This window comes from Tinamus guttatus, unplaced genomic scaffold (genome assembly GCF_059628265.1).
Source record: "Tinamus guttatus ecotype Peru unplaced genomic scaffold, ASM5962826v1 Tinamus_guttatus_pri_ptg000232l, whole genome shotgun sequence".
NCBI classification, from domain to species: domain Eukaryota; kingdom Metazoa; phylum Chordata; class Aves; order Tinamiformes; family Tinamidae; genus Tinamus; species Tinamus guttatus.
The window spans coordinates 145,735-282,159 of record NW_028288766.1 but is presented as its reverse complement, the minus strand read 5'-3'; the positions used below and the strand labels follow the sequence as shown (position 1 = coordinate 282,159).

At 44.0% G+C, this 136,425-nt stretch overlaps 5 protein-coding genes across 6 annotated transcripts; 2 read left to right on the top strand and 3 right to left on the bottom strand.

Moving 5' to 3' along the window:
• Positions 1-11,020: 11,020 nt before the first annotated feature.
• LOC148594550 (tubulin beta-2 chain) lies at positions 11,021-13,388 on the top strand. Its single transcript, XM_088525645.1, has 4 exons — positions 11,021-11,135; positions 11,478-11,586; positions 11,823-11,933; positions 12,094-13,388. The coding sequence occupies exons 1-4, from the start codon at positions 11,079-11,081 to the stop codon at positions 13,152-13,154; spliced, it is 1,338 nt and encodes a 445-aa protein (XP_088381771.1). The 5' UTR covers positions 11,021-11,078; the 3' UTR covers positions 13,155-13,388.
• Positions 13,389-25,669: 12,281 nt separating this feature from the next.
• On the top strand, positions 25,670-27,971 carry LOC104578597 (tubulin beta-1 chain). Its single transcript, XM_088525643.1, has 4 exons — positions 25,670-25,748; positions 26,038-26,146; positions 26,417-26,527; positions 26,688-27,971. The coding sequence occupies exons 1-4, from the start codon at positions 25,692-25,694 to the stop codon at positions 27,746-27,748; spliced, it is 1,338 nt and encodes a 445-aa protein (XP_088381769.1). The 5' UTR covers positions 25,670-25,691; the 3' UTR covers positions 27,749-27,971.
• A 298-nt stretch (positions 27,972-28,269) lies between these two features.
• Positions 28,270-45,470, bottom strand: BPHL (biphenyl hydrolase like). The gene is made up of 7 exons (XM_088525644.1): positions 45,374-45,470; positions 42,471-42,574; positions 39,854-40,020; positions 36,010-36,163; positions 33,586-33,717; positions 30,898-31,021; positions 28,270-28,400 (listed from the first exon to the last, which is right to left on the bottom strand). Exons 1-7 carry the CDS (start codon positions 45,457-45,459, stop codon positions 28,313-28,315), a joined length of 855 nt encoding a protein of 284 aa, XP_088381770.1. The 5' UTR covers positions 45,460-45,470; the 3' UTR covers positions 28,270-28,312.
• Positions 45,471-53,958: 8,488 nt separating this feature from the next.
• RIPK1 (receptor interacting serine/threonine kinase 1) lies at positions 53,959-74,710 on the bottom strand. 2 transcript variants are annotated; one of them, XM_088525649.1, is made up of 11 exons: positions 74,501-74,710; positions 72,735-72,888; positions 72,106-72,243; positions 69,621-69,849; positions 68,642-68,791; positions 67,475-67,551; positions 64,756-64,840; positions 61,877-62,443; positions 60,190-60,270; positions 59,176-59,328; positions 53,959-55,091 (listed from the first exon to the last, which is right to left on the bottom strand). In XM_088525649.1, the coding sequence occupies exons 1-11, from the start codon at positions 74,650-74,652 to the stop codon at positions 54,796-54,798; spliced, it is 2,082 nt and encodes a 693-aa protein (XP_088381775.1). In that variant the 5' UTR covers positions 74,653-74,710; the 3' UTR covers positions 53,959-54,795. The 2 variants fall into 2 exon arrangements, with proteins under 2 accessions (XP_088381775.1, XP_088381774.1); XM_088525648.1 differs by lacking the exon at positions 60,190-60,270.
• An 8,873-nt stretch (positions 74,711-83,583) lies between these two features.
• Positions 83,584-132,128, bottom strand: NQO2 (N-ribosyldihydronicotinamide:quinone dehydrogenase 2). Its single transcript, XM_088525662.1, has 7 exons — positions 132,111-132,128; positions 92,389-92,441; positions 90,520-90,713; positions 88,909-89,039; positions 87,253-87,366; positions 85,015-85,116; positions 83,584-83,793 (listed from the first exon to the last, which is right to left on the bottom strand). Exons 1-7 carry the CDS (start codon positions 132,126-132,128, stop codon positions 83,620-83,622), a joined length of 786 nt encoding a protein of 261 aa, XP_088381788.1. The 3' UTR covers positions 83,584-83,619.
• Positions 132,129-136,425: the final 4,297 nt, after the last annotated feature.

The window sequence follows — 136,425 nt, the reverse complement described above, 5'->3', positions numbered from 1 at the left end:
ATTTTGGGGATGTCCTCTCACAGAGGATAGTAAGCAATATTTTGCCTTTGAATGGGAACAAGAGGAGGGAGGAAAAACAATAAAACAACAATTGACATGGACAGTTCTCCCGCAAGGATACACTGAGGCACTGGTCTTGTTTGGACAAGCCTTGCAGAAAATACTGAAGGAATTTACCCCACCTCCTGGAGTTAGGTTATTGCAGTATGTGGATGACTTGCTCCTATCAGGGGAAGAAGAGGGGGTAGTAGAGGAAGCCACTGTGAAATTACTTAATTTCTTGGCCCAAAAAGGGCTTAGGGTGTCCAAAAAGAAGGCACAAATGGTGGAAAGAAGGGTCAAATATTTGGGGCATATTTTGACCGGAGGTTTACGATGCCTTGACCCAGAAAGAATTCGGGGAATTTTAGAAGTGCCATTACCCAGGACTAAGAGAGAGCTACGGCAGTTCCTAGGGCTAGTAGGATACTGCAGAGCCTGGGTTGAAGACTTTTCTGCATTAGCTAGACCACTGTATGACTTTTTAACCCAAAACAGCCCCAATGTTGTGGTATGGACACAAGAAGGAGAACAGAGCTTTAGAAAATTAAAAGATAAATTGAGCAAGGCTCCGGCCTTAGCTCTTCTGGACACAGAGAAAGAATTTGAATTATATGTGAATGTCAAACAGAGTCCTGGCAAGGAAATTTTAGTGCAAAAGCATGGAGGCATGCGAATACCAATAGCTTATATGTTAGACCCAGTGGCTAAGGGGTGGCCTTATTGTCTGCAGAATTGCGCAGGTACGGTCCTAATAGTAACTGAGGTCCAAAAACTGACCACAGAGGGATCCCTTGTTGTCAAGGTCCCACACCAGGTCAAGGCATTACTAACTGAAAGGGCTTCCAAATGGATGACCAGTGCCCGATTATTGCAGTATGAAACCTGTTTAATGGAGCAGGAAGATTTAAAATTAAGAAGTGGGGGAGGGTTTAACCCAGCTTCTTGTCTAACTGGTCCTGAGGGAGAAGAATCAAAGGAAATCCATGACTGTATTATATTTAAAGCGATATGTAGCCAGAATACTTTTTCTTGTGAAGTCTCTCCGACAGGAAGCCCAGCTCACACAGATCCTCCCCTTGGATTTTGCAGTCCATGATATCCAACCAGGGGATTGGGTCTTGGTACATCAGTCAAGACAGCTGAGCATGGATGGACTCATCACACCAGAGTTAAGATTTCCAAGACTCCAGAAGCCTGGACTTCTCAGTTGATCTGTACCGCTGACGGGGAGTGGGTCTGGAAAATAAACTCTGGGTTGCTGGGTCTGTGGGAGTTCAGGAGGATATGAAGACTACTGATGGGTACTAGACATACTGAATGCAGGTTGTTGGTTAATAAGCTAGTTTGTAAAAACAAATATTGTCCAAAGGAGAAAAAAAAAAAAAAAAAAAGAAAAAGAGGAGGGATTGAGCGGAATGCTCAAGTTTCTGTATTCATCAATAAGGGGGTTTCTCCACAGTTTGGCTGAAGAGCAGGACAAAGGGAGGGGAGACTGAGTGGAGCCATGAGCCCAGAAGGACAAAAAGAGCCATCTGCAAGGAGATGGGGCCTTTACAAAGGAGGGAAACAGGGCAATTGCCCCACATTCTTCAGCAAGGGGGACAAAGGAGTTGGTGAGCTCAGGTGAGAACAGATGGCGGGAGGCCGGAGTTCGGTGTAGGCGGGCCGGGAAGGCTGTAACTTCTGAGTACCTTGGCCAATGGGGAAAAGGAGAGGGCGTCCCTCGGTCGGGAAATTAGGATAAAAGCGGGGCTGCGTCCCCCAGCAATTTGAGAGACCCCACAGGGATATGCCCGGTGGACTCTCCCTTTATTCGAATAAAGTTTTAGGACTCCTCTGTCTCCTTTTGGACATTCAGTTCTTGACAGCGAGATTTTCCGCACACAGGCATAGCTGCCCACATGAGGCCCAAGCCACCAGTGAGATGTTTTGGAAGAAATACACTTTCTGGGTTCCTCATTCCTTGGCAAGAGTTTCCTAGCCCACAGCAGAACCTCAGACCCTGGACCTGAGTGTCCATCCTCCCCCATCTTCTCCAACAGTCCTGATCCAGGAGCAAATCTGCCCGTCTGGGAATGGAGCAAGATGTAGAACCCGTGATTAGGAACTGGGATGTCGCTGGGAGAAGCAAGTGCTTTCTGCTTCCAAAACACGTTCTGCAGTTTTGTTTCTGGATGTGTGAAGTGCGAATCTGACGTGTGGGAATACAATCAAGCATAAATGTGTATCACTGAATGCTCTGTGGATGTTCCAGTTTTCTGATTTGTTGTTCTTTGCAGACGGGGAATAAATGAGTGTTAAATAAAGCCTCAGGAAGCCATCAGCCTCACCGAGGAGGCTTCTTGGTTGTGGCTCTGCTGCAGCGTCAGACATGCCGCAGCTCCAGGCTTTTGAGGGACCAATTTGTGTTGAGCCTTAGAGAGCGGTTTTAGATAAGCTCCTTTCAGCAGCACTGGTGGATTGCAGGGTCTTTTCTCCCTCTACACCAGCAGGGGACCTGACCAGCTGAGTGACTCCGATTTCTTTTTCCTTGGATTGTTTGTCAGCCGGATCAAGCCTCTGATCCCGCTTACCGTGGCACTGCTCAAATACTTGTGCTGGCAGAGCCAAGTGCAGCACGAGTCTAGTGCAAGCAGATGACAGGGACACATGGGTGGGCTCCTTGCTCCCCACAGCCGCTGTGGCGAGGCTCTTCTGACACACAAGCAGGCTTTAGCAGGGGCTGCCCCAGTCCTGCTTTGTGACGATGGGTCAGTATGGGGAGCTAAACTGTCCAAAACGGCTCCCTTTCCTTAGCAGGTTCAGCTGAGCTCCCTAGGCATTCCCAGGCAAAGGGAACGGCACTGCCGGGAGGCGAGAGAGGCAGTGAACCAGCCCCTTCAGCAGCAGTGCATGGGGGGCTGCTTAGCTGCCATGGGTGACTGTTCCTGGAGCACCCAACACTGGTTGTGGAGCTTTCTTACCGGGAGGTCTCCAAACACTTTCGTAAAAGTTGCTCAGCCTTGTTTGCAGGGAAGACACAGGAGAGGAACTGAAGCTGGAGATGCCGCAAGAGTTGCAGAAACCTGTGCAGCAGATAAGTGAACTTGTTCAAAAAAATCGCAGCTGAAGAGCTCCGCAAGGGGAGTTCCCCAGATCCGCACCGGGCATCTCACAGTGCGCGGCAACACCGAGGCACGAGCGCGGCGCCGCTCTGGCCCCGCGAGGCCCAGGTCTGACGCGGCCCACAAGCAGCCCAGACTGCAGACGTCCACGTAGCTCCCTGCCGGCCAGCAGGCTGCGGGGGCAGCGGGAGCTGCCCTGCTCCCCCGTGCTTAGCTCCTCCGTGCCGCGGTCTTCGCTGAACCTGCCGGCACCTGGCTAGAGAGGCCTTGCTCCGTGGAAATCTGGTTTATTTCCAAAACATCCAGAGTGCCAGCTTTTTCCTTGAGGGGAAGCCTTAGTTCCGTTGTTAGGTCTGTAACCTCAGCTGTTGGAATTTCTCTACGTGGTGGAGGAGGGCTGAGGTACGCAGTGCGGGGGCACTCTCTGGCACCTAGCTCATGGCTGTTGCGATCTACCACGCACGCACTTGGTCTAGAAAATCAGACCTGTGAGGTTTTGCACCCGCCTGACCCTGAGACCTTCTGCAAACCCTTTCTGCTTTATTTCACCCATCCACTGTCCGGAAGAGTATAAATAATCCCCACGTATCTCCCTACAATTGACTGAAAATGAGTGCCCATATAGTGTCCTGCCCATATAACATGCTACCCATGAGGACCTCTGTGAATGCAGAATAAGTCTCTTCTCTTATAGAATGAGACTTTTTTTTTCTGTCCTTTATGTGAGTCATTCGAGAAGCTTGTCTTGGATCTAACGGAGCATTTGAGACACGTGGCTCTATAGTGCTGGACAGGAGGCACTAAGGCTGAGTGACTCACGCTCCCCTTGGGGACAAGAAGGGGTTTACACAGCTGACTGGAAATCATATTTCATATGCAGACAGAATACTTCACTGTGGAGAACCCTGAACCAGCCTACAAACACTCACTCCAGCGCATAGACCCCACGAGCTGCACTGAGACCTGCAGGAGCAGCTGGCCATTTCGTACCTGCTACCCACTGGGGAAGGGCCTTGGAGGAATGGGCATGAAAACCCACTGGACACGAGCTTTTGAAAGGCTCAGAAAATCCACGTGGAATAATGAGTGAAGGGAAAAAAAAAAGAGAGAGAGAAAGAAAGAAGGCAGTATGGAGAAATCCTTTGCTTTTGTATTGCCGAATTGGATGCCTGGATGGCACATGACATACAGCACACCTGACAGATCCTGCTGCTTTCCCGTCCTTGAGCCACCTCGTTGGCATTTGTGACATGCTCAGGATATGCGGCGTGCTTCAATCTAGGGCAGATGTGAGCATACCACAGCCTCCACTTACAAGGGCTGTTTCGTTAGCTCAGGCTACAAAGTGTCATGTTCTCAGCCTTCAAAATCAATATATGCGTATACCAGATAAGCAAAGGTTTGCCTGGGATTCGGGTTGCTTTTGGTGAGGAATTGAATTTCTTTGCTTAAGAATATAGTGTGTTATTGTCATGGTTACAAGGGCTACCCGCACTTCTGGCCTCTTCCCCATCTCTGAGTATTCTTCCTTTACTGATCGCAGAATTTCCACGGATTTTCCATTCCTCCTTAGACTGGCCCTTGTATTGAGTAGTCGCTGTCAACAAAGTCCCTTACCCTGCAGGTCTGACAGGACACGTCTGCAACAGCCTCCCCTTGTCTCAGACACGCCAGCAAGTGCCTGCGCCTCAGTCTGGATCTCCAAACAGTCACTCTCTTTCATGATTTTTTAAACTGTTATAGCCTTTTAATTTTTCTGTTTTCAAGCCGAACCAGCTGGACAGAATCAGCATTTGAATATTTTGCTTTTCTGTGGGCAAGGAGCAAAGCTAACAGGCCCGGCATTGTCCCTTCGCAGCCCTCGAGTGTTTGCTCAGGGGTGGGCTATTTCAAGCCAGGCTTTGCCCTTTGCTTTTCCTTCCTGCTCTGCAGAATATAGCAGCTTAGCACAACGAGCGCCCGTCTCCTGCAGCAGCTCCGTGTCTGTGAAGTGCTTCCTGCCCCGCTGAGGGTGAGGCTGGACCCGTTGGGCTCCCCAGGTCCATGGTGCACTTTTTGAACAGCCTGATTTACACCGGGGCGCTTGTGACCTCCTGGGCAGAGCTGCTGCTGTCACCGCATCCGTGCGCCTGCCGACCACGCAGAACTACCGCTCTGGTGACGCGTCTCCAGCCTGCCAGCGGCCTCCAGGTCAAAGCAAGCCGCTTCCAGCCCTCGTGAGCACTCGCACTGTGAATGCAGAAGGGTGCAAGAAAATGGGCGTGTTACCTGCAGGCATGACAATAGAGCACATAAAAGAGTTAGCTCTGTAGGATGCGTTATGCTAGGAAAGCGCTGACAGCGTTCCTTCCCTGCAAGTTTTAAGGATCCTGAAGACATGCCTGTGACCCAGCCCCGAACAACACCTGCTATATCATAGAGAGCATTGAAAAATCATCTCCCTTTTTGGCCTCGCTCCCTGATTGCAAAGCTGATGCTGGGCACTGCTGCTGTGGTCATTGCTGAGGCCTGGGGTACCTGGCCCTCCCCAGCAGTGAAGGGCAGGTGCCTGCACCAAGCCCCATAAAGCATGCATTTGTCACACATTGCTCAGGAAGAAGGCCCAAATCGGGTGAAAACTATCCCCCAGCCCTGTAGAGAACCATAAATGGGAAAACTGGGGCAGAGAGGAGGACAGAGGAATACCTCACATTTCAGAATAATACCTTTCTTTAATAAATGCAGGATATGAGCCAGGCTCTACAGAAATCGTTTGAAGGGAAAAAAAAAAAAAAGAAAAAAGAATATTTTTTAAAAAAGAAAACCCACCCAAACAACCGCTATTTTCTTTGGGGTGTGGATAAGGCTTTTAGTCACAGCCTCTGCTCATCGGCTGTGCAAAGTGCTGCAGTGTGCGCTCGTGAGAGGCTGCCGGGTTGAGGGCTCGCACGGAGGCACCCCCACGCGTGCGGAGAGGAGCCTTCAGCCCGCCCCGCTGCCCCCTCCTCCTCCTCCTCGTCCTTGTCCTCGAGGGGCTGCGGCAGAGCCCCCCTCCTCAGCAGGACGTGCGGCTGCAGCGCAGCAGCCCTGTGCCACCACAGCCTCTTTCACCAGCGGGAATAAGGGACACACGAGGGGAAGGGCTGGAAAGGGTGGTTAAATTTCTGCCGGCAGCTCTCGCTTGGCGAGGACGCTGCCAGCCTTTACAAAGCAGCTAATCCAAGCCTTTGTCTCAGCCCTGCCAGCGGGAGAAAGGTTGTGCCACTGCATGGAAAAGCAGATCGGAGCCATGTGCTGCTGCCCCAAATCTTGCTTTTCTCAGCTGCATATTCTTGGCAATCGCATCTTCTCCCTCCAGCCCAATGCAGGAGGGCAACTGAGGCTGGGAAGAGAGAGAAACGTGGTTTCCAAAACATGGTTTTATTCTTCAGTAAGCCAGAGAGTTTAATATTATGCACGAGTGACCTGGGGCCATTCTTTGTAGCTTCAGAAATGACCCCTCTGCAGTCTCCTTAAAGATGCTTATCCAAGGCCCCTGTGTGCACCCAAAGCCCCTGGCACACAAGACCCCTGTGCGATCCATGAGCACAGCTCTGCCTTTTGCAAAGAGAAAGAAAGTGTTAACGATTTGCAAGCTCTCCCTTGCTTGCAGCAAGCGGTGCGGCTCTCCGCAGCGAGACGTTACTGCAGGGAGGAGAGAAGGGTGGTGTCAGGAGACCTTGAAAAATGCTTTGTTCGATCCCGCTTACAAAGGCGCCTGCTTCAGTAACGTACCAGATCCTCGCTGGCCAGGCAAGCAGAGGATTAAGCAGAAACGCGGATCCCTAGTGATGCAGGGCAATGTGCTGCTGCTGGACTTTGAAATTACCGCACATGCGGTAAAGAGTCCTTGAGGTGAAAAGAAATAGCATTTAAACGAGAGGTTCAGAGTAAAAGGAGCATTTCCTAGGTGTGTGGTTTCTGTATCATTATGGTGCCATATTCTGACCTGACGATTTCAAATGAAATTCCAGGAGTGCTTTTACTCACTGACACTGCAATTTGCAACCACATTCTCAAGCTATGCAAATTTGACCAATCTCAATGCAGACTGAACCCAAGAAAATGCGTAGGAAAGAAAGAACCAAGACCAGATTTCAAGAATAACTCAGACTAAAAAGTGAATATTTTCATTCATGCCTTCCTCTTTTGCATTTAGTGGATTTGTTCCACATTCATGTAGAAACAGCTGCCTCAGCACAAGCACCGAGGCTGGAACCTTATTAATATTAATGCCTGGAGAGCCGTGCACGCAAGAATAAAAGCACCCGCCCTTCACTGGTTACGGCACCGCAGCAGCCATGCAGTGTCTTGCCATGCTTGCTGTCCATGCAACAAAATTCATTAGATCAAGGATCGATTTCTCCTCAGCACTCATACAGGCTCCCAGGAAAACTCTGCCCTTCACCTCCTACCTCCTCTTTGCTTCTAATTGCTCAATAATTCCCTAATTAGGGAAGCCATTTTTCTACTCTCCCACCTTTGTAGCTTATAGTACCATTAATCTCAACGACAGATCGCTATGTTTCAGTGAGCCCCAGGTTAGCATCAGTGCACGGCAGCCCTGCAGAGCTCACTGGGCTCGTGGGCTTGGGCCGGAGCAGGAGCATGGACCACTATTGCTTCCCAAAACGTATCTCAGGTATTGATGCGCTGCAGTTTTTTGCCGCCTCCCCTGATTTTTTCCTTTAGGATTTTATGTCTTTCCAGCTTGGTGTTGATCCTCCCGTGTCCTTGAACTCCTAATGATCTTGTCTCAAAAGCCCTCTCTCTGACTGCAGTTTTACATTTCTTATCTTGTATGGCTCTGCTCTACCGACTTTCTCATAATTTAGCCATTTTCTCAGGAGTCCAGGCCAAGGCTATGGACCAAACTAGAGCCAGGGTTTTTTTCTGGAGGGGGAAGGGGGAAGTTACAAAGAGGGTGACATTTAGTACAGGGCCACAGCTACTGCCAGCTTGGTCCTGCTTCTTTCGCTGTCCCAGCAGCTAGCACAGGTCAGTCCAGCTACCAGCAGAGCTTCCAAGCAACCCATATCCAAAAGCACAAAAGCAGGTGGAAAAGGCAAAGCCTAAGCAAAACTGGTGTTTGCATAGATAGAAAGCATTCCCTTTGCCCAGGTCCTACCTAGGATCTGTGTCCACTGCCCTCCCTGGCTCATGTCCGAGTTAAAAGGACACAAGCTGGGCTAAGAAGGAGGAGCGCAATGTCTGTCTGCCCGACGTGACCTAGTGAGCTGCCCTAGACCCAAGTCATCTTCTGCCTAGCCTGGTCTGTAATGCAGGACCTGCACCTCAAACAGTCTTTTTCTTGTTCCATTAATATGCACAAACTTTGGCACCAGCTTCTAGGTCTAGACTTCTAGGTCCTCATGGCATTTCTGTTCTCCTCAGAGGAGGATGCCCCTGAGAAGTTTGGGAAGCATGAAAGAGGGTACCAAGCCATGGGGTTTTCCCAAAGCAGCAGCAAGTTTCTCTTTCGGAAGGCCATCCCGAGACCCTGCAAGCGGTGCCACAGCTGCGTGCGCTACTCCCTCATGGTGAAGCGTGAGCACCGAGTCCTTCTCCCAGGCTTTTGTCACCTGGATTCTGCAATGCTCCACATCCTGCTTTGATGAGCCTTGGTGAGCCTGAGCCATCGCATCAGCGGTGCAGAGAGGTGATCACCCCCAGGCTTTTTACAGGGAGGCTGGGGACCACGGAAGCAGAGGGGTGATGATACATGAGGATAAAAATGGGCTGATCCCCCAAGCTTCATTAAACCAACTCTCGATGGAGCTCGTGTTACTCCGTCCCTCACACGCCCGGTGCGGACGGCTGTGCAACATCCAGGGCGCCGGCTGCTTCGCCCGGGCTGCTGCAGCTTCCGCACCCACTCTCCGCAGCGCTTTCACACGATGGGAAATCAAGCACCAGAGTGGAAATGTCGCAGGGTTTTTGTTCCTTCCCCTTTCTCCCTGCAGCTCGTTTCTGACACGGGGCCGGTTGCCTTGGGAACTGCTGCGGGGGGGATGCAGCCAGAGCCGGCGTCGGAGCCGGGGGCAGAGCCGGGGCTGATAGACGGGGCTGTGTGAGACAAATACGGAGAGGAGCCCGAAAGCAACAGCTGGACGAGCCCTCTGCTCACAAGTGTGTTGAACTAAGCTACGCTGAGCCTTAGGGAAGCGCTCCATTGGAAACCTTTGCCTCAGAATTAAATACTGTCTGAACTCCTCTGAAGTTACCCCAATGGCTTCTGCTTATTTCTAGGGCATCTGATTTGAGCTCTGTAAAATAGTAGACCTGAATTACACCCACACTCTCGCATGCAGTAATGCAAACTTTATTTATTTGGGGAATAAATATTTGGTTTGTGTGTTTTCTTTTTCCTTTCTAGTATCAACAGGTTCTGTACAAGAGACAGACTTGAGTCCCCCTCCCATTTCAAAAAATGTGAATTATTTGTTTTAAAACTAAACACTCGGGCCAGTTTTCTTCCTTTTGGTGTAAATAATCTGTTTTCCTTGAATTGACTTTAAAAAATGGCTTCCTTTGAAGCCTCAAGCTGCCAGGAATGAGGTTAACGTAGGTATGGAAGATATGTGACATCAGCTGCCCCCTTGCACGCTGCAATGTCAGTAACTCTTCCAGTAAATAAGCAGCACACGCAGAGTCTGGTATTCAGCACCTTTGGCAGTAACGGCAGCGGCACGTGCGGTACCTGCGCCCTGCAGCAGTTGCGCTGCCGCAAGCCGCGCTGCGACAGGGCGTTCGCACCCGCGCCGGCGAGCGCAACGGGGGCATCGCCGGGAGCCCCCTGCACCTGAGCCTGGCAGTGCTCCCGCGGAGCTGCCGGGCTGCACGTTACTGCTAGGCAAGTAATCATAGATGTGGATGTTGATTATACACTTACCGTGCCACAGAAATGCTCGCCTGGAATTAAAACGACCCATTGTTTGCTAAGTGTAGTCAAGCAGAGAACTAAATTGCTCCTGGCTCGGCCAGTGAAAACAGACTTTTGTGGGGAATGCCACCCATCAGATTTTTTCCCAAAATCTCTATGGAAGAGGAAAAAAAAGCTCTGGGTGTGTTCTCCAGCATCCCACTTTGGAGCTGAACTGGCGAAGCTAGGAAAGGCTAACAAAGAAAGGTGGGGATGCGGTTGGCATATCAGCTAAATGCAGCTGGGTGGTTCTGCGGATTGCCTCAGAGCACAAAACTGGTGCTATAATAACCCATATTCGGGGTTATTGAACTGCGTTAGGGAGGTCAGAAAGACGGGGCGGGTGCGGGGTGCGATGGCACAGCCGGGCGGATGGAACAAAGAGAAGGACGCGTTTTCACACAGGGGTGTGCCGGGAACGGCGACGAACTTACACGGGGACCTCGGGGGGGCTGCGCGCTTAGTGAGAGTGCGGAACACTAAAACCTGGACAAGCCTGGCCGAAAATAACGGGAAAACGCCCCGTCCCGCCGGGCGCGGACCAGCCCTTCCAAGGGCCCGGGGGCAAGAGGGCGGCGGGGGGTATCAACCTGTCCCCGCCGCCCTGTCCCGGCCGCGGGGCCGCGCGGGGCCCGGCGGGGGGAGGGGTCGGTCCCGGTGCCCCTTCCCGGGCGGCCCCGCCCGTCCCCGCTGTCCCTTTGTCCCCGGGGGCCGCGGCAAAACGGGGCGGCGGCGGCGCCCCCGCCGCGGGAAACAATGTCCCAGGCCCCGCCCCCGCCCGCCCATTGGCTCGGGGCGGGCGAAGCGGCCCCGCCCCCGCCGGCTCCCGCATTACGTCACCGACGGGGGCGGGGCGGCGGCGGTGGGGGCGGGGCGGTGGCGCCGCATTTAAGGCGCGGGGCGCGGGGCGCGGCCACTGCAGTGAGTGCGGGAGCGGCACCGGGAGCGGCACCGGGACCGGCGCGAGAAGGGGCGGCGGCACCGGCAGCACCATGCGTGAGATCGTGCACATCCAGGCCGGCCAGTGCGGCAACCAGATCGGCGCCAAGGTGAACGGCGGGACGGCCCCGCGGGAGCCGCTGGCGGGAGCAGCGCCGCTCCTCGCGCGCGTGCACCGCGGGGCGGACACCGGGAGCTCGCGGGGCGGCGGGCGGTTCCGCGGGGGCTCCAGGGCTCGGAGCCCTTCGCATTTCCCCCTCTCCCAGGGCAGGTCCGCGCGGGCGGTGCCCGGGGGGGCCGGTGGCACCGGGGCGGCATCGCTGCCGCCGCGCCCGTCCCTCCCCCCTGCCGGGCGCGGTGACAGCCCCGTCTGGCCGCGTCGCGCGGGGCGGGCGCGCGCGCGGGGGGCGTGTCCGGCCGGGGTCGGCGCTGAGCGCGCGGGTGCCTTGCAGTTCTGGGAGGTGATCAGCGACGAGCACGGCATCGACCCCACGGGCAGCTACCACGGGGACAGCGACCTGCAGCTCGAGAGGATCAACGTCTACTACAATGAGGCCACCGGTAACCACTTTGGGCACCCACCTCCCTCCCAGCACCAGTGCCCAGGCAGCACGAGCCCCCTGAGAGCTGCCTGGGACGCCCTGGCTGAGCATTCAGGGGCGCTCGGCATCCTCCCTCTCATCTCCCTTGTCCCTCTAAAACCCTCTGTCTGTCCAAGCAGCAGGGAGCAGTCGCTCCTGTGACCCTCCCTGGCTGCAGCCGCGGGGCTGTAACGTGGCTGCTGCTTCCTCCCCCAGGTAACAAGTATGTCCCCCGCGCCATCCTGGTCGACCTGGAGCCTGGCACCATGGACTCCGTCCGCTCTGGCCCCTTCGGGCAGATCTTCCGACCCGACAACTTTGTCTTTGGTAGGTGAGGGTCCCCTGGGGCACCAGCCACCGCATGCCCTGTGTGTGGGAAAGGCTTGGAGCGATGTGCCTGGGGGCTCCTGTGGGGTGTGGGTGACACTGAATCCCTCATGTGGGGGGGCACTGAGGTGGCGGCACCTGCTCTGTGCTCTCCTTGCAGGCCAGAGTGGGGCTGGCAACAACTGGGCAAAGGGCCACTACACAGAAGGAGCTGAGCTCGTGGACTCTGTCCTGGACGTGGTGAGGAAGGAGTCGGAGAGCTGCGACTGCCTGCAGGGCTTCCAGCTGACCCACTCGCTGGGCGGCGGCACGGGCTCCGGCATGGGCACGCTGCTCATCAGCAAGATCCGGGAGGAGTACCCCGACCGCATCATGAACACCTTCAGCGTGATGCCCTCGCCCAAGGTGTCGGACACGGTGGTGGAGCCCTATAATGCCACCCTTTCTGTGCACCAGCTGGTGGAGAACACGGACGAGACCTACTGCATCGACAACGAGGCTCTGTACGACATCTGCTTCCGCACGCTGAAGCTCACCACGCCCACGTACGGGGACCTCAACCACCTGGTGTCGGCCACCATGAGCGGCGTGACCACCTGCCTTCGCTTCCCCGGCCAGCTGAACGCCGACCTGCGCAAGCTGGCCGTCAACATGGTGCCTTTCCCGCGGCTGCACTTCTTCATGCCGGGCTTCGCGCCGCTCACGAGCCGCGGCAGCCAGCAGTACCGAGCCCTGACGGTGCCCGAGCTCACGCAGCAGATGTTTGACTCCAAGAACATGATGGCGGCCTGCGACCCCCGCCACGGCCGCTACCTCACGGTGGCGGCCATTTTCCGGGGCCGCATGTCCATGAAGGAGGTGGACGAGCAGATGCTCAACGTGCAGAACAAGAACAGCAGCTACTTTGTGGAGTGGATCCCCAACAACGTGAAGACGGCCGTCTGCGACATCCCCCCGCGCGGCCTCAAGATGTCGGCCACCTTCATCGGCAACAGCACGGCCATCCAGGAGCTCTTCAAGAGGATCTCGGAGCAGTTCACGGCCATGTTCCGCCGCAAGGCTTTCTTGCACTGGTACACGGGCGAGGGCATGGATGAGATGGAGTTCACGGAGGCCGAGAGCAACATGAACGACCTGGTGTCCGAATACCAGCAATACCAGGATGCCACTGCTGATGAGCAGGGTGAATTTGAAGAGGAAGGAGAGGAGGATGAGGCGTAATTTTGAAAGAATTAGAAAATGAGTTTAGTCTAAGCAGGCAAGTGTTCACTGAGAGGAGAAATCTGTGCAGTTGTGCTGAAGCATGCATTTTTTTAATTTGGTGCTCTTCACTGTTGCTTCTGTCAGCAGTTTTGTATCCTTGACTGTCCAATGTAACAGTAGTTGCAGAAATACTTCAGAGTCTTCTGTTTAAATGGTTAACTTCTCAAACATAAAGGCTTTTTGTGTTCTAAATGGTGTCCTCCTGCTTATTTCTCTAGATCAAGATGATCAACCTGATAAGCTCTTGTTTTTTGTAACTTCATTTCTCAGTCTATACCTAAATCTTGTTTATACTTGGATTTTGGTATAAGGTTAAACTTAATAAAACAATTTCTCAGACTATTTTGTGTATGAGTAAACTCTAGTTCTTCAGCTTGAGAAGGTAGCTAGTTTCCAGTAATTGTGGGTTAAGTATTAAGGCACTCCTATGTCTTAGAACTAAGCTATGGTTGGTGAGAAAGGTGCCTTAACTAATAGAAACTAGACACTGCACTTAAGGAACTTCCATTTATGGACATACATGGTGCTGAGTTCAGCCAGAAGGTATTAAGTTCCACATTATGGACTGTCAAAATTGATTTGATGGCATAGCTGTGCCATTCAGCAACTTTCTTCACTTGTTTCGGGGCCTCCAGTACACTGACTGTGGATGGCTGCCTGTGATTTAACTTTATCTGGAGTTGTCCTAGCTCCCTTTACCCTCTTTTCCTAAACAGGAATTGCTCAGAGATGCACAGGTCTAAAATTGCTCTGGTAATGTACAGTCATGGTCAAGAGGTTGCTTAGGAACCTGAATGAGGTGTAACTACCTTTAGTTTCTCAAGATATTTGCCCACAGTAGACACCCATCTGCTTTTAACTATAGAACATCACTGCCACTCTCCTTTAGATGACACAGGATGATGGACAGGCTTCCTGGCAACACTTATTAAAGGACTCCTAAGAGTGTAAATGCAGTCTTAGAGTACTAGTATGGGTGCTTTGACAAGCCCTGATAGTGTCTCACATCCAGGTTATGCCTTTATATGACTACTATTTAGTGCTCTTCAATTGCAGTAGCAAATGGAGCTCCACCTGGACAGAAGAGCAGTGCAGCAGACCTGCCCCTTGCTGTGGGTAAGTATGGCTGGTTAGGGTGAGGGAGGAGGAATTTGTGGTGCATTTTGGACTGAAGGTCACAAGGAACTGAGTGAGCTTCATGTGGGGACAATACAGTCTGCTGTAGGTACAAGGTCTATGGTCTTTTTTCCTGTACATACAAAACTACAGGGTAAAATCCTCTCCAGGAAGAATAGTAGCTACTCAGTCTGAGGTTGTAGTCCTTAGTTGTGCCAACACTGGTTTGCAGAGAGTTCTTATACTAAAATAAATTGTTTTGAGAACGGTTGCTAATGCTGCAAGTAGAGATAGGCATCAAAAGTGCCTAGGATTTATTATTCTAGCTCCTTGCAACTTTGCTTTAGCAAGGTCTAGTATCAGTTAACAATAACTAATGACTCTCATCCTTATTACTGTGAAAGAGTTAGTATTTGCATGAAGGCAACCTCTTTTGTGAGCCCTTAATGAAATGCTTGCAAGGCATATTGAAATAGAGACTAAAAAGGGAGCTACTGTGCATAACTAATCTTGCCTGCTTTAGCTGTGCTAACTCGTTCTGCCTGCAGACACCGCTCTGGGAACCCTGTTCCCTTGCTGTTGGGTTTCAGATTGTGTGTAGGACAACAGGCACGTTGATACTTTGCTCATACCTCAGTCCCTCAACTCTGTTGTAGCCTCTGAAAAGTGGCAGGAGAAGCCCTTTGGAAGTACCTCAACTGTGCATAGGCATACAGCTGTATTCTCTCACAACAGCATCAGGCACTTGAGCAGTTCCATGATTAAGTGTTAAGTAAAATGAGGTTGTTGTAGTAACTGAGTTACCACATGTTGCCTCTAGGCCCTGTAGAAACTATTAGCATATATGGTTGTCAGAGTAACTCTCCCTTGAAATTACCAACCTGGACTGCACTTAAAATTGTCTGCTATATATAGCTTTGTTTCTAAAGCAGAGAACAGGACCCAGCCAGCAATTCTCTCTCCAGGTATTTCTGCCTTTTTGGAAAATAATTATGGTTCAAATTGCTTAGTAGTTTTTTTTTTTTTTTTTTTTTAATCTTAACTAAAAGGATAAAGCCTGGTCTCTGGTAAAGGTCCTCCTTTCTCTAGTGGGGCAGGCAAGTTTTGCTCAGCATGTTTAGCATGTTTAGGTTCTAATTCTTAGTGTAATTGCAATGCCTTTAGATAATCCTTAATACACTTTCCCAAGAGATGCTCTCAAAACAGCTCATTCTTGTTAGAAAGCAGGACACCTTCCCTACATTGCTTACTGTTGTGTTTGTATTATTAATTTTTTTCTAAAGGAAGGGAAAGAATAGATAGAGTTTCCACTCTGTGTGGAAACATGTCACTTTATAAATCCTGCACAGGTAATTTGGCAGCCATAATCATATAAAAACACATATTACAAGGACTTCAGGAAAATATAGAAAAAGAGAATGCTGGAAAATTTAGAGGAGAATTTCAATGCTGCTAGGTAGGAATAAAGTCAACTATAATGGGAATGGAGGCTGCAGCTCCAATTTGTAGCTAAAGCTCAATGTTCCAGCTGAACCTCCATCACGCAGGAGACCGTTGCACAAGCTGGAGACTTGACTGCTCTGTGGTAAATAACAGACATGTTTTCCAGTGTTTATGGTTATACTATTTCTCTTTCACAAAGAAAGCAGAACCACTGCAAGTATTTACAACTAGGACAAATTAACTTCCAACTGCCTTAAACCTGTTAGCATTGCTCTGGAATTGCCTGTGATGAACAGCTCAATGGCTTAACTAAGGCATCCCTCTTAAAAGAATGGTGATAGGTAGTGCAAATTCAGTAGGATACAACTTAGGCCACTTATAGTGATTTGATACGTTTGTGGTGAGAGAGGGAGAAATTAATAATATCAATAAAACTCCAATTTGCTGATACGTCAGACATGATGACCTGGGGGGAAGAACCCCTTTTGCTGACAAGTTGATAGTGTGGAAGGGCATCTCCCTTCATCCTCTTTGACAAGTAATGTGGCACTCCTTCAGGAGCACATGCAGAGTATGTCTTGATCAATGCAGCTCTGAAAGCAAATGTCTCCTAGTGGTTGTACAGGTAGTAAAGATATAAGGTTATAAATGCAGCTGGATTACTACATAGTTTTAATTTAAATAGAAGTGAGAAGAGGTCTGGGACTATTGACAAGCCAGCTCTTAACTTCCTTATCCTATTTAGATCTAGGACATCAGTTTAGAGTCAACAACACAGTGGAAGGGTATCCCAGTCCATGGGCTGGTTCCTGGAAGCAGTCTGTCAAAAGCTTGGCAGGGGCTGGTTTCCAAGCACTTCTTAATGTTTAAGTATCCCTTGAGGATAGAGACCTACATCTGTTCCAGCAGATGTTTTTCCATCTGTCAGATGGGAGTGAGTAATTTTCCCTTTCCTAATGTATCCATAAGACATCCTTATGTCAGGAATTGGGGATGCCACAGTACTGGTCAAGTGAGAATCTGACTGAAATCAATGAGACCTATCCTGTTGAGAGGCGCCTTTCCAGAGGTATGAGGTGAAGAACACAGCAGATAAGTAGCAGAATGGTTTGTAACCTCTAGAGAGGAGGAAATCTTCCTTCTGCAGAAAGAGGAAAAAAACGTGAATCCCACTCAAAGAGATTTCCTGCTTATGGATGTCAGTCTTGCTGTCTGCTTCAACACTATATGGAGCTGGTAGGACCTTCTGGGTATGTAACTATTATGCAAAAAAAAAAAAAAAAGTCCTTTACTGATTCATGCTGCCATGTACTACTTGAAAACTGCTCTGATGCCTGGAAGGGACTATGGTTGTGTTGAGAGGGGCAAGTTTCCTTAACTTGCAAGGAAGAGATAGGCACATCTAGTAAATATCATCTAGTACTCCACACCATGGAGTTCTCCCTTTGTTTCCTTCCATTTTTGCCCCTTTCCATAAGCCCCATAGCAAAACTTACATATAACAGGTCAGGACAAGGCCCCATACTGGGTTGGTGGATCCCAAGTTTGATGCTGCATATAATTCCCTTCTCCCAGCAACAAAGAAAATAAAAGAAATGTTATTTATTTTTTAAAAATGCTGTTAAACCATACTCCATTCTCCTTTTAAGTGGGTGTTGTCTTAACTGGATTATTCTTGTTTTTAATGAGCAAATTCTTGATTGCTAAAGCTACCAGGAGATGGAATACTCCCTAGAGGGATCATGTGATGATCCTTTCTTTTGTACACACCCTTTCTCCCAGAGGATTGCACTTTTCCATTGCACACTACAGGGGAGCTCACGTACCTTTTTAGCAACTGTTCAGATGCGGTGGCTTGCATAGGAGCTATCAGTAATGCTGTTCTCCTGAGCACTCGGTATGTGGGACATGTTGTTTTCTCTCTTATAAATTACCCCCCTCTCAACTTTTCTGAACGCTTTTCATCTTTTTTTTTTTGAGCTCTAAAAAGCAAAGCTCATGACTATTGTAACATTTGCTATGTGCATACTTGTATAAGGCAATTCAAGTTAGGGTTTTTGTTTATTTTATTTTCTCTCTCTCTGTCTCCAACTCTGCAACAAATCTTTAAAAACAAGCACTAGGGATTATTCTTATACATGACTGGAATCAAAGGGATTTGTTTCCTCCACCACCCCCTAAAACTTGGTTACCCTAAGTGCATGTCTTCTGGTATTCCACCAATCGCCTCTGCTGATCTTGCCCTTGTCAGGATAGGAAAGAGCCAACTACTTTGGATTTCAGACGCCTCCATTTTAGACTATGGTAACCTCTGACTTGCCTACCTGAAAACTCGAAATGGAAGTGTCTGAACTACAACAAGGGCATAGGAAAGTGCCATTGGAAATGGTACACTTTAAGAAAAGAAGGAAATTTTTTAGACCTGACTCTACTGGACATTTCTCCAGCAGGAATTCTTTGAGTATTAGTTTTAATATTAGGGAGGAGTTCTGAAAGGGATTCAGATAGCAAAGGAAACAGTGCAGATGATGACTGTTATCTCTCTGAGCAGTTTAACAAGACTGTTAATTATAATGTAATTTCTAGTATTTTATTTTCAAATCTGCTAAAAAATGTGTTTTGAAAGTACATGTATAAAAAGCTAATCTGTTTACAGTTCTAAAGCAAACAAGGAGTAATTTAAGGGTAGGTTATTCTGTTTGCCCTACTGCAGGCAGAATTTCGCCAATTAGAGGGGAAATCAAATTAGCTTTACTAAATTCTTGTTTATTAATGTTTGAATCTGGCACAATAGAGCATCTTTCTGGTCTCAATTTATTCATATCTCATCTTCTTTGATGAGATTATTTCTGTCACTTGACTTCCTTAGTTTTAGGGCATATTTTCCTTTTATGTTGGTAAGAATGCATCTATCATTGCAGAGATAGAAATGTTAATAATAGTGCAACCTAAGCACCATGTGAAAGCACTTGCTCCTGAAAATGAAATGGCTTCCTCTCAGATTGTAGAGCTGATTTGGTAAACAGTTCTGTGTTGTTTTGCACTGAAAAATGATTCTGTGTCTTGCATGAATGCAATAGAAAGATGCTGCCTGTTATCCCAGTGAATAATTAAACATGTTTTTCAAGGAGAATTCAAATGGTCTCACAAAAAACTTTACTAACATGGAATGAAATTCAAACATTTACTTCTTACACTTTGCTTCTGTGCAACCAGCATAATGCTGACTTTATAATTAATAAATGAATATATGATTAGTATTTAAGCATCCCTGCCATGACTCCGCCTCTATACTAGGAGACAAGGAGTAAGCTGATACAGCAAGCTGGGATTAGAGATCTCCAGGGCTTAAAGAAAGCTGATATTCACAGAAAGAGGCAGCTCCATGAGATGGGCTGGGCTGATTTAATATTTTTCAGCTGCTAAAAAAGGATGATCCTGTTCCTGTGCCTCAGGTGATGTATTCTTCTTGTTTCATTTATGTCAGCCCTAGGGCTTCTCTGACCCCTCCATGAGTCAATTCAACTCCCTAAACTAATGAGACAGTAAAGGGACAGATAGGGAAGAAACTGCTTCTTGGGTTAGGGAGTGTGTGAGCGTTTTAGCAAAGAAAAGCTGAATACAACTGAAAACGGGAGAGCACGGAGCAAGCTGTTAGGTCAGTCCAGTGTACGGTCTAGTGGAACAGCACCCTGAAGCCTCCTGCAGAGGATTCAAGTGATTTTTAAAAAACGTATATTTAATCCCCCCATAGATGGCTGCATCTCTCAACCGACTTCCCCAGCCACTAGATTAATTTGTTTGATGTCTATTTAAATTGCAAGTAACTATTGGATTGCAAGGTGAAGCAGAGACTAAGGAACAAAAGAAGCTGTGACTAGTAGATGAAAGTCACTGTCTGTGCCTTGTTCTCAATGACATGCAGGAAATCAGCTACTCCAGAAAACACTATTCTCGGCACTTCATCTATATTGATGCTGGAATCTTAGTCATGTCTTGACTGAAGGAGCTAGTTCATAGAGATAACAAAGACATTTCATCTAGTGAGCGATCTCGGGAGATGGATGCAACCTGGATGGGTGCAGGAGCCATCTGGCTGCTGCCCCATCACATCTGGTACGCCAAGCAGAAGGAACGAGAGGCTGCATTGTTTTGCACTCTGCAGTGTTTCTTCTCAGTAAATCTGGTGATTATCAACATATTTTTCCCTTTCTGGAGCCATTTTGTGACACAATAGCCTTGTGAGCATGCTTACTGTGGTGACTTTGGAAAACCAGATGAGTGGGTTTCTATTTGCTATATCCTGTAGACATAGAGAAATTCCTGACCTTCAGAGTTTACGTATAAGATCCCACCAGAAACAAAGGCTAAGGAATAAGTATTAGTTTTGTGAGGAAACAGTTTTTCCTGCAAAAGGAATGTAGGTCACTTTACAACTGAGAGTGTCCCCTGCTCCCAACTTGTTCTGCAGTGTGGCTCCCTCTCCTCTTTTGTTCTTGGCCAAACATAAAACACTCGAGGTACGATAAGCACAAGCACAACAGACTACGATGAGACTGCTTTAGCTCATTCATAAAAGCATGCTTGTTATTGTAGTATCTAATTGCCTCTAGTGCCTTCAGTGGGTTGTAATACTGAAATAAAAATAGATCCTTTTCTATGATTTCTGTTAGTAGAAGTAAAAAAAAAAGAACTTCAGAATTATTCCATCGTCCTGCAGGCAGATTTTTTCCCCTATCTTAATGCATGTTTCAGTCAATTAAGCGTCACATTCAGGTGACCTCAGACAGTCTTCATCAGGTAGAAATGTAGTTCTTGAGTAAAAGACAAACAATAAGCTAATGCTGGGACTATGTTCACTTAGATTCTCACATAAACCCTGTAGTCTCTGATAGGCATGGCCAAGTAATGCATGACACCATGCATGGTAAATAAGTGAGAATAAAACCATGGGAAGATGTTTGGTCTATTGCGTGCGTTGCATCTTTTTTTTCACGTTTGTATATTTGCAATTCTTTTTCAAACAATAGGAAAACACAGACGGGCATTAAAACGTGCTGGGGTTTCTGTTGCTTCCCTCGTGCAGCTCCTTTCCAGGGCTCTGCTGTTGCCTTGGAAACTGCGAAGGGCCGATTTGCTGCAGCGTGAGCCGGGGCTGCCGAGCGAGCGGCAGGAAGAGCTTCGGCTGCGGAGGGGCCACGGGTGTCCCCATGCACCGCAAGTGCAGGAATGGGGGGATCGTGACTTTCATTTGTAACACAAAGATTTTTAGGATTTATGAAGCGGTGTCAGAAAATGTATCAGGGAAATGCTGTATCTATTTGAATGTCACTGATGGTTATGTTTATTAGAATATTTGCTTAAATGTCATATTCTGAATTGACATTTAGGTAATAGATATTTGTTTCCCAATATGTGAAATGTGTTTCAATGCTACCATAGAGGAGGGAATTTGTTAGTACTTAAAGATGTACCTCACACTAAGCGCTCGTTTTTAAAACCTGGGGCTACGCGTCCCCCAAATGGTGAATTCCAAAGGGATCCAAAGGATTTCTGGTGTCACAATATTTAAGAATTCGATCCAGTCTCCTTGATGGACACTCAAAATGCTTAACAGAATAGCTATAAAGCTCTAGGAAGCCAAAGTGTGCATAAAATAGGGCACATTAGCTAGTGTGTGAGGATCTTTACATGGGGAATGCTTTAAGCTGTTCCTTCGTAGATTGCCAAAAATAATTTGGTACCCAAAGAACTCTTTAATGTTTGTGTGGATGCCATGCAGATGCCTGGAGGGACAGTAGTATTGCAGTTCTACCAGTGCTGCAGAGATGTGACAGCCTATGGCTGCCCAAAAGGGAGGGGGGACAAGCCTATAGGGTATAGGAATGTATATGCATGCATTGCATGAGCAGTGACAAAGACTGTGTGAAGAAGCAATGCAGAAACGGGTTAAAAGAAAATATTGACAGCATTCTGGTTATAAAGGATACAATGCTTGAGAACAAGTTGATGAAAAAAATCTCTGTACCAGCACAATCCTGAATATTTTTGGGTTGCAAAAGCAATGGCATAATAATACCATGTATTGCACCAGTCCATATTCATGACATTTCACCACAGCTTAAGTTTCTGTGCTATGGGAGAAAAAGAGCCACCGTCCACACCCAAGCCACTACACTGCTGAAAATATTTGTAAAGCAATTTTCCCAAGGTCACAGCGATGAAATGCAGGGCAAAGACATGATGGCTGCTCTCTAACCACGGATATTCCCTGCCTTAGAGAGGGATGAAAGATTTGAATAAAATCAGTGGCTGTATGCATCAATTTATTTTGCTTTAAGCACAACTAACCTGAGTAATATGTAACTAACTCTGTTCATCCTGGTTGCAATTACTTTTGTTCCTGAAAATGGTAATGCTGTACCACGTTAATTATTAGCTCACCCTTGCAAAAATCTGCTGGTTTTGTAGCTGCTGCAATTGCAGTGTTAGAGTGTAGCATGATGCTGGGAGCAGCAAGGCACCAGCCTGCTGTTACCAACCGCACGCAGCCTGCCACTCCTTTCCCTCCTTTCCGCAGGATCGCAGCATCGCAGCGTTGCAGACTCACTGAAGGCGGAAGGCCCCTCTGGAAGACTGTCTAGTGCAGCCCTCCACTCAAAGCCAGGTACTGTAGGTACCTAGAACACATTACTTAGGGTCGTGACCAGTTTGGGTTGCAATATCTCCAAGGATGGAGACTCCACAATCCCTCAGGTCAGCCTGCTTGTGAGTGCAGCCACCCCCATAGTAAAGTGGTGTCTTTTTGCGTTTAAACTGAATTTGCTGCACTTCAGTTTGTGCCAATTGCTTCTTGTTCTAGCACTAGGACCCACTGAAAAGAGTCTGGCCACCATCAGATGCTTATGCATATAGATAGGATCCCTCCGGAGTCTTATCTTTCTGAAGCTAAACGCTCCCAGACCTCAGCTAGCCCTGACCAGCAGGGTCATGTCTCTCTTGTCCTGGGGAGCCCTCGAATGGACGCAGCGCTCCAGATGTTGTCTCACCAGGGCTGAGCAGAGGGGAAGGATCACCTTTCTCCACTTGCTGGCATCAATTTTCCTAAGGGATCCGGGGATGTTGTTAGCCTTCTTTGTCACCAGAGCACTTTGCCGGCTTATGGTCAACTTTTCCACCAGCACCCTCAGGTCCTTCTTTCCAAATCTGCTTTCCAACTGGTCTGCCCCCAGCCTGTATTGGTGCACGGGGTTATTCTTCCCTAGGTGCAGGCCTCGGCACTTGCCTTCATTGAACTTCATGAGATCCCTCTCTGCCCAACTCTCCAGCCTGTTGAGGTCCCTCTGAAAGGCAGAGCAACCATGTGCTCTCTCAGATATCCTCCCAGTTGTGGATCATGTGCAAATTTCTGAGGATGCCCTCTGCCCCATCGTCCAGATCGCTAATGAAGATGTGAAACAACACTGGCCGCAGTACTGACCCCTGGGGTACTCCATTAGTGTTTGGCATCCAAATGGACTTTGTGCCATTGATTACAGCCTTTCATGTCCAGCAGTTTGTCCAGTTTTAATCTTATCTCATTGCCCATATATCTGGTGTATGCTTCATCAGCTTGCCAATGAGGATGTTTCAGGAAACAGTTCAAAAGCCATGATAAAGTCAAAATAAACTACAACCACTGCTCCCTCCTTGTCCACTGAGCTGGTCACTTTGTCACAGAAAGCTACCAGGCTGGTCAGGCAGGTTTTCCTCTCTGCAAATCCATGCTGACTACTTCAAATCACCTTCTTGTCATTAATAGGTTTAGCAGTGGCTTCCAGGATTATTTGTTCTATCACCTGCCCAGGGATTGATGTTCGGCTGAGCCTGTATTTCCCTAGATTCTCCTTCTTGCCCTTGTTGAAGATGAAGTGACATTTGCTTTCTTCCTCTGGAAGAGTCCTCAAGAACCTGCCAGCCTGTGCAGTGCTCATGGGGGACAGCCCACCTACCAGGGCCCACAGACTCGAATATGCCCAGTTTGTTTAAATGTTCTCTAGCCTAATCCTCTTCTGACAGGATAGTGCTTCCACTTCTGCATTTGTCTCAGGTGGCTGGGACTCCTGAGGGAATCTCGGGAGAAAAAAAACAAGGCCAAGCAGACACAGAGTACCTCAGCCCTTTACATGTCCTTTGGTCCCTGCTCCATTCAGCACTGGGCCCACATTTTTCCTCATTTTCCCTCACTGCTGATAGACTTACAGAAGTTCTTCTTGGTGTTCTCCACCCTTGCCAGATTTAACTCCAGGTATGTATTGGCTTTTCTAACCCTGTCCCTGCATGCTCAGATAGTGTCTCTCTATTTCTCTAGGGTTGCTTGCCCCGCTTCCACTTCTTGTACAGTTCATTTCCATCTCTGAGTTTAGTTGGGAGCGCATTACTCATCCCCGTCGTTCTTGAATTCTGCCATGTTGGAACGGACCATTCTTGAGCTTGGAGGAGGTGATCCTTGAAGACCAACCAGGTGGCTTTGATTTCTCACCAAGTCCTTCTCACAAAGGATTCTTCCAGGAAGGTCACTGAACAGGTCCAAGTCTGCTCTTCTGGTGTCTGGTGTGTGATCCTGCTACTTCCCTCGTTCCCTTCTCTCCGAGTCCTGAATGCCATCATCACATAAAGCTGCTCCAGCTGGCACAACCCCAACTAATTCTTCCTTGCTTGTAAGTTTACACTAGGTCCACCAGAGACCTCTCCTTGTGGGTCATCAGTCACCTGTGTCAGAAAGATGTTGTCAATGCACTCCAGAGACTCTCAGACTGTTCGTGCTCTGCTGAATTGTCCCTTCAGCAGATGTTTGATTAGCATTTTACCATCAAGTTCAACAGTTTCTGCACAATTCATTATAGGATCCGCTGAAATGTATTATTTCACATGTTCTCCCTGGCAGCGACATAGAGAAGTTTATCTCCATTCAAATATATCTGTAGTTTTCACTGTTGCTGTTAAATTATCATTCCTCCCCCAGTCTTCTGCCACATTGTATTTAGCACAGTTTATTTCTAGAAGAAAATAAGCGGAGATATTAGAAGCAGGATCCAAAATTTTCCATAATGAGGTGCATGCCAGATTTGTGGTAAAACGGGAGGTCAGCTCAATTGTAGGAAAAAAAAAAGATATCCCACTCCCATGGATGTTCAAAATGCTGACACTGCCAGGCCACTCCCGGTAAGAGCCATTTGCTAATGCTAGTATAAAATGCCATGTTAGTCCTTCTGCATTCCTGAAATGAGAGTTGTGCAGAAATACGTTTGGCAGCACTCGCCAAAATAGTGCTAACTGGCTTGAAAGTTGGCATTGTCTCTCTCATTGCAAACACCACCCCCAGCTTCTGCTTGTTTTGTCTGGCTGAACTGTGTGAACGGGATGATTGTGCTTACAAAGTACCAGAGCACAGGCCGGTGGGTTGCGACTGGAAGCACGGCCTTAGAGTGCTAAGAACACACAGCAGGGCTGCATTGCATGGCTCCAGTGCGTGGCGTGTTTCCAACAGGTGTTTCTAAACCAAAGCAGCTTTGTTATAAGCTAATAATTTATATCTTATTATCTCTATATAATGCACATTGTAGCTATAACTGCTACATGCTACTAAAACTTAATAACGTCTTTTTTGGGCTTCCCCAGCCCAAGACACGCCGCGTTTTGCCCTGCCCTGGCGCTGCTCCTGCCGAGGGGCTGGACGCGCGGGGAGGCCGAGGCCCCGCTGCGGCGCCGCCGCGGGAGGCAATGCGGCAGCCTCGCCCGCCCATTGGCTGCGCCGCCGCCGAGGCCCCGCCTCCCGCATGGCGTCACCGGCGGGGCGGTGGCGCCGCATTTAAGGCGCGCGGGGCGGGGCGCGGCCGCTGCAGCGGCGAGTGCGGGAGCGGCACCGGGAGACGGGGCGGCGGCACCGGCAGCACCATGCGTGAGATCGTGCACATCCAGGCCGGCCAGTGCGGCAACCAGATCGGCGCCAAGGTGAACGGCGGGACGGCGCGCGGGGCGGACACCGGGGCTGGCGGGGCAGCCGCTCCCCGCCCGCGGCAGCTGCTGCCCGCAGGGAGCGGCGGCCGTGCGGCAGCTGCCGGCGCCCTCGCAGCTGTGCGGGCGGCTCCGGCGCCGCTGCCGCCCCGTGCGGCGGGCGGGGGGGCTCCCTGTGCCGCTCTCGCCCCGTCCACAGGCGGAGCTGCCGGCCGGGGCGCGCAGCGCTGGCGCCGCGGGTGTCCCTTGCTGCTAATCGCTGCCTCTCTGCCCGCGTTTCTTGCAGTTCTGGGAGGTGATCAGCGACGAGCACGGCATCGACCCCACGGGCAGCTACCATGGGGACAGCGACCTGCAGCTCGAGAGGATCAACGTCTACTACAATGAGGCTGCAGGTAAGTGACTGCTGCCCCTGACCTCTTTATGTGTGTCTCGTGGAGGTGCCACCTCCCTGCGGCTGGCGCAGCCCCTGCACGACAGCTCGTCGCTGCCAGTGCCTCCGAGAAGGGCTTTGTTTTCTGAAAGGCTCCGATAGCGCTGCCTGTTTGATGCAGACAGCACGTCCCTGCAGGGAGCTGCTGTCGCTCTGCTGGGAGCAGTCGCTCCTGTGACCCTCCCCGGCTGCAGCCGCGGGGCTGTAACGTGGCTGCTGCTTCCTCCCCCAGGTAACAAGTATGTCCCCCGCGCCATCCTGGTGGACCTGGAGCCTGGCACCATGGACTCCGTCCGCTCTGGCCCCTTCGGGCAGATCTTCCGACCCGACAACTTTGTCTTTGGTAGGTGAGGGTCCCCTGGGGCACCAGCCACCGCATGCCCTGTGTGTGGGAAAGGCTTGGAGCGATGTGCCTGGGGGCTCCTGTGGGGGGTGGGTGACACTGAATCCCTCATGTGGGGGGGCACTGAGGTGGTGGCACCTGCTCTGTGCTCTCCTTGCAGGCCAGAGTGGGGCTGGCAACAACTGGGCAAAGGGCCACTACACAGAAGGAGCTGAGCTCGTGGACTCTGTCCTGGACGTGGTGAGGAAGGAGTCGGAGAGCTGCGACTGCCTGCAGGGCTTCCAGCTGACCCACTCGCTGGGCGGCGGCACGGGCTCCGGCATGGGCACGCTGCTCATCAGCAAGATCCGGGAGGAGTACCCCGACCGCATCATGAACACCTTCAGCGTGATGCCCTCGCCCAAGGTGTCGGACACGGTGGTGGAGCCCTACAATGCCACCCTTTCTGTGCACCAGCTGGTGGAGAACACGGACGAGACCTACTGCATCGACAACGAGGCTCTGTACGACATCTGCTTCCGCACGCTGAAGCTCACCACGCCCACGTACGGGGACCTCAACCACCTGGTGTCGGCCACCATGAGCGGCGTGACCACCTGCCTTCGCTTCCCCGGCCAGCTGAACGCCGACCTGCGCAAGCTGGCCGTCAACATGGTGCCTTTCCCGCGGCTGCACTTCTTCATGCCGGGCTTCGCGCCGCTCACGAGCCGCGGCAGCCAGCAGTACCGAGCCCTGACGGTGCCCGAGCTCACGCAGCAGATGTTTGACTCCAAGAACATGATGGCGGCCTGCGACCCCCGCCACGGCCGCTACCTCACGGTGGCGGCCATTTTCCGGGGCCGCATGTCCATGAAGGAGGTGGACGAGCAGATGCTCAACGTGCAGAACAAGAACAGCAGCTACTTTGTGGAGTGGATCCCCAACAACGTGAAGACGGCCGTCTGCGACATCCCCCCGCGCGGCCTCAAGATGTCGGCCACCTTCATCGGCAACAGCACGGCCATCCAGGAGCTCTTCAAGAGGATCTCGGAGCAGTTCACGGCCATGTTCCGCCGCAAGGCTTTCTTGCACTGGTACACGGGCGAGGGCATGGATGAGATGGAGTTCACGGAGGCCGAGAGCAACATGAACGACTTGGTGTCCGAATACCAGCAATACCAGGATGCCACTGCTGACGAGCAGGGTGAATTTGAAGAGGAAGGAGAGGAGGATGAGGCTTAAGTATCTTGTTCTGTGAACTCTGTAAAGCACGCATGTGTACTGAATGACTTCTGGTGGTGGTAGTGGTGGTGGTGAAGCATGTTCTCTAATTGCCATGTACCTGGTTGTCCTCTCAGCACTTGTAACTTTGAAAGAATTCTTATTGTAACAGATCTGAATTCAAGTTATTACAATGTGTTTTTGTCCTTTAATGTTAAGATCACATAAAGGCATGTATTCTAGATGGTTTTATGTCTTTTTTTTTTTAACATCTCAGTTGAATCACTAGAAGGCATTTGATTAATGTGACGTGAAATAAGCTTAAAGGCATGTCAGAAATCCTGCATCACAGCAGTGTCATGATCCACTGCGGCTTACTGTCTCTTCTTATGTTCTGAAATTCCTACTTTAGGCATGCAAGGTCTATGCTCCACAAACTCAATGCACTCTCAGTTTGCTTATGCAAAGTTTACCTTTGCTTTTGGACTTAGACCTATCTAACTTGAAACAAAATGGAAAAACAAGTAAAATGGCTAAACAGGAAAAGGCAAGCCACCTCTTACATATCTTATTTTACAGTTCAGATCATCCTAAGAATTCTTCTACTTGTCTGTTGAATTCATCTGCGAAGCGCAGGTGTAGATTATGCTTTCCTTCTGGCATCAGAAGCAACCTTAAAAGACAAAAATCATACTCTGAAGATGAGCTACATTCCATGAGCGTAGGTAATCAAACTGGTTGCAATTTTTACTTGCTCTTGTGTAACCAGGTACAGAAATAAAGGAACTTGGTAGTATCCCAGCATATTTGTTGGAAGGTCATACCTTAGGCTGTGAACTAAACAATAGATAACTGCAAGCACCCTGTTCCAGAGTGGGGAGAATATTTAAATCTTAAATTATGATCTGGCCTAGACTTGTTTTCTAGAATTTTTTTTTTGGTTATCTGCAAGCAAGATATTTTGGCTTTCAGGTGAGCAGACTGTCTCTTTTGAAGAAATGTGAAGTGCTGAGCTATCTTGCCTCTTTCAGAGAACTGCAGTTGTGCTGGACAGTGTGCAAAGCAATAATTACAAAAATATTGGTAATTTGTGTCATTATCCAAAGTAAATTACAATTTGACTTTTGTTTCAACATGTTCTTCTCTTTCACTCTTAAAGACACAACCATCTGTTACTCTGTTAAGAAAAAAGAACCAAGAATTCTAACAAGTGTTTAGAGGTAATATGTACAAAGTTGACCTCTCCAGACTAACCATACTGATATGATTGCAGTAAGGAGAAAAGACAATTTGTCATTTTTTCCTATCTCAGGAAAAAAACAATACATATATGCTGTGGGTATTACTCTTAACACTTATTTTTTCTTTCCCCTCTACAAGGTTGGGGAATGACTTTGGTCTGTCAACTGCTGTAGGTTTTCAATAGACAACTGTAACTTACATTATCCTGTGTTGCCTTACTATCATTTAATTTCTACTACAGCATTTTTTCCCCTTCAAATTTCAGAAGATTTCTATTAGTGATGATAAAAGTTGCTTTTTCGGGGCGGGGGAGGAGAAGGAACTGTGCTCTGCCAACATTTGCACTTTCTCTAGTGCCCCTCTCTGATGTTCATTAAATTTGTCTCTTCAGAGAGAGCCAGCAGAACGTAGATGCACAAGCCAACAGTGCTGCAGATGGTCCTCAGCTGTCTGTTAAGCCACTCTGATAGTATTCAAGTATATCTACGCCATACAAACATAAAATGATGGCAATTCCCTTATCATGACAGAAACAAGCAGTGTATTTGTGCTCCAGTCAACACAACCTTCTATTTTTACTATTAGAAAAGAAATCTGCATCTAATTTGTTGCTAAACATATGCTAAATTTAAAGTTTTCTTTCTCCTGCTCAAAGGAGAACCTCAGCGCCAGTATAACAAGAGAAGGGGAGCACATGGTTAAGTATTAAGCTATGTATAATTTTCCAAAACATCATTACTAGCCTGATTTATTTTCTGATAGATTCACGTAAGAGGAAAGTACTTCAGCATGAAGACATGGAAAGTTCGGGCTTTTTTTTTTTTTTTTTTTTTTTTTTTGCGCGGCAACTTCTAATGCTGCTTCCTTCTCAGCTTGTTTTCCAAAGAAAAACTTGCAGATCCTTGTCTACACAAAGATTGTGATGACTTGCCTTCAGAGCTCAGTAACTAACTGGAGCACTTTGGAGCTCAGGGAACACTAACAAGATGCTCGGTGTCCTCAGCAGGCAAGGTGGGAGAAACCTAACTAGCAGGCGTTAGAAAAATACCTGCCTGGAGCTGCTAGGAAGCCCTCTTGTGCTTGTGTCTCCTGTGGCAGAAGGTGTTTTTGTGAACAGAGGAGATGACTTTGAAGTAAATAAATACCTCACATTTTAGAGAGGTTATACCAATAGAACAACTTCCTTCACTCTGCACTCATAAAAATGGACTCTATCCTTGTGTATCTTTTCTCCAGTGCTATCCAGTGTGAAATCTTGGATTTGTGTTCAAATCTATGAAAAAAATCAGCTGTTGAAGTCCCAGATTTTTATAGGTGGTATTTATGAAGTTCTCAAATGGAGCAGATGCTGCTACAAGATATTTCTTGGAAGACATTTCTTGGTTTTCAAGTTGGGAGAAATATCTCTGAGCATTATTGTATTATTTTTCTCACATTATTTTGTTTTAAACTCACAAAAAAGTCCTCAGACTTTGCTGCCATTGTTCAAAATTTCAGTACCCTGTATACTTCTCTCTTAAAAACTGGAAATGCTGCTCCATTCACAGCAGCTAAATTCTGTGTGCTAGTAGACGGGAGAAATTAGACACCATGTAACAAAAGGAGTGCAATAGCCATGATGGAGAATTTGCTTGTTCGGCCAAACGTTAAGGAATGTTTCTGTGAACAGGTGGAAGGGGGCGAAGGACCTCACTTGGGTTGTTTTGGAGAGCATGTGGAGGGAGCTTATGAAAGTAGTAATGCTATTTGTAGCATAAGAAAGGGACTGTTTTTCTCAATGTAACTTACTAAGGGACTTCATAACAGTTCTCTCTATGGCAGAAAGAGCTTGCCCAAGCTTTTTTCTTTTTTTTTTAATAGTCTGGCACCCACTTACTTATTCCCTCCTTTAGTTGTGCTTTGTAGATAAGCAATGACACATAACTCACCGAGAGCCTTTGATGTTCTCATGGATGTATTCTGCATGGGCACGCGGAACCAAAGGGTCCTTCCCACCATGAATTATAAATGTGGGACATTTAATGAGAGGCAGCAACTCTTGACAGATATTACCTAGGGAGAAAATAAATGAAGGTCACAGTTTAGTTTTAAATAGTATGAAAGACTGAAACTGATTCTGCAATGATTGTGAACTCCAACATGGTTCAAGCCATTAGCTCTCCTTGTGACTAATGAACAGATATTCTAGAGAATTATGTAACTATGACTGTAACATTTCTTTCTTCCAAACATGCCAGTATGTCACTGAAATTGCTTCAGTAATGGATACTTAGATGGATACAGTGGATGAAGCATTTCAGGCCCACATTTTTCCCGAGGTTGACACTGTAAATTCCAAGCAAATACATGCATCGCTTCCCTGTTCTTAGAGTCTTACGGTATCCATGGTTTATGCCCTACTTTGTTACACTGGTTATCAGGCATCAAGTTATACGATTTGTTACTTTTCCCAACAAGTTAACTTGCTATGATGGCTGTTCTACTTCCAAGTTCTTTGTTGCCTGTAATGTATAACCATTTAATACGAATTATCCAAAAAGTATTCAAAATTATTCTTCCTAACTGTTCCTTTTACAGAATGTTGAGAATAATTTTATGCCTACCAGTCTTTAATCTCAGTGGAACTAATTTTAATGCTTTTCCTTAAAAGCTTTTTATCCCCCTACCCTTTTTTTTCTCATCATTTAGTATCCCAGTTTCTATACTCTTTGGCCAACTTTCCATACTCTCCTAAGAGAACTTACAGGCAAAACCTACTGAATGAGTTTTAAGTTTCACTTTGAGTTAGCCTTATGTTCTATTTGTAAATGTTTCCTTACAGTTACCAGCGCAGTTAAAACTTATATATGCATACGTTCCTTAGTTCTTAAGTAGTCACTCTTTTACAGAGCTCTCCAGTCATTTGGCTATGCATTGTGTCCCAGTTTGCAGTTCTGTCCATTAACTGTTTTCTTTTTGAATACTTTGTCCATAAGCTTCAAAACCCTGCACAAATGTTGATTAAATTTCACCCTAAATAACAAGTGACTTTTTTTACCTAAAGCCACAGTTAGCAGTCAAATTAGAAATGAACCTGTTTTGTACTATAATCACTGGGTACTGCTTACTCCAGTAAGACAGCCTTTCAAGAAAGTCTTGAATTTTGCAGCTTTAAGCAGCATGTTCAGTTTCATTAAATGCTGACATTCTCTTTGTGTTTATTTCTTCGAGCAGCTCACACTGAAAGCTGTTCCGCTTAGGGCAAGAAGTCTATTTCTTAAGAAGAATTTGATGATGATGTTTTCAAGAAACAAAGGTTTTGTTACCTTCCTCTTAACTATTTAGTTTTCTAATTTGATGATTTTTATTAAACCCTTTTCTTCTGTGTTCACAATTCATAACCTTTTCTGTGGCATGACTTAAATTCTAAATTGCCTTCCCCAAGTAGTCCTGAGAAAAAAAACGGGGACTGATGGTTGCTAATATTTTTTTGCAGCAAATGTTAGTCTTCTCTCAATATCTGACCCAGTTACAGCATCTGGGTAATTCAGCTCCTTGTTACATTTCTCCATGTGTTGTCTTTTTCGCAAAGTCACTTCATCTCAGTGTCAGAGGGAGATGCAGACAGTAAAAGGATGTGACAGTCAGTGGCCTTTGGACCTAAGAATAAACTAGTTTTAAGGGGATGCATTCTAGAAAGTATACAATAAAATAACATCATAAATTGTTACATTTCTCTACGGGAAAAATTCTACTACCCTGTTGCTGATCCTTTGAAATCTATATGGAAAAATACACGGAGAAATATATTTTTTTTCAGTAGTGCCTGCTGCCATTTAATAAATGTCACTTCTCATCTTTCATTATGACAGCTAAGGAAAATATACATAAGAGAATTATAGACTCTTTTGTTTATGCAATATGCATTTCTATTTCAGGAAAATGAAAAGCAATTTTCCTCTGCATTAAAACAGATCTGCAGATTATTATTCATGATATCTTTGGTTGAAGAGATCTATTGCAGAAGTTGCAGAAATCTGCAGTGATAAGCATTAAATTATGATTATATTATACAGCTTAGTTCCTCTTTTTGTATTTTAAATACCTAAGCTATAGCAAGAGGATTTTTAAAATATATTTTGTAATCGAATTCCCTGAAATTGAACTTCCTTCTTTTTGTACTCACTACACTATATTCATTTTGAAATAGTGCTTAGGTTCCTGCTTGCAGAAATGAACACACCTTGCTTCTGGGATACCTTAACAACGTTACCAAGCAGTTACCCCTGCCACTCAGAGGAGAGGGAAAAATAAGCTTAGGCAGAATCACTCCTGTTCAGAGTGCATAAAAGTGATGATTTAATAATGTACTTTAGTGGTGGAGTAAGGGGTGAGTCTCTCCAGCTAAAGCCTTCCATAAATGTGTTTTCCTCCTGTACCCTGCTGGTTCTGTGAAGCATTTACAAATTAATTGCTTTACTCATGAGTGTGAGTCAGACACAGTTTTTAATACTTCCAATGCCATATGCAGAGGTCTTCCTTTTCTGCTTGCTAGGAGTACTGTTAGAGAGATTTTTACCCAGATCTGTCTGCTATCGTATTTTTTTCCCGTTTATCACTGTAAAAGTCTGTCTTACCGTCTGATTTTTCGGCAAAGCGAGATATTCCATCTACCCAAGCTTCACAAGTTTTTGCAAAGTATTTATGTCCATACATCTCTTCCAGTGGTTTCTTAACCTTTTCACTCCACTTTGAAACATCTCGGATGCCTATAAAAAAATAACATTGAAATATGTTAGGATATTTCCAGCAACCAGATATGCTTACACAGTACCGTAAGCTCCTAATAAATATGAGTAAATTTTCAAATCTGCCTGAAGATACATGTTTCAAAGTTGAATTTACATTCAACAGCTAACTCTGAGTAAGGGAGGTGATGTTAAAAAAAAAAAAAGTGTAAAAAAAAAAAGGGTTTTAAGTATCTCTGCTAAGTCTTTTTGCAAAAGACTACCTTGTTACTATGGTCATGAGAAGCTAAAAAAAATATCAAAGGCCCAAGCCCATGACTTCTGGTGTTTCTTTATCGAGGCCTTACAACAAGAAGAACTCAAGGAGGTACTTTCCTTATGAAAAAAAAAATATTTTTATAACAGTTTGCCAGAATTGGCAATCCTTTTTTTATATCCTACAGCCTTTTGCTTTGGCTCATGGATGGAAGTTCTCCTATGGTTCCTACCAGTATTCAGAGGAAGGAAGCTCTTACTAAGGCATTCCAGCAGGCTGACATCATGGCACATTTGCCATAGTCTAGGAGGAAAATAAGCAAGTGTACTTAGCAGAGCCCTGTGACTCATGGCACGATGGCTAAAGCTGTACAAATAATCTGACATTCTGCTTTATTTATCAGGCTTATCTATTTCCCCCTCTCAAACTTTGAGCAACACTCACAGTCGAGATGATACCCATAAGGGTCACAAAACTATATTGCACTTGTATGGCCTTGAATCAATAAACCTCCAAGTAACTCTGGCAGAGCAGAGAAGGTGAAAAGAGACTGAAAAGCACTGAATCATCAAACAGCAATGTCTACAACTAGCAGAGTTTTTAATTGGTTTCAAATGGAGAGCAAGGGAAGAGAGGAGTGAGGAATTAATTAGCTTGCATGAAACAGAACCTGTCTGGTCCAGCGAGCGAGGCAGTGGTGAATGAAAGGGTTGTTTTAGAGCAGCCTCTGTTGGGTAACCTCTGGCAAACAAACAAGTCTGGTCATTCCTGGTCAGCTTGTTACTGTGCAGCCCTTTCCCTTCCGGCATCCACATGCTACCTTTGCAGCTAGTCTTACTCCACATTGAATAGGGAAAGAAGGCCCAACGCAGAAAGGGCACAGATAGCAAAGAAACATCTTTCTCCCCTAAGCAGCCTAAGATGATCATTCTTGCAGGCACTAACTATAGCCCTTACAAAGTAAGGCTTTTTTTTTTGACATTTCAGTTTGTTAGCAGAAGTTGATACACACATTTCATAATTGTTATGTAATAAAAACTCCATATACACAAAAGCATGTAAAGAAATAATTTAGCACTTTTATACATCTTGTAAGCATTTTGTTTACTGTATTTAAAGAGTAATAACAATAGTAATAATCACTACCACCTTCATAAAAAATGCTATAATGCAGATGAGGGAACTGCACATGTGCAATATTTACACTTGTATTTTAGCTGAAGCCAGGCAAGATTCCACAGCTGCTACAAATCACACTCCAGTTGCTTAAATTAAACTATGCTTGGTTACATTTGCTGAAAATCTGTATTACTAACTCTTTTAACTTTTAATGCAAGAATAAGGTCATTTCTGAACACCTTACTGTTTTTTGCTGTTTTTCTTCAGAGGGACAAATGGTCAGATTCTGTTTCGCATCAGTGGAAAAGGGGTCAGAAATTTCACGCTTCTTCATTTTTCAAAGGTTTTGTAATTACGATAATGAGCTTCAAAGGAATGCAAATTATAAAGGGATCCTGGGATGTTTACTTGAATGATTCATTTGCTTCCTGAGCTCAAATGGTAAATTATGAGCTTGTTTTCTTACACTGTGTATTATATAGCCCCTAGAGGCAAAGGAGTTATATATTAGCCCAGTAATTTTCTGTGGACCTTCTCTAAAGGTTGCGCAAGAGCTGAGAAAAAAAATCAAGCCTGGAGTCAATTGCTTTATTTGGAATTTATTTATTGGAATTTATTACAGTAACATTTTTTTTTTCACTAAAAACCACTGATGAACTATTTGTACTTTATGCTTTAACAGTCTTTGTTAAGCAGTTTGTTATTTTTTTAATCCTACTATATTAGCTCTGGAGTAATTGTTAGAAAGCTTTTTACTAGAGCTTTAAACTATCCTTGTTCTTAGCAACATGGTGAATTTTGTGCTCTGTTACTTCTTTTGTTTTTGTTATGTCCTCAACTCTGTTTCCACCGAGCCTTAAGATGACTAAGATCCTCAGATCAAGATGAAACGAACACCCTTCTTCAATAATATGATTTTCTTCTAAATTTGTACATACCATTATAAATTCTCACATCCTCTTGAGTAACACTGGCATTTGCTCCCCAAACCACCAGCTTGTGGATAAGAGCTGGATACTTTGCAGCTGCAATCAGTGCTGTAATGCCACCATCACTCCATCCCAGCAAAGAGAACTTCTTAAATTTGAGTGCCTTGATTGGTATAAGAAAGTTACATGCAAATCATCAGCTATTTTATCAACAAATATCAAATATTTCTTGAAAACTGTCTGTAGAGATTCAAATACAACACTAAAAAAAAGAATTATAAATAGTTTTCATAATTAGAAAATATAAATCCCTTCAAAATACTAACACATTTTCTATGTGATTGTTTCAAATTTTAGGGCCTACTTAACATGTGCTCATTCTTGCTTCCTAACTTATAACTGTACACTTTAAATGTCACTTCATGGTTAATTGCAGTTCAGAATATTGATACTGAAATATATCCTTCTCCAGAAAGGAATGCTGTGAGCAAAAAAATATGGTCACCGAGACCTCCATTCATTCTCACTTCATTCACACTGCTTTCCACGATAATTTGTTTTCTCATACACAAAAAGCTGCTGTAGCGGGTAACAGCAGTGACAGGGAGAGGAATTTGCATACGTGGTGTTCAGTGGGCAGAGGGTGAGGAAGCAAAAGTGACTCAGATGCAAAAGCCTGAAGGCTGCACACAGACAACCTTTAGTAGCTAAACAGTTCTTACAGGCTGCCAGACACAAGCCTTGGTTTCTGAGTTCTCTAACAAACAGCTACAGTAAGAAGGTTTCAGTGATTTTTTTTTTTAGAGGCAGAGATTATATCCTTTGAGATGAGATTAAAGGGAGATATTGTGCTTTTGGAAGAAAAAGAGAAACAGTTAATTGATTTAGTTGAATTGTTCCTTGCTGTTCTATTGCTGGACTCAGTCTTGTTTTCTTCATTCAGAAGGCCAAAAAAAAAAAAAAAGAAAAGAAAAAAAAAACACAGGAAATGAGAAAGAGAAGAACTGCAGAGAGATAAAGAGCAGTTTCTAGGAGCTGAGCCCTGCTTGTAAACTTGATGCTCAAGTGAGAAATAGCCTTATCAGTCAAGTAGAAACTTGGCAAACTAGTACCACTATCAGGTTTTCTCCTTTTTTTTTTTTTTTCCTTAATACTAGGCTTGCTCTAACTTTGCTCAAAAATAGAATTTATGAGATAAGGTGTAATTAGCACACAGGGGGAAAAAAAGAGTAGGAAAAAGAAAAGGACATACAAGGACAGACCTGACAGCAAGAAAAAGCACCTTGAGTTTTAGAAGATCACATATTGGCCCTGGCCTGCTGAAAAAGCAGTCCCCTGCAACCACCTTTCAGTGTATGGCCCTTGAAAGGTTACTGGTATCTCTGCAAGCTGCAGGAGTTGACAGCCACTCTTGTAAAACTTAGGATTTTGTTGTTGTTGCTGCTGCTGTTTTCCAAATGCCAAAAGCAAATTATGGAATTCAACGCTGGCTAATGGGCAGAATAATCTATTAAAATTTTTGCCTAACCCTTCAGCTGAAATCTGTTTGCTTCCAGTTGCTTCTCTAGTTTGCTAGCCATTATCTCAATGAATTCTTTCAGTTGTCTCAGTACGTCTTTTCAGTGAGAACAATTTTACTTATTCTCTTTGGCCTTCCAAAAAACAATGAGATGTAACAAATGTGTTGGATGTGGTGAACATCCTTATTTGTTTGCTCTAATCTTGAACTATTCACAGTACAGGTCTGTGCCTAACATTGGCAACAACCCAAGAACTGATTACAGCTCCTAATTTTGCAGGTAAACTTCTGCTGGCCCTACTCTGTAAATGAACAAAACTCTTTTTGAAATCACTTCTTCCATCCAAGCCTCTGTGAAATGCAATCAAATGATCATGTGTGCTCTCACAAAAAAAAAAATTTACAGCCTTGAGCTGTAATACAACAGCGCTCTGTACTATGAATTTCCATTGGCTCAGAGGAGGTGAACCACATATAATGGCTGCAATTGATCTCCAAAAAAATTGGAGAGGAAGAAGCCCATCCTTTCAGTGGGGCAATAGGTCTGAACAGCAAGAACATCTTACATGTCAACACTAATTACCTCCATAATGAGCATTTTAATGCTATTGACCTTTTTTAATGTTGAGACATGGGGATGGAGTGTGGCCAAGCAGACTTAAAACATTTACTTTTTTTTTTTCCAACCGAATTCACTATTTTTATTTTGCTGCTGCTGTTTCAAGTTGACTCTATCACAGAACACATACAGTGATGCAGAGCCCTGACATCTGTATCAACCTGCTAAATACTCTGCAGAATTTTAGCTTTCATTATTTCACAGAAGCTTCCAGCAGTCACAGCTCCAACAAAGAGGCCAAAGCCCAGAAGAGCCTCAAGGAAGGTTCTGAAAGCTCACCTATACGGATGGGCTTAGTGGTGCAGGCTGTGTAAACCAACACACTACTGTAATGCCCTCTGCTTTAGAATAGCTGGGGCACAACATCACAGGAGTTAAGACTTTGTTTTATTCCGGAAATCCTAGATGTATTCATTCCTTAGGTTTTGCAGCTTTGTATTTCAGGCTAAAATAGAAGCAAGTTACCCATGACTACAAGCTACCCTTGCTTGGAAAGATTCAAGTAATTTGTTATTATACATCTATATCAATAATCTTCTTAAAAAAGGATGCAGTTACCTATAATTTTGCTGCAAATAAATCTACTAATTTGTTTTGGCAACTTTTTAACATTAATAAGCTGCTGACCTGTCTGTTTGCAGACTACACAGCTTCATCTTTTTGGGAATGGCTTTGGTTTCTTGTCTGCATTCTTTAGTATTTGAAGAGAAGCAGAAAACGGGTTACAGTTTTTTAGACTGAAATTTTGTCACCTCTCCTTGGCAGCATGTTTATTTTCTGTATTACTATAGCAGAATAAATTGGTGATTCAGGAGACTATTTCCATGGTTAGAGAGCAAAACAGCATCTTTATCCTGATAGCTGTCAGACTTATTTTGTTTCACTATGCAGACTACTCCAGGAAGGCTGCATTTTCAATTATTTCAAATGGTTCTACAAGGTTACTGCTCATTTCAGAAACACAGTTGGATTCACTGTCTGAATCTTGTCTCATATTTCTGGAATTTTAATGCTCTGCCAACTTTCTTAACATGGCCAAAGAAACTGTATAGTGTAACATAATAGAGCAAAGTATTGGTTAAAACTAATGATTATAAAAATCAGACAAAAGAACACAGATTTGAATTGTAGAATCTCTAAAAGGAAAGACAATGACAACTTAAGATCATATTCTTCATAATAACAAGAGTTGTTTTAGTTATTAAGATCTGGTACAATTACAGGAATTCTTCGATTTCCTACACAAGTTATTTTGGTAATAGGCCTTAAAGCTCAAAGTGTCAGCTTAGTTTCCAGATCAATGTTTCAGATGAAATGGGCTGCTCTATTGCCAAGACTCCATTAGCTAGAATTTTTTTAAGAAGGCTTCACCACTGTAATCCCTGCAGTTAAGCCACTTAGCATAGGCTTTGGTTTTTCATACATGCTTTGCCTACACTTTACATGGCTCCTCATTGCAAACCTCTTAGGAAAAAGTATTTTGGAGTCAAAATGTATTGCTTTATAACTGGTTCTCACTGTTGAATTTTTGTTTATTGGACAATGAAAATATTTTCCAGAACAGTTTTTAAGCTCTCATTTGTATGTTCTTCTGTGTAACTGCTGTTTACTGGGGGTTATATACTTAACAGTACTGTTCCCTTCTCTTCGAAGTTTGAAGAAAAATGGGTTTTAGAAATATATATGTTAATAATAAAATCTCAAAATTAATTTACCTGCATAAGATCTACAGCATCTTTTGCATCCCTCTCAAAGAAATCTGGAGGAAAGTCTCGAGGTGGAGGGATGGATTGTCCATATCCCCGAGGATCCCAAGCAACAATTGTGAAAAGCTTCTTGTTCATAGACTTCAGCTGCGGTCCAAAATCAGTTTGACCACTTCCTGAAACGTCATTTTTTCAGTTAAAGTAACCACTCATGCATATATAGCATACATACTACTTATATCTTAATATACAACATGGGACAACTTATTTCTTAATTCTAAAAAATGATGCTATCTATCAGCTGAAAACATATTTTATCTCTGAGTATTGCAGCTCTCAACCAGGAAGTACCATAATAAAAATCTATAGAATATTTACAATAAGCTTAAAGCAAAGTATTTCTATAAGGCCTGCAAAGCTTACTAACTGTTTTGCTCTACACCAAAACTCTAACACAGAATCAATAACTTAAATCCATACCCTATTTGATTCCAAGTAACTATCTTTAACGGTGATAAAGCAGCAGGATGGTCATTGCTGTTCATCTGGACAGTACAGATGAAACTTAGCTTAATGGAAAGCTATTCCACTGGTGTAGAATTACATTAAGTAGGGCCATAGTCAAAGTTTGGGTTAGGAAAATTGCTGAAGAATGGATTTAAACTTGAACTTTTGGTTGAACAATCTAGAACAATTGCTTCCTTCCCAGTGAAAGGAGAGCCTAACTTTGGCTAAGAAGTTTATGGTCTATAGGTGAGAAGCATTGTATAATACAGAGTTTCTTATTGATGAAACACTTCGACAAGACAATTGCTATTTAAATTGAACTTTCAATGCTGTATTGACTGAGGAGACAGTGGTGACATGAAAGCACAAAATAGTAACATCTTATTTTTTCTAATATGTAAGTTACCAAATAGATATCAAATTCAGCATTTTTTTTTCTAATGCAGAACTGTTTCCTTTATGAATGACTCACATTTTCAACAGATGAAAAAATGAACTGCTCCAATATGGAAAATACTATTGCATTGAGCTACCTATGAACACTAGCATGAGGGCCAGAAGACTACAATTTACTTCTCATTTGGATTATGGTCATGTGTTAACAGTATCAATACTACTGCAAATAAAAATGTCCAGCTCTAGTATATCACACTTGAATGATATAAATCGAATATCAAAATGCGTATGTGTAATTATGTCACAAAGGCTGTTTAATGCTATTTATGATTTGTACTTGGGGGATCATGTCCTCAGGTATCTCCTGCTATCTCATCAGTTGGTCCATATGACAAAAGAGGTTCTATATAGCATGCCATGATGAGCTGACTACAGTCTGACTGCAGCTTTTCTCCCTTGCAACACCAATCAACAGCTGTTGTCAGCAGCAAAATAACAGGTTGTTTGAAAAACAGTGACACAGCATGATTTATAATAATCATGTATTTCTAAACAGGCTTTATATGAGCTTCTTCACTACCCTGCACATGCCTGTCATGCTATATTTTTTTCAACTTAAAAAAAAATCCACAAATGAAAAGCACATCCAGATGATGTATTTTCTTTACTTAGTACTTTTCCATTTAGGAAGAAAAATATCATTTTATTTTACTATATGCTATTAATAGTCTGGAGATTGATTAATTCCACTGACCTAAAAGCATTTGTTACCAGCACACTTGTTAGTCTGTTATTATTGTAAATAGTATATAATATTATTAAAAATTTAGGATTCAGAAGGAGGACAAATTTGGTGGTTTATTGGTTGGTGGTTTGTTGCCCAAAAATCTGCGGCCATGGTTAATAATGGTAAAGATACTAAACCTTAACTATCAGTGTTTGTAATAATGCTAACTGAGCAAACACAATGTACAGATAATAATAGTATTACCTCAGAACAGCAGACGTCCTACTGACATCTTGGTATGAATGGCTAGCAAGTTTGAGTGGTTGTGTAGTGCTGAATGTATTGCAAGAATCCAGAAGAAAACCTTGGGTTAATTTTAAATGGTTGTTATCAAAAACAGTGGTCTCATCAGCCAGATATCACACCACTAGCAGAATCTGTTTTCCATCCCTAAAAGCCACTGAGAATCTTAATGATATTCCCAAGAATGAGCAAAATGTGAAAACACACTTTAAATCAAAAAGCCCGTCTCATCTGTGTCTTTTTCATTATGGGACCAGACTGAAGGTGCTGCATTACTACTATTAATCCCACTGGAATGCACCTCCTTTCTAAAAAGGAAAGCAGCCTTCAGCCTGTGTCACAAATACAGCTCACCTGATTTTTTTTTGATACTTTGTATCTTGCATAGTTATTTTCCACCTGTGCACAGTCAGATCCAAAAGGTATGAGTGACTGTGTAAGGACACAGAAACTCAGAACCAGCATGATTAGGTATGAAGTGCTTGGGCAGACACATAAAACCTTTAAAAACAGTTTTCTGGTTACCATAACTGTGCCTTAATTTATCTTTCATGTGTAGCATTCCTTTTAATGATAATACTTCATAATCAGGTGTTAAACATATTATAAAATAGTTTTGTGTACAGTAGCTCGGGAGCAGACAGGATACAAAAGAGGTAGTTGCTCTATCAAGAAAAGACAAAAGCTCCCCACCTAGCATGCCAGGAAGCAGAAGAACTGCGTGGTTTCCTTCTCCTGTCTGCTGATAATGCAGGTGGACTCCATTCACTTGGATTTTGGCAGATGTTATTGAAGTGCTGGGGACACAAGAAAGGGAGAGAGAGAGAGAGAAAGCCAAACATTCAGAGAGAAAATTCCTACCACTACATGCTCACCCAAGAAATACAAAATGATTACTTTTTCTAAATATGAAGGACTACACAGCGAAACTTCTATGGGTCACTTGCCCTTTCATGAAAGCACAGAAGAGGAAATAAAAACATGACTGGGGCATAAAAGTATTCAATATGTCACCCCTACGTAACATTTGTACCCAGTTTCACAAAGGCAGCTAACTGGCTTAAGCCAAGGGGGACAGCCAAGGGGAGGGCATGACTGTACAGTAAGGCGAACATAAAAGCAGCTTTAAATGGCTACAGAAATGTGTTGAAATTAGAGTATTAGAGGCTAAACCTCATTCTGTCACAGAGTAACTTTCAAAACGGCTGGTGTTCACCTTGTTATTACTAAACTGAACCTCACCATCTGCCAAAGAAACTGCAGCCTATTGTTGCAGTTCCTTATGAACCACAGGGTCTGCATGAAAAACACCATGCACTGAGATGGGGCTGTAGGGGTGGGAGAAGAACGTGACAATAATAATCATGTCAGTGCAGCCTCAACAGTGGGTAATGCCTAATTGGAAAACACCACGTGACAAAAATACCCTGCAGAAGCACACTAAGCGGGAAAACTATCGTAAACTATCAAGATTACAGAAACTGACACAGGGGACAACATCCTCCCTTAAACATGCAAATTAACCTTGCTCTACTAAATATGACCTATTTGTAAATGCAAATAGTTAACCTGTGAATCTATTTATAGACACAGACTCCTAGCGAGAACACAGAAGTTGCATATATTGATATGCAACCAGTGCAAACGATTGCATCAGGACTCCAGTTAAGTCTGTGGCCTAACAGTTGCAGGGGATCTTTTTGCCAGACTAACTCATTTTGTCTAAAGGCGGCAATATGAGTTTTGCCAACTGATTGCCAAACAGCTAAGCTTTCTTCAGTGCATTTCTGTTTACCTAGATTAAATACTGTTGCCCCACTGATTTTATTCAAGTACAGTGAAGTACAGAATCTCACCCATGTAGAGATCAAAATCTAGGATTTAAAAGTAAAAGATAAAGAAAAACAAAACAAAACAACAAATAAAACACTTAAGTCATTCTCATGAGGTAGCTGAAAATGAACAATAGCCTGTGAGCTCAGGTTCCCCCCAGCTCCTTACAGTGGCAGACCAAACTGCAGAACTTGTTCAATGTAAAGCCACTCGGATTTCACATAAAACCATGGTCTACAGAGCACATCTAACAACACCACGTACTAAATCAGGGCTGTGATTTTGCGGAATAGGATCAGCTCTTTCCACCTGTGCAGATTCAATCTGAATAGTGGAGCATAAGTACAGATAAGTTCAGGAATGAATACAGGCTAGACATCAAAGAAAGCCATCATGCCATTAAAACTTCTTTGAGTTTTGCTGAATTGTTACAGCATGATGCACAAAATGATTATTCTGGCTGTATTCTTTAACTTATTTTAAGTAATCACATCTGATACAGCTATGCATTTCAATGCTTAGCAAATCCTGAATGTAGCTTTCAAGTACTTTCTTATCCTTTTTTTTTAAAAAAAATCTGATAGCTTTGCCTTTTCTCTATAAAAGGAAATGTTTTTTTTTTCCCAGTATACCATCTTTTAGTTTGCTCTCATTTCAATAGGTTACTTTATCATAGTTCTTATCATTGCAGTTAAGCAGCTCGGTTTTAAGCTTCTGCTTAATGAAAAGCAAAAACATGACCAGTTCTGAACAAAATGGGAATAACCACCATCCTGCTACCTTTTTTAAGAGGCAAACACATTGTAGTTTTCATAGGCAAGAGAAATAATTTATATTCTGCTTTCCGATCCAGATGGTAGTTTTTTTTTTTTTCTCCAGGGCTCACACAATAATTAATCTTAAGATTAATTATTAATACCATAGGTTCAAGAATTTGCCAAGTTTGTCATGCTTTTCTGTTCTTGGATTACATCCGAGTGTAAAGTCTGATGAAAAAATGGAGTTTCACAAAATTTTCAATTTTCAATACTTTCTACATTAAGAACAGTAAGTTCCTGTTCATACGTGCCAAGAAGCTGTACTGAAATTGGCTCCCCCTCTTGCAGATTTGGCTCCAGCCACACCGAATTTCCATGGGTGCAAAACCACTTCAACATGATAGCTACCACGATGACTTCACTTCTGTTATTTTTTTTATAAGACTGCATTTTTCACTGTTTGGCCCAGCCATGTTTGGAGAAATGACATTTCAAACAGCTGTCTGTAAGCGAGGTGGCAGTGTTAAGGTTTACACGGTGCCTCTGTTCACTGAGGCCGTACAGACGCAGAGCGTGCAGGTGCAGAGAGGTATTAAACCTTGCGCAGGGCCTTGTTGGGAGGCCACGCTTCACCTCCGAGTTCCTAAGAGTGCATTTTAACCCGTGAACTATGTTTCTGTTTCAGCTCTGTTACAAAAACAAGCCAATCTTTATCTATCTGCGACGTTAGGGTATAACGGTATAACGTCTGTTTCACTTAACAGAATCTGCGTAACAATCAGTATCACTGTTAATCTGACGAGAAGGGGCCAAGGGGCCTTGCGGCCACTCAACGCAACGGAGAGCAAGCAGCCTTGGAGAGCTCTTCCCCCCTACAACACCTCCTCTCCGCACCCGCACCGCGGTCGCGGACCCGGCGCCCCGCAGCGCGGCCGGGCCCCGCGCGCGCCGGACCCCCGGCCCAGCCCGCCCGCGCCCCGCCGGGCCGCCCTGCGCGCTCGTTACCCGCAGGAGGCGGCGGCCCGGCAGCCCGGCGGCGCGGCCCGCAGCAGCGCCCGCAGCAGCGCCCGGCCCGCGCTCCGCCGAGCCATGTTGCCGGGCCGCGGCTCCGCCTCCGCCCTCCCCGCCTCCCCAGCCCGGGCGCGCGGAGCCGCCGGGGTTTGCGCCGCGGGGGCGAGCGGCGTGCGGGGCTCTGCAGCCCACAGGGCACCTGGCCCTGTCCTTCCCGGAGCCCAGGGAGGCCCCGCACTACCGGGAGCCCGCGAGCCCGTGAGGGGAGCACAGGCCGCCCTGGCACCTTCCTCCCTTCAGCGCGCAGTCTGGGAAGGTGCAGAGGCCACAGCACCAGCGCAGCGCTCAGAAATGCTGCAGCGTGTTCAGGGCCCGAGGGGATTTTTCTTCTCAGCGGTGCGCGCAGCAGCGGTTCATGTGCAACACTCATAGCAAGCTCAGGAGCACCCGCTGTCACCGACGTGAAGCTGCCCCGGCGCTTCGCTCCCTCCCAGCCGTCCCTTCAAAGGCGGCTGCGAGGCCCCGGCACTGCGGGGTGATGGCGGTGGCTACGTGGGGTAGGGGCGAGGGGGGCCTCTGGAATGGGTCTCTGGAAGGGGACACACGCGGTCCCCTGGGTGCAGGGAAGCACCGGGAGCGGAACAGGCGGTCCCCTGGGTGCAGGGAAGCACCGGGAGCGGAACAGGCGGCCCCCCGCGCCCAGGGCGCTGCGCAGCCTCCTCAGGGACGGAACCTCCCGCGCCGGGGCGGCCGCTCAACGCAACCCGCAACCCTCCCCGCTGCGCACGAGACGGGAAAACCTTCCTCCCACCCCCCCCCCCTCCGCGCGCTCTGATTGGCGGCTGCGCGTGTCACTCAGGGCAGGGCGACCGCTGCTGCGGGAGGGCGGCGGCGGCTCCTCCTTCGCGTCCCGCCCCTCGCCGGCGGCCGTTGGCGCCCGGGCGCAGCGCGGGGAGCCGGGGCCGCCGGTGGGGAGGGAGAGCTGCTGCGGAGCGGGGGAGCCCTCCGTCCTTCCCGCCCACCTGCTTTTTTTCGGCCACTCAGAGAAAAGGGGTTTCTGTGAGGGCCCTCAGTGTCCTGTTCCCATCCCAAGGCCAGGCTGGATATTAGGAAAAGTTTCTACATGGAAAGAGTAAGGAAGTATTGGAACGGGTTGCCCAGGGATGTGGTGGAGTCACCATCCCTGACAGTAAAAGAAACATGTAGATGAGACACTTACGGACATGGTAAGGGTGTTGAAGGGCTTATGGTTGGACTTGATGATCTTGAAGGTCTTTTCCAGCCATAATGATTCTCACCTTTCTCACAGAACGGTTAACTGCATCTGCAAACACCCCATTTTAATAGTATTTCTATTTTTCTATTAATCTCCCTTTTCTCTCTCTTCTCACGAGGGCTTCTTTCACCAGCTTTCCTCTACCTCTCCTCTAGTTGTATGATGAATCCTTTCTACTGTATCCCTTAGCTATTCACCCAAGTCAGGGGAATTTGTTACATTTCCTTCAGCCATAGAAGGAGGAGCTATGTAGGAAAGATAACTCCTTACATATCCTACATATGTAAATATGTTGCAAGTCTAGAAAGTAGAGGCATTTTAAACAGGAGTGAAAACAGATTACAAAGTTTGCAGGTTTTCCGTCTGAAACAATTAGCAAAACAGGAGATAGGAGCCTCTTTAGATATGGCCAAATAGCAGAATGCAGGACAGTTTCAGTGTGTAGCAGGAGAGCAAGCTACCTCTTTTGATTAGTCGACTGTGAGCTCCAGCCATTATCTGACAAAATGTGATGTGGGCAGTGACCCTCACAGCACAGATGAGCTCTGAAAGTACATTAAGGCCCTGCGAAACTATATGGCTTCTAGGTGTTGTTGGGCAAGAAAGAAGGCACCTTGCTCTGATAGTGGATTGCTTGCGATTAGCTCTACTAAAGACCTTAGACTTGAACAGTTTGATCTGCTCAAGGGATAAAATGAGCCAGCATGCTCATACAGCTGAGCTAATCTCTTTATGTGCTGGCTGTCACTGTGCCTGTCACTCCCCTCACAGAGTTATTGGTCCTGTGCAAACAACTGGCAGCAGAATGGAAAGGGGCAACCTTTTGATTCTTGGAGCAATTGTGGAGCTTCCAATGAGCTCAAGAGGATATGTAGAGGTTGGCCTGTTTTGAGAAAAAGCTTCTCATTCAGGCATAAGGCAGGAGATTGTTTTCCTAGATTTGTTTCAAGCCTTTTGCTACCTCTAGAGCCTTCAGCAGGAATGCTTCACAGGCAGAGGGCAGGCCATCACTCTGGCTAGTTGTTCTCCTTTACACTTGGGACAGAAACATCCCTGGGAAAGAGGTCCCTCTCGCTGGTACTGTAGGAGCAACCTGTGAAGTTCAGCAGAAAGTGAGGCTAAGTGTTGTGGGATACAAAGGCAGTTAGGCCGCTCCACAGGTACTTGTATTGTGCCCCAAGTAGCATGGGCACTTGATGGACCAAGTTTGGCCAGGAAATTAGAGCTCTTTATTTAGGAAGTCCTGACCAAACATGTTGGCAAGATTGAGTTTATGATGCCATGCCAAGGGTCTAAGGTCCACACACTGAAGACACTCCCCAGGCGGTCACAGTCCCCAGTGAAGCTTGCACTGCCCCATTTGCCCCAGTTATGTGAGGAGCTTTTCCCTCTACCCCAGTTAAAGCCAGAGTTATAGATTCTCACCATGGTTTAAGTTACAGAATCATAGAATCCTTATGGTTGGAAAAGACCTTCAAGATCATTGAGTTCAACTGTAAGCTCATCACCACCATGCCTGATAAACCATGTTCCTAAGTGCCTTTTCTACATGTTTCTTAAACACTGCCAGGGACGGTGACTCCACCACTTCCCTGGGCAGCCTGTTCCAATGCTTCACCACTCTTTTTATGTAGAAATTCTTCCTAACCTCTAACCTGAACCTCCCCTGGCGCAGCTTGAGGCCATTTCCTCTTGTCTTGTTTTCAGTAGTTATTCTGGAGAAGAGATCAACCCTCACCTCACTACAACCTGCTTTCAGGTAGTTGTAGAGACTGATAAGGTCTCCCCTGAGTCTCCTCTGGGCTAACCGACCCCAGCTCCCTCAGCTGCTCCTTGTAAGGGCTGTGCTCCAGCCCCCTCACCAGCTTCGTTGCCCTTCTCTGGACATGCTTCCGCACCTCCATGTCCTTCCTGTAGTGAGGGGCTCAAAATCGAACACAGTATTCAAGGTGTGGCCTCACCAGCACCGAGTACAGGGGGACAATCACTTCCCTGGTCCTCCTGGCTACACCATTCCTGATACAAGCCAGGAGGTCGTTGGCCTTCTTGGCCACCTGCTCACACTGCTGGCTCACGTTCTGTCATCTGCAGCACTACATGGGGTTATTGTGACCGAAGTGCAGGACCCGGCACCTGGCCTTGTTGAACCTCGTACTGTTGGTCTCAGCCCACTGATGCAGCCTGTCCAGATTCCTCTGCAGAGCCTTCCTACCCTCAAGCAGGTCAACTCTTCCCCCCAGCTTGGTGTCATCCGCAAATTTGCTGATGGTGCCCTCATTCCCCTCATGCAGATGATCAATAAAGATATTAAACAGGCCCGTCCCGAAGAGTCCCAGTGCCAAATGTTGGCATCCCAGGCAGAGCTGGAGGCACAGCTCATGATCTGGTCCTCTTCCTGCCCCTAGGGCAGGGATCTTTGTTCCCTAAACCATTTTCGGCAGGGCTGGAGATGCAGGTCCCAATATGAGCCTCTGCTTCCCCTCTGCTTGTGGGCACAAGGTGCTCACATCTACATCCCAGATGCAGCTAGAGCTGCAGTTCTCCCGCCAATTCCCTACACCTCACAGGGCAGGGAGTTTCCTGCACTGCTGGCACCCTGGAATGTGCTGGAGGTGCAGGTGATGATCTGCACTTCTCCATCCCCACAGGGCTGGGCACTACTCCCATCTCCCGGGATGGCAGGAACCTGCAGGCTGGAAGCGCTGCCATGCCTGGTGGGGAGAACTCTCTCCTCCTGCGCTGAGCTGAGGCAGCAGTTTCACTTCTGGGGTCAGAGGTATGGCAGAAATCACTTGGGCTCTAGGCTTCTGGTGGCCTCATCCACAGGGAAAGAGCTGTAGACTATCTGCCACCAACCTTAGCAGAGTGCTACTTCCAGGGCCACACCTGGTACCATCACCCTGTGGGCATGGAAGACATTTTAACTGTCAAACGCCAAGTGTGTTTGTTGAAACGGCAAATGTGCAAGCCAGCAAGCTTGCAGTGCTGTGACTGCATTGCAGTGAGCTGGGGTGCTCTGCCAGTTCATTGTTCTGAAACGCAGAGAAAGGAGAACTCCAGGTGAGTAGAGCGGATAGCATCAAAGTCAGAGGTTTAAAAGATGTCGCACTACGCAACATGCACGCAAAACAAGGATCTTCAGCGAAGTATAGAAAGTGTTCCAGAGAACACAAGGTGAGCTATATCGGAATATCTCACAGGCAGTGCAACAGACAGTAAAAGTTTCAACACGAGTTCATGGGTCATCATGTGTTAATTTGGGATTGAGGAAGAAGCAGGTGGTAACTAGAGAGGCCACGGGAATGAGCGCAACAAGTCCCAGAACCTCAGTATATGCTTCTGTGGAAGTTCCTGTGCTGCCAGTGATCCAGACTATGATTTAGACCTACCTGGAATTCTTTGAAGCCCTCAGCTTCCTAGGAAACCCTGCTCTGAGAGTTCAGGCCCTCTTTCAGGTGCACTATGTTTACTGAGATGCAGTTCCTCTCTCAGGCTGTCGTTCTGCTGCGAGGCAGCAAGCCTTCCTGTGAGGGAAGCCGGGCGAGCCACACGTGAAGGCTGTGCTTCTCTCTCCTCTCACTTGCCCCAGGCATGGCACCTGTGAAATGTCACCCTGTAAGCTGCCCTTGAAGCCTTGCCCAGCATAGTCCTCCCAGGCCTTAGAGTGAGTTCCATAGCATGCACAGATGCAGAGCTGGGCAGACACTGTGCTGACACCGAGGGACAACCCCCACACTCCTCACCTCTTTGCCTTTGCTTTCCTCAGGCAGCATTCAGCTCAGCAACTGCCCCTTTGGCGCTCAACCCCTCTAATTCCAATTGCAAGCCCCAGCTACTCAGGCTCTACTCTTGCTTGCAGGCTTTGCCATTACGGCCAACAACTCTGCCCAAATCAAGGGGCAAGCCAGCCAAAAGAACCTCCACGTGAAGGTCCTTCTAAATGGCAGAACACCTCTCTGGTGCATCTGTCACTCCTCCCGCTTTTGTATCCTCAGCAAATGTGCTGAGGGTGCACTCTGCCCTGCCCCTTCTTCTAGGTCAAAGTTGAATGGGATTGGACCCAGTACTGGCCCCTGGGGACAACGCTAGCTACAGCCTCCAGCTAGAGTCTGCACCACTGATCACAAATCTTTGAGCTCTGCCATCCTCTCAGCTCTCAATCCACCTCCCTCTCCACTCAGCTAACCAACACTTTCTGAGCTTGCCTATGAAGATGTTATGGAAGACACTGTCAAAAGCTTTGCTGAAGTCAAGGGAGACAATATCCAGTGCTGTCCCCTCATCTAACCAGCCAGCCATTCCATCATAGAAGGCTGATTGGATAAGCATAATTTCCCCTTGGTGAATCCATGGTGACTGCTCTTGTTCACCTTCTTGCCCCCACATGCTTAGAGATGGCATCCAGGATGCACTGTCACATCACCTTTCCAGGGATGGAGGTGAGGCTGACTGGCTTGTAGTTGCCTGGGTCCTGGGTTCTTGACCTTCTTGAAGACTGGAGTGGCATTTGCATTTCTAGTCCTCAGGAGCCTCTTCTGTTCTCCATGATCTTTCAAAGATGATGGAGAGTGGCTCAGCAATAACACCCACCGGCTTCCGCCACACTGAGTTCATCCCATCAGGGCTCATGGATTGTGGGTGTCAGGTTTGCTTAAATGATCTCTAACATGGTCCTCCTCAACCAAGGGCAAGTCTTCCTTTCTCCAGACTTCCTATTATATCTTCCAGGGGGCTCATCCTCTGGAATGCCATCAGTAAAGACTGAAGCTTTACCTCAGTAGACCCTCAAGGGGCATTCAGTATCTCTGCCTTCTCTGTATCTTTGGTAACCAGGGCATCCACCCCATTGGCAGGGGATCCCTGTTCTTCCTAGTCTTCCTTTTGCTACTGATGTATTTGAGGAAGTACCCCATGTCCTTGACATACCCTGCCAGATTTAATTCCAGATGCGCCTTGGCCTTCCTTGTCACAAACCTGAATACTCTGATGATACTCCTATACTCCTCCTAAGTGGCCTGTCCCCTTTTCTATGTTCTGTGTACTTCCTTCTGTCTGTTTTGCCAGGAGCTCCTTGCTCATCCATGCAGATCTTCTGCCCGCTTTGCTTGACTTCTTACTCATAGGGATGCCCAGATCTTGAGCTTGGAGGAAGTGATGCTTGGATACTGACCAGCCCTCTTGGACGCTCCCTTCCTTCTAGGGCCCTAACCCTTAGGATTACCCAAGTAGGTCTCTGAAGAGGCCAAAGTTTGCCCTCCTAAGGTCCAGGATTGAGACCCTATTTACTGCCCTGCTTCCTCCTCGCAGCACCCTTCATCTCCTGGTCACTGTAGACAAGGCTGCCCTCAAACTTCATATCTCCAACCACTTGTCTTTATTGGTTAGTACCAGGTCCAGCAGCACACCTCTCCTTGTTGGTTCTCCATAACCTGTGTCAAGAAGTTATCATCAATGTTCTGCAGCAGCCTCTGGGGCAGTTTGTGCCTAGCTGTGTTGTCTTTCCAGTAGTTACCAGGCTGGTTGAAGTCCTCCATTAGAACCAGGCCCTGTGATCATGAAGCTCCTTCCAACTGCTGTTGGCCTGCTCATGGCCTGCTCATGGCCTTCCTCTTCCTGATCAGGCGGCCTGTAGTAAACACCCACAACAGTGTCGCCCCTGTTGGCCTGCCCTTTAATCCTCACCCACAGGCTCTCAACTTGCACTTTGTCCTCCCCTGTGCCTGCCCTTTAATCCTTACCCATAAGCTCTCCACTCGCTCTTCAACCACACCAAGGCAGAGCTCGATACTGCCCAGTTGCTCTCTCACAAAAAGAGCAACTCCCCCACCTCACCTTCCAGACTTGTCTTTCCTTAAGCACACCGCCATCCATGACAACGTTCCAGTCCCGTGAGCTATCCCACCATGTCTCTGCATCTGCAGGGTCACATGGCCTTGTGACCGCACATATCTTTAATTCCTCCTGTTATTCCCCACGCTATGTGCACTGGTGTACAGGCACTCCATGGAAGGAATTGAGCCTGCAGGTTTTCCAGGAGGGGTGCAAGAAAACTTTCTGTCGTCATGTCCCGTACACTCATCCCTAGCTGCATGCACCTGCTGGAGGCATCGTGGCTTGAGCAATGTCACACTGACTGCCCTGTCCCTGTACTCTCTCCTTGCCGAGCTTAAAGCCCTCCTAACCAGGCTGGACAGGCTATTGGCAAGGACATGCATGTCCCACTTAACTGAGGTGGCTTCCATCTCTTCCCATTATTTGTCAGACTCCACTCCAGCAACCCCAATGTTGATTTCTTGGGGAAAAATGGGGAAGCCTGTAAGTTAGTATAAGCTGGTCCTTCCGCAATGCGAAAAGTTCCGTAGATTTTAAGACCAGAGGAGGGCACTGGCTCATGTCACTGGACTTCCTACACACCACTAGATTTTCCAGTTCACCCAGTTGACCCTGTACCGAGACCTACAACCTTGCCTTTGACTGAATTGTCTGCTACCCAAGAGGGTTTCTCTTGTTAAGAGCTAGCAGGAAATTTTGGACATTTCTAAGTCAAAGCAATAAGGCAACATGGTAACTTCTGAGGAATGGGCAAATGTTACTGTAGCAAATACTCAATACAGCCCAGGTTCAACAAAAAGAGAAGTATGGGTTTACATGGATCAACAATATATAAATGCTCTGGTACCTGTGGAGGGATGACACACCTTCACACTAATTTCTGATGAAGTCTCCAATCCGGATTATCATTTCTATCATTGCCTTATGCTAAGTAGCTGTAAAGCTAATCCAAGTTTGTTGGTATTTGCAAAGATCTCACTTTCATTCTGCTTTCAATAAAATGGTGGCTGCTCTTATCAAACAGCAGAAATCCATTGAGACTATGCTGTTATTAAACTGTTCATTTTCTGACTTCAACCAGAATTTAATGAGCAGTCACTGCTTGTTCTAGAGCCAGAAGAAGAAGGTCCCAAAAGATCTGCTGGCAACATTCATCAGTTTCACTGAAGTAAGAGGTGTTGTCCTTCATGGACACAGCTTGGTATAATGATTCTCTGGGCATAAAACAGCACAATTCTTCCTTTGTAGAATCTGCACAGTAAAATTTTGTCAATAATTGTAGCTAAAGCAGTGGTAGGAGCATTCTCAGGCACTGGACACGATCAGCTACAGAGTTGTCCAGCACAACTCTGGCACTGTGTAATAGCCCTCAGTCAAATGATTCCTGAGCATGACACAATGAAAATACATTTTCCTGGAAGCAGGGTGCTGCATTCCAGTTAATTTAGTGCCCAGGAGCCTTCCCAGGCTCATATAATTTACTAGTGTAAGTGCAGCCTAAGAGATTCAGCATTTGTTAAATTCCTGTTCTCAGCCTGAGTAGCATATGGAATAAAACACTTCTCCTTCCCAAAGGTTATATATTCCTGAGTTTTTGCTAGGAATTGCATAGTGATTGAATTTCTTTTTCAGCATTTCATAAAGCAGACCAGAGATTTATCATGCCAAATCTCTAACAAGCAATGTCAAATCTAATGCAAGATTAATGGATTAATGTATCCTGTGCAAGGAAAGTATTCTTGTTAATTACGCCCCTCTTTCTCTAAAAAGCACTGTAAAAGGACTTTTAAAATAGGATCTTATCAGCCTAGAACAATCTGGTCTAATATGCTTTTCGGTATTGTCACTTAGACCAAATCAAGAATTAATTTTACTTTCTGCCCAAGGCTTTCAAACAGTGAGGCAGTCTTTGACATATTCTTATGCCTATGTTAGCTTTGCTGAAACAAGAGACTTATGTTCAAAAGTGAACTGAGTCCTTGCTTAGAAGACAAGTCTAAAACTGTTGTATAAAAGAAACAGACATTCTCCTTGACAACTCTACAAAATTGTGTTGCAGTTGTCATCTTAGTGCAATCATTTGATTCAACAGGAAAATGCCTATTTTCTTTTATCCCCTGGAAGACCTACTTCTCTGGACATAAGTACTTTGAGTTATTGGAGGTCTTCCCTGAAAACTGCTTGGTAGAAAAATACATTCCAAAAAGAAAGGGTTCATACAAAACAGGGAAGGTCCAGAAAGTCCATTCATAAATGTTACTTCCTATGGAAACTTGTTGGGAAAAATGCCCTCCTTTTCCACCGGTTCTCACTCAACCTGCTCTTCATTCATTTGCATTAGACTAGTAAGGAGATCCAGTCTTCGGCACCCAAACAGGGCTTTGGCAAGTTTTCCAATTGTGGCACCTTTGGAACCTTCCCTCATTACCCACTTGAGCAGCATTTGGTAAACTTTTTCTTTCAGTCCGTCCCGTTCATAGTCATGATCAATTTCATCAATCTCTGGATCACAAAAGCCCAGTTTACGAGCACAGTGTTTCCACTGTTTAGCCAGCTTTTCTCTCACTAGATTCAGATGCTTCTCAGAGAGGACAGTATTATTGTCTGCAAAAAGAAAAAAAAAAGTTCAAGAAAACACCATTGCTTAAGACTCCTTCTACTCCCTCCACTATAGAATCATAGAATCGTTATGGTTGGAAAAGTTCTTCAAGATCAAGTCCTATCATAAGCCCCTCAACACCATGTCCAATAAACCATGTCCCTAAATGCCTCATCTACACATTTCTTGAACACTGCCAGGGACAGTGACTCCACCACTTCCTTGGGGAGCCTGTTCCAATGCTTGACAGTGGCCCCAGCTACACAGGGAGCTTTTCTCCCTACCCCAGTTAAGGGCAGAATTACAGATTCTCGCCATGGTTTAAGTTATAGAATCATAGCTTCTCTGGGCAGCCTGTTCCAATGCTTCACCACTCTTTCTATGTAGAAATTCTTCCTAACCTCTAACCTGAACCTCCCCTGTGCAACTTGAGGCCATTTCCTCCTGTCTTGTTTTCAGTAGTTATTCTGGAGAAGAGATCAACCCTCACCTCACTACAACCTGCTTTCAGGTAGTTGTAGAGACTGATAAGGTCTCCCCTGAGTCTCCTCTGGGCTAACTAACCCCAGCTCCCTCAGCTGCTCCTTGTAAGGGCTGTGCTCCAGCCCCTTCACCAGCTTCATTGCCCTTCTCTGCACACACTCCGGCACCTTCAAGTCCTTCTTGTAGAGACGGCCTCAAAACTGAACACAGCATTCAAGGTGTGGCCTCACCAGCACCGAGTACACAGGGGGTCCTGCTGGCTACACTGTTCCTGATACAAGCCAGGAGGCTGTTGGCCTTCTTGGCCACCTGTGCACACTGCTGGCTCACATTCATCCGGCTGTCAACCTTCTGACCCCCCAGATCCTTTTCTGCCACACAGCTTTCCAGCCTCCCTGCCTCAAGCCTGTAGCACTGCTTGGGGTTCTTGTTACCAAAGTGCAGGACCCGGCACTTCGCCTTGTTGAAACTCTTACGGTTGGTCTCAGCCCATTGATCCAGCCTGTCCAGATCCCTCTGTAGAGCCTTCCTACCCTCAAGCAGGTCAACTCTTCCTCCCACCTTGGTGTTGTCTGCAAATTTACTGAGAGTGTCCTCAATCCCCTTGTACAGATCATTGATAAGGATATTAAAGAGGACCGTCCCCCTCCAGTCATCTGGGACCTCCCCTGTTGGCCAGGACCACTGACAGATGATGGAGAGTGGCTCAGAGAGCACTTCCGCCAGCTCCTTCAGAACGGTCAGGTGGATCCCATCTGGCCTCACAGACCTGTGTGTGTCCAAGTGAAGCAGCAAGTCTGCCCTCCGGAAGTCCAATGTTGCTGTTTTGCTGACATCCCTCCTGACTTCATTAGGAACCGAAAACGCTATCATTTTGTGGTCATTACGCCCAAGACAAGCTTCTGACCACCACATCTCCCACCAGTCCTTCTCTGTTGACAAAGGGCAGGTCCAGCGGGCTCCTCCCCTGGCAGGCTCCCTTACCAGCCGTGATAAGAAGTTACCTTCCACACACTCCACGAACCTCCTAGACAGTTTCCTTTCTGCCTTATTGCATTTCCAACAAATATCTGGTAGGTTCAAGTCTCCCACAAGAGCAAAGATCATGAGACTTCTGCCAGCTGCTTGTAGAGTGCTCGTCTGTCTCTCATCCTGGTTGGTGACCTACAGCAGACTCCCACCAGCATATCAGCCTTGTTGGCCTTCCCCCTGATCCTGACCAGTAAGCACTTGGCTTTTCTGTCACCCACACAGAGCTCCATGCATTCAAAGGTCTCCCTAACACACAGTGCTGCCTCACCTCCTTTCCTTCCTTGCCTGTCCCTTCTGAAGAGCCTGTAGCCATCCACTGCAGCACCCCTGCAGTCATGACAGTCATGTCATGACAGTGGTCCCGTGACATTTCAGTGACAACTGTCTTAGCTTTCCTGATGCACCATGGCTTCTAGCTCTTCCTGTTTGTTGCCCACGCTGCGTGCATTGGTATAGACGGCACTTCAGCTGGGCTACTGAGCTCTCCCCAGTCCTGGCGTGCCACCTCTACGCTCATCCCGATAGATGCCAGTTTTATGGCCCTTCCCCTTCATATCTATTTTAAAGCCCTCTCAATGAATCCCATCAACTCCAAGGATTCAAGGGCAAGGATTCTTTTCCCCCTGAAAGACAGATGAGCCCCATCTGTCACCAGAAGGCCCAGAGTTGTACAGACTGCCCCATGATCAAAAAACACCAAATCTGACTGCTGACACCAGTCTCTCAGCCACGTGTTGAGTAGGTGGTTTTCCCCGTTCCTCTCAGCATCTTTCCCTGACACTGAGGGGATGGAGCAGAACACCATGTGCGCTCCTGCTCGCCTAACCTATCTTCCCGATGCCTGAAGTCCCTTCTGATGGACTCTTGGCAACTTCATCACTACCAACTTGGAAAAGCAATAGTGGGTAGTAGTCACAGGGCTGTACAAGATCTGGTAGCCTTTTTGCAATGTCCCTTACTCAGGTGCCAGGGTGACAACAGACCTCCCTGGGAGGGAGTCGCCCACAACAGCTTCCCTTTTTTTCCTTTTAGTGGAGGCAGCCTTAAGGCGTGGGCTTGGCGGCCGCACCCTAGACAACCCCCTAGATGGACCTTGGTCTGTGCCCTTATTTGGCTCTCCCTTGAGTTCCAGGGCCTCACAACTGTTGTCTATGGACACGTGTGGAGGCAAGGAGGGATAGGAGGAAACTCTCCTGTCACAATGAGTGGAAATCTGTTTCCATTCCTCCTCGTTTCTTAACTCTGCCCCCTCTGCCCTATGGCAAGAGGATAGGGGATCCTCAGGTGGTTTGGGAGTGTACCCCCTGTGCACTTCTTCAGATGGCTGCAGGGTGTCACTCTACCAATCTATCTCTTTTTCACACTTTCTGATGCACCTTCTAATTTTGGTAGCCTTTCTGCCCCCTCCTTCAGTGACGCCACCAGGCTAAGCAGTTTATCTACCTGTTCACACCTGATGCAGGTGTTGGCTCTGCTGCCCCCCACTAACATAGAGAAACTCGGATACTCTGGGCAGCCAAAGACCTGGACAGCTGTATGTACTAGTGGCATCTCAGTCTGCATCCCCACAGCCTTCCTGGTGCTGGCTTTCTGCCCAGCACACACCGTGGCTTCGGCTGCTTCCTCACTGAAGTGATGGCTGTGGGGAGGGCTCTCCTGCTGAGCAGGGAGCAGCACCACGCCTGTCTTGTCTGTGCCCACCCTGCCTGTGCCAAAGGCCGCGCTGTACCCTGAGTGCCGCGACACCGTGCCCTGAGTGCCGTGATGGCCATGCTGTGGCCTGAGTGCCGCGCCACGACGACGCCGGTTGCAGAACTCCCTGGGGCAGCTCTTGTCACCGTGGGCTCGGGCTGCCTCCCCTGCTGGCGCCGCCGCTGCCTCAGAGCTGCCTCTGGTGCGGGGCTCGCCTGCCCACCCGGGGACTGCTCCCCGCTTTCCTGCTGCCCGGCTCGGGTTTTGCTCGCTGAGGCAAGGGCCCCCAGCGCGAACGCCGGCGACAGAGCCATGCCCTTTGAGATCACCTCTGTTCTTGTTCCCAAACTAAGTACCGGTAACAAAGGGAGGCAAAACTTGGGGCATACAATCAAAAGTGGGCTTCATGGAGGCAATGCTACCAAATACTGCAGAACAGGCACTCTCAAGACCCACCTATTCACAAATCAGGTGTTGACCTTTTTTTTTTGATCTGAGACTACCACAGTTTGTCATTTAAACATCTTCAAAATTGAGACACCCCTTCAGAGTACTTATAAAGCTTGACTAATGTCTCTACAATGCCTTTTGTGCTCTTAGACACTATTAATCTGTATACCTCGGAATACACAGAGATAATTAACCCCCATCCTGATCAATGAAAATATATTAAATTTTAAAATCTTCCAATTACTACCAAAATGAAATATTAAAATCACAGTCAGGGGAGGATCATCAATCTGGACACTACTTCCATTGAGTTTACAGTCATTATTGCTCTGCTTCCTGATGGCTATACATCCATACTTGCATTTGCTCAAAAGGTACTCAGAGGTACATTATAGAGGGAGAATACTCCAAAAATCAGGAGATGTCTCTTACCAAATATACCCGTTGCTTCATAATATGAATAAGATGTTTCTGCAATGACAGGAGAAGTGCTTATGTGCTGATTCTGCTCGTCAATCTTCATGTGATTGTAGGATCCAATTTGAATTCCGGTACTGTTATTTATGGTGTATTTGATAGAATCATCTGTATAAGGAAAATGTAACATGTGAAGGGTAAGGAGGAAGGTTCTATTAATCACAGAAGGGATTAAATACTTTTATTACATTTGAAGTAGAAAAGTCCAGCTTTACTCTTATGATTTCAAAGTTCTATAAGGCTACAGAAAATCACTTTTGGTTGCTCCTACGCTATCCATATTTCATGTTCTATTAGAGTGTCTTGCTGGCATCACTTTCTTTCGCAATATATCATTCCTGCATATAAAAATCTAGTGGTCAGTTTTATCTATTTGCACAGGAAATCAAGACCCTTGTTATTCACTTCATTCCTGAGCTTGTACTGAGTCATCACCCACTATATCTTAACACCTTCCAGAGGACAGGGCATAACTTCAGGGGGTTTCAGGGCAGCTGAACAGTGGAGAACTGTGCCTCAAGGAAAGCTGATCAGCCTGAAGGCTGTGGGTAGAAGTTTGCACTACAAAACCAGAGCAAGAGATGGCCCTTAGGATGGGTGTAGCAGATACAGGTGGGCTTCAGGAGCTGGGTCTAGTCACTGCAGCTTAATTCTTCAAGGAAGTGAGTGGGTCCAAGTTCCAGGTTATAGGACAATGCCTTCATTTTTTATTTATTTTTTAAAGCTACCTTATGTCAGAGAACATAAAGTTCTTGATCTATCAAATATACCCTTATTTCTGAATGTGACTATACGTCCTGCTAGAGACCGAAATTAATTCTAGATACTGGTATTGCTGAGTTCTGCTGTGGTTCAAGATAGCAAGCAGTCACATCAAATATTTCAAGGTCCTGAAGGTACTTGCTTTCCTGCTCAAGTTGCAATGCATGCCCTGTTGGCTACCAGCACAGATAAGGCTACAGCACTTGCCTGTGTTTACTCTGGTTAACTGAGATGTGCTAGGATAATATGCAAAATTTCCCCTCATGAAAGAACTGGAATCGCTGTTACCTAAACAAAGAGAAAAAACAGAAATGCTGACTGAGAATACTGAGAAGCATTATAGAATAAAAATAATAAAAAGAGCAAACATACTTAATAGTATGGGTATATACGTTCTACTACTATATACAAAAAGACAGGAAAGTTGTTAGTAGAACTTCATCTCCTTGAATAACTCCAGTTAGTGTGACTCCCATCACCCTGGCTTGGTCAGTCACTGCTTGTGAGGCAACGAGCAGCGGCCCAGACAGGAGGGTGATGGTCCACGTGGCCGCATGACCACCTGCCGAGGAGATGGCTGCACAGGACCAGGGTGCAGCTCAGGATGGACGTGCCCCATGGCAGGCATCCACACCGGCACATTCCAAACCAAGAAAGCTCCCCAAAAGGCTGTTGCTGCTTCCAGCCGAGAGGGATTGTGGTTTCTACTAGTGCATCAGTCGTCACTTGCTGTAGCTAAGAAACGGGACACCACTGCACTTTTTTTGGGGACAGTTATATCTGGCAGAGATGTAACCTTCTCCTCGGGTTAGTAATTTCTTAACATGATCCCAAATGAGCTACGGCAATTCATACTGGAGCACTAAGAGTGACTAGGCTACAGTCACCCAGAAAGAGGGGGAGAGCTACCGTGCAGGTCTTCTAAAACTCAGGCTGACATCTCCTACACTATTGCATGCTCCCTCCCTGTAACAACTTCTTTCTCTTTTTTTTTTTTAATTTCTTTTTATCAAAGGATCTTATTTTATTAGTGGTGTTCTTATCCTTTCTTCCTGACATGACAGCTCTCAGCTTCACGTCAGCAAGCAAACTCAAGTAAGCAACTAATCACAGCCCCTGCATACATAATTTAACAGAATGGCATCTTTGTGGCATTACGCTTGATAATGAGCCAGGTATTCTTGCTCTCCTTGTGAGAAGCTCTGAAAAGGAATGCCACACTAAAAATAGCCAGTGTCTAGTAGAAGCAGACTAACATATCTCCTACTACATCCAGTTCCTAAAAGGTACATCATAAATGCCTCTGGTTACTGACTACTTATTTCTGTTTTTTTGCTAAATCCAGTATTCTCTTCTTGCTGTGCTTCCATGCCTTTTTATTCCATCGTTCACTAGCAAATACTGAGAGATGCTCCCCATCCAGCACTGGAGAGAGCTCTCTGGAGAAACCAAGGCAAGAGTGCACCTTAGTTTCTGCACATGCATGGTATGAATGCCACATTCTGTGAGTCAATGGTATTTCTTTACTTTCTGAGCGTGGTTGGTAACGGCTCTTGTTTTTGGTGCTCTCACCACAGCTGCTGCAGCTGTTGGTTGCTATTGTTAAGTTGGTAGCTAAAGAGCTAAGCCCTGGCTCTGAAGCTCCTCTATTACACTAGTGCTTAAAAATGATCCAGGTGAAGTTAACGGCCCAAGATCAGCAAAAACAGGTATAAGGAAATCAAAACCAGAGCATATTAGTGACCTGAAATGACAATAAAAAAACAAAGAGAACCCGACAAAGTAAATAAGCTCTTGCTGCATCCCAGATCAGTGTTATTTGCAAGTGGGCTTTGTTTTTAAGAAGGCAAATGGGTTTTCAGACACAGGAGGTTTGAAGGAGGGAGAATCTTACCTGTATCCGCGTCTGCATTCTTCAGATGCCAATTTGCAGAGCTGTGTGACTTTGGGTTTGGGACAGTTTCAGGCACAGGAGGTTTACTTAGGCTAAATGGGGAGACTGCACATGATCCATAGAGATCCTCTGTGTTTCCTGCTAGGAAACTGTTAGGGTTTGGCCCATAAAAAGCACCTAAATTTCCCCATATTGGTGGTGATATAGCCGGCTGTGGCTGAAAATAAGGTTTAGTGTTTGAGCCTGTGTTTTCAGCTCTTGGATAAAGTTCGCTCCTTTGTGGAGTAGAAAATGGCTTTGCAAATGGATCGTAGGAAACTCTTCGTCTCCTTTCCTCCTCTCTCATTTCAGGAGTGTATACCACAGGTGAAACGTCTGATTTATCCATCCGGCTGCCAAATACATGGTAGTTGAACTCATGCTGCAGTTTCCTTTCCAGATTCTCTGCGGGAGTAAATGAGGTCTCACAGCTCTCCACAGGCTGGTTCTCAGGACAGGCAGCAAACAGGGCTTCGTCCACCTGGCCGGTCATGGGACCCTGAGAGCTGTGCAGAGAATTAGGCTGATCTGAAAGGGAAGAAAATTAAATATATTAAATGTATCCTAATGGAAATATGTAGCTTGTTGCAATGACACTGGAACCAACTAAGCTATTCTTCATATTAGGTAATTTATAAAATGTGACTCACCTGCGGCATAACCTATGTTTTACTTTATAATGACTTTCCAAGGAAGGGTTTCAGATTTTTATTTACAAAGCACAGGCTTGTACCACTGCCAAAATCTTCTCCACTCTAGTGGCGTCAAATTCGCTCCATACTCCAGTTATATTGATGTTGAGTTCTCAACCTTCTCTCAAAGATGCCTGGAGGCACATGCCTGGTATGATTTACTGGTAAGCCTTTATTGGCATTAACTGAAGTTTATTGAGTATAAAATTGGAGTGTAACACAATGGTGAATTGGACCCACCAGAACAGGTGTTACTCCATACAGTATAAAAAAAAATCATTAAGGTCATGTTTTAAAATAATTTTGCAAAATATCACTCTAGGTAGTTCATGAGGCTTGACTGAGTCTTTTTATTTTGTCTAGTTTATTCTCCAGAGTCTCAAAGAGTGTGTTTTCACAAGTAACATGTAGCAGATAAAAAGGAGTTTATGCCACCTAAATCTTTCAAACTAACTCTCAGTATCAAAGAAGCTTTACCTCAGTCCTGCTTTGAATTCTGACCTAGATCATACTGCAGCATTTCAGGACTAAAAAAAGAATGCACAAATCTGCTTGTTAGTACCTGTTTTCATTCTTTCTTTCTTTTTTTTTTTAAAGTGCAGGACTGAAGAGGTTTTCTTAAAAAGTTCTGATAGCTTCAAAGTTGTCTAGAAAATCCTGTGCATTCCTGGAAGCAAGGGATGCTCACAAATCACTGCAAAAGTGCCGTAAATTTTATGTTTTCTGATTATCTCAGATAATGCCAGTGAACTCCTTATCTCCAATTACATGAATTCTGTCCAGACTAGGCAGGACACGAACTATTTCCTTTTGATGGCAGCGTATTGGTACACATGGCAATGTGACTTGCTCTGTTTCTGACTTGCTCTGTTTCTGCTGTTAACAGTGTGGCCGGGAGCAGGAGGTGTAAGTTAACGCAGAAACAACCTCACCAAGACTGGTAGCTCTTAGCAATGTCTCATTGCCACAGGGGCATCCATTCTCCTGAGCAAGCTTGAGCTGGGCGAGCAGCTCCTCTAGGACTTCCTTCCCTACTGCTATCTATCTGAGTAATGCTCGTTGACTGGAGAAATAAAATGGCTTTGGTCAAAAGGCTGACAAGACAGCATCTTTCTGCAGCACAGATTCACAACAAAACCTTTCATGTTTGAAGCAGAAGAGCACCTGCAACTGCTGCAGTCATACTTGACTAGTTCTGCAAAGGAAATGTAACTGTATTCATTTTAAAACATAGTGGTGGGGCTGCCCTACTAATCCATAAGTACTCTTGAGGAACAGTTATAGAAAGCTTTAGAGAAGATTTAACAGTTGCATGTTACAGTTTAACCTCATTCTTTTAAAATTCTCTTAAAAACCCATCTTTAAAAAGGGATGAGCAAACTTAGCAGCATTTTAACTTCTACCGAAGCTTCTCATGCTGCTTGCAAGTCAGTGCTGCAAATAAGATTCTATATCCTTTGTTACTAGGAAACTTTGGTGAAAGACTTCTTGATATATTACCACAAAACTAACTAATCGTGACATTATTAATGAGACAGCTCTATAAACCTGTGAAACGTGCAACTCAAGCAAGTCTTGATAGCAAGTATGACAAAAGGAGGGAAGACTCATAGATGGAGTATTGCTTAGATAGATTCAGTGAAGAGCAAGCTAATAAAAAAGCAGTACTTTCTCGTCCTGAGTCCTGGCTGTATTCAGAACATTTGTATAAAAGGCCGAAGTGGGAAAAAGTAAAGTTTTCATGGAACTGAAGTCTGCAGAAAACTCAAACAAGTAGACATACTTGTTGGTATGATTAAAGAAGAGGGGAGAAAGATTAAGTATGAGAAGTAATTATCAAAGTGACCATTAAAAAAATCAAATGTAACAGGGAACTTTCTGAATGGGAGATGAAAGCAGAATAATGTAAAATAAAAGAGCTTCAAGCTGTAGATGCTGGAAATTTTGAAATAGTGAATACAATTTTTAGGAGTCTAGGAACAAACTCAGTCTTTTCAGCGAATTCAATTCTCTCTGAAGTCTGAAATAACTGCATCTGTTAAAAACACTTAATGGTGAAATTCCTCATAAATTCTGCATGTTCACAACTTTATCCTAAGCAGAACATATGGCATAATGATGTGCTAGCTAGTGACTTGCAACACTTACCTACTTGACCATTACTGCTACCTTCTGCCACAGCATCTATTTGAAGCATCCTGGTCAGCAGTTCATTTGGCTCAGGCCACATTTTCTGTACATAAGAAAGAACAAATGATCAAGGTATAGGTGAAGGTTAAACCAAAGAGAGGGTCTTTGTGGTAAGAAAGAGCACATCTTTCAGTGAAGTGACCTGAGGAGGGAACAACTCCATCCCTTTTCAGAGGCCACAGCCTGGCAGGAAAGTCTCACTGCTTTGTTAAAGATGCAAAAAACAAAAGCGAATGAACAAACAAAAACAACAACAAAAACCCTTTTCAGAGAAGGGGGAAAGGCTCCAATACAACTGCAGTGTGGGATCCTCTGAGCTGGCCAAATGATACCTTTCCCACATAGGGAACATAGGGAATGAATTTGCTACAAACGTAGAGTTTTTGTATGAAAAGGATTAGTCTGTCTTGCACTTAATGGCCAGACTTTTCTCCGAGCAGTCACCGTGACAGAAGACTGCTGATTTATCCTGTTCACCTCCTCCCACAAATTCACTCTCTTCCCACAGGAAAAGATGATGTTAAAAAGCTCACTACAAGCTTAGGTCCTTAGATTTTATTTGAGTAACTGAACAGTGGCACATTCCATAACTAGTGAGAAGGCTGTGGCCTCTGCCTCCCCGATTACAAGCAAATAAATACTCCTCAGAACCCAAACCCTCTAACCCATGAACGTAACAGAGGGAGCTCGAAGTTCACCACGTTGTCCTGCCTGGATGCCATGCTCCCAGTCTGTGCCCCTCGCTGTGTGCCCTGCTATGAACAGCAGCTCTTCTTACTGAGATGTGCAGTCCATTTTCAAAGCAGGCAGCTGGTGCCTATGACTGAGGAGGAGGACGTGCAAAGGGCTAATGCATCCAGGGCAGCTGGCCTCAATCCTCACTTGCGGCTGCCATCATAAAATGACATTCATATTTCACATCATGTTTGGCCAAGCAAGTCCAGTATAACTATTATTTGTTTCATCAAACAATGCTTGACAAACATCACATGCTTTCCAAACCAGAAACTTGTGTGTTCACAGTTACAGATTTGGTGACACAAGGAGACACTTTTAAAAAAAGTGTAAAAGAATTATTTCACAAAGAAAGGCCTGGATTTTTTTTCTTAATTACAATAACTGGGTGTCTAATCTTTGGAGCCTCACACTGCTGCAGAGATTGAGCTCCTAATGTCAGACATTCCCATTGCTTGCTGTCAGTACTACTTAAGCAAATCGATAATTTATTCATATTTACAATCTGTAAAACAAAAGATTCCATAATCAGCCAAAAACATTAATAAAGAAGTAATTTTAATCCCTATGACTTTCTGTCATAAAATTAATCTATTTACCATAACTTGTAAATCTATATCCAGAAAAAAATAGAGGGACTAACTTAACCACTAACAAAAAATGCTTGTCTTCAAATTTCTCAAATTCGTATTACTGTTGTGTAGCTTCATGGTCTCAACCTGCTGGTACTCACTAAGATGCTGTCAAACATAGGACAAATTTTAATGTATTAAAAAAACCCACATATGTATTTATGGGATTCTTCACACTTAGTCTAAATCAGATGCTGCCGCTTCTGAATCTCTGAGAATTATTTCATTCCCTGAAAGAGACTTATTGGAGGGGCTTTTTCAGGGTCTTGCATTATCAGGGAATCACGGAGTCACACAGACTGGAAGGGAGCTCAGCAGATCTCTGGTCCAGCAGCTCTCCTGTGCAGAGCTCTGGCATCAGACCAGGCTGCTCAGACCAGCTCTTTATCACAGAGCCAGGTCCCAAAAACCTGCAAGGACAGAGACTGTTCAGCCTCCCTGGGCACCTTGCTCCCCTGCTTGACCATCCTCATGGGGAAAGGGATTCTGCCCTTACTTCCAGGCTGAATCTCTCCTATTTCCATGCATGCCCCTTCTCTCATCCTCCTGCTGTGCATGGCTTCTCTCAGACTCTGTGCAGGGGCTGCTGTTAGGCCCCACTGCAGTTATATCATCTCTGAGCCACTCCTCACAGGCATGTGCTCCAGCCCCCCAGATCCTGGCGCCTCCGCTTGAACTGTCCTCAGGAGGCCAATGTCTGCTGTGTCCGGGGCCCTAGGAGAGGCACCGCGTGCAGGTGAGCGCCGAGCAGGCGGGCACCCTCGCTGCCACGGCCCTGCTCCAGGAGAGGCTCTGCTCCGCCTGCGGGACGCTCCTGCCAAACCTCCGAAGGCTCTGATCAACCTGTTCCTGCAGCTGGCAGCCCTGCCTGTGGGTGCTGCCTGGTTCCCCGGCCCGGAGTCCCTTGGGAGCTTGGTGACAGCGCGCTGCACCACCTGCAGTCACCGACACCTCTGTGTCAGGGCAGCTCCCCACACCGACCCCTGCGCTCCACCAGCTCCGGGGGAAGCAGGACCACTAACCACTGACTTCGGAGCCACATTGGCCAACTAGTTTTATCCCATTCAGACCGGAACATCCAAACTTGGATACAGGAATATTCTGGCAGCCAGCATCAAAGCCTTGCTGAAGTGTAGATAAATCACATCCCCTACTCACGCTCATCCACAAATCCAGTATTTTATCCCAGCAGGCAGCCAGGTTGGTCAGGCATGATTAGTATCGGAGTAGCAGAATCCGGCCCTATCCTGGGGCCAGGGGGTAGGAGATGTGGCAAAACTAGCATCTTAAAGAACTACAAAATTACTCACTTGTAACTTTTTTAGATCATCTTCAACATTTTTCTCTAAATTTTGATAGTAAAACGGCTTGTATTTTTCACAAATTTCTGTAAAAAAAAGAGAGAGTGCTGAGTGAAAGTGATTTTCAATGGAAAATACAAGTAATTATACTGCTTAACAGTTTTAATAGAGGAGGATTGACAAAGAATTGTATGAAGTGAAGAAGAGCAGTGCACACATACACACATGAAACATATGTTTGGAATTTGTGTTCACAGGACTGATTTAGCCTTAATACAGCAGCACCAACAGGGCTCTAGGGCTATTTTTGTTCTCGTTGCCTTGTTTTTCAGAGTAAAAATGCTCAGTTTACAGTCTGTGACTGATTGTCCTTTCATTGACTTGACTGCCCAAAAGAATTGGGTACCTCTGTTTTAAGAAACTAGACATATTCAATTACACTTAGCTGTTTGATTAACACCTACCATATCACCACTAAAAATTGAATTATTATTGAAAGAATTTACAAAAATGATAGATAGCAGTATTTTGCAGATCAGAATCAGATACTGAAAGCTACAGTGAAGCACAAACCTAATACATTAGCAGTAGATTATGTAGATGAAATACAAAAGTGATAAACAGGTTTCTCCTGGTACTATTTCCTATGTACACTGAAGTATATATCTGCTGAATATTAAGTTCTTGATCTCCCTGTCTAAACTGAAAACTCCACTTCCTGTCACATGTAGTTTTTCTTTTTTGTCATGATATGTTGAGGCAAACATGTATATTTGCAAAGAGAAAAAACAGCCATAAGAGATCAAGATTATTGGCTTATTTTGCTTAATGATCTTTGTCTCTTCTCCAGACTATTCAATTTAGTTTTAAGACTTTTATTGACTTCAGTTACTTTGGGATCTGACTACATAATTGGCTAGTTTAAGGCTGTCCCATCGCTTACGAAAGGTTAACCTGAGATAGCTTCTGCAGCAGCTTCTAGGAAGCATTTTCTCAGCAGGCACAGTGTCTCAGCTCTATCTAGGCAACAGAATTTCTCATATCTTTAAATGCTCAACAAAATACAATTCTTTTGATCTCAGAAGTGGCAGTAGACTACACTGGGCATGTAAATAGATGGATTGCTATTACTCCTTACTGATGGACACGTAAGAAAAATAACCTCTAAGGCCTCACCCGCAAAGGCTGGCCGTTTCTCTGGGTCTTCCTCCCAACATTGTCTCATTAAGTCAATAATTTCCTCTGGACATTTTGCAATAATCTCTTTTATGTCTGGTCTGTTCCCACTAATGATGCCAAAGCAAATCTGAGCTTCATTTATACCATCTGAAAAACAAAATTTCATATTAGGCACTAATCATAGGTTTTCATATCCCGAAGAGTTGCCTCTTTCTAAGTAAAGGATTTAGTGAGTTAGTCTCCCAGGTCTTTGTGGATATGGTAAATGAAGATTTCAAAGAAAGATGCTGGAGTTGCATATACAAATATCTCATGCCAAAACATTCACTCAGTGTAATGGTAGTTCAGAGTAAGGGTGACAGATCTGGACCTCTAGAACATGAACCTCTGTACTTGCTAAGAACCTGGAGATGGCCACATGGACAAGTACTAGCCATTTAGCTAATAAAAGGCTTTCAAAATCATAAGTACAACTTCCTTCTCTGGAATTCCGAGCTCTGCTTCTGTTTTTCTACGTGATTGCATTAGCCTATTTTGAGAAATTAGCACCACACAGCTGAGAAGCAATAGCTGAACGTGTGTATGTCCCCAGTAAAAACAAAAAGAAATGTGGCGAGCCCACAACAGGACACAGCACATACCAGGGCTGCCACCCTGGCATGCCAACTTTTGTATAGTCTTTGCCACGGAGTGGAGGTTTACAACTACCCTGCATGGATGTGAACAGATGTGTGCTCACACGCCTGCATTTCAAAGGCAATGCAAATGTCCTTGCCTACACTTAAAGTCAGAAATGATGAAAGAACGCCTCTTGCTGGCCACCAGCTGCTAAGCAGGAGCTTTTCTTTGGCACAGGCAAGTTTATCTATTATTATTTGTTTTATAACTTTATATTATGAACGGTAAGCATTTAATGTTAATGTTTAATTTAACTTAATGTTAATTTGGGGATGCAGGCTTTTTGCAGATGACTTACGTTCATATGGCTCTTTGTCAGCAAAAATTGCCCAAATCACTATGCCAAAGCTGTAAACGTCTGACTTCTCCACAGGTTTCACATTAATAGACCTTAAGTGCTCTGGGGCCATATAGAAGAGAGTGCCCGCGTTGCTCTGGGAAGCGCTCTTGATTTGCTTCTGGCGGAGAGTCTCCTCTTTGGTCAGCCGGCTCCAGTTCTTAAAGGAGGCAACACCAAGATCTGCAATCTGAAAAAAGACACATCGTATTTACTCCTACAATGAATAGGAGGTAAGCAAGTATTTCATACTTTTATAATGAGTAGTTGATAATATTTTATCTAAAAATGACCCTAGGACAACAATGCAACTACGAGAAAGGAAATTAAGCCATCTGCCTTTTTTTTTTATTTTTTTGCTTAGTTGGAATAACCCTGCTAAACAAGAACCATTAGTCTGAACCTTCAGTAGAAACTCAACCCCACGGGGAGCAACATCACAATGCAAACAAAGCTAAAGTTTGTTTTTGCTCATCTTGACAATCATGTTCAAGACTTGCTTGAAGCACCTTCTGGTGAATCAAATTCAGAAATAATCGTAAGATGGCAATGTCTTTGCTCCACACTCTTTCCATTTTTATCTAAGCTTGTCTGATGTCTGCCAAAGAGACATGAAAAAGCATGCAAGTTGATGGAATAACTTAGGAGGTGGAATAAGCTAAAGCAGGAGTATCTGGATACCATGGGCTTGACAAGGTGGCTTTATTGAATCCTTACAGGTGCAGCAAGTAGACGAACGGCTGATGCTGAAGGGGGTTAATCCTTCCCTGCCTCCCCCATGGCCTCCTGCCACGTGCTCCTGCTGCACCTGCACTTACAGCACAGACTCCTCTGGGCCCGGAGAAGGGCTGGTACAAGGAGCTCGCGGAGCCACGTGCTGCCCACTCGAGGGGTGGCACTGAGCAGAAAGCAGGCGGCAGCCACTGCTTCAGCCTCCTGCATTCTGCGAGGACACAGGGATGGTCAGATCACCACGAGGGCTAACACACGGGAACAGGAGGGCAGCAGGACAGACAAAATGGAAAAAAGCGCCTGTTTCTCTTGGATGCTTTTAAATTGAGTTAGTTATGTAACCCAGTCTTAACTCGGATACAAGAGGGGTGACACCCTGCCTTACTTCTTTACCATATTTCTCGTACATTGCTCTTGCTGCCTTCAGCTACCCTATTCTTTCTTTAGTTTCCGAAGCTTTGGGCCAACCTTACACTTAGAGGTGATGTGCTCAGTGGAAGAGGAAAACTTAAATTTCCTTGAGGAAGCAGCTGTCCCAGTTCATGTCTGCAAGTGAGAGGATGCCTGATAAGGCAGAGGAAGACTCGAGAGAAACCTCTGTAAACCTGCAGATTCCTAGAACAACTGGTTCCTTTTATAAATGTGAACCATGTTAGACACATCCAAGCAGGCAGGTCATCCAACAGCTATCCTAAAGGAAACTTATCAAGTTGCTCAAGGAAGTATCATTTGTTTCTGAATTTGATCCTGGATTCCAGGATTCCAGCTCAGTCTGCCAAACAATATAATGATAGGATAGTTTGATTTTGTGCATGTAAGCAAGCTGGAAACTAAGAAAAAGTCCATAAAAGTGCATAAAGAGCTTATCTTTTTCCCCAAAAAATACAGCTTATCTCTCTTATCTACAAGATGCTCATACATCACTATCATCTGTTATCATCTTAACCTTGTCATATCACTTGTCACTACTTTATCCACAAGAAATAAGAAATCAAGGGAATTCATTCAGTAGGTTCATATTGTAACGGGGTGTTTACTTCAGCAACTCACCTTGACCAGGGACAGGACATTTGCTGAGGACTGCTGCAAATTTTACTCTGGTTTATTCTGCAGTAGGGTCTACATGTATAAGTCTTGATCCAAAAGCCCGTTGAAGTTAATGGAAGGGCTTTGGAACAGGTTTATAAATCATTCTTTGAAGGAATCTCCTGCTGCTTTTTTTGTAGCTGGTGGCTGCCATTTAATAATGAGGACTAAGAGAAAAAGAGGGAGACAAAAGAGGAAAAGGTAATAGGCAAAAGAAAGAAAATGAAGAAGGTAAAGGCAGGAGGAGAAATTACTGCAATAGAGGACAAAAGACATGATCATTAAGACATCTTTTTTGGTTCAACCACTGTGTGTTAAGGTTTGTGTTTTTTTTTTTCTTCTTAGCTGTTTTACTATTTGTAGTCCATTAATTCTCAACAGCTTTATTCATTCTTTTTTAGTACCCCTCCTGATTTTTTTTTAACAGATGGGGGAAGAAAGGAAGCCAGAGCAGATTATGCAAGAGGAAGGCTCAGAGGCTGTGTAGGATGCCAACTCCAATGGCCACTGCTAACACTGCCTTACCAGTAGCTTGCTGGACTACAGGAGTTCATCTGTGAATCAGGAATAATAACCACTGTAGCTGAACCGGGCTCTTTAACCAGGACGCCACCTTTTTTCATTTTACCTTAATGTGGAAGTCTGTGTCCACAAGGATGTTTTCTGGTTTTAGGTCTTTATGTACTAGGCCTTGCTCATGTAGGTAAAGCATTCCTTCTGTGATCTCCAGCACAAAACGCCCTTTCACTGATAGAGGCATGGAGAGCTAAAATAAAGAAAAAAACCACCGTCCATTAAAACACATGCTGCTATAGCCACTACAGCTATTAAAGAACAGTAAGATAATTTTTTTTTTCCCTCTCAATCTCTCTCCAAGAGTCTTTCTCAGTCTCAATCAAGCCAGGGTAATATAAAAGAACAAGGGTCCTTCTTGTACCTTAAGTTCTTACATCAACATAAATCCAGAGCCACCCCACATTTCTTACATCACAAATTCCCCAAACCTCTCCACAAAAACCCTCTACAATGCTGAACTCTGTAACTGGGGTCTGTTCCACCATGTTGGACACAAGAGCCCCAGCCATCGTCCTCGGCTGTCTAGAGACAGCAGCGCTGCCAGGGGCCCTTCAGAAGGGAAAAGAGGGCAGAGATTACAGCCTCCACCCCTTGGAGCTGGAGGCAACGTGTTGTCTCCTTCACACATCAACCGTACGTAGCGTGAGTATTCGATAATTAACGATTCCATTTACTGCTCACTTTCTGTAGAGCTTTCATCAAGTTTCCCCGGTTCACATACTCCATTACAAGTGAGTAGTTTCCATCTTCCAAAATTATACCTAGTAGCTTTACCACCCGGTCATGCTGCAGTTTACGCATGATCCTGCCTTCTTCAAGGAGGGAAGCATTGTATCTGTAAAACAGAAATTATACCACACATAGGTGCCAGGCTGGAAAGAACATAGGAAGGAAAAAGCTGTTGATTTATAATGAAAATAACAGTCAAAATTGTCAACATCCTGAGAGCCACTGTAAGGTGAACCAAGCCTTCAGCTGGTTTTCAACTAGTACAGCTTTGCTTATTTCAGGTTACATTTCTGAGTGTCTTCCCAGACGCCTCGTAGAGAGGATCCCTGTGGACCTGTGTTGGGCAGCTCTGCACTGGGGCTGCTCTTCAGAGAGCACGCATTGCGTATGCGTGCTGCTGGCTGGGGGCATCCAAATCCCTGACTGCACGGACTGGATCCCTGAAGCATCCAATCCCTGCGGAGGCAGAATGGACAGGGAAGGCTGCAAGTGCCGTCGGAAAGCAGGATCAAAACAAACTCTACTCTTAGACCCACTACGTCTTGTACAGGCAAGCACAAAGAAATGTCTCCTTCCCGAAGGGCTCGTATCTATTTTCACTTTCGAAATGGTTTCATCACACAGAGATCCACCCACTGCCCTGGATACCGGCAGCCTGTACTAAGGTGAACTGCTTGGAAATGAATTCGAAGCCTAACTGCTCCCCGGGCCTCAGCACAACTCATTAATTCTCACAACAGCCAAGCTAGGAGCCCACCAAAGGTACCAAAACAGGGCTGTGCCCATTCCTTCACACGGGTGCTGCTCTGGTTACTACTGCTGCGCTAGTCACAACACAAGAGGAAGCAGTAAAATCTCAGCTGTGCTGCTTACTAATGCTTCCCTGCCCTGGGACTTAAAAAGGAAACTGCTTTCTACCGCTGGGGACAAGAAGGTGGTCATTCGGTCTGTGCTCGTTTAAGCCTTTTGTTCCAAAGCTTTAAGGAGTAACAGATTTAAGAACTGGGGGACAGTAAAAAAATAAAAAATAAAAAAAAATAAAAAAAAAGGCAAGGCAAACCAAAAAGAGAACAACAACAAAAAAATCTAGCAGGCTTGAGGAGAAAAACTGTCCATTTTAAGTGCTGTGGTCTACCAGAATCTCTTAATTCACCTTCCTCTGTTCAAACTCATGGAACAGTTTTAGGATTGTTATGTGTATGAGGTAGTAGAGCTAGAAGTTGACCTGAATCCACTAAAATCAACAGCTAATTCAATTCTGGGGTTTGGTTCACGCTCCAGCTCAAGGAGTCTGGCATCTCCTAATGACTCATGTTTGCTTCCTACTGTATTGCACTTGCATAACTGTACTGCAAATTAACATGCAAGTTTAAAAAAAACCTGTACCTACTGAGTTCCTCCATTTCCTTAGGCCTTCAAGAGCTCCCTCCGTTCTTAACAATTCACACCAACAGTGCTCACATTACAAAAGAAAACAAAAACTTCACCATAAGAATGAGGTAAAACACTCCAAAAGTTGACTTGTGAGGAAAAAAACAAGAAAATTTGCAGGATAGCTGCTAGTATTGTATTACATCATTTTCCCCATAGACAGTATTTCCTTGATGCAGAGATTTGAAACAGCAACACTTTATTAAGATTATCTCCACTGGATTTAAAAAATTATTTAGTCTACCTGAAGAATATAAATCCGAACGAAAATTCATTTTGTAACTTACTCTGTGCGCTGAGGTCCTGTGTACACTGTTTTTAATACTACGTATCCATGTTTCCTGTGAAAGCACAAAGAAATTGTTCCAAACCCTCCAGCATCTAGTTGTTGCTTTTCAAGCAAGTCCTGGGTGTTCATGTGGATATCTTCCAGTGCCATGTTCGCAGTCTTTGAGGCTGAGCGATCAAAACAAAATAAAATGCTCTACACGTCCTGGATCTGTAATATAGAAGAAAAGAAAGTGTCATTACACAGCACCTAGAGGTTTTCCAAAGTGCCTGAGCATGGACCTGCCTCATGAGCACAGGACTGAGGATACGGTGGCATTCTCTGGTGGCGAGCAGGTGAGTGTGCCACACCAAATAGCTGTTGCTTTTTTATTGCTTTGTTGCTTTTTTATTGCTTTGAAGCTACGTGAGCAGCGACGCCACAAGTGACTCACAGTGCTGTGAGGAGCACCGAGTGCTGCCTGCTCTGGGCTCCCCCGAGGTTGCTGGGAATGTCCTGGCTCTCCTGGGTGCAATGCCGGTGCCACCCCAAGCACAAAGGCCTAAACTCATCACAGGACTTAAAGCTGCCATGGGCTAACACCCTCCTTCTGTATCTGGGGTCTCTCTCCAGTTTTTGCATAATAATGGTGATTATGCATCTAGCTAGTAACTTCTCAGGCAGGAATGCATATTCTGCTCTAGTGACCACACAAACTAGGTAAGTATTTTTGAAAGCTGAATCTCTAAAGTCATGTTAACGCTATCGACAGCTTAGGGCTACCTGCCAATCATCACTATATAGCTAATTGAAACGCAGCCCTCCCTCCAACTACAGCAATATGGGACACTCTTCCTACATAAATGGCTAGTGAATTATCCCACCAACCCATAATTAGTCACCACGACCTTGGTGACTTGACTTGGAAATTCAGAAGAAACAGTATATTATATTTTGAAAGCATGAGGTGGATGCTGTGATGAACTGGATAACATTCAACAAGGGAGATTTTCTCATACAGTGGCAGGAAATCCTCCTTACGCGCATATGTTCTAGTATTAGGATGTGATTTTTTTTTTTAAGTAGGTGGTCTTTGTGTATAAGAACTTTGAACCAAAGACTTCTTTCAAACCTGAAGTTTTCCTAAGTATTGATATCACAGGAAAGCAATCTGTGGCGAGATATTTAAAGAAAGACTGCTTATTTTGGTATACTGCTTCACTGATATTACCTGGGAAAGTCACATAACAGAGAAATCAAGGAGGAAAGCTCAAAGGCTCAAGTCCAAGCCAAGCTTACCGCTTTCTATTAAGATACATGACGGTACAAATCTATCATGCAACATTATATACATTATGTATCCATAATTCTTAATGAGTATAATGAATGAACAGGAATTTTGAAGCTCAGTTAGTTCAATCTCACACAAGCTCAGCATATGTGGGTATTTTAGAGGGTCCCCCCTATATCTGTACACTTGGTTGATCATTAAGCAAATTAGATTTAACATGATGTTCTGAACACCGTTATTAAGGTTGGGTTACTTTTAACAAGTGCCAGCACATACTGTAAAAAAGAGTCTCAAAGCTGGTTCCTAGAAGAGAGAGAGGTTTGCCCAGTAATATGTTTGGGTATTCTTTAGGGAGTAATAAGAGTGCAATATGTGGGTTTGTGGTTTTAACATCATGGGTTATGCTCCCTGCTCTGCTACCCAAAAGGCCCATAAACTCCCAAGATTATGACCTGATCATTGGGTCACCATTCAAAGAGAATTTGCTCTGTTTTAATAATTCGTTACTGCTCTGATGCTCAGTAGTGTCCACTGTTAAGTGGGACTGATAAAGTTATTATTATTATATAATTTTTTTTGGTGCTAATGGCTGCCCTGGTGATCTAGTTACATAGCCATGCAAAAATTATCGAGATTAATACAAAAAGTCCCAATACAAGATACTATCAGAAAAAGTGGACAAGTTCGCAGGCCCCAAACCTCTTGGACACTTTAAGGTATGGATTAGGGACAGAGGAAACGAAGCCTGCAGGGAGCCCTGATGCGGGTGAAACCCTGCACACTTGCAGAAGATGTTTCAGAAGAGGCCAGGGCATCACAGCTCTATCGCTGTTACCCCAATGACCCAGCCTGCCAAATCCCTTCCCTTTTGTCAGGGAATCGCTGCACTTTTTGGTTCAGGAATTAGCTTTTCTTTTGCAAAGAAAATACCCGAGTCTGGTCAATACTGGGATGCTACAGGAAGAAGTCAAAGCCGCTGGCTAAGCGGTGCTGAAATGCTGCCTCTGGGGCTTGCCTTGAGGGAGACCCGGGTTTTGCACGTTATTTCCTCGTTAGAAAGCGCAACTGCAGCGAGTTCTCAGCTGGAAAAGGAGCCCGCCCGGGAGGAGGCGGCCGCCCGGGGATCCCCCACGAGCCGGCGCCCGCTCCCGGGGCAGCGGGACGCGGCGGCCGCGCGCACCGAGGGGACGTGGGGGCCACCGGGACGCGCCAGCCTGCGGAACCCGACGGGAGCCTCGGAGCCCCGCTCCGCGCGGCCGCTTTGACATTTCCTCCTCCTGCTGCTCCTCCTGCTCCTGCTCCGGCTCCCCCTAGCGCAGGCGGCTGCGCCCCCTCCCCGCGGGGCGCTGCCGAGCGCGCCCAGCTCGCGCCGGGGCCGCTCCCACCCGCGGCAAGATGGAGCCCGCGCGGGGCTTCCTGTCACGAAGGGAGCCTCCCCCGGGCCGGGCCGGGCCGGGCCGCTCGGGCCTCGCTCCCGCCGCCGGCGGGGCTGGGCCTTACCTGTCCTCGCGCTGCCGCCTGCCGAGGGCCCGCGCGGGCGGGCGCGGCCCGCGGGTCGGACGCGCGGACACCTCTCCGCCGCCGCCCGAGGCTGCGGCCGCTTCCTGCCGCCGCCGCCGCCGCTGCCGCCCTCGAGCGCCGCGCGGAGCCGCCCCGCGGGCGGAGACAGGGGAGCCACCGCCCCTCGCAGGCCCCGCGGCGGTGGCTGTGCCGGGCGGCAGCCCCAGGGCGCCGGGAGCTGCGTTTCCTTGGGGGGGGTTTAGGGCCTGCGAGGCAGGTTTCTGTTCGGGAGAGCGGCGGCAGGAGCCGCTGTTCGCTGTCACCGAATCGCAGAGTGGTTGAGGTTGGAAGGAACCTCTAGAGATCATCTAATTCAACCCCCCTGCTCCAGCAGCGACACCTAGAGCCCATGGCACAGGGTGGCGTCCAGGCGGGTTTGGAAGATCTCCAGAGAAGGAGACTCCATAACCTCTCTGGGCAGCCTGTTCCAGGGCTCTGTTACCCTCACGGTAAAGTAGTTCTTCCTCACACGGAGATGGAACTTCCTGTGTTTCAACTTGTATCCCTTGTCGTGTCACTGGCCGCCATGGAAAAGAGTTTGGCCCCATCCTCTTTACATTCTCCTCTCAGGTATTATACATACTGATCCAATCTCCTCTCAATCTTCTCCAGGCTAAACAGCTCATTAAGTCTTTCCTCATACGATAGATGCTCCAGTCCATCATCTTTGTTGCTGTACACTGGACTCTCTCTAGAAGCTCAATGTTCTTCTTTTACTGGGGAGCCCAGAACTGCCCACAATACTCCAGGTGCGACCTCACCAGAGCTGAGGAGAGGGGCAGGATCCCCTCCTTTGCTGCCAACGCTCCTCCTGATGCGGGCCAGGATCCCATCCGCCGCCTTAGCCAGTGGTTGGGGTAACCATAATGTATTGCAAACCCTCGTACACAGCACAGCAAGTGTTTCACCCAAAAACACCTGGCATGTTCTGCTCTGCAAAGGTCTCTAGACCATCTCTGGCAGATTTTATCTAGCTTGCCTTTGCTGTGCCCTAAAGGAGACTGCACAGCTTTCCAGCCTGTTCCATTATTTTCCTTCTCCATTGGAGAAGGGTTCTGATAGTAAATGGTGGTTAATTATAGCTTCTTTACACAAAGCTCGTTCATTGGTAATGACGGAGGACTATGTGTTTTCTAATGGGGAACTGCCAGGTGCTTCATGACGTCCTGTGGGTGCCGCACAGTTTCCAGAGCAGTACTCCCAGGTAACCCAAAACAGCAGCAGTTTCATAGGGATCTGTTTCCTCATGGAAATGGAGGCCCCAGGCTCTTGTATATCTGGAAGAAGAGCAGTGGTGATGGAGAGTTTTAATTTTGTTGTAGGCCCCATGGTGGATTTCATGGAGAGAGTTCCTCAGCTGTGGAACACATTCAAGCTTGCACCTGCCCTATACCCAGAACATAAAGCAAACAAAATGTTGACAAAAAAGAACCATACTCCATTCAGCACTTAGGAGGCCTCTGAGGGTCACAGGGCGCACTGGTGAGCAACACTGGTGTAGTCTGGAGCTCTGGCCCTTCCCAGGCACAGAACTAGTTTTAGTTTCCCTAGTTTGGCCCTGCATGAGTCATTGCAGTACTGGAACTCCCAAACCAACTCTCCCAGGCTGATGACCTGTCATTTTTAGATGAAAGCATAGTTTGGCTTGTGCCTTCTGCTAGCTAGCACATTCACCTGCAAGAGGCAGCTCATATGGTGCTTCCAATTTTCAGAAGAGCATCTCTGTTCAAAGACAGATATAAAATGAGTGTGTGAAAGGGGAGGGTGCAGTTTGGGAGAGGCAGAAGAGCCTTGGGGATAACATGCGCAGTTTCAAGCTAAGTTTCCTCCTTGAGTCTCGAGGCAATTTTATACACCCTGCAGTACAAAATGAACAAATAGCTTTTCCCAATGCAATAAATGCTGAGTGCAGTCACTCCCACTCTAAAAAATTATGGTAGGGGAACCGACATGCGCCTAGCGCATCCCTTTGTTTTTGGCCGATTCTGGATCACCCAGCGCGGTGGCAGCCCAGCGGGCCAATGCTGAGGGCAGCCAACGCGGGGCCTCCTCGGGCAGGCTGGGGCTGCAAGGCTCAGGACAGCTGCGCTGAGCTGGGAGACGAGGGAGTCTCAGCACAGACACCTCATGCCCATCCAGGCTGCAAAGGCTGCCGAGGGAAGTGTTGCTGAGCCTGCAGTCCACAGATGCTGGGACATCTCGTAACTGTGGGGACGTCATGTAGTTTTTGTCTTCTGCTGCCATCTAAAACATTACAGAAAGCTTCTCTGAGCTGCAGCAGCAGAGAGGAAGTAAGACAACCTCATTTATACATAACTACATCTCAGTCATTGATGATTTACCAGCAAGTGCTAGAAAAAAGACAGAAATGAACTTCTGGGGTCCTTTCGTGTACAGAGGTCAGTGCTGCCAGTTACCACGCACCTTCTTGAAACAACAAGGAAAATAGATCGATCCAAAAACGCAATCTGAAGTCACAGAGAAATCTCTTAGTTCTTCTAAAGAAGAAAGGAAGAACATCCTGAACTGGAAGATAAGGTCATTATAGTTTTAATGCTTTTCACAGTAATACATTTCTGTGAGCAGTTTTCCATTTTAGTACCAATGAAAATAAAGTAACCACATTAGTTCTATTTTTCCCATTAACTGATACATTCACTATTTTTTACAAAACTCTCACTTACTTCTACTGAAAGTTTCAGCCGTCTTCTCAAAATAGAAAAAAATTTAAATCCATACAATTCCAATGGCTTTTTTCATGTAGTTGATTCTTTTTCGTTGTCAGTTGGATAAAAACTGTGATTGCCAACTACAGATGTGAAATTTTCAGGTTCTGTTGCATCACTAGAAGAATTTTAAGGGTCCATAAATCAAACTATTAAAACTCCACAGCTCTAGACTGAGACTACGTGGCAAGGTTACCTGTTTTATTTATCAAAAACAATTAAATCACAAAACGCAGGGAGAAGCCATGGTTTTAGCTACTTTTGCCCAACAGCACAACCACACTTACACCGCACTGCACTGGAACCACGGAGGGCTGATGTGGGAGCAAGAGCAGCCGGGCACAAGCAGCACTGGAGCCCCGGGGCTCGTGGAGAAGGGCCCTATGGCCCGGGGAGCCCCCACGTGCGACAGGCTGCACACGCGGCCCAGGCGACCACCGCTGCGAGAGCCGCAGCTTCGCCGTGGAGCTGAGGGCAGAAGATGATCCGCTGAAGTCTGGCCTTGGTGTTGGGCACGTCTGACACAGCGGTGCTTATTTTATGCTTATTTTTTGGCTTTAAAATATTTTTCACAGAATAGGATTTTTTAATTTGCATATGAATTTTGCATGATATTTATTCCTGGCTGTTCTTTTCTTCAGCACTACTTTTTGATGATCCATGTATTGCACAGTATATTCCTCTGCAAGCAGGTGGCTAACTTCAAGGAGGTCGTTGCAGGAATCAGTGCTGAACCATACAAGGGACTATCTACATCTGCCTTTAAATGTTTAGTATTTGATACCTGGATTAAAAGTGCCTTAAGGCAAAACGTTCATCTTGGTTTCTCTAGACTATAAGGCTTCTTGATAACATGGATGAGATGGGGTGCTACGTGTTTACTGGTGTTTTTCTGAAGATGCGAGCATACTCCACCTGCCTCTTCAGAGTATTTCATCAAACACATTGAACACAGTTATGATTTTTGGAACATCTTTGGGCAAGATGACCAGAGTGATGCCTGAAAGCATGTGCGAGAGGAAAACCAGCACCCACATAAGGATGAAAAGCCAGACTAACCGGAACGGGAAAGTGCCTTCGTCTTGTACCCTTCTCCCCTGCTTAGAACATTGATACAGGTTACCAAATTCCAGTTTTATTCTGCTGAATGGTTGTCTTGGCAGGACTCCGTTTGGCGGTTGGTATAAAATGGTTTTGCAGAGCAATTGTTCTTTGGATTATAAAGGCTGTTAGTATTTCCAATGTTGGCAAGACACTATCATTACTACTTCCTTTCTCTCTCCTTATTAACCACAGAGGAAATACTAACCAATTATTACATATATTCAGCCTGTACAGTTCAGTCTGGTAGGTGTCCCAGCCCTGAATGCAGCTTTCAGCTCTGGTTAGTTCTTCTCAGAACACATACAGTGCAGCTAGACAGGATACAAAAAGCGGGCTGAATAAAAGAATTATGTGGCACATGGAAGAGTTTCTGCACGAGGAGACCAGGACTGAGATGACTGTGGAGGATTATGGTTCTTCATCCCCTCCCCAGTACATGCCCTTATATAGTGGCTTCAGATTGAAATATATTCCTGAAGAATTTACTTTTGGAGTAGTCAAGGCTTGTGGAGAATGGTGATCTGACTCTTACAGTTTATTTGCATTTCCAAATGGCTTTTGACAAAGTTTCATATATTTTTTTAAGGAAACTAAACAGGCAAAAGGTAAGAAGGAAGATCATGGCACAGATACATTTTTAAGACAGGACAAAAAAGGCAAATACACACTTGGTTCTCAGAACAGGGGGAGGTTACAAGAGGAGTTCTGCAAGGGTCAGTGCTGCTCTGGAAAAGGAGATGAGCAGTGGGGTTGAGAAGGCCTTCTGAAGATGTGATTACTGAGATGAGTGGGGAAAGGAAGGCAGACTATGAGGAGCTCTGGGATAATAGCTGAGTGACTGAACAGGTGAAATTCAAGGTAGGTAAAGGTATGCACATACATAAGGAAAAATTGTCCTGAGTTAATGTATAATAATATGGCCTCTGAGCTGAGACAGGACTTTACAGCCTGGAAAACAGTCTTTTTTTGTGGTGGAAAGTGATTAAGTACCATAAGAAAGATAGATGGCATTGATTATTCACCATTTCACTTTTCAGGTAACTTGAAGCTGTTCTTCTTATAGTCTTCTAGGCAGGAATGTGTCCCCCCCTCCCCGTATAGCATTTTCCATTTTCTTTGTCTACACTTTCACCTACAAGAGCTATGAACCCAGGGCAATTGCTTGTTTGCACAGTCTGAGGCCGGAGTCACACTGCAGCACAAAGCTCCACCCCTTAGGACAGCAGTTCTTCCAGGGTCTGTGTTGTCCCTGCTGGAGGTGGCCATTCACTTACTACAGTGACAAACAGGACTGTGTGTGTCCTTCTCTGCTGTTGCAATTCCCAGTTTGACATACTCGCTTACACTGCCCCTCCAGAATCAGGGCTCGGGATGTTTATCATCCACATAACATCCCACATATGTCCTCATGTAAGGGTGAGGACATAGCAAGGCTGTCACAGGGAACACACGGCAGGCACTTGCTCTGCATGCAGAGGCTCAAGTATGATTTGAAAGTGACTCAGAAGACTGGTGTTTCTTATTCAAGCTGCATTCTTTTAATACCAAAATGCAAAGCCAGTTGTGACATGATTTGATCAGAGCAAGAAACTGCAAAACTAAGCAAGAAATCCACCCTTTGCCTTACGCAAAACCATTCTCAGGCATCCAAATTACTCCACTGAGGTTCAAGCTGGAATTCCCAGACAGTAAGAGCCAGGCAGCCGCTGTGTCCCGCTAGGTGAGTGGCCTGTGGGCAGAGGGGGCTCCTGCAGGTTTGGGGGAGGCAGCCTGCCTCATCGGACAGCAACGCTGGACATGCTGAGGGGGCAGGTCCCCAGCTACGCCGAGGAGGCCCAGTGCACGAGGCTCTCCAAGCCTCAACGGCAGGACTGACTAGCAGGAAGGGGCAGGAATTAGGCGTGATTCCCTTTTATCTCTATTCCAACTAACAAAAACAGGGAAATCTCCTTCATTTTAGAAAGCTTTGTCACAGCCTTAATATTGCTCTAATGTATTTTTTAATGTGTGGAAGAGCGTTAAGGCTTGTCCACAAGTTTCCAGTTGTCTATGTCACTATGCAGCTGTATATCCTGTGCCACAACTATGTTGAGTCAGGGCAGTACATTTCCAGGACAGTAAAAAAAATCACTGCTAGTGCAAAAAGTTCAATTAAATTTGGCAATGCACTTTACTGCTTCATAATCAATATAATCTGCAAGAAAACACTGCTTGTATTACCAGCCACTAGTAGACAGGATGTCACTGTGCATATGTTTTAGGGTAATTTGTCACAAAGAGTTATGCACTCATCATTGAAGATAGATGATATATTGTCAGCTAAACTCCTAGCTATAGAACACAAGGAAGGTATCTGTAATACACTCAAGTCATGAGATTAGTTATTCATTCAAATATTTAGATAAAGCACAAAAAAAGAACGGAAAAATTCTAATTCCATAGCGCTGTGCCTGAATATTATTTGAAATACCATTCAGGAGAGCAGTCAATGGGTTCCTCCTTCCAAAGAGTCTTCAGACGCTGGGCCCAAGCAAGCAGCATCTCCTTCCTCTCCTGCTCAGAGGCAGATTCTGGAGCAAAGCAGATGTGAGGAGCAAGGACTTTGACACCACAGTAGTGCATGATGCCATGCTAGACTCAAAGGAAACAGAGAGATGACTCAGAAAATAGTTATTTTCTCAGTTGCAATTCAAGAATATGGAAGATTCTGATCTAAAACCCAATATAAAGCATATTTTCTACACTGTACATTTGTCAGCAAAAGGGAGAAAAATGGACTGCGGAAATTCATTACCTATCTTGGGAGTTAGTACCGAAGGCTAGGCATTGTGTAGAATGACATGCAATACACTGAAAAGTAAGGGTAACTTCACTTATTCTGTTCTACAGAATTGATTTCTAACCCTCAGAATTGTCCTCTTCAGCTTCCACATGCTATAAATTTGCATGGATCAGAGGCAGTCTAATCCTCATTCTACTGTTTGAATCTCCACAGATTGTTCCAGAACTCTACCACATTTCTCACCTACTTCTAAAACTGTTAAACCTTTTGCCTCCAGTTCAGCCACCCTATTCTGCATGAGCATTAGAGCCTTTTAGCTCAGCTCAGCTCACTGTCTTCCCTCTGTTTATTTCTGGACTGTAGCTCTGTTTGCAGCTGAACTTGCAGTTCATGTCGCCTTGCGAAGCAGTGTGGCTGGACAGCCTCAGTGCTCATAAGGGCACAGACGGGTTAGATTTCAGCAAGGAGGAGCTGGCACAATTTGCCTTACTGCCTGAACCTTCTCAAAGCATGTTTGCTACCTCTGACAAAAGGGTAGCAACAGGAGAAGGCATGCTAACTGTTGCATGCTGATCCTTAGCACCAGGATCCCGTGTGAATGCCCCCCAAATTCCTCGAGTCAGGCAGTAACAGGGAACACAGTATTTCCATCGAAACCGTAGAATCACAATGGCTGGAAAAGACCTTTAAGATCATCAAGTCCAACCATAAACCCACCACTACCATGACTACTAAACCATGTCCCTAAGTGCCTCATCTCTGGAAAGGGACATCTTGTCCCCGCTGGAGTCTCCTTGGGAAGCCTTTACATGCTAGAGGAAACCCTGTGACACCAGAGAAACTCAAAAGCAGACAACTTCTGAGCTTTCTCCATGAGGAGAAGGCACTAGGCAGTTTTAAAACTCTGTTGTCTCAAGATTTTAGGGCCCAACTTATAAACTGCAGATGCTTCAAACTGACAACTGAACTATTTCTATATACGTTATACAACCTAAATAATAGCAAAAATGTTAAAAATAATTTTCATAGTAAAAATTAAGACAGATAACAAGAAAACATTCATGTTATACCTGCATGGGCCATAGGAGATAGCGAATATCACCACTGATACCTCCTTTTGTATACATCTCTTGGGTTCCTCCAGTGGTGAAAGAGAACAGGGCTAATTTATTCTGGAATTAAGAAAGCTGTGTTTAGGATAGGCATGTTCAAGGAAGAATGACTGCATAGTTCAAGAGATATTCAGGGTACCAGCACATGGTACTGATATCAGAACATGAAGTGGCACTGACCCTGCTTTCACCTATGAGATGTTTGTTCCAGACTACGTCTGGAAAGGGCTGTGCACCTGCATATATTTCTGTTCTTCTCTTTCCTGAACACAGAAAATGAATGCTACAGTAATCCCTTTTCAAATACAGACTTGCTAGTCACCTGTCAAGAAATAAGTTCAGTACAATTTATGTTCTTTAGACTTGCTTCATCAGATATTCTAAAAGTCCCATGTTTCTTCTGATTCTGTATCCCATAGGCTTGTGCTCAGCATCTCTCCTCTTGATTTTAGCTTCTACAGTTCAAAACACAGACCTGGGCGAAGGGACAAAGTGCACCCTCAGGGGGATCTTATCAGTGTGTATAAATATCCGAAGGGAGGATGTCAAGAGGATGGGGCCAGGCTTTTTTCAGCGGTGCCCAGCAACAGGACAAGAGGCAACGGGCACAAACTGAAACACAAGAAGTTCCACCTGGACACAGGAAAGTCTTTTTTACCGTAAGGGTGACCGAGCACTGGCACAGGCTGCCCAGAGAGGCTGTGAACTTTCCTTCTCTACAGATATCCAGAACTCGCCTGGATGTGACCCTATGCAACATGTTCCAGGTAACTCAGCCTTAGCAAAATGATGAGGTGATCTCGAAAGGCCCTTCCAGCCTCTGCCGTTCTGTGACTCATTGCAGTATCCAAATTGCCTTGAGTTGCCAGCCCGCAACTACAAAGCTTGGGGAATACTCCTGTTCACCTCAGTGAGGCAGTCTTCTCTGAAATTCAAACAAACTGAAATATTTGGAACAAACAACTGGATTGTATGCCACCACAATGCACTGTAATATACCTACCAAATTATAAAGCTCATTCTTTAGGCCACCTAAAAATCTCAAGCAGATTGTTTAAAAGTTCAGGAACCACTGCATTTTCCTCATTGTACTCCTTACCTTTCAGGCAGTTTTAAGAAACCATAAGGTTACTTAATATGCTACCAAAGCATTATTATTGACAGCTGCAGAAATGACAATATGATCAAACTATGGTGGGTTTCCAGTTAACAGACAGCTGAGCTACCCCATTTATTTGCCTGCATGCTCCTGTCCTACACAACAGCTTAAACAAAAGCTACCTCAAAGATTAACATACAGGATTTTATATATATATACACACACACACGCGCATGTGGGTATATATATAAATACATAAAACTTTTCTTTTTTTTTCCAGACTTGAGTGGGCACAAAGTTTCTACCTCACCTTCAATTATGTGTCTTGCTTTTTAAGTATGCCAGAATTTTTTATCTCTTAAAATACTTTTTACAGAAGCTCTAAGGTTGACCTGGGCCTGTGGCATTTCTTAATTTTTGTAGAACAATCAAAAAGAAAAGTCTGTTGTCAATATGTAGGTCGAACATTTCCCCCATTCTTTCCTAAAATATGCTTATTTTAAAGCTGAAGCTTCTGTAGATTCTCTGTTTGATCTTCCAGATACTCTAGAATACCTTAGTGCATGGAAGGCTGTGCACTATGTGCTTGTTTGTAAGAATAAAGTTAAAGATGTTAACCTCCTACAGCCCCACTAGTCTGTACTGGTGTGTTTGGTCATGGGTAATCCACTATCTTCTAATCTACTTCAGCTGCAATCCCCATCATTAGATCATTAGCTCTTGGAACATATTGCAAAAGATGGATGTTTGGAAGGTATTTTGGAGAAAGCTAAGGGAAGGTGGTCTAATGATGGACTAGAAGAGAGTTTCAGTATCTGCCTTACTGCTAAAGCAATTCCTGAGTGCTGCTGAGATATGTTTTACACTTTGATTGCTAAGCAGTTCAACTCAAAGACTTTAGGTAATGTAAGTCTAAATTCAGAGAGCACCTGAACAAGCCAGAGCCTTTAGAAAATAAGTTGTTCCTCCACAGGAAAAGCTGTGATCTATTTTCAGGACAATCTGAAGTGCGAGTTTTATGCAAACACAGTGGAAGGGAAAGACCTAAAGATCGCTGCACAAATCTTGATCGTAATAAAACAAATCTGAAAACATACCTTGAGGTAACCAGAACTGTAACAATCTGGAAATTGGTGAGCAAATCCTTCGATCAAGACTCTGTCCATCCAGCCCTTCATAATTGCTGGCATGCTGAACCAATACAAGGGAAACTAGGCAAAAAGTAGATTATCTGTTAATACAGAATCTGAGACATCCTTAAGCCTGGTCTACAAACAACACACTATTCTCTTTATCTGTTCAGATCTTGCAAATGTTTTCTTCCAGTCCTCTGTCAAAAGACAGTTAACTACGCTTGGCAAAATTAATTCAGATGATTTTTGTATTTAGTAGTCTCAAGTACTTAACCTGTGCATTTGTAGTTTTTTTTGAATAGCATGGTGAATGTGAGAGCTTAATCAACAAATTAAGGTTGTAATGCGATGCAGCAGGAACTTGCCATTTGCTTCAAACTTAAATCTGTGCAGAACAGTGTCACCTATTGCTGAAATGCAGTTACAACATACTGCCAAATGGAAAATACTGCCAGAACACACACACAGAGCCCTACGACCAGCACTGACATCTTGTGATCATTTCTAATATGATAGTTTTCCAAAAAATGTCATGGACTCTTATGAACGAGATACATTCTTTAATACCCTACTGACAGAGTGATCCAGATTCACTACTGCTTTACTGGGAGGAAAACTTCCTCTCTAGCAGGAGGCCTCTGTATTCCTCGAACCTCTATTTAGCACATAACTTAAAATCATCATGCCTTATTTACACTCTCATAAATGCTTTGTGGACTGCTATTCAAGGATGCTATTCCTAAACCTTCGCACACATCACATAAGTCATTCTGTAAGAGCTTAATGTGCATATGGCTTAATTCAAAGTGGGCAATCATTATTAGCTGTAGAAGTGGTCAGTTTAGTCTGTAGTTTATTTTAAATTACTGCACAGTGCGTTTCAGCATTTTTGTTTCTGTGTTTGTTTTCTGTGCCAAGACATACTCAACTCTTCATACCATTTTGAAGATAGAAAATAGGAAGCAACCACTTCCTCCAGGGGACATTTTACTACACTTATCTTAAACTCAGAAGCCTATTGCGAAAGTGATGAGGTCTCACAGTGAAGTATTTATTATCCTAAATTTCATCTAGAATGGAATACATACAGGCTATGCCTAAGGCCAAAAGCTTTGCTGTGAATTTTGATGGAATATTTTCATTTGTACCGCACGTGACCTCCTGAACACGAACACTCCAGAGGCCACTATAATGCCCATGTCAGCTTTGCTACTGACTGCCCGTGCACAACTCTGGGAATGATTCATGCTGATCAGCACTGCTGACCCCACAGCGCCTTCTATGGGCCTAATTGTAGATGCCTTCCTGTTTCCAAAATTGTTAGTGTGAAGCCATTATTTATGTGAAAAGGTCACAATGTGCTAGCATGAATAATACTCACCAATAATCTAGTAATTTTTGTATGTTAAAATATACACCACATCAGAAAATCCTGGCCCCTAGGAGTTGCTACACTGCATGCAAACCATTTTATGTTGATGACAGAACTAACTCATATTTTAAGTCTTTCAAAATTCAATGTTCCCATTGAAATCACCAAACTTCTCACTTATTATTGTTTCTCTTTTGCTTAACCCTGTACACTACAACTAGTATTTTAATAAAATTTTAAATAATGACCTGGAAAATCAGTAGGTCTGCTTCCTGCACCTTCTTTTGCTCTTCAATCACATCACTGGACAAATCTCCTCTCTTGTAAGCTTCCCGTACTTCAACACCATAGTGGAACTCTTCCGAGTTGTGTAAGCAACCTGTGGGTGGGAGTGAGTAGTCATTGCTAACTCTGTTTGCAGTGCTGCAGCCAACAGGAATTAAATACAGACTGCACACTACATTTCTAAATTGAGTTACTGCTTTCTATTTTTCCCATTTTCCTTTCCTTTTCATGAATATTCAGTATCATCATAGCTGACAGACTGTAATTTGATTTTAACTGGACAGGAAAGTAGGATCTAAGAGTAATAGAGTTTTGACTTTTCTGTAGCAGCATGTAAGTGCAGTAAGGAAGGCCTAAGCTTGGCTTTACCCTCTGGTGATGCAGGTAGGTGATTTAAGATGTCACCACCTCTTGCTAATTGCTCTGCCTCTGCAATAGGGATTACTGAAATCACTGCAGGGTCACAAGAATTATGCAGGTAACTGGGAAACTCCGCAGGTGCTGGAGAAGAAGTATCAGCTGGTTTGGCAGATTCCACTCACAGTTGGTTAAAGGGATTCCCGTATGTCTGAGTCACACATATGTGCTCTTTCCTGCTGATTCCACTAGTCAATCATTAGCCTCCAGCAGAAGGACAAGGAAGACTGGTAGAAGTAGTAAACATGTGAATTGAACTCTAATACAGCACAGTAGGGTACGTGAAGGCACCGCAAGCACCTAAGAGCAGTGGACTTCAGGGACTGATGCTGAACACATGTGGGCAAATGCATTCTTCCCTCCCAGAAGTGTCACTGTGAGCCAAAGGTCGTATCGAGGGGTGGACACACAGAAAAGCTTAAGTCTGGCTGGCAGTAGGGTTCTTCTGCTTTTAGGTAGTGCTGACACAGACATGTGCTCTTTCTTTCCGATTCTCATTTCAAGGAGATGGGGCCAGCTGTATCAGGTTATATTATGGCTTTGTGCTTTCTAAACTTGAAAAATACTGAATGTAAATGCTATTAAGAGCACAGCAGGCATGCTTAATCATGCAAATATCATGTAAGCTTAATAACAGCACCACCATGTGTCTCAAGCTTATCTATCTATCTGCACCATTTTTAGTAATCATATACTATCCACACAGGCAGGTGCCAAACCAGCTCAAAAGCCCAAGCTGAATGTGCAGAATGCATTTGTAATACTGTTCTTTAAGAGAAGGTAGTTTTTAGAATGCCTCTTCATTTGATTGCAAATATTACAAAAATAATGTTATCCTTTATTCACTTTGGTCTAAAGGCAAAATGCTGTTTTACAAATATAGATATTTCACATGTTGTTTGTTGAGGAACCATTTCTACTAACTGGATTTATTTAAGCCAGAATAATGCATTCCTACGTTGACATTGCTTAGTCAGTGCTTGCTGAAAATAAAAACACGGGTCTTGTTTGTCAAGAGTAAACCGCATAAAGAAATGATGACTATTTTTTCAGAGGGTACCTCATGACATGCTTTTAAATTGCTCATGCAGGATAGATGAGAAGAAAGATTGTCTCATTCTTATTGTTGGAAAAAAATGCATTTTGGCTAGTCTCACCAGCAATGTCGTTTCTCGTCGCTCTTGGCTCAAACTGCATTGCATAGAGATCAGACACTGTGACGCTGCAGCCCTGTTTGCTCAGTTCTTCCACCGCGACTCTCTTCAAAGACCCATTCAAAGACTTAGGCTCTTGATGTGCATAGACTATTAGGACTTTCTTCCCTGGAAGCAGAGTGAAAAGCAGAGGACACCTTAGAGGTAGCCCAATGTGCAGCAATTTTTGAAGTCAGGACTTGGTTGTTCATGTTTTTGTGCTGTTTTCTCCATGCGTCACGAAATTGGTTAAAAGAAAAAAAAAGAAAAAGTGCGTTTGACTCCTTGGTAGAGCAAGTGACACCTGAGGAACTCATCTGTAAATTCCAACCTGCAAAAATCTTGTGATACCCTGGGTGTTTCAGGTGGACTTCAGTGGGCTATAAATGTGTTTCCATAGCAGGCTGCACTCCCCTACTGCACCATGCACAACCCCGGCCATGCCCCGCTCCTCTTTTGAGCCAGCTTGTTTTTCAGGCAGCATTTGTGCTCATTTGATTCCATCTGCCTTCAAAAACCCCTTACCCAAGACAGGAGAAATTTCTGCTGACTTGGCTCCCGAACCCGCCTCCCTTGTCAAACTAGTGCTGTATTAGTGTGAGGGATGGGATGTGACCAAAACAGGCCAATTTGGAGTCCTCCAACCATTATGCAATCAACTTCTGAGAGCCCAGAGAATCCCCCACCTACACTGTGGGTTCTTCCATTTAAGTGCAGAGCAAATGATAACATCAGGGTAAAAGTCATTTTCTCTCCCACTCTAGCATCCTCACAGTGGCTTCAACTGAAATCAACATGACTTCTTTGTAGGTGTGTCAGTGAGCTGTCTGGTGTATCTTAGACTGATGATAAAAATGCATTTAAGCTAAAATGGGGGACTAGAGGATGGGCAGGGATGTAGCTTTTTAAATATATGCAGTAAGGTATATCAGAGCTTACTTACTCATAATCTTCTTGGATACGGGCAGACTACTAAAATGGAATTACCATTCAATTTTAAAAATTTTCTAAAGAATTATTTCTCACTGAAGAGAAGGGGAAGTGAAATACTGTGGAGGGATAACGGTAGTTTATACATAAATTCTGCAGAGAAGGTAATTCCAAGGAACTATTTAAAATAACAGGATCTGCAGAACATTCAGACCTTGGTTCCTAAGAGCCAACACAAATGCTGCTCTGAATTCTATTTCTGCAATGGACACCAGGTTTGTCTGCCCCAGATCACCATCTTTGAGGTATCAGAGGTAGTTGACAGGATCTGGGCTGAGAATTTGAAGAACAATACCTTACTTTCATACATGGGTTATAAGAAGCAGTTATTTCTTCAGTGTGCATTGAGCGTCCTCCATGAAACAACAGCTTTGCCAAAAGACGATTACAATTTGCAGTCAGGTGCTATCACGAATTTAACAATTAATGGTTGCATGCCACAGTAGTTTATTTAAAGTATTTAAACAACAAGTTTAGATAAATTACTGCTCTCTTGCTCAATATTTTTTTTTCTGGAATATCAAAAACTGCTATATCTTTGCGGTTCCTGTTCTCTCTCTGTTGATTAAGTAATTCAGTGGTTGGAGACGGAACCCCCTCAAGGAAGTGAAATGAGCAGTTCTGCAAGCTGTTTAATTTCAGTGGAGTTGAGGACTCTCAGACATGGTGTCCCTGAAGTCTACTGAGGTCCACTGAGTTTCCAAAAGCATTAGCCACATGAGTAATTCCAGTGCTTTGAAAAAACCTGCACCTTAATATTCCAGCTAAACTCTAAGGCCATTCCGGGCACTAGCACGTCTAGGACCTAAGTCAAAACTATTTTCATTATTATGTGGCTCTTACCGGCCATCTTCAAAAATTATGTAGTAGTTTATCTCCTGAGAATCCAGTACGGCCTGTAAACAGAAATAACAACATTCACTTATGGGAGCGACATCAGGGGAAGGCGGAGGAAACGCCCGTCACGTCACCACCGGGCCGCCAGCGCGTTCTGTGACACAGAACCGAACCGAGGCAGAAGCTCTCCCTCATGCCAGGCCCTCCCGCGGCCACACGCGCTCCAGCTGCACCAGCCTCCAGGAGAAGGAAGGCGCAGGGGCTGCAGACCTTCCTCCTGGTGAATCTGGCCTGGCTGAGCCGCCCACCAGCAGCGAGAGGATTTGCGCGCTTCACCCCAAACGCAAATTCCCGCAGCTTTCAGCAGGGAGCAGGCAGCCCATATTCGCATTCGCTTGCTGCATCAGCACAGCCCTTCTTCCCCTGGCCCCAAGAAGGAGGAGGGGGCTCCCCTTCCTTCTCCGCTGCCTTTAAAACCCATTGCAGACTCGCCCCGAGCCACAGCCCTGGCAGGGACAAGCCCGAGCCCAGCGGCCGTCCGCGAGCACGGCCCGAGCCCGGGCCTGGGGACGCCCGCGGCGCCCGCCGTCCTCCCCGCCGCCCCCTACCCGGTGCGGGGCTCCGCAGGCCGCGGGCGGGCCAGGAAGGGCCGGGCCAGGCCGGGAAGGACCGGGAAGGGGAGGAGAGGAGAGAAGAGGAGAGGAGAGGAGCGAGGAGCGCCAGGCGCCGCGCACTGCCCGCCTGCAACCCGCCCAGGCGGCAGAAGGCCCTGCTGGCGGCCGGGGCTCCGTGCGCCCTCATGCCCCGCGCGCCATCGCTAGTCCCTGTTGCCGTTGCTGATGGGGCGCGCGCCACTGCTGTTCTCTACAACGGTATATGATATTATTAATACATTGTAATATTCATGCGTTCATCCTGCATGCGTGGTCCTGCATGCCTCTGCCTGGGCACTGGCCGTGTGCCTGCTGACACGCAGCCCCCGCCGCGGGCCCTTCGCCTTCCCTGCAGCGTCAGGACGAGGAGCCCCTCACGGTGCTGCAGCCCAGCTGACCAAAGGTCCCCCGGGCCACGCCGGAGCCAGCAGAAGCTGGGGCTCATCCCCAGGTGGAGCTCGGGAATGCACCTGGGTCACTCTGCAGGTCTTGATGTAGCTCCTGAAAGCAGGGCTGTTTGGATCTTTTCTTTTTGGGGGGGTTTAATGTGAGCAGGAACATAAGATGTATAAAGGGCTTATTTTCTCTCGAAGCACCAAGTATTTTTCTGCCATCCAATATATTCTGGTTGTTGGTTGTTAGCAACATTTTGAAAGGTCCATCTGAATAATAACAACAGTAACAAGAGGGCGTGTTTTTGTGGAGGAAAAACTTAGGAAAACATATTAATGATGTATCAGGTGTCATTATAACCTATGATATAAAAGCTGCATAAGAGGAAAGATTTTCTTTTTCCTATCTGTTGTTTTACTATCTACTAAATAATAGCTTTGCTAACTGGTATAAATTGCGATACTGTAGGTGCGCATTGTGGTTTTCAGAGAATACTGTGGTCTCAGCCTTGAAGAACTGATGAATCTGAAAAGCATGAAGTAACTAAATATTTCTCCAGAGAAGACAGACAGCCAGTGAGCTCATTGTAGAGGTGAAGAAAGCCCTGATTGCAGGATTAGTTCCCATGTTAAATCTTAATATATCTTGAATCATTTCTGGTTATTTCAGAAAATTTTAGAAAAATCCTCGCACTTTCCTATTTGTCTTTGAGAAAGATAAGGATTTGAGCAGTCACTTTCAGCAATTTCTTATTATTCTTATTAGTCTGATGACTAAAATTTTTTCAGAGCTTTTAGGAGAATTTTTGTGTCATTCAAATTGGTTAGGGCAGTTTTAAGAAGCTGCTTCTCTACAGTTTGACTCTGTAGGACAGAAACAAGTTTCTTATGCTTCTCCTTGTATGTTCGCCCTCCCCCTTTTTATAGTTAATTAACACTCAGGAAAGTGCTACTTACAGTAGCTGAATCCGGGTTTCTTCCCATGAGGTGCCTTCCTAGGACAATGCCCCTTCTCTGGATGGAGACTTCACTTTGCAGGTTGGGCTTCTGATCTTTTTTTTTTTTTTTTTTCTTTCCTTGTTTTTCTTGCTGCATTTCTTGCTCCTCTCTCCAGCACTTCCTTGGAGTAATAAAGCTATTTTCTTTCCATTAATATTTTCTCTAAGGAATTAATTACTAAGTGCTAAAAAGCAGGTGGGACTGAACTAGGAGAAATTTCTCCTGTCATCTGTCAGTCATTCATGAGCATTGACTGAGTCATCAGTGATAGCAATAATGAATATTTACAGTTTTTCTTGCTTGGGATCGACATAGACTGTTTCCATCTAACACAAGGCAGAGGGAACATAAGAAAATTAAAAAGACTTTAGTGATTCAGACCAGACATCCATTCAATACAGAATCTGATTTCCCACACCACCCTCGAATAGGTGTCTAGCAAAGAGTAACAACAAAGTCTCTGACAGAGCCCTGGAACAGGCTGCCCAGATAGGTTGTGGAGGCTCCTTCTCTGGAGATCTTCCAAACCCGCCTGGATGCCACCCTGTGCCACGGGCTCTGGGTTTCCCTGCTGGAGCAGGGGGGTTGGACTAGATGATCTCTAGAGGTCCCTTCCAATCTCAACCATTCTGTGATTCTGTGATATTCCTCCTGCTATTGCCTCAGACTGTGGCTATTTTCATCTCAAGCCTGGCAAGCCATAGCAGTTAATATAGTAGCCTCCAGTTTATCTCTCTCTCAAGTACTTTGCTGGATCTCCCCTTGAATCCATGCCAGTTCCTTATGTGCATAATGCCCTTTGGCAAAGGGTTTTTCTGATTTATTTCCTGGTGTTTGATGAACAACCCCCTTCAGTTTGTTTTGAACTTGTTTCCTATCAGCTTCGTTTATTATTTCTTATTTCTTGCACTGGTAGAGACAGAGATCTGTCAATATTTGCTCAACTTTTGGTGCTACTCATGGTTTTTCAGACCTGCATCATATGCCCCCTGAACTGTCTCCCTACCAGAGTGATCTTCAAGTGATCTTTGTACAGCAACTGTTCATATTTTTAGTCATTCCTTTGCTCTTTTTTACTCTTTTCCATTTCTGCTCTATCCTTTCTGAAGTGAGGGAATCAGATCTGCCTGTAGCATTCATGGTGTAGGTGAGCCTTGGATTTACCTGGTGATACAATCACTTTCTCTGTTTTGCTCTCTAGGCCTTTTCTAAGAATCTCCAACATAACCTTTGCTTTTCTGACTCCAACTGTGTACTGAATGATGCCTCATGAAATTATCTGAAATACCTCAAAAATTTACTCCTGAGTGGCGGCAGTCAGCCCAGAAGCCATTATTTCAGATGTGAAGCTGGGATTGATGCTTTTTTTCCCAGACTAAAAATAATTTTTAACTGACTGGCCTCTAATGTGGCGCCCAGATCTTGTTAGTCGTAGCTCCTACGTAGGTTGTAGGCACATAAAAAACAACCTTCATGCTACATGGATGAGTCATTGTTAGGAAAATTTTTCGACAAGTTGGTGGCTTTAATATCCTTCATTTTGATTTGGATTTTTTACTCTGGATAATCAGATCTGGCTTCAGTTTTGTCTGCAGCCTGAATGAAGCCAAACACCTATTCTTAAACAGGGACCTTCACATCAAACTGAGCACAAACTCCCTCTGCTCCTTTAGAAGTTGTTTCACTGGAGGAAACTGCAGTGGACCGCATTTGGAAATATCAAGCAAGTGGTCTTAATTTAGGAATTTCCAATGGATATTAACCCTACCTTTTTGCTCTTCCTTTCAAGATATATTTTAGTTCCCTTGTTAGATAAGGATTCTCCAGTCGTGCTAATGTTATGACACACAGGATTACACTGAACCTCTTTCTTCCTCTTTCTGCCCAAGACCCCCATAACTGCTCTCCATGTAGGCAGGCATGCAGATGGGATTTTTCTCTCCTAGATTTAGCCATGTAAAGGTTAGGACATCTAGTTTGAACTTGCTCTATAACTGAGAGTTATGCATCTTCAGATGAAATTCCTTTCATCTACTTTAAATGTGAGTGGAGGGAGACTCGCTACTTGGCTTAGACCAGACACCTACCATCTAAATTGATAAACGGAGATGAAGGAATGAGAATATTAAGAATATTTGGACTCCCACAGCCTTTTGAGTGATAGCTGTTGTTCATAGAATCACAGAATCACAGAATGCTTAAGCTAGGAAGGGACCTCTAGAGGTCATCTAGTCCAACCTCCCTGCACTCGCAGGGTCACCTAGAGCACATGGCACAGGACTGCATCCAAGCAGGTTTTGAAGATCTCCAGAGAAGAAGACTCCACAACCTCTCTGGGCAACCTGTTCCAGTGCTCTGTCACCCTTACTGTTAAAAAATTTTTCCTTAAGTTCATGTGGAACTTTTGGTGTTTCAGTTTCTGGCCATTTCCCCTAGTTCTATCAGTGACCACCAGTGAAAAGAGGCCAGCACCATCCTCCTCGCTCCCTCCCTTGAAGTACTCATATGTACTGATCAGGTCTCCTCTCAGCCTTCTCTTCTCCAGGCTGAACAGGCCCAGCTCCCTCAGCCTCTCCTCATAGGGCAGATGTTCCAGGCCCCTGATCATCCTTGTGGCCCTGCGCTGGACTCTCTCCAGCAGCTCCACATCCCTCTTGTACTGTGGAGCCCAGAACTGGACACAATACTCCAGATGTGGCCTCACCAGGGCTGAGTAGAGGGGCAGGATCACCTCCCTCGACTTGCTGGAGATGCTCTTGTGAAGACACCCCAGGATCCCATTGGCCTTTTTGGCCACGAGGGCACACTGCTGCCTCATGGTCAACTTGTCATCCACCATGATACCCAGGTCCTTTTCTGCAGAGCTGCTCTCCAGAAGGTTGTTTTCCAGCCTGTACTGGTGTCTGGGGTTATTCTTCCCTAAGTGCAGGACCTTGCACTTGACCTTGTTGAATTTCATAAGATTTCTCACTGCCCAGTTATCCAGTCTGTCCCAGTCCCTTTGGATGGCAGCGCAGCCCTCTTGGCTATCGGATACTCCTCCCAGTTTGGTATCATCAGCAAACTTGCTGAGGGAGCACTCTGTGCCTTCATCCAGGTCGTTGATGAATAAATTGAACAGGACTGGACCAAGGACTGACCCCTGGGGGACACCGCTAGCTACAGACCTCCAACTAGACTCGGCACCGCTGATCACCACCCTCTGAGATCACCACACTCTGAGCTCTGCCATCCACCTAGTTCCTAATCCACCTCACTGTGCACTCGTCTATCCCACGCTTCCGGAGCTTGCCCAGGAGGATGTTGTGAGGGACGATGTCAAAAGCCTTGGTGAAGTCGCGATAGACGACATCCACCACTCTCTCCTCATCTATCCAGCCGGTCATTTCATCATAGAAGGCTGTCAGGTTAGTCAGGCAAGATGTCCCCTTGGTGAATCCATGCTGACTACTCCTGAGCACCTTCTTGTCCTCCATGTGCCCAGAGACAACGGCCAGTATGAGCCGTTCCATCGCTTTTCCGGGGACGGAGGTGAGGCTGACTGGCCTGTAGTTGCCTGGGTCCTCCTTCTTGCCTTTTTTGAAGACTGGCGTGACATTGGCCTTCTTCCAGTCCTCCGGCACCTCCCCCGTTCTCCAGGATTTTTCAAAGATGATGGAGGGTGGTTTAGCTATGACATCTGCCAGCTCACTCAGCACTCTGGGATGCATCCCATCAGGGCCCATGGATTTGTGGGTATCGAGTTTACTTAAGTGCTCTCTGACTCAATATTTCTTTATCCTTGTTAGGGTACCCCCTGCCTACTTCTTACCCTCTACCTACTTGTTAGGACATGTAAAAGACCCCAGTTCTCCAAATGCAGAATAAACAGCTGTATTGCAACCAAGAGCAGAGAAATAGCAGGTAATTCCATATCTTGTTGCTGTGCTGAAGCCAAACATTGTCTTGCACTTCGTGCAGTAAGAACAACATTGTACATTTATGGAGGTAGTTATGGAGGTTGTATGAGTCAGAAGTTATAAAACAGTGAGTCCTATGTTGGGAAATGTTTAGAGTGATCCTAGTGCTTATTGCAGTGAAGTCACAAGCAAAATTTATATATCAAACAAAGAATAAAGACTAAAAAGCAGTGGAGAGCAAAGCAGCTGCATAGAGATAGGCAGAACCAAAAGCAGCAGTGAATCCCACTTGGAAGTGGAAGGAGTTTTCTGGGTTAACACTGTGGCATATTGGCACAGTGCTGCAAGGCAGTGTGCACTGCTATGTCATGTGTCAGAGGCTGTGTGAACAAATAGAGACCTTCATTGCCCAAACATATCTGAATAACAGTTCCTATTAGTAGTTCCTATATTAACATCATTCAAGGAAAAGGAGAAAAAAGGACCAAAAGAAAAGTTTCCAATACCTAGAGGTAATACAAATGCTTTTTCCCCCCCACATTTTCTTTTAATATCTTGCAAGTAATGAAATTAAAGTTGGGAGCTGATTATAGGAGAATGATAACCAAATACTGTGTTTCAAATACAAGGAAGATGAAACACCTAACACATTTTATTGCCTCACAGTTATGTTAATTTGTGGTAAGAATAACAGAAAATAGGTAAGGCTATTTTAAGTGGCTGTTAATTTGTAAATGTGATTGTTACAGTCAAGTTCAAGAACTAAACTACTCTGAAAAATAATTGGGTTTGTTCCTTCAAGCCAACAATTAATTGAGTCATTAGCACAATCACGAAAATAATAAATGTGAGTATAAAATGCAAACACTTGCATTGGTTCCTTGGCTACTGAACTTAATTAACTCCTTGTTTTCTTTTTTTTTCCCCATTTTGTCAGAAGATGCAGTGCACAATTTTATGACCCCTAATACCTGCTGTATAAATCCATGTGAAAATGCCAGTGGCATATTTCTATGTGTCTGAATTTTCTACTTGCAAATTACAAAACATTGGCTAGGGTGCAAGGTACAGCCGTCTATCCTAGGGGTAAAAAAGTATGAATTCGTATGTAGCTGTGCAGGACTTATTTTTGTTTCCTAATGCCTTTGTCTGGAAGGAATAGCAAGTTTTGGTTCTGCTTCTGGAGTGATAGGTTAAGGTTGTAGAACATTATGGATCCTGCGCGCATCTGTTATGCCATCTAGTGGCTAATGGAAGATTTGTCTTCAGAGCAGAAGCGAAGAGGAAGACATTAAGATTTCACTAGGGGTGCTTGTAATCTTTAACACAGGTTCTATTTTGGAAGAAGTATTTTAACTTTCATCATCAGTGAGCACAGGTAATAAAGAAAAACCATGCTAACAAAGTAGTATATAGAGTAAATTCTATCCAATCTTACTTTTTTGTGAGTGTTCCAGAGAACAAAGCTGCTGAGAGAGCAGTTACAAAAGAGTGAATACTGCAGTCCTGGGCTAAGATAGGTTAAAAGGAGAAACTGAGAAGTAATATTCTACAGAAAATATTTTGCATAACTTGGAACTACAGCAGATACCACAATAACACTGCAGTTACTCCTAGGCTTTGTTTTGTCAGGTAGCAAAATGAGGCAGTCGCCCCCATATTGATCTGTCCTTTGAGCCAAAGAGATCACGGGCTTATGCAACAGGAAGGAAGGAAGCAGAAGCACTGTGTGACTAAAAGTCTCTTGTTTGACCTGTTTTTTCCTCTCAGTAGGGTATTGAGTAACAGAAATTGGTTAAGAAGTCCCTAAAGTATCTCCAGATGAAAAACAAACCAACAACAGGGATAGTTTCCTGGAAAACATTTTCTATCAGTTGCTCAGTTTGTTTTTTAATGCTGTGATTCTAAATATTTGATGATATCAAAGTAAACTAGAAATCACTTAATTTAAATCTATCTTTAGAGGTTTTATTAGTATGAAACCTTAACTGCAGCTTCTGTTGGATATCTTTTGATGTACAAATGCTGGCATGCATAAACTTGCTATTTGTAAATTAGTAGCATTCTCTTCTGCACTTTTCCAACCTCTGGAAAGCAATTTGGTTCAGAAGTCTGGTCAGAATTTTAAATTTGACTGCACTCTTAGTAGTAAATGATAGAGAATAAAAGATCTAGAATTTGCTTTAGTATTTGAATAATGAGAATCTTTGCCAAGTTTGACCAGTCCTTCTTCACCCTGTTTGTGGTAGTAGAAGGAATAGTGTGCATTGGCATTGCTTTTTAGCTTGTGAAATTAAATGTTCAGGTAAATATAGGGTGGATTGAATATTAAAGTGGCATCTAAGCAAGTTGGCAATCAACTGGCCAATTGATTTTACCAGCAAGAACTTTATGGAGTATTTGAACTGAGAGTGGCAATGTGTTAATTGTGATGTTAGAAAGAAACACCTCTGCACATAGCTTTTTGAGAAAGTGCCTCTAAAATGTGCATATATTCTACAGCTTTACCTGTTTGATTTTGAATATTAGTTACTATGAATACTAGTCCCACAAAAAGTTTTAAAGATTTTTTTTTCTTCAGGGAGAGGGGGGAGAAAGAGGGAGAGTGTGATTTTTCCACACCAATAATTCTTACTTTGACAAAACAAAAACTCAAGAGACCTGTTTTTATATTTCTTGCGCTTCAAAGTTACTTTCCGTCTCCTATGTAAGATTTACGATTGTCTATTATGCAGGAAAGATCATACATCAACTTGAAACACTGTTTTCTCAGGCAAGCTGATGCTTCTCTGGATTAGAGAAGTGGATTGTTAAAGTGCATCTGGAAATGAGCTTAGCTACTTGGTTGGAATCTATTATGATGAGAGATGAAGTTAATTCCATAAAGTCAATGAACTCTAGGTAGGCATCAGCAGGTGTGTAAAGTGCTGTTTCTGGTGAGTTCAGTGAGATGTGACTTAAGAAGCAACTAATTTTGGATATTTACAAATCAGTTAATAAATTAATGTTATCCTTTCCAAAGTGTTTTTTTCTTTTTGCAGATTCTATATACACACCAGAGAACCTGAGCTCACGTGGGCAAGGTTCATTATGGGCCAATAACTTGGTTCCTGATCACTGCTGAGTCTTACATTGGCTTGGGATCACTCTGTAATACAGGATCATGTCCTGTACATGAGCATATCCCATGAGCTGAATCTTAATTGCCCTCAAATTAAAAAAGTCTGTAACATACCATCTTCTATTAGGCTCAGGATTAATGATCTGGCCTGGAAACAGTGAACAAATCTGTAATGACCACTTTAAAACAAGTATGCTTTGTTGTGTTAAAAAGAATACTTACGCAGAGAACAAAATACTTGAGGCGTAGAGGGTGTCCTCTGAATTTTTGTCATACAAAGAATTGCTAAGGTTTCTTTAGGAACAAATAAACATTTAACTGTCTTTGGCAATCTGATTTTAATTCAGTGATGAGTATTGAATGAGAAAAAGAAGACAGTTCTCTGCTTGTCTACACAAAACCCAGAGGAGGGTGCTAAAGAGCCACTTTTAAAACAAAATCTTGCAAATAAACTGAACACCAGATCCATATACTGATGATTTTTGTCTTAGCAAAGTCGCAAAATAAATAAGGGATTAGTCACAAGTCTTTCTTGTGTTTGCCAGATAGTTCATGCATGCTCATTCTGTAAGTGCCATCTTTCAAATTTATTTTGTGACTACTTTTCATTGCTTCCTATCTGTGTTACTCCACTGAACAGCCATTCTGTTACCTCAACCATCCTTTCTTGGGCTATTTTATATATAAGAAGAAAGATCTAAATAACTAAGTTTCATCTGTATGTAACTCATAGAAGAGAGATTCTTGCCAGTAGTATTTGACAGAAACCAAGAGAAAAAAATCTATTTAATGTTCAGGGAAACTGTTACCTCCAACTTGCCTATATTCAAAATATGTGGTAAACTGGTTTGCTGGCTAATCTGGTACGTTTGAAATCCATTTGGAGCAATTTTTTTTGACTTAAAATTTACTCAGGCAAGTTTTAGGCAATGATTGTATTAAGTAAACCCCAGAGAAAATTCTTGGAGCCAGAACTGGCAATCAAATTTCTCCTCTCTGCAATAAAAGCATAGGCTAAAGTCTTGCTGTTTCTGAATTACTATTTAATTATATTCTGCGCACTGAAGCCACATCATTAGGAGGAGATACTTCATCTTCCCCCTGTTCTCACTTCCTGCTCTGCTGTAATAGAATGGGGCTTCATGACTAAGGGGCACTGAGGTGTGAAACTTGTCCTGCCAGGGAGAGTCAGGATTTGAATTTCAGTCTTAACCATCAGGCCATCACATAAAAGGAGAATTGAAAAAAAAAAAAAAAAACCTACTAGCACACTCTGGAAGAATATGCCTACTTACGAGGGTGGAGGGTTGTGGCTAGTTGCTCTTATGGAATGTGCCTAAAATCAAAAATTGTAAAGGAGGGGGGTGGTCAAAGGCACGCTCCTGGTATTATTTGTGTTTATTATGATATTTATTATAGGCCGTTTGCCTTTCTCTGGCCCTATGTCTCCTATCTTCCAAGGAAGCGTCTTTACCTGGAAGTTTAGGAAGTCTTACCATGGACTGAGCAGAAATTGAGCTGCCTCATGGAGGAGTAAGCTACTGCACACTGACTGCTCCCTGCTAACTGCCCTCCTGCAGGCTGCAGGCAGACAGTTCCTCAGGAACAGCTCACATTTGTTTAAGTTCCTGGGAGAGAATAGCTGGCTGGATCCCAACCTTTCAGTCCCTACAAGCTCAGGTGCCCAAGCAGCTTCTTGGGAATCTTACACCTAAAGCAGACCTGGGCTATAATATATTCGGACTAAAGATAAGCAAAAGTTGTAATAATACTACGTGCAAAAGTTGTAATAATACTACGTATATGTTAACCTTTGCAGGACTGGAGCTTTAACATGTCTCTCTACCAGTCACTCCCTCTCTTTCAGGAGGTATGAAAGGTAGTTTTATTAGTTCAGGAGGCCCTTGCCCATATATGCTTCCTCTGCATGCAGAAGAAGGAAAATGCATTCCCACAAAAGGGCATTGTCCCTTTCATCTGTATAATGTAGTATATAAATGCAGAATCTAGCATAATAAAATGAGCTGTAAGGTAGCTATTCTACCATGCAAGGGTAGAATGCAGGAATACAAGTGGCTTTGTCAAAGGGCAGAACATCATAGCGATGTAAAATGACATATTTGTATTTCACGTATTTCACGTATTGCATGATTTGTCTATGCATGATGTCTAAGGAGTTATAATTTGAGAAATATATCATTTAAATGATTAAGCTTGTCATTATAATGTGGTCTAAAATCACCTCTTCCTCCTCATTTTAGATTACTTCTGCATTTACTTCTGCATTTGGTCTGCATGACTTAGTTGGCAAAAATTAAGTGCATGGTTCACAGATCTACGTCCCGTGTATTAAACGGAATTAATCATATAGCTATAGTCATATTTTTATCTTCTCATTACATTGATGTGGGGTATCCCCATTTGTGCCCGGACCTCCCACACAAAAGGCGCAAGTGCGACCTTACTTCCCTGAAACACTAACCCGTCATGCAAATCCGCCACTGCTGCAGCAGCGCTGTCACATTTTAGATTGACTTCCCTGCTGTACATCTGCACAACCTTCTTCCTTCCCCTGCCCCCCTTTGCTCTGTTACCTGCCGTACTGCAAACCCCAAGAGCATATGGGCAAAGCTGAGAAATCCCCCAAACTCAGTTATCTGTGCAGCTATTCAGCATAGCTCTCGCAGCACTTACGTGTGCTCTGCTTCCCCCATTTTTTTTCCTTTTTGACCTTTTCTGTGGCCTATCATCATGCAGCATCCTGCGTCACGCTACCTCACACGCCAAAATAATAAATCTCTATGCTTCAAGGGCTCAACGTGAAGTGCAGTATAGTAGCTGCCATACAAGCAAAACTGGCAACAAAACCCAAAATGGAAAGCTGAAAGTCCATCCCCTTTTCCCTCTTTTTTCTTCTTAGCCTCTCCCTCTCTCTGCCCCTCTCTTTGCTTCTGCTCTCCTCTTTCCTCTCCTCTTTCTCCCTCCTCTCCTTACAAACTCAAAAGGTCTGCTTAAATAATTCTCTAGGCATTTGTGAATAGAGGCATCACATTATTTTTTTCTTTCTTTGTAGTTACTGTATCCCTTGATAGAGTCCCTCTGTCCTGCTGTTGTATCTCATGAGAAACAACCATAGCAAGCTCTGTTTCATTTTGCCCCATCTCTGCCTCCCTAATTAATTACTGCTCTGGGAGCAGAATTTTACCCTGACAGTGAAAGTTTACATTAGTTTCTGTCGTAGTGAATACCAATACAGAGCACTATACTGGTTTAGAGGCAGAAAGCAAGAACACCTCTGCCACTAACCATCTCTTAGGTCAGAGGAAAGCTGCTTGGAGCCATATTTTGGGTGTTCCTTCACATATTGTGAGTAAGTGTATCTCGATTTTTGGGTCTCTGTCTTGAAGGCGAGGGGTGGGTAGTGTTGCCACAGTGCTGCACAGCCCCTGTTCCCGCACAGTCTTCAGCCCTGGGCAGCAGTGAAGAGGGAGCCAGGGCCAGGCACCCAGACATGAAAGGCTGCCTTGGGAAGGAGCCCTTCGAAGCTGTGGTGTGTGAAAGTGCTGGACACCATGAGCAGTCATGAGCAAAGGTGTGCTTGGGCCCAGAGCAGCCTGCCAGTGTGGCCAGGGGCAGCCACGTGCACCTTGGCCTCCACAGGTTTTTCCCGGTCTCTTTCCGCCTCCTACGGTGTGTTGGCCCCAGCCGGGTGAGGCTCTTCCTCGGTGCCTCCCCAGCCCTCGGGCTCCTCCCGGCCTTTCTGCCCCTGCCCCAGCACCACCCCATGGCCCTGCAATGGCTGCCCCACCCCGGGCGCTGAGGGCGGCTGCTGCTGGTGTCAGGCCCTAGCACAGCTAAGGGGGAGCCTTCCCTCTGGGCACCCGGTTTGATTTAAAAAACCAGCAGAATGGGCACGGAAACCTCAGCAGGCTGCTGGGCCTGGCCTTTATATGCTTTTTGTCTTGGTGGTAGGGCAGAAGTTGAGCAGGAACATTCAGCCTGGGACTCACAGAAACCAGTTCCTTCCTTCCTTTTTTTTGGCTTGTGTGTTGAAACTCTTCTCCCAAATGTGTTGACACTGCACTCCTTCTAACATTGGCATTCCATGGTAGGACTTTCTAGTTTATCCGCAGGGATACAGGCAGCTCTGTGTGGCGTTCAGTACTGAATGCAGTGGGGTACCCTCCTGCTTGGACTCATTGAAGAGTTGCCATAAACATCACCCTAGGACAAATATGGAGCTGCTTGTGCAATGTGGTTACACTGCAGAGGCATTTAGTCAGACCAGTCTCACCAACAGGACACTTGGAGATAAAGCAGCATTTTCAGGCCTGCTGGAGATGTGCCAGGTTTTTATCGAGCCTTGTGTGTGCTGGGGTACAAGTTACGAAGGCCATGTGAATATAATGCGCATAATTTTGGCTGATTCTTGTGTTCCCATCCCTTGCTATGTAATGACTCATCAAACTGTGTGCATGCTCACAGCAAGCAACAGTCCTAAAATGGTTCTTATGGTTTCTGATGGGGATTGCTGCGTGACTTGCTCATGCTGGTGTCCTTTCTTCATGACATTGCTTTTGGAAACTACTGCTCTTAAAGACAGATTTCAATTTCTGTTTCAATTATTGTGTCCTAATTCCTCACTTGACTTGCCCTCCTGGAGAAGTATAAAACCTAAAATCATTCTTTCACTATGTTGAAAGATCTCTGGAGAAGAAGTGGGTCTTAATAGTTCTTTACGTATCCCATAGCATTGATTATTTCTATTCTCACTTCCTTCATACAATCATGTTTTGGAAAGCTGCCTGCTTAGGTTTACATGCTAGGATCAATATAAAAGGATTATGAAAGGACCGTTTATATAATTTGAGTGAAATAGAAATGGGAATGCATGTTTGTGCCTCCAAGGTCAGTCTATGGAAGGACATTCAGACTTCCTTTTTCTTCTCCATATCATCATCACCCAGCCTCCCCCTGTCACGTCCTTTGAACTCCGATGAGAGCTCTTGATATGAGGAATCTGTGTAATGAGAAGGAAATGGCAGTGGTTTAGGCAGATGTCAAATGTGCATCACTTTTTCCTTGCCTTCAACCAACTCCCAGGAGACTGCTGGGTAGGAGAATAGTTAGAGTAGTTTGAAATTGTTATACAATATGCCTAACTCCTCTGCAGTAGGGGACAGGTTATCGTTATCATCAGATTATGTAAGGGGGAAAATGGCTCAAACCAGTAGCAACTAGCATAAATCATGACGGTTATAGCTGTGCTGCCATATGTGAGAATGTTTCTGTGGAGGGTTTTCTCTGGCTTCCCCTAGAGTTTGAAAGATACCTGAGGAGCCAAGCGTAGATCCACAGGACATGTGAGTGGGCTTTAGAGCCTATTTGCATTTGTCCTCAGACCCCCAGATCCTATAATGTGCCAAATCCTGCTATCATTTGGGTTCTTAGAGTGTTTTAGCGTATGAAGAAAACGGTTGTGTGTAAGAAGCGTAATACATTTGTAAAAGAAAAAGAAAAAAAGAAATGGGGCCTTTATCCCCTTGTGTACTTAATATTCCAAATAGTGAAAGCTTCTCTGCCTTCAGAGGTAGTACAGAACTCCTAACAGAAAAACAGCTGTAAGCATCAAAACTGAGAAAATGTCTTCAGTAAGACCCAGAATCAAAACCAAATAATGTGAATGAAACTAAGACTGTGAGTTTTAAATGTAATTCCTCACTACTTATAATAAATGTAATCACTGTTTTGTCAACAGAAGGACTAACTTGGACAGGAACGTACAAGTTTTAAGCTGAGTCACTTAATGGAGTGTCAGCCTCTTTAACAGCCTGTGTTTGTTAAGCCAATGTACATAGTTCAGATACCATTTATGTTACAAACATCAAATCTATAACTTTACTGGTAATTTATTCAATGTTAGAAGTTATCAGACATTTTAAGAAAGCCCAGATTACCATTAAAATAGCTGTGCAACGGTGTACATAAATGCTGCAGGAAGAATCTCACCATAGCTGCAATCATAGACACTTCCTCTATATTACTTGCAAGAAAGACCAAAATATTTTATCCTCTTTTTTAATGAAGTTCTGCATCATTGTTTGGATTCCAGAACTCCTTCTTGGAGAGAAGGCCTATTCAGAAAAAACTTTCGCGTTTGTATCTCATTGTCCTAGTTTGAAGGGATGAAGGGATGAGCTGATCTTGCTGGGATTTGAACCTGCGCTCCCAATGGAGGGGGAGTAGCATAATGTACTGACAGGACAACAACTTACATACCTGACCAATATCTGACATTGCAGGAGATGATCCATGAAACATGCTAATTGGATATTCTTAAGAATAATATTAAGGCCCATGGTAGTAGTCTGCATTATAAAGTAAACAAAGCCAATACACTTTGTGTCCTCTGTCAGTCACCACTTTCATGGAGGGAGCTCAATGTTCCATGTAAAGGCTACAACAAAATTAAAAACATACCCCAACAACTTTTTCAAGATACTCAATACTGAACACTGTGAGTTTGAAAATGGTATGTTGTGAATTAATTATACTCCTGTTGCTGCAGTTACTCCCTGTACAATACTGGCCTACAAGAGCTCTCACAGGAGCATTTTGTGAGAAAGGAGAAGTTAGTTTGGAAGTCCCATGTTTCCTGCCTTCCTCTGTTGGCTGCTGTGGCAGTATCTAATTCCTGTTGTGTACTCTGGGGTTTGCCTGGCTTTCTTTAGAATTACTGCACTGCTATGATGAAGGACTCAGAAGAGAATATTTCTTGAACTCACTTAGAAAGTGTAGCAAAAATAACGGAGACTTCTAAGGGGTTAGAAAGGAGCAGATCCTGAGGAGTCTGGCAGCTCTGTGCAGGTTGCTCCCATGCAATAATAACATGGTATTTTAGCATGTATATTGCACAAGCTTTTGAAAATGAAGTTATGAAAGAAAGCGAAGGGCCCATATATATAATGAAACTATATTATGAGTAATGAAAGTACCACCTAGCCTGTAGGCCACCCTTTCTCCAGGAGCTGTTCGAGCCTTAATTTCTTTTTAATGGTATGGTGCAATTTGGACACTATTTCGTTTTCCTGCCTGCGCAGAAAAATCTTCCCTTGTTCCTGTCTCAGAATGACTCACGTGTGAGCAATGTCACTATCAGCATCATGTTGATTTACTCATGCAGGATGGTAGCCAGCCAGAACCAGCCCAGTGCCTCTTAGTGATCTTGTTATGTGATCTTGTTATGTTCCACTAAGGTAGAAGAAAGAAGAATTACGAGACGAAATGCGGTGAAGCTAAGGCACCCGAGATGCCTTTGGAGCAGTGGGAGTGTGGTGGAAGAAACTGCTGCTGTTGCCCTGATGTCTGCTGCTACATCCATCCTTTTATTGATATAGCCAGCCTGGCTTTCCAGGGCTTTGACAAATGAAAAATGCATCTATTTGGATGTCCTTCCTATGTCTTCTGGTTCTTATGCACATCTCCTTCTCCTTTAATACCCCCAAAATTGAGTGAGGCCGTACAGTTCTCATTTGGCTCTTTTATATAACCTAGGGATTCTCCAGGAGGCCATCGTGGACCCCAGAATGGGACTATTTCAGCTCCTCTAATGGACAGCCAATGTGATTTCATGGTTAGTTTTTAAGAAGATAGCAAAAGCCATGATTTTACCTGAGAAATGTGAGCCATTGCATTACACTATATACTCCAGATTTATCTTTTTGTCCTCCTTTTATTTTAGAGGAGTTTTCTATGAACAGGAAGGTATTTCCTGGTAAAGGAACATGTGTAAAGTTTACCAATGACTGTAAAGCTTAGCCTTCTTGAAATGTAACTGGCTCGTGTTTAGAATGGTAGTGTTCTGAGAAGGGAAAAATTAAAAATCTTACCTATTAAAAAGCTAATCTTTAGGCTGGAGGAGTTCTAGAAGTGTGAGATAAAGCATAGGATGAACCTTAAAATAAAATTCCAATCGCATTTATATAAAATTAAAAATTTTGTTGTAACCCTCCTACCCCTCCACATACAGTTTTTAATGGCCAACCTATCTTTTTGCACCTTTGCTAACTTTTAAAAATTAAACTCGTATGATTTCCTCTCTTCTCAGCCTTTCTTCAGTTACTTGTGACTGAAGAGTAGCAGTCTACTTGTGACTGGTACTGGGATAAAGTCTGATAGGGATATTTTGCTTGAAGTTATAAAACAGCGCTGATACTTTATAATTTACGCAAGTTGGACTTCTGCCAATCACTTCTGTGCTCACCGTAAAAAAATGAGTTTTGACCTCAAAAATGCATCAAAAAATGAATGATGTTACTGCTGTTGTTTATGTGATTCTTTCATGTACATGCTCTGTGCTAGAAAGTCCTTTTGCTGAACTTCATGCAACTGTAAAATTCCATTCAACATAAAGTCAAGGCTCTGATTTGTGGCCCTTTCCAGTCTCTTCTGGAAAGTTGCTGTAACAAAGAAGTGAGGGATTTCCCCATTAACGGAAGTCCCCACTTGATGGCAAACCAAAGCTGTACCCGTGAAAACACCCTTTTTTAGAAGCGTCAGCATTTGCCAGTCTGGCATATTACCTCCATGGAAATTACATGCTGTCATATCTCTTCCATGTCTCCCTGCAATTAGGATACTGGGAATGTTATAGAAACCCCCTTACTTGTCTTCTTACTTCAGTTGTGTCTTGAACACAGCTCGGAAAGATTCAAGATGCTAATGAACTTGTATGTCAAAGTAAAACCATTACCTCTCCACTCATACGAATCTGTCTTCACTTTCTGTGATGTTCTTTTTGTTTTTTGTTTTTTCTTTTCCTTTAATTACACTGTTTATGTGTGTATGTATATGTATATATATATACACACACATATATAAAATAAATGTGCATTCAAATAAGTAATAAAAGTGAAGGACAGAATATAAGGTCAGCACTAAAGCAAAGATACTTTAATTTTTCCAAAATAGCATTTGTTGCTAAATATTTACACATAACTAATTCAGCAAAGATTTTTTCCCCATTTTCCCCTAAGGTCATATAATAAATATTTTTCTAGGAAAGGAAAGTTAAACAAAAATAATCAGTTCGCTGCTTTAAAAGATGAGATCTCCAAAATGCATACAGGGATATGAAACATAAAAAAAGATAGCTAAAACCAATGTATCTTTTCTAGTTCTGTGGTCTTGGATCTTTACTGCCTCTTAAGAAGAATCCCAAATTGTTTATACAGAGAAGGTGTCCCCACTGAACTTCAGTTTTTATTTGCAGAGTATCTTTTCTAAGCAATTCCCTTCTATTATTAGAAAGATTAACTAGTTGCATGGAAGCTATTTGGGATACCGAATAACCCGGTTTCCACTGGTTCTCCAAATATTGTAAATATGCAGGAAGTTCATTTAGCCGTGTAAAATTCCGAAGAAACCTGGTAAGTCTGAAAGTAACTGTCTCACATTTATGTAGTCCCATTCATTAGCAGGAAGCCGAAGGTTTGCCACATACATGACAGGATGACAAAGTGTGCTTAGAGTGCTCAGTTGTAGTATCCAACCAGCTAGGGAAGGAAGTTATGAGTGAAATTGCATGGAGTTTATTTTATTTAGAATTTGGTCCAATTATAATCAGTACTAGTGGGATTCCATCCCTGAAGATTTGAATTTGACCAACACATAGGACCTGTAATTATCAAAATGGATAGACTACCCATGACATGTTTTCTGTTCTTCACAGGGCATTAGCAGTGTTTTTAGCTCATTGCGCTTAAAGAAAGCCTATCTCGGAGGGGAGTGCTCCTGTCCAGGCCCCAGAGCTGTGCTTTCCCTTTGGCTTATCTGACATCGGCCACCCAGAGACTGATTAGATCTGGGACTAGTGTGGAATGACTAGTGAATAGTTTTATTCACATGAATTCTGAAGCAAGATGAACCTTTTCAGCCAACGTTTTCTGGTAGCCCACATCCCCCACATCCTCTGCAAATGAGAGGCTACAAGTAAGACGATGGTAAAGGGGCTGCATGTGTTCCCTGCAGCTCACAGGTCACGATGAGGTTATTGATCACAGAAACATGCTACATGTTACCCCTTGGGCCCCAGCTTAAGGGAAGCCCTCTGCCCCCCAACCCTGCCCCCTTTACTGAGCTCGTATTCCTGTATTCCTGTTGTGTGGCATTTGGATGACTCCACTAACATATATCATACAGTTATTGTTACTGCACCCTTGTAAGAAAGGAATTGTGCTAATATTTGAGACTGAACACGGGGAGATGAGGGAACATGCCTAGCACTGATCAGAGGGAGTCTATGGCAGGAGAGAAACTGAATTGCCTTGTGTATTAAGAAGCACAAATTTGAGATGATCTTTACCATTCTGTGCTTTTCTTCCAGGTTTCTGGAGGAAGGTAATAGGAAACTAGCAAAATGCTGTTCCAGGTACAGCTTTTGCAGGGCTCATTCAAAAGTCAAGTATGATATTGACTTGGCAGCAAAGGAAATAAAAATGGCCCTGCTGTAGAAGGTCTACTTTACCTGTGCGTTGTGAGGAATTTCCTTGTACTGGTTAGTGTGTAGGAACTGTGGTCTTGCTTTATCTGGTGCACTTTCTTGTCTGGAATGATTTGAAAATCACTGTACCCCTGCTACCAGTGTCCATACATAGACGGACCGATGTACATCAATAGTAAATGGGTTGTCTGGACCCTACAGTTCCAGCAGGGTTTCTTTAGCATGTATTTGCTTTGTGCAGAACAGACACACTGTATGGGTTTTGGAAGATAGCAAGCTGCTAGGTTACTTGGATGTGTTTCAGTAGTTTTACTTTGAAAAGAATCTGACTCGTCTTCTCCACACACTTCTTTCACAGTGGTAGTTTCTGGGACTTTCCCTTCCTGGAAAGTTGCTCTGTGTGGTTTGTAAATTAAGGCAATCCTTTCCTCTGATTCCCATCTGGCACTTTCAGGAGCTAAGCCAACTGGCTAGTTTCTCTCATCCTTCTCACTCAGATGAGTTTTCAGAGCAGTGAGGAGCAGCAGGTGTAATTGCAAGAAAACTCTTTTCTTAATGATGTAATATGGAGCTGCAGAGATTTTCCACGTTTTGAAAATGAGTAGAAGAGCTTTGCACAGTCCAGTTGACAGGACTTGTTTGGGCAGTCAGGGAAGTTCAAGAAATGGCTCTTTGCTCTACTGACTGCATTTGCCAGATGTCAGCTTTTCTCCACTCCCTGGAGGTGCTTGGATCCATGATTTTAAATAAATCTGTCCCTATTTTTGAACTTTTGCTCAAGTGGCAGAAGTATTGCTTGACATTTTCCAACCACCACACCGCTGTTTGTTTCCCATAGTAACACAGGTGGTCAAAGAATTCACCTGTCTAAAGACTAAAAATAAATCTCTGTCTGTTGCTAACAATTGGCAGATATCTCCTGGAGAAAACTATGAAAAATGGAGTTGAGGTCTCTGGGAATTTGCCCTTAGAAGGAAAAAATGACCTGCAGCATGAGGTGAAGAAGGGGAAATGAAGGGGGACAAGGCAGAGGGAAAAAGTCAAATCTATCAAAGGTTTTTTACTGTAGTGGTATCAGACAAGAAGCAGCTGCTGGTTTCACCCAAAACTATGCCAGGCTGAGCAGCAGTTATCTGAAGTCATGGCGTAATCATAAGCAGTTCTTTGGTTAAAATTGTGGGCTCCAACTGAGAATTACCTGCAGGGTTTATTCTTGCTACTATTTTCAGTACCTGTACCAGCTGGCCAGCAGTTTGTAATAACTTACATACCAAAGACCAGAGTGGTGGCAATAGCCTCAAGCTATGTGTCAGGTTAAGGAAAAGAGGCATTTTGATGGTGATTCCTGAAAGGTCCGGCCAGGGTTGTCGTTGAGGTGAAACCACGTATGGCCATTTGGCAGAGCCTCAACCTGAGTCCAGGCTATTTTCCTGTGAGATTTTGGCTGCATTCAAATTCACTGAACTTGAAAAGCGATGTCCTACCTAGCACGAGTGATAAGTGTCTTGTGCCTTGCTATGGAGTACTAACCCCTTGGAGCTGCATGCTTCATTATGTTTCGTTAACCGTTTACTTTTATTCAAAGAAAAGAGACTGAGAGCATAATATACTGGGACAGTTTAAGTCTGGATCCTGTTTTTTCCAGGCAACGTGACTCCAGTGTAAAATGAAATATCAGTTCGCTTTCTGATTCATTGTCTTTTCATTATTTTTAATGTTGTGTATTGTGATGTAGCAAAATAAAACTAACTCTGAGCAGCATTTTTTCTTTCTATGATTCTGGTTACGTGATTAATTAAAGTTTCATCTTTCTCTTTAGTAATGAAACTGCTATTAAAGTGTCTGTACATGCAAAAAAAAAGAGAATCTGTTTTTTAATTTCCTTAATTTTCATAATCTCCATATAAAATTGTGCTGCTGATTTAGACTATGACAAAATGCATTGACAGGAAGCTGTTTATATTTATGTATATATATATATTTTCCCTATGGCTTTTTCTCACTCATTCCTTCCTAAAATAGGAATAGAAGGTAGTAACTTATCATGAATGATTCTGTATGGCCATAAGGATCTAGTAGATTTTTTTTTATTAAGATGCAGCACTGAGATAAGGAAGGAAGTGGGATGTCAAGTGAGAAACTTCAGGATTTGATACAAGTCCAGATATGATTTCAATGTTTGTTTGATGCTTCATTTTATGTCTAATACAGAACGAAAGACAGAACTGTAATTCTGAATGAAAGACTTTTTACTATGTAAAGTGTATCCAGTGAATTACATCAGTAAAATTTCCCTTTAAAAGCAATGATACGAAGAAAATAGTATTAGTTGCACTACTTCAGGGTAAACAAAAGATGTCACTATCAAACACAAAAAGAGCTAATCTTATTAAAGATTTTTCTGAAGCTATTCAGATCCAATAAATGATACAATAAAGATTATTTTTAGTTTCTTTCTTTTTATGAAGGGAAACCACTGAAGACACTTTGTGAAACTACTTTATCTGAAAAAAACCCCCAAATTCTGATTTATGAAGCCCCTTTGTTGATAGGAATGTTTGCAGAAATGCTTCCAAGTTCCTGTAAATGCCTCCACATTTCACATTCACCGTATCATGTGAGCCTGTTCCTAACCATAAAGATGTGGTGTGAATCATTATATCGAAATGAAAGAAGAAGAATATGGAGAATAGAAAGTTTGTGAACTGTGAAGACAGATTATAGCATAGGCTAGAACCAAAGGGGAAGTTTTCAAGCAGTAGATTTTGAAGGAAAAATAAGAATAAGGAAGGGATTATCTCCCCATACTGCTGGTGTTTCAGTGTTGTTAAACTAAATGTAATACAGTAATGAGCTGTAGAGTATGGGTCTCAATTTTCCATGATAGCATTGAAAGAAAATGTATGTTGCCTCTTCAAAGAGTAGGATTGGATCCTTCCTTTATAGTCAGGCTAAAAAATAGGATAGTGTTTTCACAAACGCAGCATTATTAGTAAGAAAGTTGTCTCTGCAGATACACCAAGATGCTCCCAAGGTCCCCGGGGCTGGTGTTTCCTTCCCTTCTCTTCCAAACCACCTCCTCCAGCTATCGTGGGCTGGGTCTGAAAATCATTTTCTCAGTCAAGTTTTGTTCTTCCCACTTTCTCAGGGTTTCAGCTATTCTCTCCATTTCTTAAATGTGATAGAACAGGATGAGGTCCTCAGGTCTTCCTCACAATTTATAGAGGTAAAATTCTGAGTGGCCAATACTTCCCCAGTATTTTTTTGAAGAAATTTCCAGAATGCACAGTAACTCTTTTTTCCTGCTTCCCTTCAGCCTGGATATCCTCTGACAGAAGATCATAATTCTTGTACATAGTTTTCAATGATTTGCCTTTTTTTTTTTTTTTTTTTTGATAGTGTGGGAACAAGGTAGTTCAAGAGAAAAAAAAAATGTCCCATTGTCCCTCTGTTAGTCCCTTGGGGAATCTGCTGAAAGCTCAGGGTAACTGGAGGCTTGCATTCATTTCTCTGAGTCCTGTCTGTTTTGGGGAACTTCCCCTTTTGGGGGAAATCCAGGTTCAGCTGCAGCTGGGGGAATCCCAGACAGCTGGACAAAAGGAGAGGGGACTCTAAAGGGCCTAGAAATTGCTTCACAAAAATAAAAGCGTATGTGTAGACAACCTCCATGCCTGTAGACATATAAAGATCTTGGAAGATGTGTAGTTTTGAGTGCTAAACCTACTAGTTGTTTCATGATGAAACAACCACTTGGGTTCCTCACTGGAAAAAAGTGAATTTGGAAGAATATAGAAAGCCAGTTGGGGAAAGATGTGGGACTTTTTTCTGATAAAGTACTAGGGGAAAGCAGAGGACATATGTCAAGATTTATCCATAGGGAAGAAGAATAGAGGGGGTATGTGATGATGAACCTCAGGTTCACTAGCTGGGAGATAGAGGTTTTGTCAACCACATTTTGTCGTGGGTTGGTAGTGGGTTGTATAGAGAATATATCCAAATGTGTGTGCATACATGGGCAGGAACATTTCAGGAGGAAGCAGGTTATATGGCTCAGCTGCTTATTTAACCAGATTTAGAAATTCAGCTCATTCTTTCAATATTTATTTTCAGATCCAGTTTTGATTATTAGCATTATGCCATTGATCTTATTACTAGGTCAACTGTGGACATCATCCTACACTGTGTCTAGAATGAGAATTTATTTGAATCTTTTTATGTAATTTGTTGAGAAAGAACAATTCAGACAAAGGAATAACTCCTTTTGAACCTCTGTTTTGATCCTATCCAAACAATGGATTTTTTTCTATTTCTTTCAGAAGGTCTTTAGATCAGATTCTTATTTTCTAGTGGAATGATATTAGAAGTTTTAAAGGTTTGATCTGACTATGGATAAAGAGCTACAGTGCTGTTTTTATCCCATCTTATGATAACTGTAAGATATATAACAACAGAAAATTGAGTTATTTTTCTTCTTAAGAAGTCTATGTAACATGTAGAAGTTGTATTTCTTAAGCTATTTACTTTATTTACCTTTTCCTAAAGTTTTTTGAAGTCTTTGTACAGTGAGTGGTTGCACGATATAGTTATAGATGTTCCTTGGGTTGCCAGTTCACATTTTTATTTTCTAACAATTTTAGGTTGATCCTCTGTAGATGTTCCTTCCCTTGATGCTGTTGTAAAATGTTGTCTATAGCTCTAAAATTTGTACTGGTTAAATAAATCTCTATATGTAGAAACAGTGTTTTATATATATATATATATTTTTTTTTCCAGTCATGCAACAGTCTAATCATCTCACCTGGCACTAATACATATTCCAGTAGTGGCACATGCAGAGATGTGTCTATCAGCATGATGTGCAATGCACCGAATGTTGAATTTTTAAAAAGTCTTCTTACAAAATCTGCTCAGACAGAGATGTCATGGAACTCAGCAGTTCTGTATTTGTACTATATTTGTTTATCTTTTTTGTTGCTCATTGGTTTCCTAGAGTGTCCAGACAGAAAATTTATGTTCTAGGGTATGTGCCTAGAAATTAGAATGAAATTGATTCTTGTTTATTCTTATTCTTACTGAGTCTTGTTATTGATTCCAACTTTTGTACAACATTTTGCCATTGTACTGGATTTTTTATGGCATACTTGTTTTACCTGGGAGTAGTGGCTCTCTCAGAGCTCTTGATAGACCTGATCTGGTAAAAAATCAGGAAAATGATCATAGGAAATGTGAATGATCAAATTACATAACTTGGCACAAACCCATTTGAATTATGGAAGGATTACAAACCTCTGCCAGAGTAATTTAGAAAGAATCTGATTTGGAAAATGTTTAATCTACCTCAGTATCATAGTGGTTAGGAGCACTGAAGAGTGCCACAGTACTAATATAAGGATAACACAGCTATTATATATTCATTTGTTTATTTGCTTGCATCTATTTCTATACAACCGAGAATTTTTATCAGTTTATTAGAATTTTATGCAAACTCTAAATTGTTGAGCTCTAAACCTGTGTTACTCTCCTCTTACTGTTTAGAATAAGTTAAGAATCAAAAAAGTAACAGGAAGAGAGTTTGGTGATGAAGAGAGTAAACTGATGTTAATGCTGTTCACCAGGCACTCTTCCTAACTGTGAAAAGTAGCACAGAAGGAAATCCAAAGATTTATTTCTGAAAATAACAACTGGCTGTATCACAGTTTATTTGGAGAGTCTCTCGTATACTTAACATTTCAATAACAAAAAACACACTGGGGCTGAACTGTGACAGCCCTACAAGAAAAGATTAGTAAGATTATGTTTAGTATGATAGAGAAGCTAAAATGAGAAGAGATGTCTTAAGAAATATGATTAAATCAAAATATCAACATTGGAAGGTCATCTTTGCTGGAACATCTGCATGGGATTTTACTGCTTTTCCAAAGCCAGGAATAAAGAATTTTGCAGGTATTGAGATGACACATGATGAGAAGCAAATCAAAATGATAGCTGGATGAACTGGGAAGTACTATATTTAAGGATGCTATTCAGAACGTATTTGCAAGATTTAGTTGTAGCATACCATGAGGATAAAGGCAGAAATCCAAGTTAAACATGATGCTGTGTTTCATGGACCTAAATGATTGGCAGGATGGTGATGTTTCCATTGTAACAGAAAAAAAAAAAAAAAAAAAGCGGGTAGGTGGGTGTTACTGAGGGGAGGATGATTAACTCTATTAAACTTACGCTGACGATCGCACATCTAGAGAGAGTTGTCAGAAAGACAGGCTGAGTTGTTAACTTAGCCAAAGTGATTCATGTCTAGAGTGGAAATATGAATTTGTAAGCTATGAAGTTCCTAAGTTAACTGGAGAAGTGATAATTTAGAGATAAGGGGCAGAAGAAGAGGTGGGAACCAAAACCATGGTTTGGTTTGAAGCATTTCGTCTCCCGTCCAGAATGCTGGAGTGAGTTTCACATTCTCCTAAATGAGCTGCTAGAGAGGATGGAAGCAAATTAGGAGAGAATAGAGACCCTGAAGGCAGAGGAGGCCACATTTGCAGGAATACATAGTAGCTGTGGTGGGAAAACTGGCAGATCCAAGTGGGAAAATGGCAGTGTAGAATTCTAAGTTTTGATTAAGGAAAACTCATGAGAGACGGCAATGAAAAATAGTTTAGCTGAATTCAACTGCCATAAGCTAGGCTGGAGAAGACATATGATATAATAGAAAAATCAAACCCCAAGACACTGTTTAGGTGCCATGTTCAACAAATGTAGAGTGTCTGAAATCATGAGTTAAGTATTTGTCAAGTAGACCGCATTGCTAGATGTTTCTAGAAGAAAAGTAGCTCTCCCATGTACCAAGTATCACAGCTGAGGAAAACAACCGCAGCTTGCTAAAGCAGAGGTATGGTAGAAAAGGATGAATTAATCAAAAGAAGTGAGATACCTGGAAGATTAAAAAATGGTATAGCTGGTTCGATGAAAAAAAAAGGAGAAAACCCAACAATGCAATTAAAACTAGCTGATATGAACCCAAACTATAAAGATATAATGTAAAAAAAGAAGAAAACAGACAAAATACATAAAATAACAACTAGAAATGTGTGATTGAATTAAGAAAATGCATTTTAATATGAAAATGAAGAACTATGTCAACAATATACTGATTTTAAAGAGACAAATTTGCTTCTCATGTTTGTACCAACTTTTTCTCTGTAAGGATTGGCCATAATTTTAGGTATTTTGCCCTACTAATAAAATTTATCTTTACTTGCTTCCTAATGAAGCTTATTCAAAACAAGATGAGAGGTAGAAAAAAATGTAGAAAGAGTAGACTTTCTTAAAAATGGAATACAATCAAAACCAATGGTGTTGAGAGGGGAAATAGCCAGAGAGGAAAGAAAGCTTAAGAAGAAGAGGTAAGGAGTGGTGCAAGGAGCTGCAACATAGACTAAGAGACAGAAGTATCATGAAGCAAGAGATGTTGAAGGAGGAGAGCAGATAAACAATTTGTGAAATGAGAAAGGTAAGAAAACTTAAGGGATGAGCAACTGAAAGCAAGCTAAAGTGAAGAGGAAAATCACAGCATATTTAGCAGCTATAACTTGAAAGAAATTGATGGCTTCTGGTATGATTTAGCACATATTCTGAAACATTCTTGCAGTTCTCAACTAGACAGGTGACACTAGATAGCTGTGAAGACACATCTTTACGCTTTTTGCCTGCTGGGCTTTTTCCAGTGGAATCAACCTCTTTCAACCTCTTCTTTCTCTAAAGTTTAAATTTTCCATTTCCTATTATGAAGATAAATATTTTCACCTGAGAAAGACTGTTAAAAGAGTTTACTTTATTCTTCATCTCTTCATTCTTGATCTCTCATTTTATGAACATATCTTTAGAAACTTTATGAACCTTAGAAAGTTCTTCTGCTGACTGGAATGAGTTTCTGCACAGAAACACAGTGAAGCTATCATTCATCTTTTCTTTCTAAAATGGTATCAAGAAGCTGCTCTAGCATGGGTTAGTTTGGGTAAGTAAGGGCTCTCACTGCTTCAGTTTGGTAAATTTAATCTCAATCACTTGTGGTAGAAGATATATTTTATATTCCTTATTCAAATTAAATTCCTTTGGAAATCACCAGAAGATTGGTTTGAGTATGGTTTGTATGCTCAGAAACAGACGTAACATCTTGGAGTCAGCTTCAAGACTGAGGAGCGTTGAAGGATAGATTTGAATGACAAAATGAAACTTGGAAGTACTCAGAACACTTAAAATCAACACCCAGAACCAAATGCTTTAAGCTGTAATTGGAATGCACTCAAAACTATCAAAATATTTCCATCTGGAGCAAAGGGTGAGAAAGGCTTTGGGAAGTTCCAGCAAAAGCTGAGATTTGGTTAAGGCCACTCTTGAATTTCCCCCACCCACATATGTCACCTGATATTCAAGTATATTCATAGAAAACAGAAACTATATGGAAGATTTTAGTTTCAGCTGCATTTCCTAGCCTTACTTACAGGACCAAGACTATATGACGAAAGCTAAGATCATTGGTTCTATTAGAAACTAGTAATCTCTTCTGAAAGGCTGCAGCAAAACAAGACATGCAATTCTTAAAAGGCTGCACTTTTAAAAGATCAATCAGTAAAACCCATTTGTGTATTTCTTAACTTCTACAGTAGAACCTACACTCATTCAGAAGAGTGGATGCTTTACAAATGTATAATAAAATATACTTCTGGCTACAAAGATCAAGCATAAGAAAAATGATATGAGTGAGGAAGTAGTGTTATCCCAATTTTCCTGAGACAATTTTTAGCATAACCTTTGGATATGTTGATCTTTTAGACAGCGATATGGTAAATAGATGCCTAAGATTGTTTTAAATAAATAATCCTGTCTTCACAATGTAAATTAGACTCCTTGAGCTTCCCTATTGTTATTTCCTAATTAATTCATATAAAGTTCTGCAGTGTATACATACCCAAATCCATAAAATAATTGTAGGTTTTCCGAATCTCGAATATAGTATCTTTGTCACCGCTCTTCTTTCCTTCCATTAAAAAAGATAGGATATGAGAACTAGAAAGAGAGCTAATCTTAATGGAATTAATCTTAATTTTTAGTTTAAAATATTTATTTTAATTAACTGAGGTAATCATCTCTTTTAGAAAAAGGAGAAAACAGTGGAAAGCAAAAATCTGCAATACTCTAGATCATTTTAATTAATTATCAAAGATTTTAGGAAGAAAAACACTAGAATTGAAATATAAAAGTACATATAATACTAAATTTAAAACTCGGATCTCTAGATCACTAACTTGGATCCCTGACATCTGAAAGGAAGGGATGAGTCTTAGAGATCTGATGTAGGAGGAAACTGGATGGTTTAGATACGGTTTAAATATGCAGGTTTACAGAGCTGGGTAATTAAAAGATGGCACATAATGGTGAGACCTGACTGAAGACGCTTGTGTTGTTTTGATGACTGTGATTGTGAAGAAGACATTAGGGATAAAGGCTTGAAGTTCTGTTTGTGTTATCTTTAAAGCTGATGCTTAGAACAGGAAATACAGAAACAGAATATCCCTTAGGATGTTAGAGGAAAAGTCCAGGGAAGAAAGACTTGTGAGAGGTAAAGGCTAACAGGACTGAGCAATTATTGCTGTATTTTTCTATGAGATCCCCCTCAGTAAGTTCTATAAAGAAAAAAAAAAAAGAAGTAGAATCATAGAATTAGAGGATAATTTAGGTTGCCTCTCAACATCATTTAGTACTAGCTCTTGGTGCTAGCACAGCCAAAGTCAAAGTTATATCAGGCTGTGCAGGGCCATGGCCTATTGTTTTTGGTTACCCCAAGTATGGAGATTCAACTTTGAGATTTTAAAAATTCTAGCCCTAGATGACAATTGAAACTTTCAGAATATAAACTCTGATGGAAAAAATGAATAAAAACTAAGATTTGAGTTTGGAGGTTACATGTTACAATCTAGTAATGCCGTGTACTTGAGTAAGTGCCAGACCAAATTAATTTTCTCACCTCTATGCCACACAGAGAAGAGCAACACCCTACTTGAGACAAAGCCTGACACTTGAGTGTCACAAGCACACAGAAGCATGCAATGCATGTAGAAGATTTCCAGCTAAGCAAATGGGACATTTATTCAGCTGTTAAGTAAAATTTGTATTTAGAACAGTACATTTCAGGTCTTGGGGAGACACTTGCAGTTTCTAGATTATCTACTGGCATGTGGTTTGGCTCTTCTCAGGTTTGTGAATCTATAGTTCCCTTCTGAGGTGTGAATGGCATAGAAGCCAAACTATAGAGATCAAACTCTAGCCAGACTGTATTAGGATGCAGCTGTGTACTTGGTCTTAGGAACTGGAAAAATTTCTTAATCTACAGGTAATTTCAAGGCTTGTTTTCATTTTCAAGAAGTGTAGTTTTTTTGACTTTCCTGCTGCCCACATAATTGCCACTTTCTTCTTTAGCATTTTTTGTGGAGGTAACAATCTTCTCTTTGGAGAGCTGCAACACTAGAAGTTCCACCTGGACATGAGGAAAAACTTCTTTACCATGAAGGTGACCAAACACTGGCACAGGTTGCCCAGTGAGGTTGTGGAGCCTCCTGCTTTTGAAATATTCCAAAGCCATCTGGACATGGTCCTTGGCAACATGCTTCAGGTGACTCTGCTTGAGTAGGGGGTTTAGATTGATCTCTTTCCAAACAAAACCATTCTGTGATTCTGTGACTGTATGATTAAGGGACATAATGCAATTTGCTGCAGAAAAACTGCAAGAGGGGAGGAAGTAATTTTGAGCTCTAGAGATCATGATGGATTGAAACTCTCAGGCTTTCTATGTGCAAATGAGTGCAATTATGTTGGGAAATACTGAAGCTGACAACTGTGGAGCTGCATTACTTTACAGAATAGAACTGCCTGTGAAATATTGTCTGCTTGAAACTGAACAAGACCTTTGGTAAGATCAGTGATCTGTAGACACTACTCTATATAAAAATCCTTGAGTCAAAATTGAAGAACATAAGAACAGTTGTGCCAAGTTAGCATGAACATTCTTCTAGTTCTGCAATGGCAGCAAACAGCAGATGCCTAGGAGGGAATATAAAGGTAAGGTAATCACACAATAAAACTTTTCCAGAATAATCTCCTGGCCTTCAGCAATTTATAGCTCAGAGACTATGAGCACCAAAGGCTTTTCTATTTAGTAACCCTTTCTGGATTTTTCCACTTGTTTTTTGAGCCCATACTAAAAATTAGTAGACACAGTAGTTTTTTCAACAAGGACTACCACAGCTCGATTCAGTTCTTTTTGTCTAAATCTGCTGTCTGATAGTTTTTTTTTTTGATGCCCCTTAACCCTTGAATTGGTAAAGACAAGGAATAGCCATTGCCAGTTCACTTTCTCTATGGGATATAATTTGATATGGGACATAATTTGATAGATCTCTGAACACTTCTTCTACAGCCATCCCTTTTCCAATCTGAGGAGTCTCCTTTGTCACTACTGTATCTTGTTCCACACTCATGCTGTGGAAATCATTCTCAAGCTTTACAGAATCACAGAATGGTTGAGGATGGAAGGGACCTCTAGAGATCATCTAGTCCAACCACCCCCCGCTAAAGCAGGGACACCCAGAGCCCATGGCACAGGGTGGCATCCAGGTGGGTGTGGAAGATCTCCAGAGAAGGAGACTCCACAGCCTCTCTGGGCAGCCTGTTTCAGGGCTCTGTCATCCTCAGAGGAAAGAAGTTCTTCCTCACATGGAGATGGAACTTCCTGTGTTTCAGCTGGCCCCCATTACCCCTTGTCCTGTCACTGGTCACCACTGAGAAGAGTTTGGCCCCACCTTCCCTACATTCTCCCTTCAGGTATTTATACATATTGACAAGACCCCTTCTCAATTTTCTCTTCTGGAGGCTAAACAGGCCCAGCTCGCTTAGTCTTTCCTCATACGATAGATGCCCCAGTCCCTTAATCATCTTTGTCGCTCTACACTGGACCCTCTCTAGAAGGTCCACATCCCTCTACATCCCTGCACACAATATTCCAGGTGTGGCCTCACCAGAGCTGAGCAGAGGGGCAGGATCCCCTCCCTCGCCCTGCTGGCAATGCTCCTCCTGATGCAGGCCAGGGTCCCACTGGCCTTCTTGGCCACGAGGGCACATTGCTGCCTCATGGTTAACTTGTTGTCAACCAGGACTCCCAAATCCCTCTCTGCGGAGCTGCTTTCCAGCAGACCAACCCCTAATCTATACTCGTGACTGGGGTTATTCCTCCCCAGGTGGAGGACCCTGCACTTGTCCTTGTTGAACCTCATAAGGTTCCTCTCTGCCCAACTCTCCAGTCTGTTCAGGTCCCTCTGAACGGCAGCACAGCGCTCGGGAGTGTTGGCCACTCCTCCCAGTTAGGTGTCATCTGCAAACTTGATGAGGGTGCACTCTGTGCCCTCCTCCAAGTCATTGATGAACAAGTTGAACAGCACCGGGCCCAGTACTGACCCCTGAGGGACACCACTGGCCACAGACCTCCAACTAGACTTGGCCTCATTTGTCACAACCCTCTGTGCTCTGCCATCCAGCCAGTTCTCAGTCCACCCAACTGTCCAGTCATCTAACCCGCACTTCCTGATCTGCCCCATGAGGATGTTTCGACAGACAGTGTCAAAAGCCTTGCTGAAGTCAAGGTAGACAACATCCATGGCTCTCCCCTTGTCCACCCAGCCAGTCATCCCACTGTAGAAGGCTATCAGCTTGGTCAAACACGACTTCTTGGTGAATCCTTCCTGGCTGCTCCTGATCACTTTCCTTTCCTTCACATACCTAGAGATGGTCTCTAGGATGAGCTGCTCCATCACCTTTCCAGAGACGGAGGTGAGGCTGACCAGCCTGTGGTTTCCCATCTCCTCCTTCTTGTCCTTTTTGAAGACTGGAGTCGCGCTGGTTTCTTCCAGTCCTCGGGCACCACCCCCGCTCTCCATAACCTCTCAGAGATGATGGAGAGCGGCTAAGCAATAACCCCCGCCAGTTCCCTCAGCACTCTTAGGTGCATCCCATTGGGCCCATAGATTTATGGGTGTCCAGTTGGCCTAAATAATCCCTAGCTCAATCCTCCTTGACTAGTGGAAAGTCCTCCTCTCTCCCGGTTTTCTCTCCTGTGTCCAGGCTCTGTAGTTCAAAGGGACTAGCCTCAGCAGTAAAGACAGAAGCAAAGAAGGCATTTAGTGCCTCTGCCTTCTCTGCAACTCCCGCGACCAAGGCACCCTCCCCATTCAGCAGCAGACCCATGTTTTCTCTATTGTTCCTCTTGCTGCTGATGTATTTGTAGAAGCCCTTCCTGTTGTCCCTGACATCTCTTGCTAATTCCAATTTCAAATGGGCCTTGACCTTCCTCACTACATCCCTGCATTCCTATAAAGCTTCCAGAAGAAACAGGTAGTTGGGAAGAACTTTCTTAGTCACTAGAGATATGTTTTCCACATAGAAAATTTAAAAGAATTTTAAATAATATATTGTTTTCATTGAAAAAATAGTGAAATCTGTGGTAAAAGCATTAAAGATTTACCAGTTTCCAGTCTTCTCTCTCCTCTTGTTGCCATTTCCCATAACTTGGTTTGGAAAGCAGGCACTTAAAAGGCTAAGTTTACCTTTATACTATAAATTAGTTTAGCTATAAAATGTCAGCCACTCCTCCTCCACAAAGGTCCAAACGAAGCTCCTCTGCATGACCTCTTCCATTCTCACTGGTGAACAGTGGCTGAAACCCAGAATCTTGGAAAGTCAGATTTGCATATAAAGGAAAACAGAGCATTGAGTTGTAATCAGTGCTTGTCCCACTTGCCACTTGTTCTATTCTTCTGTAATTTGGTCTCTAGACAGCTAAAGATAGTAAGGCTTGGAGCTGTGAATGGGGAGCAAATGAGGATTGTGAGACAGGGAGGAATAGTGACATAAGTGAGAAGCAAAGATTAAGGGGAAGGATAAATGGGGAGATGTATAAATATGTACTGGAGAAATAGGGTAATCCTGCTTCCACGTATGCAGAAAATCTGTGATTTGGCTGCTGGAATGAGTAATGAATCATTACTGCAACAAAATAAAGAATAGCTATCCTCATTCAGGATTTGCCATATTAGTAGAGGAAACCAGCTTCTTGGTTGTAAGGCTTAGTATACAATTTTTCACCAAAGAATCAACTGTGTACTGAAAGAGCCAGATTTCAGAGGGGTGAAATTAGCCAACTAGTCAAGGGACTGAAATCTTCTATATAACCCCAGAATAGCTCATAGCCGCAGCAGCAGCAGTAATGTGGACAACCCAAACATCAATATACAGCTTCCTTTTGCAGTACCAGAAGTCATTTGAGTTACTTCTGTGTTGGTAAGTTGTTTGAAAACATTCAGACTTAGGGGCAAGGGTTACAGCCCTGTTAATATCAATGGTGCAGCACTTGATGCACCAGGGCCGTCACCCCTTGCTTTACAATAGAACATGAATTATGTTTGTTGGGGGATTTTTTTGAAGGCAGATATACAGATGCTTGAGTTGAATCAGCAAATGTAAGTAAGTCTGATTTCCTTTAGAATCAGAAATGCACTGAATTTGCAGCATGAACAGAATGTTAAAGTTCATATTCCTTGAGAGTCAGTGCTTTGTTTTGCTTTGGTTCATGCGGAACTTCAGAATTTATTATTTCCTGTTGTTTGTGTTCTAAAATAATCCCTACTGTCAGAATGAATAAACCAAAAGAGGTCTGCATGTTTCAGAGAGTACAGTCTACTACAAAGATCGTCCACCAAAACATCAAATGGAAGTTCTTCTCTTCTGTATAGAAGACTCCGATCGGTGTCAGTTATATGTAAGTGGAGGGGGGGCTATGGAAGGAGAGGACAGGATAACCAGCAGAACAGCTGCTCTCTCTTTGCTCTGATTTTTTTCCCTTAAATTCCTTCAGATGGATATTTGCAGCACTGTAAGCTATTGTCAGTGTGGACTAGCACCAGCTCTGCTGCTCAGGTGTGGTTCATAGCAACACCACAAAGCAGAACCATGTCCTGAGAGAGCAGCAACATGAGACACCCACCACAGAGGATGTGTATCTCAGTGCATACAATTTCCATCAGATCTCCTCCTTCCTACATCTTCTGCATACCCTTCTATGAGAAGAGACTAGATAGAAGGCAAAATGTGGAAATGTTAATATGCTTGTCACTCTATGTTGCTTCTCTGTTTCTTATATTTGAGGAGCTAATATATTTGATTAAGGTAAACGCCAACTTTCTGTGAATACATCTGTCGTAATCCCACTGACTCCAGGATGTGGTTGCACCTCTGGTGAAGATGTTTAGAGATGCACGGGGTTCATGAAGTTCTTTAGGTTTTGAAAACCTGCAGTCACTGTCTGGCTTTTCTGGCATGTTTTCTGAGCACAGGATCTGTGCAACCACTTCCAGGAAAAGGGATCCTGTGGTCCATCTGTCCCAGCTCCTTTTTGAAAACAGCTTTGTTCTAGCACCTTTTGTCTTTGTTCTTTCTTTCATGTTGTGGTACATTATGCTCAGCTCTGCAGACAATCTGGTGCCATTGAGCTATTACCTATCCTATTGGTTGTTTTTTTTTGGTGCTTCCAATTTGCATGGGAAATTATTCATGTTAATAACTCTTCATTGTTCCTGTCTTATCTTCCTAAGTCATGTCAGAGCTACACAATAGAAACCCTACTGTCAAAAGGCGGCTGTATACTTGAAAGCATTAAGTGATTTGCCTTCAGTGAATTAAAATTAATTCAAGGCATTTAGTGACTTGCCTACAATCAACCAGAATTCTTAAGATTTTATTTTTCCCACAGGTCGTGCTATCCACCTTTGCCCTTGATATCAGTTTTTGAGCCAGATACTGCTGCCTGTTAAAACAAATACTTATGTTTTACAGCTGAGCCTTGTCCTGCTTCAGAGAGAGGCAGCTTGTCATTCCACTCGGAGATGCAATCAGATCAGCTTGCAGTACAAGTGAAGGGTATTTTCTGAGCAGAACTCTATCTACAATCTTGTCTTATAGATTAGTCTTCAACGTTAGTCTCATGAACATTTTTCCTCATCTTCAAATCATGCTGACATGCTCATAAGAAAAAAAATATTATTCAATAGATAAAACGCAAAGCACAGAACTAACACTAATATAACACTATATAACACTAACACTAATATTAGATGCAATGTCTTGTACGTAACTGCAGAAACCCGTAACATGTTTTTACAAGGGACTGCTTTAAAAAACATCAAAGTATCTTTTCAGTTGCTGTTTAAAACCACTCTTGTTTCTCAGTTTTTAAGCACTATCACTCAGTACTAGTTTTGCTTCCTAATGCTGATCTGCTTTCAGCTGAGCTTTTGTTTCACAAAGTTTGTGAAACACACCTGCCTAAACACTTTAGCAATATGGAGCAAATCTGAAAATGGCTCGGTATCTATTATTTCATAACTGAAACCTTGTCAGGTTTCCTTTGTATTTTAGTATGATATTGTAAGCCACACAGGAAACCTACCTTCATTTCTATAGTGACTTATTCTAGAATATTTGGTCAGATATTATCAACTATACAATATATTAAAATTACTCAGTGTTGGCACCACTCCTAAATACAAGACCATCTATATGCTTAATAGCTCTATTCAGCTATTAAAAAAGACTAAAATGAGTTTCATTTTCTGCCAGACGACAAATAAAGTAACCATCAAAGCAGGTGAAATAATAATAAAAAGAAAAAATAAAAGGCATTGTGAAATTTCCTGAAATGTCTTCTCTTTATTTACAAAAAGGTGAGGTCAAGTGATTCTTTTATGACAAATGTTCCTGTTCCTACTGAAGTCAGTTACAAAATGTTAGTGATTTCCCTGGCAGCATAAGCCCTTCCCCGTTAAGCAGTACACATCCTGACTGTGACTGATTTTTATGTACAGAACCAGGTTCAAAGGTATAAGATCATGAGACAAAAAAAAAAAAAATACTGATAGGCAAGATGGTCAACTAGTGTCATCGGCATTCCCGTGTGGAAATACACTGTTTTCTCACACTGTTTTTCACTATCTGGCAGTGGTCTGGCAGACTGCACAATTTTCTCGGGTCAAGAGGAAGCTTAGATATGAAGAAAACTAAAAATTCTGGGACGCCCAAACTGCTTCACATCTACTTGCTCTCCATCTTTCTTTCTATTCCAATCCTGCCAGCATTTGGATGATGGTGATTATCAAAAAGCTTTAGACAGGATTGCCCATATCCGCAAAAGTGCATTAAAAAAACCTTAGGTTAAAAGAAGATTCTTTTGAGAATTAGTAACTAGCTAGAAGATGAAAAACAAAGCTGGGAGTGACTGATCAGTTATCACAACTGAAGGAACCTGCAAGTGGAAGCGCAGTACTGCACTGTCCAACGTAGGTGCTGTTTGACATCCTCACAAACGGGCTGGAAAAGATGGGTGATGATACAAAGTGGCACCCAATAGTCAAAATTGAAACTTGACTGGGAGCAGAGGGATCTTGCAAGCGACTCTGTGGGAAAATGGCAGAGAAAATTCAATTTTGATAAATGCAAAATAATGTATATGGAAAAAATGCAACCCTAACAAATGCGGACAGTTCTAAAGGAGCAGTTGTCACTCAAGAAAAAGATCTTGCAAACACTGTGAATGTTAATATAAAAACATCAGCTTAATGTTCAGACCAGGCACAGGGTGTGCCCCTTGGCTCAAAAAAAAGTGACTGCTGGTTAGCAGAAACTGGAAAATGTAGAAAGAGAAGGGGTACTCACCCTGTTTCTCATTCTTCTTATAATCTTAGGTGCCCACTACTTGCCACTGCTGAGAGAAGATGTGAGCTATATGGATGTTTGGCAGGATCTAATAGAGCTGCTTTTATATCCTGATGTAAAACGAATGGTGTGAGAGATGTAACCTGAGGCCACAGAGGAAAGTGAAACTATTGAAAAGTGTATGACTGGAGAACCAATGTCGCAAATTGTGTATCTAACCAAGTCCCACACAAAGAACCAAAGGATCAGAACAAACAAAACGAAACAAAAAACAAAGCCCAGAAGACGTCACAGGGAGATTATGAAATAATCCTTAGCACATTAGAAGCTTGTTGGCTGTTGCTGTTGCTTTAGCTTGGTGCTGGACCTTGACATAAATCACATCCTTAAAGGCACTGGATAGATACTGACAGTAATTGTAACGATATTGCTCCAGAGTATCAGGAAGTTTCATCCTGAGTGTCCTCTTAGGATATACTAAGGGAGAAAACACATCTCTTTTAACTTCCAGAAGGAAGGCAGCCAAGGGACACTGAGTCTGCTATTTAATGTTAGAACATCTTAGTGGTTTAAAACCACTAAGTCTAAAACACCGAGAGAGACATGTTTGCTGTCGGTAAGCTTGTGCTCTGCCTTCCTCCCACCTCTCATTCCAGGACTGCCTCACAAGAGCTCTCAGAGAGCCAGCTGAAGCGTCTTGGGCGTGCAGACCCCCAAATGCCACCAGGATTTACTGACACACGGCTGAGGCTGCCACGTAGCTCGGAGGCAGCACTGAAGAGATACAGTAGCTGTGACCAGATAACTACAACAGGCCAAAGCAGGCAAGCAAGGGGAAAGCTGTGCAAGGATAAATGAATAAATAATTCCTGATGACGAGAGTACTACTATTTCAAGAAAGAGCCACAAGTACAAGAAACATTGCAAGGGCCTCAAGATTAACTGATTGTTCTTGGAAATGATGTGAATATGCTGGAAACATAAGTATTAGTATTTGTGGGTTTCATAAATGGTATTTAAGAGTTACTATCTTAAATTCTGGCTGAGAAAAACAAACATGGGATGGTGAATTGCAGCTTTAACTGGTCTCATTTTTCCAAACACAGGAAATCTTAAATTGTGTTCCTTTAAGCAGAAGCTCTTGGAAACCAAATAAAATTTGTGCCAAGTGGCTTGGGTGGATGCAGGCAGCAGTTACTGAACACCCTAGTGTGTGCTCTGAGCGCCAAGTGACTGTGGGAGAGCTGGGGCTCTCCCACCTCTTGGCACGAACCACCGCGCGGGTTGATTCAAACATGTCTACTGACTTCAGCAGATCATATCCTTAGCAGGTCACAGCTGAGGGGACCACTGCTGCTCACCAAGCTTCAATGGGAATTTCAAAAACTGATGTCTTTCCACTCCAAAAAGTTTTCACGGATTGTCAACTTGCTGTGCAGAGGTATGGTGAAAATTGTGTTCCCTAGGGTTATGCAGATATGAACTGGAAGTGGAATTTAGGTTATTATAAAATCACTTTTCTATTTGAGAACTCTATTGTCTGCCCAGGAAAGCAAATACATACTTAGCTTATCAAGGGAATGCATTTGGATATTTTCATTCACACTCAGCAATGGACTATTTTTAGTAACTAATAATATATATGTGCTTTGCAGTATGCTCTTTGATGGCCTACTTTCTATTGAAAATAACACCATAATAAAAAGTTTGCTTTTAAGAACCCAAAATTTTACTGTACTTCCCCCAAATCTGGGATTAATAGAAAATGACTTACTCTTTTTGTAACATGGCCGAATCTCACAGTAAAAAATAAAACCAGTTTCTTTCTTATGTATGCAATGGAGATAAGGGTCTCAGGTTGACCTGATGCAAAAAAAAATCAAAACAGTATAAAGAAGTGAGGTTTAGAACTGGCTGCTGTAAAAGTTAAACAAATCATCTAATTGTAACTGGCTAATGAAATCAGAATGTTCAAGGCCTATTGTTTTTTCTACTCCTATTTTTCTAAATGTTTTAACCTACAAGGATAGTATCTGCAGTCCATTTGCAATCTCTCTCGAGCTTTAAGGCGGATTGATTTTTTTCAAGCCTTAGCACATACCACCAGGAGTAGCTGCCAGCAGTTCTGGAGAGACAGCAGTGCAGGAGTTTGGTACACAGTTGTCATGGCAGCTAACGGACGTCTAAATTGTCTTGTACACTTCCGGGAAAGCTTGTTAGGTCTCGGCCATTCTCTGGTGTTCCTCCGGTCGGAATTGCCTGTTCCGTTTTGGGGATCTCTCTCCACAAAGCCTTCGTTTGTGCCGCTTTGGCCAGGGGCTCAAGCTCGGCCCTTTTCTCCTAGCATACACTTACCTTGCTGATGTTGCCCATTAACGGAAGGGGAGGCGACAGGAGTGCAAGGCAGGCGATGAAGGTCTACCAGCTACTCCAGCTGTTGGCAGCAGTTTCTTGGCAGTTTTTTTTTTTTTTCTAAAATAAGCTGCTCCCTTTAGTTTCATGATTTAGAGCAAACAGCAACACCATTGCTTTTGATGAAATTACTGCAGATTCGTAGTGGCATAACGGAAGCCAAGCTTGGCCTTAAGACAATTTATAAAGCAATGAATGAGTTCTGCTCTGTGGTTAATGATAATAAATAGGAGCACCATCTCTTCTATCCAGTACCTAGGCTCTGAAGTGCTTTGGTAGTGTCTACAAGCACAATATCAAGGCACATGCACATTTCCAAGAGGTTGTGAGTCCTCCAAGCTCTTTGCCACACACTGGCCATCCTCTCAGCACAGTCAAAAAAAAAAAAAAAACCTCAGTGCTATTTATGAATTTTCATGTTATTTATTTCTGATGAAACAGTTCATTTCATCAAATCAGTATATTTCGGAGGAACACCATTCTGCTGGCTATTTCTGACCAGCCATGCCTTTTATCTTCTTTCTTGCCACCTCTGGGAACTCAGCTGTGACGCAGTTTCTGTGGAAGTCAGCCCAGGACTTATCAGTTCTTGACAGATCCTGGATGGCTGACATGCCTTCTACCTATGGCTGAATGTGAGCTCAGAAATCTAGTGTTTACAGAAAGCAAGATCAGGTAAGGAGTAGAATGTATTTACTTCTTTGTTTTTAACAGTGTTAGCTCAACCTGCTGTCAAAGCAGTCTATTTTTTTTTAAAGAAGGCTCAGTTTCTGTATCAGCGTGGTTCTTTGTCTTTTGTTATTTTTCAGGCAATTGCCTAGAAGATCAAAATATCAAAGACATGGCATCACGAGATATATTTGCATGCAAAGTCAGGAACTGGAATTACATAACTTATCATCCTCATATCACATAGCAGTACAAAAATCCCTGCGTCTGTGGGATTATGGGCCATGCTAAAGTCATCTCTCTTCAAGGATCCTGAAAGCTAAGATACTCATCAAGAGCTGTTTGCTCTCATGTGCTGAGTTCATTTTTTCAGTCTAGTCATCTCAGGATAGCTGCTTTTTAAAATGGACTTTCAAAGTATTAATAACAGCGCAGATACTAGGCTCAAGGAATAGGATTCTCAGGAGTAACTATCAATGAACACACTGTGTTGACTTAGGCGTGCTAAAGACCAGCTCCCATAAATGCATTAGGTAATAGTTCATTAAATGACAGATGAACAACTAAAAGGTACAAGTTCCTGGAATAACTGGCAAGAGGTACAGTGCTGGCAACAATATCAGGATTCTCCTTCTAGAGCTGTGGAGAAGAAAAGGAGATACTATACATCACAGTAAATGTTTAAGTGGATTTCCTCCCACTGATTTTTTTTTTTAATCTTGGTGTTTTATATTCTCCCACTCCACTTTTTGCTATTTCATTTTAAAATGCTGCCCACATGCAATAAAATTCTAATAAATGAAGCACTGCAGGCTAAAGTATTCGTCCTGAAGGGAGAGTCATGAAACCTGAAAATAAAACAGAAAACTGCATGACATTCCCCATTCAAAAAAAAGTCAGATGACTAAGTTAGAAATACTTGTATTCCATGTGTATTGCCTAATATAACATAATGATTTCACGTGTATTGCCCACGCACAGTACTTTTCAGAGCCCTTTAGGGATAGAAATATTGTAATTTGCACTTAATAAATGGAGAAACTGAACTACAGAGAACCGAAGTGCCCAGCCCACAACCTTCCACATATTGACCACAAGGCTTTCCAGTTATCATAGACCTCTTAGCAAACATGAAGATCACTGCAGTTACCAGGGATATCATTTATTCAGGCTACCATATTGTTTTGCAAAAATAAACTATTGCTGCAAAGTGTTACTGGTGCAGAATTCCTTCATCTTAGAGGCAGAATGTACTTAGCAGTTATGGTAAGCCATGATTCATACCCTTTGGACTTCAGTCTTACTTTGTGTGGCATAAGAATAAAGCTAAATGCAATTTGGAGAGCTATGCCAATAAAATATTAAAGCCAGTAGCTGTCATAAAGCTCATTGCTGAGCTTTCCAGCTATACTGAGAGGGAAGAAAGAAGTGAAGTACATTAAGTGAACGGCTATACTTCCTGGCCTGATGAAGATAACAGATGTTTATGTGGCTGAGAACCACATGAGAGACACCACAAACTCTGTGGAGCTTCAGGGGCAGGGAGGTTTAGGAATGGTTCAAAACCAAGGGCAGTGACTCCTTGGTGTCCCCCTGCTCTGCTGCAAGCATAGTGCAGACATATTGCTAGACCCCACAGGCTGCAGAGGCTGTCCATGTGGCGAAGTCAAGGTGCTGGCATAGTGCAGACATATTGCTAGACCCCACAGGCTGCAGAGGCTGTCCATGTGGCGAAGTCAAGGTGCTGGCATAGTGCAGACATATTGCTAGACCCCACAGGCTGCAGAGGCTGTCCATGTGGCGAAGTCAAGGTGCTGATCCCAAACAGCCCTGCTGGAACCCGCACTGGCTTCCTGCTGGTCTGCTGGCATGATTGGCTCTTGGAGGAACCAGTGTTTGCCCCAGCAGGGCTGGCTCTTGCTGGGCTATCTCCTGACGTGTTGAAATGTCGCTCAGATGGGCTTCCATGGCCAATCCATTCAGACACAGCAGACACAACCCAGCCTCAGCAGTCTGATCCCCTCACACAATCCCATGATAGGTAAGATTATTCAGCAACCCTCACGCTATACCTTGCCTCCTCAGCAGTCACTCAACACACCTTGCTTGAAACTGCCTGCCTCCACAGGGAGCAGGCTCTGAGAATTTTCTCTGGGCTAGTTCTCTGAATCCATGCGTTGCTGGGTCAGATGAGGGCTGGGACTAGCTTAAGGATGAGGACATGGAGGTAGTGTTGAGGGTAGGGTGGAGAATGTATGCATTCATCCTTGGTAACAGCCAGCCTGCACTTGCAATTCTCTCTGACTCTGAAATTCTTCCCTAAAACTATGTGGGTACTGGCAACTACTGCCTCCTTCCTCACAAAGCACCCTCCATCCCTGCCACCCGTTTGTCATTTCAGAGTTCATCCATCAAGTCGATATCCTGCTTGCTGACTGTTTGCATCATCCTCTTCCTCATCATTCCACTGCCTGTCTTCTGCTGCAAAATCCCCTGACCAGCCCAATCTTACTGAAATGTGCTCCACAAACTACAGCTAACGTGGAACTTTTTGAATCACGGAGTACATATGGATATCTATGTAGTTGGGGGGTTTATCCTTATAGTTTGGTGATTTTTGCGGGTTTTTCCCCCCAAAATGGCATTTACGTTAAAACAACCGCTGAGAATAAAGATGTTGTTTTCTACAGTAAAATATTTCAAGTATTTCTGAAGAGTCTAGTCTATGTTTCACACAGATATTTATGTAATTGCATAGAGTAGCTGAAGTTGGATATGCATCCCTCTTGTCCTTTGTTTGCATTCGTGCCATGAAGGATTTCACTTTCTGGGGGGCAGTGTTATTGGACTGGTTAATGGCAGCAATGTCATGTAGTAATATCTTATCTCTGAGTATTTAAACTATAAGCACCCTTTAAGTACCTGCACAACATTCTTCCCTCTTTTACATTAATTCTTATGGGTAAATCTGCTTCGGGCTCCAACAAACCACTGATCTCCAGACCTGTCATAAACAAGCCCCTGCAAACCGGGGGGTATGGCAGTATCATGTCACATGTAACTGAGTGTCAGGGAGCAAGCGCGTGGCTTTGAGCCCAGGCCTGCCAGGCCTCATGCAATGAGCATCTTTCCTCCACACTATTTGCTGTCTCCTCGCTTTTTGTGTTGGCCGAGGCTTCAGGTTCACATGTGGTACCCAGTGTGGGGTTGCACAGCAGCACATGAGCACCCAGGGTGCACTGTGGTGGGTGAACATGCCCCGTCGCAAGGCCCTGCTCCCGGGGCCACCCGCCTGGCCTGGCCTCATGCTTGCAGCCAGGTGCCCTCCCGCCCTGTGACTTTGGCATGTGGGCAGGGAAGAGGGCTGGGAAGTGGGAAACTCTGGTGGGAGGCCGAGGGCGCTAGGTCTGACACAGCCCTCGGGCAGGTGCTGGGGTCTGTGATGGCCCTTAGGAAGTCAAGCGAAGACGTAGGATTTGCGGTGCGGTGCAGAGCTGCTCCGGGGACTGCCCACAGCGGCAGGCCGCGGCGTGGGGCACGGCCAGCGCCGCGTCCCGCCACCTCCGCGCGCGGGGCCGCCCGCGGGAGC

Excerpts from the sequence above, each read along its gene's own strand:
- LOC148594550 (XM_088525645.1), top strand. The coding sequence starts at position 11,079 with ATGCGTGAGATCGTGCACATCCAGGCCGGCCAGTGCGGCAACCAGATC. Across the intron at positions 11,136-11,477 it reads GCAACCAGATCGGCGCCAAG|TTCTGGGAGGTGATCAGCGA; the intron begins GTGAACGGCGGG and ends GGTGCCTTGCAG. Across the intron at positions 11,934-12,093 it reads ACCCGACAACTTTGTCTTTG|GCCAGAGTGGGGCTGGCAAC; the intron begins GTAGGTGAGGGT and ends CTCTCCTTGCAG.
- LOC104578597 (XM_088525643.1), top strand. The coding sequence starts at position 25,692 with ATGCGTGAGATCGTGCACATCCAGGCCGGCCAGTGCGGCAACCAGATC. Across the intron at positions 25,749-26,037 it reads GCAACCAGATCGGCGCCAAG|TTCTGGGAGGTGATCAGCGA; the intron begins GTGAACGGCGGG and ends CGTTTCTTGCAG. Across the intron at positions 26,528-26,687 it reads ACCCGACAACTTTGTCTTTG|GCCAGAGTGGGGCTGGCAAC; the intron begins GTAGGTGAGGGT and ends CTCTCCTTGCAG.
- BPHL (XM_088525644.1), bottom strand. The coding sequence starts at position 45,459 with ATGGCTCGGCGGAGCGCGGGCCGGGCGCTGCTGCGGGCGCTGCTGCGG. Across the intron at positions 42,575-45,373 it reads CGGGCCGCCGCCTCCTGCGG|CACTTCAATAACATCTGCCA; the intron begins GTAACGAGCGCG and ends TTGTGTCCCCAG. Across the intron at positions 28,401-30,897 it reads GAGAACATCAAAGGCTCTCG|GTTGCTTCTGATGCCAGAAG; the intron begins GTGAGTTATGTG and ends TTGTCTTTTAAG.
- RIPK1 (XM_088525649.1), bottom strand. The coding sequence starts at position 74,652 with ATGGCACTGGAAGATATCCACATGAACACCCAGGACTTGCTTGAAAAG. Across the intron at positions 64,841-67,474 it reads ATGATCTAAAAAAGTTACAA|AAAATGTGGCCTGAGCCAAA; the intron begins GTGAGTAATTTT and ends TCTTATGTACAG. Across the intron at positions 59,329-60,189 it reads GTTAACCAGAGTAAACACAG|ATGATTCTATCAAATACACC; the intron begins GCAAGTGCTGTA and ends TTCCTTATACAG.
- NQO2 (XM_088525662.1), bottom strand. Across the intron at positions 87,367-88,908 it reads CAGACCTACTGATTTTCCAG|TTTCCCTTGTATTGGTTCAG; the intron begins GTCATTATTTAA and ends CTTTTTGCCTAG. Across the intron at positions 83,794-85,014 it reads ATCTCCTATGGCCCATGCAG|CATGGCATCATGCACTACTG; the intron begins GTATAACATGAA and ends CTTTGAGTCTAG.